This window comes from Pongo abelii, chromosome 8 (genome assembly GCF_028885655.2).
Source record: "Pongo abelii isolate AG06213 chromosome 8, NHGRI_mPonAbe1-v2.0_pri, whole genome shotgun sequence".
Lineage (NCBI taxonomy): Eukaryota > Metazoa > Chordata > Mammalia > Primates > Hominidae > Pongo > Pongo abelii.
The window spans coordinates 29118424-29262602 of NC_071993.2; the positions used below are offsets into that span (position 1 = coordinate 29118424).

Here is a 144179-nt window from a genome sequence, read left to right on the forward strand (position 1 = left end):
CGCTCTGTTGCCCAGTCTGGAGTGCAGTGGCGTGATCTCGACTCATTGCAAGCTCTGCCTCCTGGGTTCATGCCATTCTTCTGCCTCAGCCTCCCCAGTAGCTGGGACTACAGGCACCCACCACCTGCCTGGCTAATTTTTTTAATTTTTTATTTTTAGCAGAGATGGGGTTTCACCGTGTTAGCCAGGCTGCTAACTATCTCCTGATCTTGTGATCCGCCTGCCTCAGCCTCCCAAAGTGCTGGAATTACAGACGTTGAGCCATCGCGCCTGGCCACATCCTTGCAATTTCTTATGAATTTTAGGATCAACCTGCCCATTTCTACATTAATGGCAGTTGGAATTTTCATAGGAATTTCACTGATTCTGTTGGTTAATTGGGGGAGTATTGCCATTTTCAAAGTCTTCTAATACATGAACATAAAATGCCTATTTATTTAGGTCTTTTTAAATTTCTTTCAACTATGTTTTGTAGTTCTTACCGTGTAAGTCTTACATCTTGTTTATTAGTATTTTATTCTTTTTGATGCTATTGTAAATGAGTTTTCTTAATTTCACTTTGAAATGTTCATTGCAAGGATACAGAAATATAACTGAACTTTTGTATGCTGACCCTGGGCATCCTGTGATATTGAGGTATTAGCTCTAACAGTTTTTTTTTTGTGTGTGGATACCCTCGTAATGTGCTTCAGGATTCACTTTGGTTGAGGATCTTTGCATCTATATTCATTAGAACTACTGGACTGTAGTTTTATTTTCTTGTGATATCTTTGTCTGGATTTGGTACTAGGGTAACGCTGGCATCATATGAGTTAAGATATTCCCTCTTCCCCTACTTTAAGTGTTTGAGAAGGACTGGCACTCTTAAAATATTTTATGTCACCAGTAAAGCCACATGGTTTGATCTTTCCTATCTTGGAAGTTTTTTTTTTTTTTTAAACTGGTTTACTTTTTTTTTTTAAACTAGTACTATTATAGGTTTAGTTTTTTCTTGAGTTAGTTTTGGTAGCTTGTGTGCTGCTAGGAATTTGTCCATTTTATCTAGGTTATCTAATTTGTTAGCATATAATTGTTAATAGTATTTCCTTACAATCCTTTTTATTTCTGTAAGATTGGCAGTAATGTCCCCACTTTATTCCTGATTTTAGTAACCTGAATCTTTTTGTCTTGCTCAGTCTTTTCAAGGGTTTGTGAACATTATTATTTCAAACAACCAACTCTTTGTTTTGTGGATTCTATTTTCTACTGTATATTTCATTTATCTCTACTCCAGTCTTTATTATTTCCTTCCTTCTGCTAGCTTTGGGTTTGATTTCCTCTTCTTTTTCTAGTTCCTGAAGGCGGAAGGTTAGGTTGCTGATTCTAGGTATTTTTTAATGTAGGCATGTGCAGCTATAAAATTTGAGCACTGCTTTTGCTGCATTCCATACATTTTAGGGTACTGCATTTTTGTTTTTATTCATCTCAAAGTATTTTCTGATTTCTCTTGTGATTTAATCTTTCTTTGACCCATTGGTTGTTTAAGGGTGTGTTATTTTCAGTTTTATTCCATTGTAGTCAGAGACGGCACTTTGTAATTCAATCTTTTAAAACTGAGACTTGTGGACCAACATGTTTTATTCTGAAGAATGTTCCATGTGAACCTGAGATATCTTGGAATGTCTTTTTCCACTTGCTTTGGTTTGAATGTTTGCCCTCCAAAATTCAGATACTTAAACTTAATGGCCAACATGATGGTATTAAGAGGTGAGACTTTTAAGAGATGGTTGTCTTTTTTTTTTTTTTTGAGACAGTCTCGCTCTGTCGCCCAGGCTGGAGTGCACTGGCGCAATCTCGGTTTACTGCAAGCTCCGCCTCCCAGGTTCACGCCATTCTCCCACCTCAGCCTCCCAAGTAGCTGGAACTACAGGCGCCCGCCAGCACGGCCGGCTAATTTTGTTTTTGTATTTTTAGTAGAGATGGCGTTTCACCGTGTTCACCAGGCTGGTCTTGATCTCCTGACCTTGTGATCCACCCACCTCGGCCTCGCAAAGTGCTGGGATTACAGGCGTGAGCCACTGCGCCCAGCCAGGAAGAGGTGGTTAAGTCTTGAGGGCTCCTTCCCTCATGAATGAGATTAGGTGCCCTTAAGTTAGGGCCTGATGAGGAATTTCATTCCTTTTTGCCCTTTTACCTTCTGCCATGTTGAGGATGTAACATTCCTCCCCTACAGAGGATGCAGCAATAAGGTGTCATCTTGGAAGCAGAAAGCAGCTCTTACCAGACAACCAAACCCGCCAATGTCATAATTTTGAATTTCTCAGATTCCAAAACTGTGAGAAAATAAATTTCTGCTCTATATAAATTACCCAGTCTCAAGTATCCTGTTACGGCAGCACAAGAAAACTAAGGTGCCGGCCGGGCGCGGTGGCTCAGCCTGTAATCCCAGCACTTTGGGAGGCCGAGGCGGGCAGATCACCTGAGGTTGGGAGTTCAAGACCAGCCTGGCCAACATGGAGAAACCCCCATCTCTGCTAAAAAATACAAAATTAGCTGGGCGTGGTGGCGCATGCCTGTAATCCCAGCTACTCAGGAGTCTGAGGCAGGAGAATTGCTTGGACCCGGGAGGCAGAGGTTGTGGTGAGCCACGCACGCCATTGCATTCCAGCCTGGGCAAAAAGAGTGAAACTCCATCTCAAAAAAAAAAAAAAAAAAAAAAAAGAAAACTAAGGTGACACCCTTTCACTTTCAACATATTTGTGTCTAGTTCTAAAGTGAGTCTTTTGTAAACAGGATATAGTTAGAACATTTTATATGTTCTAACTATAAATGTCCATTCTGCCAATCTCTCCATCTGTTACATGGAGTTTAAGGCATTCACACTTAATGTAATTAGTAATAAGGAAGGACATTACCACTTGCTATTTGTTTTCCCTATGTCTTCCTCAATTCCTCCCTTATGCCTTTTTTGTATTAGATATTTTCTAGCATACCATTTTTATTCCCTTTTCAAAATTTTTAGTTATTTTCTTAGTAGTTGCTCTAGGGATTACAATTAACACTTTCATTTATAACAATCTATTTCAAATAAATAGCAACTTAGTTTCAATAGTACACAAAATTTTTGCTCCTATACTTCATCCTTTCCTCCTTATCATGAATCACCTTTATACAGTGTGCTTTGACACAGATATAATTATTGCTTTCATTTATATCTACCTACATATTTAAATCTTTTTCAGTGTTTTTTATTTCTTCACGTGGATCTGAATTACTGTCTAGGGTCTTTTCACTTCAGGCTGAAGGATCCCTTTAGTATATCTTGTAGAGCAGGACTAGTGAGATACTCTCTCTGTTTTTGCTTATCTGTGAATGTCTTAATTTCTCCTTCACTTCTGAAGGATAGTTTTGCTGGATACAGAATTCTTGACAGTTTTTTCCTTCAGCACTTCAAATATATCATCCCACTGCCTCCCGGCCTCTGTGGTTTCTAATGAGAAGTCAGCTATTAATCTTATTGACAATCCTTTGTACGTGAGGAATTGCTTCTCTCTTGCTGCTTGCAGGATTGTCATTGACTTTTGACGGTTTAATTATGATGCATCTTGGTGTGGGTCTTTTTGAGTTTACCCTATTTAGGGTTCTTTGAACCTCTTGAATATCTAGATTCATGTATTTCACCAAAGCTGGGACATTTTCTACCATTATTTCTTCAAATATTATGTCCCTTTCTCTCTTTCTTCTTCTGAGACTCCCCTTATGCATATACTGGTATGCTTGATAGAGTCCCAGAGGTCTTTTATGTTCTGTTCATTTTTCTTCATTCTTTTTGCTTTCTGCTCCTCAGACTGCATAATCTTAATTGACCTATCTTGAAGCCTGTTGATTCTTTCTTCTGACTTCTCCAGTCTGCTGCTGAATACCTCTAGTGAATTTTCAGTTTTAGTTATAATACTTTTCAACTCCAGAATTTCTATTTGGTTCTTTTCTACAATTTCAATCTCTTTATTGATATTCTGTATTTGATGAGACATTGCTTTCCTAATTTTTTTGTTCTCTGTCCATGGTTTCCTTCAGCTCTTCTAGCATATCTAAAAGAGTTGATGAAGAGTCTTTGTTTTGTACATCCAAAGTCTGTGCTTCTTCAGGGATAGTTTCTATTAATTTCTTTTTTTACCTGTGTATGGGCCACACTTTTCTGGTTTTTCCTTGTTTGTAATCTTTCATAAAAATGTGACATTTTGAATAGTATTATAATGTGGTAACTCTGGAAATCAGATTCTCCTCTCTCCCCATAGTTCACTGTTGGTACTTGTTATGGTTACCACTGTTTGGTAACTTTTCTGAACTTTATAAAGTCTGTATTCGTTGCTGTGTGTGACCAGTTGGGCTTCTGTTCTGTTAGCTTAATTCGCAGCTAGTGATTCAACAGAGAAACAGATTTCCTTAAATGCCTGAAACCAAAACAAAAAGAAAACACTCTCAGTCTTTACCAGTAGGCTCCATGTAAGTGTTGGGGCACACCTTCAACATTCAGCTAAGCAACAAATTCACCTTAGTTTTCACTTCCTATTTGAGCAAGCCTAATGGTTAGTCAGAGGTGAGAGTTTAAGGATTTCTCAAGTCTTTTCTGAGTATTTGCTCACCCTGCGTGTACATGTGGCCTTTTGGATTCCCAGGAATATGTGCAAGTTTGAAAAGCCTTTATTCTCCAAAATATCTTACTTTCCAGCTTTTCCTCCCCAGGCTTTTTGGTGTGTCTATTGTTTGCCTTAGCTATTATTCTTTGTCCCCGATGGCAGAGGCTAATAAACTTGCCTTTACAAATTTTTGACAAATGCCTGTAGTCACCTTTCTTCCTCAGGAGATTTCCAAGTTAGGGGAACTAAAATAAGCCTCCATAATTCTTTGAAAACAAGGTCCATGGCCAGGCACAGTGGCTCATGCCTGTAACCCCAGCACTTTGGGAGGCTGAAGTGGGCGGATCACCTGAGGTCAGGAGTTTGAGACCAGCCTAGTCAACATGGCAAAACCCCGTCTCAACTAAAAATACAAAAATCGGTCGGGCATGGTGGCAAGTACCTGTAATCCCAGCTACTCGGGAGGTTGAGGCAGGAGAATCGCTTGAACCCGGGAGGCGGAGGTTGCTATGAGCTGAGATTGCACCACTGCACTCCAACCTGGGCAACACGGGCAAAACTCCATCTCAAGAAAAAAAAAAAGAAAAAAAGAAAACAAGGCCATCCTGCTCCCTTTAGCACCAGGAACAGATATCAGAAATGCAGGTCGTTGTTTTCAAAGCTGGACAGGGAGGTGGCACCAGGATAAGTTTAAATGATAGAAAGCGTTCCTGAGATTCAGGATTCAGACTTTTTTTTTTTTTTGAGACAGAGTCTCACTCTGTCACCCAGGCGGGAGTGAGGTGGCATGATCTTGGCTCACTGCAACCTCCGCCTCCCAGGTTCAAATGATTCTCCTGCCTCAGCCTCCCTGAGGGATTACAGGTGCCCGCATCCACACCCAGCTAATTTTTTTGCTGGTCTCTAACTCCTGACCTCAAATGCTCTGCTCACCTTGGCCTCTCAAAGTGCTGAGATTACAGGCATAAGCCACCACATCCGGCCTCAGCCATGTTTTGAAAAAGATGTTTCCTTGGTTACTATAAACCTTTGACTAATTTCCAGAATTTATATAAAATTGATTCTGACAATTTGTGCCAATGTATTCACTGGTTTTGTGGAGAAATGCGCTCTTGGAGTTTCCTACTCATCATTTTCAATGACATCACCTCCAAAGGACTGATTCTTGAAGAACTTCAACATTTGGTAGTGGAGTAGACAAGGACAACTCTGTGAAAAGCAATGAGAGGAGGAGTCAGAGAAGGAAGAAGAAAATACAAAATGTGTTGCGCCTTAGAAGGCGAGAGAGAAGGGCAATGCAAAGAGAGGCACTATCAATGTCAAATATTCTGAGATCAAGTAAGAAAAACGGTGAAAAAATGTTCATTAAACATAGGTGCGAAGAAGTTGTTTGTGACCTGTGACCTTAACACTATTTCTAAATGAGACAACATTGGTATTTTGAGCAGGACAAGTCTTAAATATAAAGGATTGTCCTATGCATTGCTACATGTTTAGCATCTTTGACTTCTGGTAACTGAATATCTGTAGCACCCTTCACTGCACTGAAAATATAGCAGTGATTAAAAAAAAAAAATACTGCCACACATTTCCAAATGCCCCCTGGAGACTCAGCACTGCCTCTTGAAGAACCACTGCCTTGGGGAAATCTATTTTGCTAGTATTAAGGGGGCAGATGTCAAACAATAGTGACCTAAAATGTAAATACGAGAGTAAAGAACGAAACAAGTGAGGTACCACAAATAAGACTTAGCGCATGTTTGGCTGAAGTGAGCAGTTAAGAGTATAAGGTCAAGAAAGGGTTTTTTAGTGGTAGGATTTAGATATGTTTAAAGATCAGTGGAAATAATCCAGATGAAAGAGAGTCTGAATATACAAAGAAAGGGATAATTGATAATATAAGGTGAACTGAAGGCGGGCGGGTGGCAAGAAAGGACAGATAAAGAAAGTGGTGTTAGATAAGAAGCTTACTTTCTGCTTTGAAACAGTAACCTGAAGCACTTAGGCAATGCTGTAGGATCCTAACTAGTTTCCCTGCTTCTTTCCTTGCAATATAGATATTTTCAACACAGTAGCCATGTCATTTTCTGCTCATAACTCTTCAATGGCTTCCCAATTAACTCAGAATAAAAGCCAATCTTCTTATAACGGCCTATAAGATCCTTCATAGTCTGTTCCTCCACCTCATTTCTTAATATTTTCCCTCTCAGTCACGGCCCTTCAACCTCAGAGCTTTCCTTATTATTTCTGAACACATTAGGCAGTCTTTCCTCAGGACCATTGCTCTTGCCAGAAACATTCCTTTCCAGACACCTGTATAGCTTGCTACCTCATCACCTTCAAATCTTTGCTCAAATGCCACGTGCTCAATAACTACTCTACTTGAAAACATTACTCCTCCATCCAACACTTTATCTTACCCCACTGTTCTCTGTAGCACTTATCACTTTCTAAATTACTATGTCACTTGATTTTGGTGATGATGAGGCTTAAGTGGAATCAGTATATTCTATTATTTTATAATCTTCAGCAGCATGCAACTGCTCAGAGGTGCTCAGAAAATGAATGGTTGGATTAATTCAGGTTGAAGTTTCACTAGACACAGATAAAGGGTTTAGGGTATGCTTCTCAATATTAGCTGAACTTTAGTATCTACTACTTGGAAGAACTTTAAAAAATGGCCAATCTTGAGTCAGTAAGTAATTCTCCCAAGATCTGTTGATTGCATTATTTACATCATCCCTGCCTAGTACCGTATGTTGATATGGTGACATCCTGGAGGTGTTTACTCCCCTTTCCTAGATAGTAATTTTTGTTGCAGTTTCTTATTTTTCCTCACAATTGAATGAAAGCTTCATATTACAAATCTGAGATCCCAAAGTATCTCCTTTTAGTTATGTATTATATTTAAAATACAAACTCCACAAGAGCAAAATCCAAGTGACTTTGCTTAACACTATGTTCCTAAGACTTGATACGCAGAACTTCAATACTATTTTTTAAAAATGAATAACATGTGAAACATGTTATTCATACAGTAGTGAAACATGTATGTGCTAGGTACTGCTAAATTACTTACACAATTTCAATTACTTTTCACAAACAGTACTATACCCTATTAAGCCAAGTTTAGAGACAAAGCAGGATAATCCTCAAGACTAGTAATTTGCCCAAGGTGATGTTGCTAGTCAATAATGTAGCCTGAGCTCTAGGCAATGTCATACTGATTCTAAAACTCATGCTTTTAATCACTATACTAGGCTGAGTTTGTGAGGAAGGCAAGGACAGAGAAAAAAGAGATAGAAATGAAGTATGTGAAAATTTTAGGGAATACATCCTTATTTTATGATGTTTTAGAAATTGCAGCAAAGCTTTTTAAAGTCCCTTTTGGCCAGGCGCGGTGGTTCACGCCTGTAATCCCAGCACTTTGGGAGGCTGAGGTGGGCAGGTCACAAGGTCGAGAGATTGAGACCATCCTGGCCAACATGGTGAAACCCCGTGTACTAAAAACACAAAAATTAGCTGGGTGTGGTGGCACGTGCCCGTAGTCCCAGCTACTTGGGAGGCTGAGGCGGGAGAATTGCTTGAACCCGGGAGGAGGAGGTTGTAGGGAGCCGAGATCGCGCCACTGCACCCCAGCCTGGCGACAGAGTCAGACTCTGTCTCAAAAAAAAAAAAAAAAAAAAAAAAAAAAATCCCTTTCACAACTAGAGGCTTGAGGATTTCACTTTTTGGTTCTTCCTTCAGTTCTTCCTTCAATAGAATCACATTGAAATCTTGGTCAACCTATACATAACCTATGAGTTGACAGTTTTTCCCCTCTATTGGTTGGTATGCGTTCAATCTACAGGTTGACATATGGGTCTTTTACTCATTTGCAAACTTGGTATTTCTCATTAGATAGCAGTGTAAATAATCTGGTTTAAGATTTGCTATACATGCAAATTCATGTACATTTTTTAATATCTATTTAAATATTTTGCTTGTATTAGGAATAATCTAGTTTTATCCTCCATCTTATTTGTGAGAACAGGACTGGATTTAATTCTTTTATTCTTTCACAAAGCAAACAGAAATAGAACCTATGCTTTTTCCTCTTGAGAATTCAATTTTGCTATTTTCATTGTATATGTTTCTACAGGCAAATATCCTTTAATTCAACAAATATTTAGGTATGTCACATGAAGCATTCATTCTAGTGGGAAACAACCAATAAACAAAATATATGGCAAATGGTTTAAGAAAAATAGATCAGGGTTAAGGGAGCAACATGGTGGTAGGGTGCCATCATGAAGAGTTCTCAATTAAACAAGACAAGACTTAAGCAGAGACCTGAAGAAGTGAGGGTGTGAGCCAAGCAAGTACTAAGGGGGAAGAGGATTCCAGGCATAAGGACAGCAGTGCAAAGGTCCTGAGGCAGAGGCATGCTTGGTATACTGGAGAAAACAGGGAGGGTAGAATGGTGGGAAAAGAATGAGAAAGCAGGGCTGAGTGCAGTGGCTCACGCCTGTAATCCCAGCACTTTGGGAGGCTGAGGTGGGTGGATCACGAGGTCAAGAGATGGAGACCATCCTGGCCAACATGGTGAAACCCTGTCTCTACTAAAAATACAAAAATTAGCTGGGTGTGGTGGCATGTGCCTGTAGTCCCAGCTACTCAGGAGGCTGAGGCAGGAGCATTGCTTGAACCTGGGAGGCAGAGGTTGAGCCAAGATCACGCCACTGCACTCCAGCCTGCCGACAGAGTGAGAATCAGTTTCAGACAAAAACAAAAACAAAAACAAAAACAAAAAAAGAGCAAGTAAAGAAGTCAGTGGATAAGAAGCCAGAGGTAACAGGCAGTTTACATATGGCCTAGTGGATCATGGCTATAACTTTGGCTTTTATTCAAGATTAGAATATCATCTGACTTTTCAAGGGATTACTGCACTGTATGAGACAGCAAACAATGTGGAAGCAGGCACAGAAGGGCAAGATCAGTTAGAATGCCTTTGCCACGGTCCAGGTGTAATGATGGTGGCTTGGACCAGAGTGAACTTGCTGGAGGTGGGTTACAGAGATCAGATTGTGGATACATTTTGAAGGTAATGCTGGCAAAATTTGTTAATGGAGTCAATGTGAGATATAAAAGAATCAAAGATGACTCCAAAGTTTTTAGCCTCCACTGGAAGAATGGAGTTGTCATTTCAAGAGATTGGGAAGATCTCAGCAGGACTTGTTTGGGGTGGGGGGAGATTAAGAGTTTGGTTTTGAATACATTGTTTGTGATGCCTGTTAGAAACTCAACCAGTGCTATACAGTAGGCAGTTAAGTGTGAGTCTTGTGTTCAGAGGAAAGGTGTGGACTGGAAATTCAAATGTGGGTTTCATTCAGCCAGAGATCTGAATGAGATTGCCTAGGGAGAGAGAACAGAGGAGTGCGGGTTGTAAGATTTGAATCTTGGGCCACTCCAGCATTTAGAGGCTGGAAAAGAAGGAGAAACCAGTAAGGAGTCTAAGGAACAGCCATTTGGGAAGGAAGAGAAGCAAGAAAGAAAATGAAATCCTGGTAGGCAAGATAAGGAACTTTAGGGAGAAGAAAGTTATCAGCTGTGTCAAATGCTGCTGACAAGCAGAGATGAAGACTGAGAAATAAAAATCCGGCTTGAAAACATGGACACTACAGATTATCTTGAACAGGTTCAGGAGTGTGGGAATGAAGTCTGTGGGTTCAAGAGAGAGTAGAAGTAAAGATAAAGTATTTCTGTAAAGGAGAGCAGATCAGACTTTTGATAATGTGGTTTTATTTAGAGACAGAGTCTCACTCTGTCACCCAGACTGGAGCGCAGTGGCAAGATCTTGGCTCACCACCACCTCTGCCTCCCAGGCTCAAGCGATTCTCCTGCCTCAGCCTCCCGAATAACTGGGATTACAGGCGCACACCACCACACCTGGCTAACTTTTATATTTTCAGTAGAGATGGGGTTTCACTATGTTGGCCAGGCTAGTCTCAAACTCCAGACCTCAAAATGATCCACCTGTCTCGGCCTCCCAAGGTGCTGGGATTACAGGCATGACCCACTGCATCCGGCCTATTTATTTTTTGAGACAGGGTCTCCCTCTGTCGTCCAGGCTGGAGTGCACTGGTGTGATCATGACTCACTGCAGTCTCGAACTCCTGGACTAAAGTGATTGTTCAGCCTCAGCCTCTGGAGTAGCTAGGAATACAGGCATGCATCACCATGCCTGGCTACTTTTGAGCAAATGGTTTATACCAATTTCAGCAGACATCTAGTTATCAAACAAATTAGTAGTAATTTTGCTACCAGTTTTCAAAAAGTTTCTATGAAATATTTGTTATTTGTTGTACTCCTCTGATGTTTGTCTTCAATGGATTCACTACAAATATGTCAGAAATTACATGTTAAGACGCTACCGAATTTTTTTGTTTTCATCATTTTAGTCACTGGCAATTTTTTTTTTTAGTTACTGATAGTTTAAGTGAGCATTAAATAGGCTTTTTATTGGTCTGCACATCTCCACAAACAACAATAAGCTTTACATCTGGCAGACGGATGTGACAAATAAGATTATGTAATTAAAATTTTTTTTCCAACCAGTTGTGATTTCAGAGCCTTTCTCCCTACATCATTCCATCTCTTCATTCTATTAGGTCTAGCAATAATGTAACTTCTTGAATACCAAATAAATCAGTTACTTTTTATTTTTTGGAGAGGGTTGTTTCTTCTGACTTGTTTACTATTTGCCTCTTCTGTGTTAATCACATATTTATGTTTACCACAATTCTTTTCATTAAACTAATGTTGCCTTACAAAGAGTTTAGTGTCAAAAAAAAAAAAAAAAAAGTCAGTCAACCAATCAATCACCCGAATACCACCATTCTCAACTAACGGTTGTTTGGTATACTTCACGTTTCTCCTCTCAATGTACCTGCAGCAGTACATAAAATCAAATTTGTAGCAATTTCACTTAACACACCTGAGGCCTTTATTCACATCCAGAACTTTCACATGAATTTTCCTTCACCAATGGACTTCAGCGAGGAAGAAACAGAGGAGGGAAAAGTCAGAGATTAAGAGAGGGTGGGCAGGGCACCGCTGGATATGGAAAACTTTAGAAAGGGGTGAAAAACCGAGCGCAGTGGCTCACGCCTGTAATCCCAGCACTTCGGAAGGCCGAGGCGGGAGGATCGCTTCAGGCCAGGGATTCGAGACCAGCCTGGGTAACACAGCGAGACCCTATCTACGGAAAAATTTTTTAAAAAATTAGCCAGGTGTGGTGGTGCATGCCCGTGGTCCCAGCTACTCAGAGGGCAGAGGTGGGAGAACCAGTGAGCCCCGGAGGTCGAGGCTGCAGTGAGCCGTGATCGCGTCACTGCACTCGCACTGGACGACAGCGCGAGACGTGTCTCAAAAAAAAATAACAAGGGGTAGGGTGGGGCAGTGAGACGGTTCGGCGTTGTTCCCAAGGAACTCATCTCCCTAAATTTCCAGTCTCAAGCGCCGCTTTCATTCCCTTCCCCGAGCGGCGCTCCCCGCTCCGTGCAGGCATCTCCGCTGAGGGCCGCCCTGACGCACGGCCTTCTGCTTTGGACACCGAACCCCTCAGCCCTTCCTATTAGCCGTTTCCGGCCGGGACAGCACGCGCTCCTTCCCGCCTCGGGGCGCAAGGTGAGACTTACGTCTAAAGGGCGCCCGGCGAGCTCGCAGCAGCCCCTGCCCCGCCGAGAGCCGGTGGCGCGCGCGGCGTCCGGTAAGGGGCAGCGGCCCGGGCTCGCTTCCGGCTTCCAGCAGCGGCCCGAGGGCGCCGGAGCACGCTCCCCGCTCCCCAGAACGCAGCTTCCGCGGCTGCAGCCCAGGCAGCTCTTCGGGAAGCGTCCGCCCGTGGTCTCGCCAGGGGGTTTCCGACCTCCCCGCCCGACAGCGCAGGGGCGGAGGCCGCGGCTGGAGAGCTCGCCCGAGAGCACCCCCTCCCGCGGCGCCTCTGGGCGCACGCGCAGCCGCTGCAGCCTCCCTTATTTAGTCCGCGATGGCTTCCTTCGCGCCCCACCGTCCTCTTCCGGAAGGCGGCTCCCTCCCTGCGCAGCCCGGAGCCCCTGGGATCAGCCTCGAGCAGGCGCCCGAGCGAGACTATCCCTAAACGAGAACGGCGGTGGCCGGACTTGTGAGTGAGGAAAAGAAGGAAAAGGCAGACTGGTCGCGAGGAGGAGATCCAGGCCTCAGAGGAGAAAGGCCGGAGCCAGCCGAGGTTTGCCGAGGGCGGTGTTCCGGACCCGCGTGGGGCGGGGAGGAAGGCCGAGGGTGGGAGAGGAGGGGCCCGGCGGAAACTGCCGAGGTTTCCCGAAGGCGGCAGCGTCCGAGTTGCCCGGATGTAGTTGGTGGAGCGGCAGCGGCGGCACCAGCGGCGGCGGCGGCGGCGGCGGCGGCGGGAGGAGGAGGAGGAGGAGGAGGAGAAGGACCAGGCGGCGGCAGCAGCGCCGGCGGCGGGGGGAGGAGGGGAGGAGGCGGCAGAGCAGGAGGAGGAGAAGGCGTAGGAGGCAGTGGCTCTCCGCGGGGCTGAGCCGGACGCGTCGTCTTGCCCCCCCTCCCCCCGGTTCGCGGTGCCGCCGTGTAGTTGGCGCCGCTGCCCCGGCTGAGAGTGAGCGTGGTGTCGACGGAGGGAGATGGCCCGGGAGCGCCGGCGCCAGTAACTGGGAGGTGCTGAGAGTCGCCGAGGGCGCGCCGGGCCCAGGTGCCGGGGCTGCCCGCCGCCCGCCGCCGCCGCCGCCTGCGCGCCCGCCCGCCTCTCGCGGCCGCTCTCCCCCCTCCCCGACACACACTCACAGGCCGGGCATTGATGGTAATGTATGCGAGGAAACAGCAGAGACTCAGTGATGGGTAAATTGTCTTTTCGTTTCGGGCCGGGCGGCGGCGGGGGGCGGCGGCGGGGGGGCTGTTCCTCCTTATCTGAAGCTGGCCGGGCCGCCATTTTTGTTGTTAACCCTGATCCGGATCGGGTTGGGGAGGAGGAGCGGCCGCGCGGGCGGGCGGGCGGGAACGGAGTGTGGCGGGGAGCGGGGGCCCGGCTTCGCGGCATTTCGCCCTCCCCGGCCTTTCCGGAGGCTCCGGGTTTGCGCCGTGTGCGCGCGGGGCTCGGCGCTGGGGCGCTCGGTAGGTCTCCCGCGGGGAGGGGCGGCGGGGGACCCGTTTTCTTCCTCACCGGCCCCCCACCCCCGCCGTGTCTTATGTCGCTGCCTTCTCTTCCTGTTTTTCAGCTGTCACGACCGGAGGGGGGACTCGCAGCCTTACCAGGTACCAGCCGAGGCCGGGGTGGAGGGATTGGAAGGGGCCGGAGGGGGAAGGGAGGGACTGCTACTCGAGCGCAGGCCTCAGAAGTCGATACAGGCCCTTCGGTGCAACACATCCGAAACTAGCACCGCGGATCCCCTTAAAATTCCAGGTTTGGTTCCTTTAGCGCTCTCCAGCAAGGTTTAGTGACTTATTTTGACAGGTGACTGGAGGGAGTTCGCTGATTTAGGAAAAAAGAATCATTTGCAGCCAGAAAGACCTGACTCAATTATTTGCGAGTGAAGGAATCGATGGGATGAGATGATAGGTGACTTCCGAGGCTTATTTATTTATTTATTGTGTTGGGGGAACTGAAAGTTAATGTAAAGGTATTAAAATTAAGTGAAGAACTTGGGTAAATAGCTAAATGACTTACAACTTTCAAGTCGGTTATAAAGTGCTGCCCTTTCCCCTTGTAATATTTTTGGTATACTTAATTGCCTTACAAGTAAAAGATACGTGTGCTTTTGTTTCTGTAAGAATTGAGGTCTTTGGATACTTGGATAATCATTCTGATGTAGGTGGTTCTAGGTAGGTGGGTTCCTTTTTGTTACTGCAGTCGTTGCGTGTAAAGTTCTAAGGATTATGATGAAAGTGGCCCCAGTTTTCAGGAGGGAAACCTCATAATGATTGTTAACCATCAGATGACTGCAGAAACACTTTCTACATCTTAAAGGACCAGAGAGCAGGTTTCTAACCTGATGGTTGTGTTATACAGCTGACTTTGAAAACACTGTCCTCTGATGTGTAAAACATTGGATATGTCAAAAATTAAACCTTACTGAATTTGTCCTCCAAAGCATAGCTGATTACACATTGCAACAGATTAATACATCATGGTTGTCTTAAGATATGTGTTAGAATAAAGCTAAACCATTATTTTGAGCGCATTATGCTTAGTTAGAAATAGACTCACATTAGTTTATTTTGGTTAGTATTTTTATACCTTAAAATTGTTTCCCACACCGGGGAGAGTAAGGAAGTTAGGTCTGAAATGCTTTATTTGAATCAAAGAATTGGAGAAGCTGTTGTGTGGATTTTTTTTTTTTTTTGTAGGTTTGCAAAAATATGCATGTGCTTATTTATACATGTGTTTGTGTATATCAGCTGTAGAGCAGAAATTGATTATAGTAGTACTGAATTTCTAGTTTTCTTTTGACTATCAAAAAATTATTCTAAATATTCTCAGCCAAATTTTTTTATTTTTTGCAGAATCAGTGTGCAAGGTGGTTTATAAGATAATGGAGTGTTTTTTTTTTTTCTTTTTTGTGTTTAGTATGATTTGTTATTAGGAGTTTTATTGTAACACTTAAGCATTAGGTTTTTTGTCTGAGAAACTTTGAAGAGTAAAGCAGAATTGAAAGTGGAAATTTTAATTTTATAAGTTCATAAAATTTAATGATAATACACCAAAGTTTATGTTTAAATTAGTTTAGGGAGTTTAAGGTTTCAATTCTTTCTCTTTTTTTGGGGGGGGTGATGTTTTACAGGCACTTAAGTATTCATCGAAGAGTCACCCCAGTAGCGGTGATCACAGACATGAAAAGATGCGAGACGCCGCAGATCCTTCACCACCAAATAAAATGTTGCGGAGATCTGATAGTCCTGAAAACAAATACAGTGACAGCACAGGTCACAGTAAGGCCAAAAATGTGCATACTCACAGAGTTAGAGAGAGGGATGGTGGTGAGTATCTTTCTTGTTGAAACTTTGACATATTATAAAAGGCGGCAGTAGTATTTCTAGCTTGAAGAAGTTACTGTTCAGTTATGTCATTAAAATATTTTAATCCTATCAATTTTTTTTTTTTTTTTTTTTTTTACTCTGAACGGGTTACTGTAGAAATAAGATGCTGATGTGAGCATCTAAAAAGTGGATTCTAAGGCCAGGCGCGGTGGCTCACGCCTGTAATCTCAGCACTTGGGAGGCCGAAGCGGGCAGATCACTTGAGGTCAGGTGTTCAAGACCAGCCTGGCCAACAGGTGAAAACCTGTCTCTACTAAAAATACAAAAGTTAGTTGGGCATGGTGGTGGTGGCAGGCGCCTGTAGTCCCAGCTATTCAGGAGGCTGAGGCAGGAGAATCTCTTGAACCTGGTTGGTGGAGGTTACAGTGAGCCTGAGATGGTGCCACTGCACTCCAGCCTGGGGGATAGAGTGAGACTCCATTAAAAAAAAAAAAAAAGGTGGACTTTAGTATCTAATAATAAGGGAATGCATTTATGAATATAGTTTAAAACATGCTTTCTTAAGGATGGGAAAAATGCAGGATGTTTTTCTAAGAAAGGAACTTTGACCTTTTAAAGATTTCAGTTTGAGATCCTTATTGTTGCTTCAGTTTGTTACTTTTTAAGGTGTTCAAATCTGTTTTCTAATTACAATGATAAACTATGAATTTAAAAACCCAGTATGTTTTTTCAGGATAGTTCCCAGATTTAAAAAATTATTTGTGACTTAGAAAATACATTCTTGCTTTTTGTTGTGAACATTTTCAGTATTCTCCAGTTTTGGTGATGTGATTTTTATACCTGGTTCATTGAAATATTCTTTTTAAAAGTTAGTCTGATTTCTTTTGCACAGTCCTGTACCTTCAATTATAAGTTTGCCTCAAGCTCTTTGTGGTAGGAGTCTGAGAATAAGTAAACAAAACCAATTCTCAGTAACTATTTTCAGACTTAATTTGCCCAAATTACATTTCATGTCAAAAGCATGCATTAAGGAACAAAGCAATTTCAGTAAAGACATCTATATTCTCTCCTATATGTTGCTTTAGTAGATAACGTATCTTAAGCAGATTTACAATATTAAAAGCTTCCGAGGAAACTCAGTAAAGTACCATGTGACTTTTTGCCCCTATTGGCAACTAGTTCTTCAATACTTTGCTTACCTTAAAAAAATACCTTGCATCTTCTGGCCCCTTTTGTCCTCCTAGGATAGAAATCAGCTTTATTCAGTGTGATCATATACTGAGAAACATTGGCTTCCTCTTCTTAATTACTGGTTTGAGAAAATTAATACAGTCAGAAGATTGCACTGGGATTGAATAATTTGGATGAAAAAAAAGTAGTTCTCTATTGAATGTAGTTATAGCTTAGTGCTATTTATGCAGATAAACCACATTTTTGTAACAGTGGTAAGTGTATTTGATTATTAAAGTGTTACAAGTTATTGGGTTGCAAAATTAAGCTTTTAGAGTTACCAGTTTTGTGGGTAAGTTTTCCATAGTGTTATATAAAGCCTGAGATGGTACTCTCTATCAACCACTCTTCTATAGTGGATTTCATTTCTAATGTTAGCTCTTGGAGAGCAGGTACTGGTTGTACTATACTGTACTGTATTTATTTTGAAAAATTTGGTGATTGTAACAAAATAGGATATGGCACCTCATCTTCTTACAAGTAGGCTCTTATTTTAGTGACTATGATCCAGTTTATCCCCAAATGCAAGAAGTCAGTTTTTCAGTTATAAATGCTTTCAATCATTTCCAGCAAACCTTGCTCAGCCAATTCTTTTACAGGTGAAGTAATCCCAAGAACATTCTGTTGCTTATTCATTCAACAAACCTGGGGCATCTACTGTGTGCCAACATTTGTGTGATACTCCTGGGAGTCAAGATGTGATCCTGGCCTTGAAGCTATTCTTAAATGCTTTGACTCTTGAGAGCTAGTGGTGTTTTAGCCACTTAGTTTTTCTGTACCCATTTTTTCTTCACTTTGATTTTTCATTTTTCTACCTGTATGAACTCCAGGTACTTGTTAGCTTTTCATTTTTAAAAATTTGCATCTTTCCTGATGTTTCTTTAGCTTCATTTGCAAGAAACTTGATGTTTTTCTGATCTAATCACTTGCTAAGTTAGGCCCCACTTTCTAATTTTCTTTCTAGCTGCTTGTCGTCTTCTGGAGTCTTCCAGCTAATACTGTAATTCCATTCCTGTCTCTACCATCTCTAACATACCTGGCTGCTATATTCCTTTATATTATATGGAAATAATAATATGAGATATATCTCCATTCTGGAATTGAGAGTACATCTTTGATATTAATACTGTCCTTAAAAAACATAAAATGGTGATTTTTCCTCATTTAATAGTGAGATATTTAGTCATTATAATTTGTTTTCTGGTGTTTTTTATTGCTAATGATGTGTTTGGCACTAAGATGTTAAAAGTGTATATGTGTGATTTTTATTGCAGGCATTATAAACTCCTTTGGATTTTTATCCAAAAATGAATTCAGGCCGGTTCAGTGGCTTACGCCTGTAATCTCAGCACTTTGGGAGGCCGAGGCAGGCAGATCACCTGAGGTCAGGAGTTTGAGACCAGCCTGGCCAACGTGGTGAAACCCTGTCTCTACTACAAATACAAAAATTAGCTGGTCGCAGTGGCGAGGGCCTGTAATCCCAACTACTAGGGAGGCTGAGGCAGGAGAATCACTTGAACCCGGGAGGTGGAGGTTGCAGTGAGCTGAGATTGCGCCATTGCACTCCAGCCTGGGAGACGGATTGAGACCCTGTCTCAAAAAAAAAAGAGAATTCAGCCAGGCACAGCTGCTCATCTCTGTAATCCTGGTTGCTTGGAAGGTTGAGATGGGAGGGTCCTTTGAAGCCAGGAGTTTGAGACTAGCCTTGGCAACATAGCAAGACCCTGTGTCTACTAAAAAAAAAAATTTTTTTTAAGTAGCTGGGTGTGGTGGGATGATTGCTTGAGCCCAGGAGTTTGAGGTTAACAGTGAGCTGTGGTTGTGCCACCACACTCCAGCCTGGGTTGATAGAGTGAGACCCGTCTGTTTAAAAAAAAAAAAAAGAAAAAGAAAATTAATGTATATAAATTCAAGACCATTATCAAAAATCAAATGCAAGTGAGTTGGATTATCTAAGCTCTAAACATGTAAGAAAACAAGATTACAGCAGGTTACTTACTATATGCATTGAACTACTGACTTCAGATTTCTCAGTTTTTCATTTTAAGATTTAATGATTTTCTTTACTAATAATAACCTATATGCTATGACTTGTAACTTGCATTTTACAAAGCAAGTTAAACAAATGTGGAACTTGTGTGTTTGTTTACCTTAGGATTAGGCTTTACTGGCATCACAGCATTTTTCAGTAATTACTAGATTTCTTAGCATCTTGGATTTCATTGAAAAATGCTAGTTCAGAAGTAATGTATGAAAGGACTTTCAGATATACTATAAAAAGTGAGAAATCAGGGATTGTGAGGGTTTTTACTCCCAAAAACCTTACTAGTTAAAATAAGACGTGCTGTAACATAGCGTGTATAGTTTAGAGTTAGAGATTTTATCCATTAGGATTTATTAAAGGAAATAATGTCTATTGTAAATTTAAGAGAGGTTATATGAGAGTATAAAAACGAGTTATTTTTATATAGTCTGTGATCTGTCTGTAAACATGCAATCTTTTGTTTAACCAAAAGCAAAAACATTAAGGTACAATCGTTAGGGTTTTTTTGTTTTTTTTTTTTTTTTTTGGAGACAGAGTCAACCAGGCTGGAGTGCAGTGGTGTGATCCTGGTTCACTGCAACCTCTGCCTCCTGAGTTCAAGCGATCCTTTTGCCTTAATGTCCCAAGTAGCTGGGATTACAAACATGCGCCATCATGCCCGGCTAATTTTTGTATTTTTAGTAGAAATAGGGTTTCACCATGTTGGCCAGGCTGGTCTCAATCTCCTGACCTCAAGTGATCCACCCGCCTCGGCCTCCCAAAGTGCTGGGATTACAGGCGTGAGTCACTGCGCCTGGCCTGTAGTAGAAGTTTTTATCTTGTCATTTAGCTATATCTTTGGAAAAATTTGGAAATGTATTTTCATCTCCCTAACTTTCAAATAAAAGTTACTATTAACATTTTGAAGGAATCAGTAGGGATTATTTGGTGATAATTTGCCTTTTTTTAATATAATTTAGTAACATTTGAGTCTTTCACATTGAATAATAGACGGGCAGTTGAGCAACATGGTCTTATCGTTATTTAGATGACTTTGAAATATGCTTTAAGTAGTAATGTTACAAATTAACATCAGAAATGTTGTACAGAAAGTAAGTATACAAATTAGCAGTCACTTTTGATACTCATGTTGACATTGGAAGACAACAGATAGTATCCTTATTTCCAGTTTTACAAATGAGGGAAAATTTAATAAAATTGAACAGATAGCAACAGAGCTGAGTCTAGAAACTAGTTCTCTAACTTCGGTAACTTGTATGCTGTCAGAGATGAAACACTTGGGTATTGAAAGCTTATTTGGTGGTGGTTACTATGGCATGAATTAGTTTGAAGGCATTTTTGCTTTTATCCTCCTAATATTAATATCTTCACCCTTCTTCCCTCAGTGGTTACAACTTGCCAAATTATAGTACGTTGATAAAATGTATTTGTATAGTTCTAGGCCCAGTTATCACATCAGTGTTTTATTTTCAAAAATAAGTTTTGACATGGTAGCATGACACAGATTTCACTAGGAAAAGTCATTTTCTCTTAATCCCTCATATTTAAAGACTTGTATACGAAGTGGAAATATTGCATAGAATATAATATACTAACGTTTGGATTTTAACGTTTGACTGATGTTAAGTATTGTCTAGTAAAAATAGTGACACATGAGCGTTTTTCATTGATCTATGCTTTGTGATAATACTATGCAGAAATGTTTGCGTTGGATTTCCATTGGTCAATTTAGAAAACACAGGAAACATACTGTGTTTCAAGAGAAGTGGAATAAGATTGAAGGAGTAGCAGTCTTAATGTTTCAACTCCTTAGTGTTGTTTTTTTTTTAATTTTAGAAAACAGTGTCTGTGATATAAGCATCTGTGCATGTAAATTGTTAAATTTGAACACTAGTACCAAGTTATTTGTCTTATGGCTTCTCATCATCACATTTTAACTTTTTATATTTTTAGAGAGATGGTTATTATGTATTGTTTATGATTTAGTGGTATTTCTATTTTACAATCAATATTTTGGAATGAGTTCACTTAGATCCTTTAAGACAGTCTTAATTGAACTGTTTTCTAGTTGTGCAAGAAGTATTTAAAATTTTTGGTGTAATGTACTTGGGGTTTTGGTCTGTAATTCACAGAAAATTTGTATGTTCTAATTTGTGTCTATTAAGCATCTGTTACCTTATTCTGTTGTGCAGAATTGTTTGAGGGGTAGTGCATCATTTTGTTATGATGCTGGAAAGAGTGAAGATGGAAATAAGCTGGGCATTTGGGATGCTATACCAGGCACTAGATATAACTCACTGTCAACTTGATAATTACAAAACCAGTTTTTGTGGGGTTGTGTGTTTTTTTTTTTTTTTTTTTTTTTTTTTAAGACAGAGTCTCACTCTGTACCTAGGCTGGAGTGCAGTGGCATGATCTCGATCTCACCACTGCAACCTCCACCTCCTGGCAAAACCAGTTATTTGGGGCTTGCAAATATATGAACAGTCCTTTTCAGGATTTGTATGATGCTTTATAATATTCAAAGGGTTTCTATAGTGTTTCTCATCTGACTCCACAGTAGCTCTTTGAAATAGGCTCATCAGTATTATTCCTGTTGTACTGATGAAATTATAAAGTATTTAGCCTACTGTTGTTGAAACTGGAAAGGAAGTCTCTTCACATAAAATTTTATCTCTGCCTTCAAATTATACTCCAAGTATAACTAATTCTCACTACTTTATCATTTTAGTTCTGGCTACCACCTTTTCTTAGCTTGAATTCTGCAAGAGCCTCCTGGTGTTCCCGAGTCCATTTTGCTTTGTATGATTATTTCCCCACACAGTAGCCAGAGTGATCCAGTTAAAATGCCTCACATCTCTCTCACCTCACATCTCTCTCAAGCTTACGGCCCTCCAGTGACTCCTTGTTTCTTAGCAAGGCTTATAATAGATCCTGTGTAATCTGGTGTCTGGGTATTTTTTCAGCCTCTTCTACTATCTTCCCCTTGTTTGTGCTACTCTCTCCATACTGGCCCTGCAGGCAGAAGTTTGTTCCTGTCTCAGGAGCTCTGCACATTATGTGCCTTTATGTTTCTCCTACTGTGCTCACTCACTTCACTAATGTGTCTGCTTAAATGTCACCCTCTCACAGGGCCTACTCTGCCCTTGCTGAACACTCTGAAACAGTCATTCTCATCGTCTTTCCTTGCCCCTGCTTGTTCCTTCCTTGTATGAAGGTGACCTGTTATGATTTACTTATAGTCATTCTGCCATAACATGACATGGGTATTTCTGAAAGTCACTGTGCTGTGCAAAATTGCACCAGACCAATTTATGGGGAAAATGGGGTTAGGAGTACAGTAACCAAAAACATTGTCAGTGACACATTTTAAAAAGATAGGAACCTAATAAAAATTGTAACTTAGTTTTACACATATAAAATGGTTAAAGAATACTTTAACACCGCAATAAATGGCACTTTACCTTGACCAAAACCTGACTTCTTGTGAAAGTGGCCACTCATTGGAAGGGTTGCAGCTCATGAATTACTGTAAAGTGATGGATGGAAGATACCTGATATGAGACAAAAACTTGTAGCATCAAATGTGGATGGACTTGACACATAATTGACGATGAACAAGATAGCTATTAGATGTTTGAGCTGTGTCTATCTGTGCCTTGTAAATTCCTGTGCAGCTTGATGTAGCTAGTGTTTCTCACAGGTGAAAATACACATAAGTGGGAAATCTGCTGGTTTCTGATACATCAGTTGCCTTCAAACAAATTGGTGTATTTGGAAACAAATGTTATAGCAGAACTGACTGTGTTTTAGTTTTTGTTTGCTTGTTTTTGTGGAATATAAGCTCCACCAGAAGAGGAAGTGAGAGTTTTAATGTTTTTATCCACCTTGTATTCCTGTTACCTTGAATAGTGCCTGAAACTATAGCATTTAACTAAATGGATAGATTAAAAAAATTTGGATTGTTATAATTTAAGGGGAATGAATTTACAGTATTTTGGATTAGCGTTCCTCAAACTTGAATGTGTATACTAAGCACCTGGAGATACTGTAGTCAGTAATTCTGGGGTGGGTCCCAAAGATCTGCCTTTTAACAAGATCTTAGGTGATACCTACGCTTCACTAAAGTAACAAGGTTCTATAGCAGCACCGTCCAGTGGAAATATGTTGGCCACAAATGCAAACCATATATGTACTTTTCTAGTAGCTTTGCTTAGAAAGTAAAAATGAATCAATTTTAGTATATTTTATTTGACCTAATATATCAAAAATATTTCAACTTGTAATTGATACCTTAAAAACTATTAATGACATACTTTACATTCCTTTTTGGTACAAGATCTTTGAAACCTAGTGTCTATTTAACATTTACAGCACATTTCAGTTTGGACAAGCCACATTTCATGTGTTTAATTGCCACATGTGAGTGATAGTTATTGAATCGGACAATGCAGTTCTGAAGAATGTGATCACCCTGTTGGCCTGTCTGGCTTTTACATATATTTTTATTTCTCTAAGGAAAGTATTTTGTGTGCTTGACTTCTGAAATGCCATATTTATGCAAAGCAAGATTGGAGTTAATGGGTCCTTGAACTATATAGTCCTTGTACTAAAATTTTGTTAGTACATGCTCATTGTAGAAAAATTAGGAAATGCAGAGAAAAGGGGAAAAACAGTCGCCTTGTATCTTCTCATTTAAGAGTTAATCACTAGTTTTCATAGAAGACATTCTCATGCCATAAAATAATTAGTATTCTGTAATCTTTCCAGAATTGGTTTCCTTTGTTTTGTTTTTTGTTGTTGTTGTAGTTGTTGTTTGAGGCTGGGCCTTACTCTGTCAACCCAGGCTGGAGTGCAGTGGCGCAATCTTAGCTTACAGCAAGCTCGCCTCCGCAGGTCAAGTGATTTTCCCGCCACCCAAATAGCTGGGATTACAGGTGCGCACTGCCATGCCCAGCTAATTTTTGTATTTTTAGTAGAGACAGGGTTTTGTCATGTTGGCCAGGCTGGTCTTGAACACTTGGCCTCATGTGATCCATTCGCCTCAGCCTCCCAAAGTGCTGGGATTACAGGCATGAGTCACTGAGCCCACTTCTTTCCAGATTTTTTGTAAAATTGTTTGGCATTGTGTTCCCTTTATTCGCTTGTATTAATATTTGCATAGTGGCTTAAACAAGTACTTGGTGTTGACTATCAGTCTTAGAGGACTGACTAGAAGTAGTTTTCATCTGGGGCTCAGGGAATATTGATACCTACTTTATATTTCTAGCTAATTGGGAAAGTAATTTTTTAGTTACGTTGGTGTTTTGGTTCAGGCACTCGCTAGCTAGATGACCTAACATGCTACTTAATTTCTGAGTGTTTGTGTCCATCCCTGTAGGATTGTTGCGGGGTTAAATGAAATTGTGTATATTTGTAAAGCATTTACCTCAGTGCCCAGACTGTGACAGAGTAGATTATTAGGCTTGCTCTTATTCCTATGATTAAATTTAGTGTCAGATTAGCAACCTATAGCTACTTCTAAAGCTGCTGCTGCTTTCTTTGTTTAGAGTTAGGAAGAAACATGCTGGACAGTTTGCCAAATGAGAGCTACATGATGTGGCTTGTGGGAACATTCTAACTTGGAACCTGCCCATCTCCAGGACTTTGTGGTTCAGAGATTTCTGGGGATAGATGTAAGGGTTAAAAAACAGAAAACAGCCAGGCGCGGTGGCTCACGCCTGTAATGCCAGCACTTTGGGAGGCCAAGGTGGGCAGATCACCTGAGCTCAGGAGTTTGAGACCAGCCTGAGCAACATAGTAAAACCCTGTCTCTACTAAAAATACAAAAATTAGCTGGGGCGTGGTGGTGCATACCTGTATTCCCAGCTACTCGAGAGGCTGAGGCAGGAGAATCGCTTGAACCCAGGATTGCACCACTGCACTCCAGCCTGGGTGACAGAGTGAGACTGTCTCAAAAAAAAAGAGGTAGTGCAAGTTTAGAGTAATGGTTCCCAAATTAGGCTGCTTATTAGGCTCCCCTGAGAAGCTTTTAAAGTTACAGCTTCCTTGACTCCCTCCCCATTACCCAGAATCAAAGCAATAGTTGATGGAGCCTAGAAAACTGAATTTTTAGGCCGGGTGCAGTGGATGACGCCTGTAATCCCGGCATTTTGGGAGGCCGAGGAGGGCGGATCACCTAAGTTCGGGAGAGACCAGCCTGACCAACGTGGAGAAACCCCATCTCCACTAAAAATACAAAATTAGGCATGGTGCATGCCTGTAATCCCAGCTACTCGGGAGGCTGAGGCAGGAGAATTGCTTGAACCCATGAGGCGGAGGTTGTGGTGAGCTGAGATCACGCCATTACATTCCACCCTGGGCAACAAGAGCGAAACTCCGTCTAAAAGAAGAAACAGAAAAGAAAACTGAATTTTAAAATAAACACTGGGTTAATTTAAGTATTTATAAACTGCAGATTTAGGGAGAGTACACAGAAGGGAAGAGGAACGCTGAAGTGGACATTAAGGAATGTGAGTTTTATCATTAACAGTCTGATTATTAGAGTGATTATTTGGCGAATTGTGTAATGTGTTCTTGTTTCAAAGAATTCTCTATCACCTTCTACATTCACAGATAGTATTAGGATTTGTAAGTAATTGCTATTAAATAGCTAACTTAATATCCTGTGCAAGGGCATCTAATGCCCAGCAGTAGAGAAGTTTCTAATTGGACAGGCCAGTGAGATACATTGGGTAGTATCTGGAGCCACTGGTGTTACTTTAGATAATATGTACTTAGGTACTACATTTCCACCATAACCCCTCGTCTCTAGCATTAAGCTGTCCTGAGACACTTCAGTGGTAAATTTCATTTAGCTTTTATCTCGGTTTGAAAAATAGCCTTTCTCCAAGTTAGTAGAGTATACTTAGGCTGACCTTAGGTGTTAACAAAAGATTTCTTAAAGTTTACTCTTAGGAGTATTTGCATTTTAAAGGAAATTTAGAATGGGTGTGGTTGATATATTTAGATAGTGCTAGTCTTTCTGTGTAGGCTTTAATTACTTCTGACTTTGTATGACAGTGCCAAAAGAGCGTGGCCTCCTATTGGCATCTTCCGAAAGGTTCTGACCTGTTCTATATTCATAGAACTAATCTTTTCTGGTAGCTAAAAAAGCAATGCTAGTGAATTATGTTACATTGGAATACTTCGGTTAGGATGAAGAGAGGATCATGATAAAATATTTCTGCATTTAATAATTTGTTCTAACTTCATAGAATTGTGTGCCTGTTGATTGTGAAAAGATTCATTGTAATGGAAGAAAGCTGGAGAAGTTGGGGTACAGAGTGACAAGCTGCTAGAAGTACTGTTCTCTGCTGCCTTCAGCCTTTTCTGTGGTTATTGGGTCTGGTTTCTGTTCTGCTGCCTGCTGGCTGCTTGTCAGTCTTCTAAGCATTCATATTTAATATATGCACAGATATCTGAATCCCAGTTATGATACTTTGATTTTTTAAAGAATAATGAGAGTTAAGTCCCAAAGTAGTACTTTCTAAAACTAAAATAATTTTATATTTTTGTGTAATTATGAGAGTTGCTTTTTTATATAGCTGTTAAATAAATGCCAGTGTTAATTATTTTGGAAAAACAGAATAAGTATTTAGACCCTTAAACTCTCCCCTTTGAGTTTGACCAGTTTTATTTATTTAAACGTGTAAATTTTGTAAACTTTGCTGCTTTGTTCATATTGCATAGGTTTTGATGGAAAGTTGAAGAGTTATCTCATTATTTATTCAAGCCTAAATGTAATTTCAGTTTTTGTCTTTTTTTTTTTTTTTTTAAACTCAGATCTATTAAGAAGGGTATTTTAAAAATCTAAATGAATCAGTTTTGTAAATCACTGTTAGGCTGTTAGGCTTTCTTTCTGTTTCTAATTTTCTTGACTTTTTGGAATTAGGATTTTTATTATCTCTGGATACTTTGTCGATATTTTTTGGATATTTGAAAATAATGTATTTTCTGTTGAGTACAAAGATCTCTGTCAATAGATAAGCTTTTTAATTATTTAATGAATAATTATGTAGTATGTCTTTTGTATCTTTGATTTAGCATTTTCTGACAGATGGGATTATTTTATAGCATAGTTCATTTCATTTCTCATTTTTAAAAGCACTTTTTGCTTTGTGTGTTACATATGTTTGCTTAAAGACTTCGGACTTTTGGCCAGGTGCAGTGGCTCACCCCTGTAATCCCAGCGCTTTGGGAGGGCAAGGTGGGTGGATCACCTGAGGTCAGGCGTTAGAGACCAGCCTGGCCAACATGGTGAAACCCTGTCTCTACTAAAAATACAAAAATTAGCTGGGCGTGGTGGCGTGCGCCTGTAATCCCAGCTACTTGGGAGGCTGAGGCAGGAGAATCACTTGAGCCCGGGAGGCAGAAGATGCAGTGAGCCTGGATCATGCCACTGCACTCCAGCCTGGGCAACAAGAGTGAGACTCCATCTCAAAAGGAAAAAAAAAAAAAAAAAAAAGACTTACAACTTTTTTTGTGAATTGTAATCTAAGACTTTGCATATTGGGAAATGTCTTCATTTTGTTTTCATGTCTGGATAAATTATCTTTTGGCTATATTAAAAAATCATTTATCCTTGAATTTTTTTTTTTCCCTGAAGATATTTCTAAAAATCAAACCTGGTTCTTTTTCATAGATAGATACCCATTGGGATGTATGACTCCTAATGTACTCTCCCACCCAGCTTGAAAGTTTGGAGTTTTTCCTTCTTTATCCTTGGATCTAAAACTTCACAAATCTCACTTTGTAAGTGTAGGCCTTTTTTCATTACTTCTAATTAGTGCGTTTTATTTTTTTAATTACATTTCAATTTTCTTTCGCTTTTTCTTTTCTTTTTTTTTTTTCTTGAGAGAGAGTTTTGCTCTTGTTGCCGAAGCTGGAGTGCAGTGGCGCAATCTTGGCTTATCGCAATCTCCGCCTCCTGGGTTCAGGGGATTCTCCTGCCTCAGCCTCCTGAGTAGCTGGGATTACAGGCGCGTGCCACCATGCCTGGCTAATTTTTTGTATTTTTAGTAGAAACAGGGTTTTACCATGTTAGCCAGGCTGTTCTTGAACTCCTTACCTCAGGTGATCCACCTGCCTCTGCCTCCCAAAGTGCTGGGATTACAGGAGTGAGCCACCACGCCCGGCCAACATTTTAATTTTCTAAAGACCCTGGACAATATCCTGAATGCTTAGTGCCTTTTTGTCTAACCCTATCCGTTAAGAAAGTCATCTTCCACGCTCTTTTTTTTCTTCTCTTTTACTTGTTTCTAACTTTTCTCCTTTTAGAACTCCCGTTAGATGTTTTTTGGTTCTATTCTATTTCCCTTTTGCCTGGTAAATAGTAAGTACAGTAGTTAGATAATTTTTAAGTGTACACTTCACTCTAGGGAGAATCCCTTGGCATCTTCTTTCAACCCCCTGATATTTAAAGCTGTGTTCATTTCATCCACCTATCCCAAGTTTTATTTTGGGTGCTGTGCTTTTTTCATAGCTTTTTGTGATTTTATGACTGATTTACTAGAAATACTCTTTAGAATTTGGGGTTTTTTAAGTTTTTTTCATGTTAAATATATTTTTTTCTGGTTGAGTTTGGTGCATCATACCCATGTTACTGGGTTCCTCAGATGCTTGCTGTTCATAGTTGTCTATTCATATTTGGGAATACAAGACTAGATCAACTCTATCAAATAGAATATGTGGTTGAAAATGTTTGCTGTCTGAGCTGTCCAGTGTGGTAGCCACCAGCTACATGTATATTGAGCATTTGAAATGTGGCTAGTGCAGCTAAGAAACTCAATTTTTGTGGGTTTTTTTGGTTTTGTTTTGTTTTTGAGGCAGAGTCTTGTCCTGTCACCCAGGCTGGAGTGCACTGGTATGGTCATGGCTCACTGCAGCCTCAAAAATCTCCTGGGCTCAAGTGATCCTCTTGCCACAGCCTCCCAAGCAGTTGAGCCTATAGGCACATGCTGCCACTTTTGGCTAATTTTTGCATTTTTTTTATAGAGACAGAGTTTTACCATGTTACCCAGGCTGGTCTTGAACTCCTGGCTTTAAGTAATCCTCCTGCTTCAGCCTCCCAAAGTGCTGGGATTATGGGTGTGAGCCATAATCCAGCCAACTTTTTGATTTTTTATGGTGTTGGCTTTCCTTTCTGTGCTGCTGTTTTAATATCATGCTTGAGCCCTGTGACTCAAAAGTTACTATTTCTGAGGTGTTCTGTCTTTGCTGCTTTCTCAGTTTTCATACCCTACCTGGGTATAGCTGTGGGCATCTCATGCTTCTTTTACTCCTTTGATTTTCAGGCCTACATATCTCTTTGCTTATTGGACAGCCACCACCTAATGTTCTATAGATAATCTTCCTAAGTCTTTTTCTAATTTGACTATTCCCTTTCCTGATTAATGCCTGGAAAGTTGTCCTTGATTTTTTTCTCCTGTGTTTATGGGCAACTTCCAGAACTCATTGCCTTGTTTTAAAATATTGCAATATCTTGTTTACAGACCTGTTGTCTCATTCTTTACCCACAGCTGAGTAAAAATTAACTACAAATTTAAACATATTCCTTTCGTTAACCCTGAAAGCCTGAATTTTATAGGTCTTAATTATGTTGTATTGATGACAGTTGTCCAAATATGAGTTTTTCTCTCCGCTTCCACATATACTTTTTCTTATCTAATGTACATAAGAGGCCACTGAAATGAAAAGAACTGTTATGTCCATGCCCGAAAGTTAGCATGTCAGACTAGGTTTCTGGCTTGTATAAATATAACTTGAAGTTTAAAGAGTTTTAAGTTTTGGCCAGGCGCAGTGGCTCACACCTGTAGTCCCAGCAGTTTGGGGGCCCGAGGCGGGTGAATTCACGAGGTCAGAAGTTCAAGACCAGCCAGGCCAAACATGGTTGAAACCCTATCTCTACTAAAAATACAAAAAGTTAGCTGGGTGTGGTGGCCAGCACCTGTAATCCCAGCTACTTGGGAGGCTGATGAGGCAGGAGAATCGCTTGAACCTGGGAGGTGGAGGTTGCAGTGAGCGGAGATCACGCCACTGCACTCCAGCCTGGGTGATAGTAGTGCAAGACTCAGTCTCAAAAAAAAAAAAAAAAAAAGTTTCAGTTTTATGAGCCACCACTACCCAAAGTTCACATTACTCTTTTCTCAGCCACTCTGTGCCTTCTCTATAATCTAGTCATGTAAAAGCGCTTACCCACTCCTAGGCATCTTTTTTTTTTGTGCTGTTGTCCCATTGTATGTGTTTTCATAGCCAAAACTGTCCTCTCCACTCCTACCTCATCTTTTTTTTTCCTTTGCCAAACCGCTTACTCCTTCAAGGTCCCATTTTATTTTATGAAGCCTTCCTTGAGCCTATCTTTATTATAGCTCTTTTGTAGAGATTTGTAATTATTTACATATGTTGTTTGCCTGCTACACTGTGAGCTCCTAACAGGCAGCGATTTGTATGTGTGTGTGGAGGGGGGTCTGGTGTATATATACGTGCTCAGTAAATGTTAAATGTCTTATATGTCATTTGACATATTCAGGAACAGGTGAGTGGCAGTAACCTTCAGAGAATTGATGTCCCTCAAACTTTTAAGTGCATTTAAGAGTAAAATCGTAAGAATTTACCACTACAGAGTTCCTATAGTGTTTGAATTGAAGTTGCTCTTGTATTATTTGTGGAGGAAGCAAATAGTCTATTCAGGCTTTCAGGAAAATGTGTAAACTATAAGCATGTCAACTTTAAAAAAAATTGTGTACATAACTGATGTGCTAATTCCAAACCATTATCAATCTCTTAAGTAGCCCCGCTGGTTAGACTAGTGTCCGTTGCATTAGTATAATCCTATAGAAAGCTGTATGTGATTTGAATACTGAAGTGACATTTGAAATTTTGCAGTTCAGGCTTTTTACTAATTTTATTGTTCCTTTCCCACATCATTGTTTCTCAAACCCTCTTAAATTCATATCTCACTAGCTAAGGAGATTTTTATGGTTTTCCTTTCTGTAGTAAATTAGGTAGAATAATAGGGGGGATACTTTGGGGTGGTGTTAGTGGTGGTCTGTTTTCCAGATATCCTGTATCTGAATATTCAGTAAGCTTTTTGAAGCTACTTACACATCCCTAAAACTTCTCAGGTGTAGTGTTCTATTTCCTGCATCCTTGAGAATGGCTAATTGTTTTGAACTGGTGATACATTATGTTGTGATTTTATTCCTAAACTGACTATAATGATGTAAAGTGACTTTCATCACTTTGTATCAGGGAAAAAAAAGAATGCAGCTATTACATGGGCATACTTTAGCTCTTGAGCTTGTGCATTTTGACAGTAAAACTATGACTTTTACAAGTAAACCCATTGAAAGCATATAAGCTATTATAATCGAGCAGTGGCTCAGTTGTAAAAAGTCTTTTTGGGGTTGAATTCACATCTTGTGGAAAAGCCAGGGGCCACATAGCAGATCAGTCTTGGTTTCTCTTCAATCCCATCTTATTTTTGATCTGAAACAATATAAACCAGCTTGCCTTTTATTTTATTTACTGTTATTTTCACTGAATTGTTTTTAATAGTTAAACCCATCCCCAATAATTAAAGAATTAGCTTAAGATACTGGAGTGAATGCTATAGGATCTGAAATTGTTTTTCAGAAACAATGTTTTGAGAATTGATGTCATTTTAGACTTAAATGGTTTTATGTTTTGTGTGTGTGTGTGTGTGTGTGTGTATGTGTGTGTATGTGCCCCAATAATTAAAAAATTAGCTGAAGATACTGGAGTGAATGCTGTAGGATCTGAAATTGTTTTTCAGAAACAATGTTTTGAGAATTGATGTCATTTTAGACTTATATGGTTTTATGTTTCGTGTGTGTTTGTGTGTGTTTTTGTTTTTGTTTTTTCCCTGAGATGGAGTCTCGCTCTGTTGCCCAGGCTGGAGTGCAGTGGCACGATCTCGGCTCACTGCAACCTTTGCCTTCCGAGTTCAAGCGATGCTCCTGCCTCTCAGCCTCCGGAGGAGCTGGGATTACAGGCATGCGCCACGACGCCCGACTAATATTTGTATTTTTAGTAGAGACAAGGTTTCGCTGGTCTCAAACTCCTGACTTCAGGTGATCCACCCGCCTTGGCCTCCCACAGTGCTGGGATTTTAGGCGTGAGCCACCCACCACGCCCAGCCCTTGTATGTGTATTGTAACAATGTTTACTTTTTAAAAATCAATACATTATTTGTTACTTTTCAATTTTTTTTCCTTTTAGTATTTATTCTTAGGTATATGTGTGGTTTTCGAAAAGCCATCTTCTGACTTTAAAAAAGCATTAATTTTGTGGATGCTGCAGTGATGTATCATTATGGTTTTTCTTCTGCCTAGGCTCAGAATTGATCAGAATCAGGTGGTTAAAATCAGGGTTGTTGGTCAGAGTGGTAGTTTATATTTTGGTTTGTTAGCCCTGTTTCTTCCTTATGACATTAGATACTACCCCTCTTTCTATTGTAATTCTTTCAATATCATTAATGTTGCTATCAGTGGAGGAATGCAAGGAAGCGTATAGAGAGCTTGTGTTTTGTGTAGTTTTACTTAAAAGACCCTTAATTGGTTGGCCTTTGGGGTTTTGAGAAAGCATCATGTTAAGGAATTACACTAAATAAAATTTAAAACTGAAAATTTTGAATCATATAGTCAGAACTCTTTGAATATTGACTGGATTCTAATATGTATGAGGAAGTTCCTTTTTGGGTTTGGATATTATGTATCATTTAGGATTGTATGCTGCTAGAGAGTATTGTTAACTCGACAACAAGAATTAAAGTGAGAAAAAAAGTATTAGAACAGTCTTGGGATCTGGATGTTGTCGTTTTTATTTTGGTTTTTAGTGTTTTGACAGTGAGCAAATCTTAAAACCACTTGGCTTTTTTTTTTTTTTTTTGTCTTCTTGGGTAAAGAACAAGGTTGAATTTGATAATCTCCAAGGTCCTTTTCACAATAAATGATTTGAGACCTGTACAGGAGAGCCTTTTGATTTTTGTACTTTAATTTCTGCTTTCAAATATTTGTTCTGTGTCTTGCCAGCCCATGGTAACTTTCCCTGCCAGAGGTAGTATTTATGACTTCGTTTGTTTGTGTGGAGACGAATGGAATATTTTCTCCCAATGTTCATTTAATATTTTCATCAGTATATAGAGAAGGATAGAACAGGAAAATAGTTATCTCTGGATTTATTAGGTTTAAATTGAGAAACAAGGTTGAAAATTTTCACAACTATTATAAACATCTTTTATAGTTTTTGCTGTATGTGCTGTATGTACTATTTGTTTACAAATAATTTTTGTTTATGTAAAAAGTGATTTACTTTGTAACCTTGTTAATACAGCTTTCAATTTAGTAAATCTTAAGTTGCCTGCCAGATACAGTATTCATTTTCTGCTTAAGTCAGGAAATACTCATTTTGACTCTTGAAATAGTAGATACTAAGCATTTTAAACTTAATCCACTGGGCAAATATAGTTTTTATTTCTGGTGGGTTTAATTTTTTTAATGGAAAATGAATTTCATATTTCAGAAATTCTTGTGTATTTGTATTTTAAATGTATGGCTTTTTCTTTTTTCCTTAAGGCACTCATGGTGTTGAAGAACAAAGGCATTATATGGTTTTATAGTGCCGTTTAAGATTGAGGGAAGGGTTGTTACTGTTTTAAGTTAAAGTTTTAAGGTTGTTAAGGTATATAAGTAGAGTGTAAATATTAATAGAGTCAGCCTTCTATATCCATGGATTCCACATCTGTGATTTCCCCAACCACAGATAGATAATATTTGGGGGATAAAAGGATGGTTGTGTCTTTACTGAACATGTACAGACTTCTTTCTTATTCCCTAAGGAATAGGGTATAAGAAATGTTTACATTGTAATAGGTATCGTAAGTAATCTCTTTTGAGGCAGAGTCTTGCTCTGTTAACCATGCTGGAGTGCAGTGGTGCTATTTTGGCTCACTGCAGCCTCCACCTCCCAGGTTCAGGCGATTCTCCTGCCTCCGTCTCCCAAGTGGCCGGGACTACAGGCACATACCACCACGCCGGGCTAATTTTTGTATTTTTAGTAAGAGATGGGGTTTCACCATGTTGGCCAGGCTGGTCTCGAACTCCTGACCTCAAGTGATCTGCCCGCCTCTGCCTCCCACAGTGCTGGGATTTATAGGCATGAACTGCTGCACCCAGCCTTAGAGGTGATTTTAAGTACAGAGGATGTGCATAGGTTATATGCGAATACTACACTATTTCATATAAGGGAATTGAGCATCTGTGGAATTTGCTATCAGCTGGAGCATCTTAGAACCAGTCTCCCATGGATACTGAGACATGACTGTACCTAAATGTGATGATTTATTTTTTGTGAAAATGGATTTTTTCAAAATGCAGATATCTAGAATCAGTTAATATTTGTAAAGTTGTTTGCTTCTGTTGCTGTGAAATGGAAGGAACTACTGAGGTTTAATAAAACTTAGGAGTTGTATTAACTTAAGTTCATTTTTGTATCTTGGTTTCCCTTACTTTGCTTAGCTCATTGTTCTCCCTTATGCCCAATATCCACAAATAGCTCGTGAATTTGTTCACTTTTTCTAGGTTGGGCCATGATTGTCTCTTGCTCTAAGAGTTATACTACCCCACCATTCCCTCCCAGTTCATTCTCCACATTGCAGTCAGAATCACCTTTTAAGAAAAGCACACTTGCTTGTTCTTTTTGTAAATGTCTTTTATTGCCCTTAAAATAAAGCACAGACATTATAGTGGCCAACTCCTATGTCTTTCTGCTTTTCCACCCCTCCCCTTTGCTCTTTCATTGAAGATGTTCTTTGAGGTAAGAGTTCTGACTTATCTTGGGTACCTCACACATGCTTTTTCTTTCTAGAATACTCTCTTTCCATCAGCTCCTTTTGCCTAGTTAATTCCTTATTTTTCAGGCTTCAACTTAAAAGTTACTTCCTCTATCCTCTCAACCCCCGTCTAGGTTACTAAGCACATCCGTTATCACATGTAGTAGTTTATGATGATAGTATTTTAGTGTCTGAAACGGGATTGTGTGTTTTCCCCTCCCAAACCTGCTTTTCTCAGGTCTTCGGCATTTTGTTAAGTAGAAACTACAGTTTCCCAGTTGCCAGGCCAATAATCTTGAGCCTCCTCCTTAACTGGTCTTTCTGCTTTCCAACCTTCTGCTCTTCAGTATCTTTATGTAGCAATGAGCTCCAGTTACTCTTCTGCTCAAAACCCTCTCAGATGTCCTTGCAAGTGGCTCATGAGGCCCTACACCTTGTTATTCCTGCCTAGCCCCCTTACCTCTCCAACCTTATATCTCTGAGTTATGCTCTTCACATAGGTTTACTCAGTCACATGAACGTTGTAGTTCCTTGAGCATTCCAGGCACATTCCTGCCTTCTGTTAGAGAAAATGTTATTCAGTGATACTTGTTTAAAGCACAGTAAGGAAGTTTTTTTTTCTGGGACTATTGCAGTAGATACAAGAACCACTGCAACCAGGTCTTGGAGTTGGTGGGAGTGTTGGGCTCAACTCTGAATGCAGCATGAGCAAGTGGGAATTCATAGCCAAGGAGTAGTGTAGGAGTCAGTGGGTGGAAAATTACTAAGAGGAAACATACAGTGGTGAGGGGGATTTGGCTAAACCAACTGCTATGGTTTGAGTGTTGCCTAAATTTTTATTTGTTGGAAACTTAATTCCCAGATTCATATATTGATCGTATTTGGAGGTTGGGCCTTTGGGAAGTAATTAAGATTAGATAAGTCACCAGTGTAGGGCCCCCATGATGGCATTGGTGGCTTTGTAAGAAGAGGAAAAGAGACCTGAGCTTGTGTGCGCTTGACCTCTCGCCGTGTGGTGACTGGCACCATGCTGTACAACTTTCCAGCTTCCAGAACCACGAACTAAATGAACTTCTATTCTTTATAAATTACACAATCTGGTATTCAGTTATAGCAACAGAAAACTAAGACACCAGCCAAGCAGGATTCCTGCTGAATATTGGCCAGGGTGATTAGACATCACCTGGGAGATGGTGGAGGATGAGAACCCTGATCAGATATCGAGCATATCTCTTTGAGATACTGATTTCCCTTCCTTCGGATATGTATCCAGTTGTAGGTTTACTGGATCATATGGTAGTTCTATTGTTAATTTTTAAAGAAGCCTCTATTCTGGTTTCCATTATTTCCACCAATAGTGTACAAAGGTTCCCTCTTCTGCACCCTCACCAACACTTATCTCTTGTTTTTTCCACAATAGCCATCCTAAGAGGTGTGAGCTAATAGATCATTGCAGTTTGATTTGCATTTCTCTGATGATTAGTGATGCTAAGCACTTTTTAATATACCTGTCAACCATTTGTATGTTTTAAAAATGGTAGATTCAATTTCGTTGCCCATTAAATTTTTTTTTCTTTTTTTTTTTTTTTTTGGCCATTAAGCTGGTGAGTTCCTTATAGATTTTGGATACTTAACCCCTTATCACATATATGGTTTGCAAATATTTTCTGCTATTTCGTAGGTTGTCTTTTCGTTTTGTTGATTTTTTTCTTTTTTGACGCAAGAAGCTTTTTAGTGTGATATAGTTACACGTATTTTTGCTTTTGTTGCCTGTGCCTTTGGTGTAGTATTCAAAAAATTATTGCCAAGACCAAAGTCAAAGAGCTGTTTTGTCCCGTATGTTTTCTTGTGGGAGTTCTACAGTCTCGGACCTTATATTTTCAGTTGTTACTCATTTTGAGTTACTGATTGTATATGGTGTACAACAAGGATCCAGTTTCATTCTTCTGCATGCAGATATCCAGTTTTCCCAGCAACATTTTTTGAAGAGAATTTCCATTTCTCATTGTGTATTGTTGTCAAAGATTATTTGACAATGGAAGCATGGGTTTATTTTTGGGCATTCTGTTGCATTGGTTTGTGTTTCTGTTTTTATGCCAGAACCATACTTTTTTTTATTGTTACCATAGCTTTGTAAGATAGTTTTAAATCAAGAATTGTGATACCTCCATCTTTGTTCTTTCTCAAAATGCTTAGCTATTTGTGGTCTTCGTACGTTCCCTACAAATTTTGGGAGTTGTTTTTTGTGTTGAAAATTTCATTGGAATTTTGATATGTATAAGTCACAGTTATTTAAGTTGAACAGCCTTTTTCTAATAACAACTGGTAATATGGGTGTTTATATCCTGACTCAGGTTCCTGTGCCAGATTTTTAAAGATAAATTTGAGTGCTTTGTAATATTGACTAATAAACTGTTAGGCATAATTTAATGCATTTTCAGTGCCAATAAAAATCACCTATTGAAGCAATGTAATAATATTATAAAACTGTCAATATTATACAGTGTCATTAGCTGTATAAAGGATATGAGATTTTCTTTTGTATAAACAGTCAAAATTGGAAAATAAAGGAATAGTTGTGGGCTGCGTGTGGTGGATCACAAATCCTAGCTCATGGGGAGGCCAAGGTGGGAGGATCACCTGAAGTCAGGTGTTCAAGACCCACCTGAACATAGTGAGACCTTGTCTCTACAAAAATTTTTAAAAATTAGCTGGGCGTGGTGGTATGCCCCTGTGGTCTCAGCTATTTGAGAGGCTGAGGCAGGAGGATTGCTTGAGCCTAGGAGGTTGAGGCTGCAGTGAGCCATCATTGTTCCACTGCACTCCAGCCTAAGAGACAGAATGAGACATTGTGTCTTTAAAGAGAAAAAGGAATAGCTTTATTAAAATGGTCCTGGAATGTGGAAAAATGTCTTTGGATAGATTTTGATAGATGTTAAGAAAATACTCTTAGGGGTCAGGCTCAGTGGCTCACGCCTGTAATCCCAGTGCTTTCGGAGGCCGAGGTGGGTTGATCATCAGGTCAGGAGATTGAGACTGTCCTGGCTAACATGGTGAAACCCCATCTCTACTAAAAATACAAAAAATTAGCCGGGTGTGGTGGCAGGCGCCTGTAGTCCCAGCTACTCGGGAGGCTGAGGCAAGAGAATCGCTTGAACCCAGTAGGCGGAAGTTGCAGTGAGCCTAGATCGTTCCACTGCATTCCAGCCTGGGTAACAGAGCGAGACTCCGTCTCGGAAAAAAAAGAAAATACTCTTAGAGTCACTTGAAACACTTTGAGAAACTCTTTCTGGGTCATCTTTTGGCCTAGCTCTTTCCTTATAAAATATCTACAAGAAAACTCAATCTTTAGAGAGAAAACTTTGTGAAATTATTTTTCTCCTTTTTTTTCTGTTGCCAGTTTGTTCTCTAATGTTTAAAATTTAAAGATTTTATTGAGGAGAGTGATTTACAGTCAGACCTTAAGCAGTTAGGGAGCTCAGCCTGCGGTGTTTGAGGGGAAAGCTAATATAGGGTAAATGCAGAAGCAGAGCAAAGAAATTATTTGATTTCTTAATGTTTGAGCAGTTGCCTTATTTGGACTGTCTAAGTGGGAAGTTCAAGACATTGTAACTAATACCTATTTGGCCACCTGTGATTGGCTGAGTGTGTTTCATTTTCATTAGGAAGCCGAGTTTGTTTCATTTTAATTTTAATTCTTTTGAGTTATGTGTAGCAATCTATTTGTATAAATATAAATTGTAAAAAAAAAAAATTATGTAAGTGAACCACCTGTGTATGTTCCAGAATTTTCTATTTTTTACGTTGTTCCTCATTGCCTTCATTGTATCAGAGACTAAAATCATGGGTATTAATGAAAGCAAGTAAAATATTAGTGAGTTTGCTTTACAATGAATCAATAAAGTCTGGTGCACTCAAGAAATTCAAGGAATCCAAAGGTGGTGCTGTCCTGTGATAAAGATACATTGCAAAGAGTAGAATATAATTTTTGTGCACTGTGGGCTTTTTACTTAATACAATTGGCTAGCCTTTAGAAGTCAAGTATTGCTTTAGATGTTATTGGAATGTTGGAAAATATCAGAAAATCCTACAGTGATGAATATGTGTAGTTCATTTGGTGCAAATCAACCCAGCTCAATTTGTTAATATAACAAATAGAATGTGTAAAATAAAGCTTTGGAGGTGGGTGTAATATTTTCCATGAGACACTAACATAGTACATAAATATATCAAGCAGCCTAGTGTGTCAAGTACTGTGGGTATGGTGGACAACAGATTAGTTAAATCTCTGCTCTCAAGAAACCTGATTTGTGTGTGTGTGTGTGTGTGTGTAAGTCTGATGTTCTCTTGGGTGTGATAGTATATGAGTTGGTGATAGTGCTGTCTTGTAGAAAAATAAAGCTAGGTAAAGGAGGAAGTAGTAAGATAAAGCTTGGGAAGTAGGAGTTGCTTTTCTATGTAACAATGAGGAAGCTAAGCCTGTGGATATGGGAGTGAGGGAAGTGTATTCTAGGCAGAGAACAGTAAGTGTCCAGGCCTTATGGTGAGAGTGTTTGTTTAAACAAGATCACTACCAGTGTCTTTCTGGTGGGAAAGTAATACAAGATGAGTTCAGGGAATGGGTAACAAGAGTTGACCTAAGAAGGAAACGGAGGCAAAATTAATATAGAGATTTCCTTTGGACCAAGGTTGAGCACTGCAGCCACGAAAACACTGGGAGGTGTTCTGTTTAGCATTTGTGACAAGCAGGTTTGTAAAGACAAGGAAACAAGGAGTGGGCTGATATAAGGATGTTTGATGGCAGTTCCCGTTGATTTACAGAAATAACATTGATTATTATTATCGTTAATGATAAGGGATAAGTTAAGGTGTCCAGCATATCATTGTTAGGTTAATTTACGGCTACTTGGTGTCAGTCTAGAACCCACATAGCAAGAAACTTCAAGAGGTGATTACTTAGCTTGAGCGGGGAGTGAGACATGACTTTGTGTCACATTTCATTGCCTCTCTGGGCCTGATGAAAGGGTTCACATTCCTCAGATAGATGTTTCTTTTCTTTCTCACAAGGGCTAGATCATGTAAGGTCTTGCAGGCTTTTGGAAAGGATTTTGGTTTTTCCTCTGAATAGAATGACTTGGATTAGGGTAATGACAATAGATGTAATGTGATTCTGGATATATTTTGAAAGAATCAACTGATTGATGAACTGGAAGTTAAGAACGAAGAATAAGGCCAGGCGTGGTGGCTCATGCTTGTAATCCCAGCACTTTGGGAGGCTGACATGGGAGGATTGCTTGAGCCCAGGAGATCGACACCAGGCTAGGCAACATAGTGAGACTCTGTCTCTGCAAAAAATAAAATAAAAAATTTAAAAATTAGCCAGGTGTGGTGGTAGGCACCTGTAGTACCAGCTGCTAGGGGGTGGGAGGCACCTGAGGGGGCAATCACAGATAGCTTGAGACTAGGAGGTCTAGCGAGCCGTCCTGATGCCACTGTACTCCAGCCTGGGCAACAAAGCGAGATCCTGTCGGGAGTGGGAGTGTGTGGGGGGCATGATTTTAAGCCGAAGCAGGCATTAGCTGGAATTGCTTATTGAGATGAGGAAGACCATAGAGCAGAATGTTTGTGGTGTGAAGAGAATTGGGAATTTTGTTTTTTTTGTGTGTTTTCTTATGCCTGAGATTCTGGTTTAGACACCAAACAGATGTTGAGTAGGCAAGTAAGTAGATAGAGTCCAGAGTCGAAGGCACAGATTTGGGCTGAGGTTATCTGCATGTAAATGGAATTTAAAACCGTGAAACTAGTATATTCGACCCAGACTCTTAAAGAAATTGAGTAAAGACCAGGAACCTGCAGACTCTGCAAAGGACACATGTAAATATTTTTGGCTTTGCTGCTATAGTCTCTTGCAAACGTAGTATCATTCAAGTCTGCCTATATAGTGTAAAAGCAGCCAAAGGCAAGATGGAAGTGAAGGGATGTTGCCAGCTTTGACCAGTAGGCAGATTTTCCTAATTTGTACACTCCTGCTGTAGACAGAGGAAGTTAAGGCTTTGGGGTGATCCCTGTGTTACTATGTTGTTGAGGAGGCAAGGATATGAGGAGAGACTAGCAAATGAGACCGAGGAGTGGCATGTGAGGTAGGAAGAGAACCTAGAGAATGTCTACTGAATGCCAGATGAAGAGGATGTCTCAAGAATATGTGAGTGTATACTGTGTCTAGGTCTGCCAGTAGATCAGATACTGTAGTAATAACTGAGAATCTGCAACCTAGAGGGCATTGACATTGATGGAGAGCAGTCAGTGGACTTGGGAATATTTCAAAATATTTTAGCTTATGTTCTGTCTTTTAACATGAAATATTGATGGCCAAGTTACACAAACAGTAATACAAGGTGATGATCTGCTACAGCTCTCCAGAACTGGGTACTCGCCACTCAATTACACATAAAGGACGCCCCTGTGTACTACCCGTTCTCAGTCATTTTATTCTCTAACCCTTCTCTTCCCAGAATTGTCCTGATTTTGTTGTTCCCATTAATTTGACTATCTTGTTTCTAGTTTGGATTTATCCAAAATGCAGTTTTACAGATTTTCCTTTGACAAGAATTTAATCCAAAATGAAAAGTTCACTTTTAAATGTTTTGTTTTTTAAAGATGGCATAAACAATTTACATTAGAGCACGTGTGTATTTAATGGAATTTGACCCTGTGGGGAAAAAAGGATTATGGAACTTTTAAGTTTTTTCGCTAGGTGGGATAATGGGTAAAATAATACAGAGTTTTTGAAACCCTGGGGTCTTTAACCCCTGGGCCACAGACCAGTACCTTTCTGTGGCCTGTTAGCAATCAGGCTTCACAGCAGGAGGTGAGCAGCAGTTGAGCAAGCATTGCAGCTGGAGCTCCACCTCCTGTCAGATGAGCCACGGCATTAGATTCTCATAGGAGCATGAGAACCCTATTGTGAACTGTGCATGCGAGGAATCTAGATTATGTACTCCTTATGAGAATCTAACTAATGCCTTGTCTGAGGTGGAATTGTTTCACCCCAAAACCATCAACACCTTCCCAACCATCCTCTACCGCCATTGAATTGGAATTGTTGGGAAGAAGGGTAAGGATGAGAAGCAGATAGGGTGCAGAGACTAGGAGCTGAGTATGATCTGTGATATGCTACAGACAGCTGAGATTAGTTCTGTTTTCTAATAGATTTTCTTTTTGAGATGGAGTCGCGCTCTGTCACCCAGGTTGGAGTGCAGTGGCGCCATCTTGGTTCACTGCAACTTTGCCTCCTGAGTTCAAGTGATTCTCCTGCCTCAACTTCCTGAGTAGCTGGGATTGTAGGTGTGTGCAACCACATCTGGCTAATTTTTGTATTTTTAGTAGAGACGGGGTTTCGCCATGTTAGCCAGGCTGGTCTCGAACTCTGACCTCAAGTAATCCTCCTACCTCAGCCTCCCCAAGTGTTGGGATTACAGGCATCAGCCACCAGGCCCAGCCAGTTTTCTAATAGATTTTCTATGTGTGTTTTTCCAGTTTCTTAAGAGCAGTGACAATATTTGAAAATTTCTTACAAATATAATGATCATTTTACAAGCATGATTTTTGGTCTGATACAGTGATCTGATATTTTACAACATGATTTTTGGTCTGGTATGTGTTGTCTTTGCACATAGGAGATGCTGAATGATATGGTGATGTAGTAAGTGTTATTAATGTTTCTGAATTTGAATATATTTTCAGAACATATTTTTATGAGATAAGAAAGGTAGTAAACATAAAGCTGACAACATTTAGGCATTTCATTCTGTGCTTATTTGAAGAGGTTAAACTAATTACATTATGGCTATCCTGTAACCAAATATCAGATGTTGTATAAATTGTAGTGCATTAATGACAGTGATAGAATGAAAATAAAAAGTTAGCATTAGGGCAAAAACTCTAGCATGTGGTTGTCTTCCCAGTTTGTGGCTTTGGGCTTTTTTTTTTTTTTTAATGCTGTTTTTCAAACTGTGAAAAATGTATTTTTTGCTACCTTCTGCAAAGATTTTATTGAAAAATAAATGAAACGGTGAAATCTGTAACAATTACTAGTGTGCAGCGGGTGATCAAAAATTTAATTTTCTTTTGTGTTTTATGTTTGAGTAAAACTCTTTGGAGTTAGGTACAAAGAACTATATTACTCTTTCAGCATGACTCTTTTATTCAATTTTATTTTTTGTAGAGATGGAGTTTCACCATGTTGGCCAGGGTGGTGTCGAACTCCTGACCTCAAGTGATCTGCCCGCTTTGGCCTCCCAAAGTGCTGGGATTACAGGTGTGAGTCACCGCATCTGGCCGAGCATTTTAGCATTACTCTTTTCAAGTAATTTGATTCTTTTCCTTCTAGTTGGGAAGTTTAGTAATACTCAGTGTTCCTGTCTTAATTTTCACTTAATGGCCAACCTTAGTGATTATGTTCTAGGAGGTAGAACAAGTGAGGTTTTGGAGGAAAAACAAAAGCGCTAATAGTTCTCTGTTTTAGAAAATATTTGTTAGAATTTTTAAAATGCTATATTTTGTAACAGTAATCAGTTAAGTTTGGGAATTTTTATAATATATTTTGACATAAGGTATCTTTAGTCTTTTTGGTTCTTCAACATGTTTTAGATTTATGGCAGTTTAATGATAGCAACACAAGAGATTTAGTATACAGTGTTTTTTTTGTTTGTTTGTTTTTTGTTTTTGTTTTTTTGAGACGGAGTTTTGCTCTGTCACCCAGGCTGGAGTGCAGTGGCGTGATCTCCGCTCACTGCAGCCTCCGCCTCCTGGGTTCAAGCAATTCTCCTGCCTCAGCCTCCTGAGTAGCTGGGACTACAAGTGCATGCTGCCTACACCCAGCTTTTTTTATTTTTGTATTTTTAGTAGAGACGGGGTTTCACCATGTTGACCAGGATGGTCTTGATCTCCTGACCTCATGATCTGCTGCCTTAGTCTCCCAAAGTGCTGGGATTACAAGTGTGAGCCACTGTGCCCAGCTTAGTATACAGTATTTTTAACGAGAATTATAGTAAAATATTATTTGAATAGGGGCTTGTTTTCTGAAACACTATCCATTCTGAAAGTAGAAGAAAAAGGCTAGGTGTGGTGGCTCATGCCTGTAATCCCAGCACTTTGGGAAACTGAGGCGGGCGGATCCCTTCAGCTCAGTTTGAGACCAGCCTGGGCAACTCCATCTCTACCAAAAAATACAAAAATGAGCCAGGCATGGTGGTGTACACCTGTAGTCCCAGCAGCTCTGGAGGCTGAGGTGGGAGGAAGGCTTAAGCCTAGGAGGTGGAGGTTGCAGTGAGCCAAGATTGTGCCACAGCACGATAGAGCCAGGCCTTGTCTCAAAAAAAAAACAAAACAAAAACCCCTAGGAACAAGAACAATGGGAAGGGAAAATGTCCTGTGGTCAGATACTATTGTTGTAGCTAGAAGGCAAAAATGAGTTTTTGGATTAAGTTTTGATGCTGACTGAAGTCATAGAGATGGAAGAAGAGAAGACAGAGAAAAGGCCATGGTGGTTAGAGGCGTAGTGGGAGTGATGGAAACACATTAGTGGAGATTAAGGAATGTTAGTGGGGGTACTGAGGAGCAGTGACAAAAGAACATCCACCAACAATGTCTTTATCATTAGGGACAAGGAGAACAAAACCACACTACTCATGCTTGTTAATAGGCAGGAGAATAGACATAAAGGTTATACTTGGGTTTAAACCTCACCTGTTTATATTTAGCTAGTTTTTTAGGGGGAAAAAACCTATTTTGAGATAATTATAGATATACCTGCAATTATGAAATAATACTGCAGAGAAATTCAGTATACCCTTCATCCAGTTTGCCACAATGGCAACACCTTGCATAGCTGTAGTATACTATAACAGCCTCAAAATTGATAATGATAATCCCCATTGATTCTATTGAGATTTTACTAGATTTGCATGCAGTGTGTGTGTCTGTATTTTGTTCCATGCAGGTTTGGTGATGGTTTTTTGCATGAATATGTTAAGGCGACTACTGCCACAGTCAAGATACAGAGCAGTTCCATCACAAGAATTCTTTGTGCTACTCTTTTAAAGGCACAGCCTAACCTTCCATAACCCCTAGTAACTACTAATCTGTTCTCAGCCTCTCTAGTTTTGTCATTTCAGGAATGTGTTATGTATAAATGGTATAGCATTACCCTTTTGAAATGTGCTTTTTTCACTCAGCAAAATTCCCTTGAAAATCATCCAAGTTGTTAAATGTTCCTATTTTACTGCTGGTTTGAATGTACCACAGTTTGTTTAACCATACGCCATTGAAGGAAATGTGGATCGTTTCCAGGTTAAGGCTGTTAGCAGTACAGCTCTTACAACGTTCATGTACAGATTCTTGTGTGAACATAACTTTTTGTATGTCTGTGATAAATTCCCAAGAGTGCAATTGCAAAATTCATATGGTAGGTTAGCTGCTTAACATTTTTTACTTTTGTTTTAAAGAGATAGGGTCTCTCTTGTTCTGTCACCCAGGCTGGAGTGCAGTGGCTCAATCATAGCTCACTGCAGCCTGGAACTCCTGGGCTCAAGCAGTCCTCTTGCCTCAGCCTCTGGAGTAGCTGGGACTACAGGTGTGCAGGACCCTGCCCAGCTCTGCTTAATGTTCTAGTGACAGTTACAAGCAGAATAATCTTCACTTATTGTCATCAATTATCAAATAATAATATTATAAATTGTTAGTTTTTATCTATTGTCTTCTCATTACATTTTTCTGTAGGTTATTATGCAAATACCTGAATTTTTAAAAGGAATTTGCTAGATGCTAATTTTTAAATGTACCAAATTAGCTTTTCATTTTGCTCATAAAATAATACAAGCAACTCTTTCTGTACAGCCTGCACTTTAATTTTGGTAAGCACATACTGTATAACAAATACACTTCTTGTTTAATGTATTTAAGGTAATTTATTTTGAGCCTGTCAAACTCTTGAGCTAGTATGTTTTCACAGGTAATTTTGCTGCCACTCTGTATTTTCGAGATGTTTAAAAATATTAAAGAATGTGCAGAAAGCAGGAGCACAATCTAGAATCTGACATTTATACCAAAGTTTCATACTTATAGTACTGCCATTGTGTTTAAAAAGAAAATTAGAGTAAAATATAGTACCGAAGTCTACTTACTCTGCCTTAGACGACATGGGAGACTTGAATCTTAAAAAGCACTTCAGTTTTGTTTGATGACTAATAAAGCTTGGAAAGTCAGACAAAGCTCCAGGGAAGAATAATTTCTATCTTACTTTTTTGGTGTCTTATACCAGCTTTGGCATATAGTAAATGTTCAGTAAATTAAATGTTTGTTAAGTGAGTATTGTGTGTGCATGTGTGTGTGTGCATATGCTGGGAGTAGGGTGGGGCAAGTGTTGACTGTTTTTATTAAAAAAAAAATAGAAAAAGTGTGAAGAATATATTTTGAGTAAATACTGTATAATGTCAGTCCTTGGACACAAAACAAATGAAGTTGTCAAAATAAGCACATGGTAATCAGAGTGGCTATTGATCTCAGACAGTAAGCAGGTGAGTTTAGCTGGATTTGGTGTACACTGCCAGTCCTCAAAGTACAGCTACTCCATTCGTGAATGTATGTTGATTTTTCTTATGATTGTCTGTATTCTGTAGTTTCCTCTCCCCCAGTGTATTTGATAATGTCTTCCTATTGCTTTTACTCATGAATGACATCTTAGATTGGAAAATAATTTTCTGGGTCACATCCAGTTTTCTTCTGTTAGCATAAGACATTACTCCATTGTCTTCTGGCATTTATTGTTACTGTGGAAAAGTTCAAGGTCAGCCCATTTTTGTTTTGTAAGTGACGTGCTTCTGCTGGGATGCTTTTAGAATTTTTTTTAATGGGTAAAATTCAGCAGCTCCACCAGGATATGAGGACATGTGTCAGTTTTTTTTGGTTCTTTATTTTTGCTGGTATGTGGTGAGTCCTTTTCAATCTGCAGATTCAGATCTTCTTTTATTTCAGGGAAGTTTTGTTTTATTATCCCCTTGAATGTCCTCCCTGTTTTTTTTTCAGGACCTTCAGTTTTGCATATATTGGCTTCATCTTTCATATTGGGCATCTTATTTCTAAGTACTTTACATTTTTGTCCTATGTGCTTTATGGTATTTCTCTGTTCTGTTTCCTTATGATTGACATTGCTTTCAGCCATGTTATTCTTTTGATACTTTTAATGGGGTTTTATTTTTAAATAATTTCATCTTTTTCGTTAAGTTCCTCTAAATTCCAGCTCCTGCTTTTTTTTTTTTTTTTTTCTTTTTTGTTGGGGGGACTTCATCTAAAGTTTTTGGTTTCCTGAAATTTCTTTCGAAGTATTTTCTTTATGTTGTATACCCCCACTTCCATGTCTGTAACAGGCTTTGTGTGTGTTTGTTTTGAGTGGATCGTGTGTGGATAGTATGATTAGATACTCTCTGATTCTGCGTCTTACTCTTTTGGACACTATTTTAATTGTGCCCTTAAAATTTGGTGTTTGTAATCTGAGGCCAGGTTAAGGAAAGAAGTATGAAAGGCATATATTTGGAAGAGAGTGATAAAGTGAGGAGGTTATATATTTACTGTGAAGGTTTACAGTATTTGATGAAGTCTTTTCTCAGAGATTACACCTGGGGATCCAGGCAAAGATGTAGGGTGGCGCAGGGCTCCCTTCTGAGAATTCTCTACATCATTGGGCCAAAAAAAGGCAGTTTATTGGTACAGATGACCCTTCTCTCCCACCTCTTCTGCCTGCCATAAGTTTTCAAAATATGTAGCCTTGACAAGAATTGGAGTTTGTACCTTCCTGCATTTCAGTATGGGCTTTTCTTTTTTTTTCTTTCTTTCTTTAAATGGAGATGAGGTCCTACTTTATCGCCCAAGCTGGAGTGCAGTGGCACTATCATGGCTCACTACAGCCTTGACCTCCTCAGCTTAAGTGATCCTCCCACTCCAGCCTCCCAAGTAGCTGGGCCTAAAGGCAGGTACCACCACACCATTGTAGAGATGGGGGTCTCACTATGTTGCCCAAGCTGGTCTCGAACTCCTGGGCTCAAGTGATCCGCCCACCCTGGTCTCCCAAAGCACTGGGATTACAGGCCTGAGCCACCTCGCCCGGCTTCAGTATGGATTTAATTTGTCTCTTGAAACCATCTGTCAGAAACGGTTTGTTGAGTTATGACTTGCCTTGTTAGATTTGATTACATTTTCTTTTTGGTCCCTTTAGTTATTTTTGATAGATGTTATAGAGGGCAAATACAGAAACATATTCTCAAACTGTCATCTTTTTGAAAGTTTACTTTTAATGTAATTTTCAGTGTCAATTTGCTGTCTGATTCATTTGAGTTGTTTGCAAAAATACATTATTCCAGTAGCTGAATTAATGGCTTTTTAAGTCAATTGGAAATAGGTCTTTTAAGATAACTTTCATATGATTATTTCAATATTAGATACTGCTAAGTTCTTTTTTTGTTGTTTTTTTTGAGATGGAGTCTCACACTGTCACCTGGGCTGGTGTGCAGTGGCGCGATCTTGGCTCGCTGCAAGATCGCGCCTCCGCCTCCTGGGTTCAAGCAATTCTCCTGTCTCAGCCTCCTGAGTAGCTAGGATTACAGGCACCCGCCACCACACCGGGCTAATTTTTTTTTTTTAATACTTCAAGTTCTAAGGTAAATGTGCACAGCGTGAGGTTTGTTACATATGTATACATGTTCCATGTTGGTGTGCTGCACCCATTAACTCGTCATTTCCATTAGGTATATCTCCTAATGCTATCCCTCCCCTCTCCGCACACCCCACGACAGGCCCCAGTGTGTGATGTTCCCCTTATGTCAGGCTAATTTATTATAGAGACGGGGTTTCACTATGCTGACCAGGCTGGTCTTGAACTCCTGACCTCATGATCCGCCCACCTCGGCCTCCCAAAGTGCTGGGATACAGGCATGAGCTACTGTGCCCGGCCTAAGTTCTTTTTATATGAGTTGGGAATGCCAACACCCAGATAAATAGTAATTAGAGAACATACATGTTTCTGTGATTACATACAATATATGCATTGTACATGTGGAGTTGCTGTTAAAAATGATGGTGTAAGAGGCACATTTATTGATGAATGAAGAAGTTCCTGGATACTAAATAGAAAAATTCCCACACAAAGTAGCATGATTCTATTTTTGGTTACAATATGTACATACAGAAAAACTAAGGAGACTCACCTTTTCTAAGTGTTTTTCTATATCCTCTTAATACTAATAACTGTTCTTTATAGAAAATCAGATAAAATAGTACTGCAGTTTTTAAAAATAATGGTAAAAATAGATTTATGAGAATTTCATTCTTGTGCCTGGTGGTAAATGATCATTATGCAAAAACTTTTTCATATTAAGGAAACATTCATCTATTCCTACAATTAGTTGTTAATGCTTTGTTGGAAATCTGTTTGAATGTTATCAACTGCTCTCTTTTGATAGCATATTTTAAAGACATTAACATTTAAGAATTATATTTTTGCCGGTCTGATTATTCAACCATTTTGTATTCCTGTGCTAAGGGGTGTATATAGTTGTGAATTCTCTATTATTTGTCAGCATTTTACAGTTGATTACTTTTATGATTGAATCTGTTTCTGGAGCATATATACACTGAGAATTAATCTCTGAATGTTTGAAACAGTTCCTCAATGAACTTATATAATCTCAGTTTGGCTAGAGCTGTGGTTGGGCAAGGAGGTTGGTGGGGAATGGAAGGATTGGGACTGAAGGGAGAGTGAAGAGATAATGTCTAGAGCATGTTGTCATATGTATGGTTTGTTGGGGCTTCCCCTCCAGTTATCATTGAGATTCTGTTTTTATCTTTAGTACAGTACCTTATAGTAAGTAACATTTCCATGTGTCTCTTTTTGTGTATAAAATTGGTTTAGGCAGTGTGGCAATATGTACTTTCCCTTGAATAAACAACCATTTCATAGTTCAACAGCACCAAAAGTGTCCAATATTGGGTTATCAATGGCTCTATCCAAAAATGCACCTCTGGTTGCCTCAGCATAAAAGCAGGATGACTAAGCACCCAAAACAGATGGAGTTTTAGAATAAATACTGCTTTGTGTGCATATGTCTCAACTGAGACACATGGGCAGTATTGAAATTGTCTTATCTGTAAGGGAGAATTTAAAGCTTTCCTTGAGGTAACTCTGCTGTAATATGCTACCTTTTTTCTGTCTTTAATATCACATATTTTTGGGAAAAGTACTATTCCAATTTATTTTATTTTGTACAGATAATAGAGTGGAGGCTAGAGTAATTTTAAAGTTACTAGTTACCAACTTTTATTCTAAGTATTTTTAGTGGGTATTACGGGTATAGTATGTTGTCTTAAAACTTTTTTGCTATGCTTATAATAGTTGTATTTAATAGATGATGTTTATATTCTTGGATATGACACTAAGATTTGTTACCTCCAGGCTTTGGCAGCTCATCTGCAGAGATTCTCTGTATCCCTTATTATTAAATGATGCTGTATGGAGCCCAGAGTTTCTAAGAACAGACTGAACTAAGAGTTGATCCTTAATCACCCACTGTCCTTGTTGCAATAGGAGCAGCTCTGCTTTTAAGTATTGGACTTTCATTCATGCATTTATTTTATTTTGGAGTCTACTGTCAGATCTGGGCACTGTTGTAATTATGAAATTATTCCAGTGGCATGTCAGGAAGATCCCTGTCCTCAGAGTTTCTCTTCTAGTGGAAGAGACAGACAATATAAAATATATAAAAGGATAATTGTGTGATAAGGAAATAGTGATTCAAACAGTAGTGGCAGTGACATAGGCAGAGTAGTTACCTTGGTCAGGGAAAGGCTGACGTATGAATTAACACCTGAAGGATGAACAGCCAGCCATATAAGGAAAGAACTCTGTGGCTTTAAATAGTTGGGGAAAAAATTAGATAACTGTTTTTCTAGAAAGACTCTTCTTCTTTAGTTGTGTTATCCTTGAAGATATACTTTTTTTTTTTTTTTTCTGAGATGGAGTCTCACTTTGTCACCCAGGCTGGAGTTCAGTGGTGCGATCTCGGCTCACTGCAACCTCGGCCTCCCGGGTTCAGATGATTCTCCTGCCTTGGCCTCCTTGAGTAGCTGGGACTACGGGCACTCGCCACCACACCTGGGGTTTCACCATGTTGGCCAGGCTGGTCTTGAACTCCTGACCTCAGATGATCCACCCACCTTGGCCTCCCAGAGTGCTGGAATTACAGGCGTGAGCCACCATGCCTGGCCCTTAAATATATACTTTTAATGTGCTTTTTTGTGATGCCATGAGTACTATTCAGAAGCATCGAAAAATGCTTAAAAGTGAAAAGTAAATAATTTTGAGAATTTGTTATTCAGAAGATCAGATCTGTTCTTTCTTTAGTTTAGTATCCAAGGCCCCTTAGTAGTCTAGCATAACGGCTTTACACATCCGTCCAGTAACCATGTTCCTGTCAGACTGTTGTACTTTGCCCTCTGAATCTTTATCACCATGTACTTTCCTACTTTTATGCTGTTGTTCATAATGTGTCCCTTGACTGAAGGTTGTTGTCTACTGTACCAAGTTGAAATCTTCTGTGTGAGATGAATTTTGTAGCTTGCCTTACTATGTTAATGTAACTCAGACAGATGAAAGCGCAGCATGTACTTGAAGATTGCTTTGTGCTCATTTTCACTCCTTCTCAGATTGAGAGGTGAGTTCCATGTGGCTTCCAAAGTTGAAATCCACTTGTTGGTTAATTAGGGTCAGGAGGTAAAATTACTTGGAGACACCTATGTGTATGCAGGTACCTGCCTCTGTTTCTTTTTGCCTTCTGTTCTTGTAACTCCAATCAGTCAGCTTGGAAAAGGGATAACACTCAGTTTTTTAGCTATATTACTTGCTCACCTTTTAGAATCTTATTATAATTTGATAAATTTTTATAAAACTTACTGTTTTACACTAACCTATATTTTTTCTCTCAGAGGAATGCTTTCCTCCCTTAGAATAACTACTTAATTTAAAAATAAGAAAACAGGGAGCAATATAGGATGTAATTACACTGCATAAAAGTAGCTGTTGTCCAGGCGCAGTGGCTCAGGCCTGTAATCCCAGCACTTTGGGAGGCCGAGGCGGGTGGATCACGAGGTCAGGAGTTCAAGACCAGCCTGGCCAAGATGGCGAAACCCCATCTCTACTAAAAGTATAAAAATTAGCCGGGCGTGGTGGCAGGTGCATGTAATCCCAGCTACTCAAGAGGCTGAGGCAGGAGAATCGCTGGAACCTGGGCGGCAGATTTTGCAGTGAGCCGAGATCGTATCACTGCACTCCAGCCTGGGCAACAGAGTGAGACTCTGTCTCCAAAAAAAAAAAAAAAAAAAAAAAAAAAAGCCATTAAGGAGAGATGATGTGTGCTATGATGGGGGCTTGCTTTAAATTTGGTGGTCAAGAAAGGCTTTTCTGAGGATGTGACATTTAAGCTGAGAAATCAAACATGACCAAGAAATAGAGTGGGAGATAGAGGAGCGTAGATACAGAATGTATAAAGGATCTAAAAATCTTACTCTTGACTGGGTGTGGTGGATCACACCTGTAATCCAACACTTTGGGAGGCGGAGGCAGGCCGATCACTTGAGGTCAGAAGTTCCAGACCAGTCTGGGCAATATGGTGAAACCCCGTCTCTACTAAAAATACGAAAATTAGCCGGGCGTCGTGGTGGGCGCCTGTAATCCCAGCTACTTGGGAGGCTGAGGCAGGAGAATTGCTTGAACCCGGGAGGCAGAGGTTGAGGTGAGCCAAGGTTGCACCATTGCACTCCAGCCTTGGCGAAGAGAGCGAAACTCAGTCTCAACAACAACAACAAAAACCTTACTCTTGAAATCTAAGCTAATTCCTTAGTGAAAAGTCAGATGGCAGGGGTCAAAATAAGTTAGAAACATTCCTAAGTATCTCATTTCAGACTTTGTTGTGATTATTTCAGCCGTGTACAGTGTCAGGCAATATCTTATTTGACAAGTGACCACAGGTGGGCCCCCACCTAGGTAGAGGCAGAATCTGAACTGAAGCCCAGATTGCATGATTGCTAGTCTAACTAAAGGAGTGGCTCTTAACTTGGTTAGACGAGCCATCTCTTTTAAAAAATATTTTACATGGCTATTTTTTTTCTATTTTTAAGATATTTGTTAGTGTTATTGTAGAGACAGAATCTCTCTCTATATTTCCCTAGGCTGGTCTGGAATTCCTGGTTATTTTTAAAAATTGAGATGAAATTCACATACCAATTATCATCTCCCCCCGCAAAATTACTGTATACCCATTAGCAGTCACTTTGATTTTTTCTTCTCAATGCCCAACTCCCCAATTACTGATCTACTTTCTGTCTCTCTAGATTTTTGTTTTCTGGATATGTCATATAAATTGATTACACAATATATGGTCTTTTGTGACTGGCTTCTTTCACTTAGTGTTTGCAAGGCTCACCCATGTTGTTTTATATATCAGTACTTAGGCTTTCGCTTCCTAGGTTAAAATTTTACTCCAGTAATTCTCAGAGCCTATAAGGTACATTTAAGCCATAAGAGAATGTCAGTACAGCTTATTCCAGATTCACAGTCATGCACCACTTTCTATTCGAAGCATCCCATGGGATTAGGTGTTGAGAACTGAAGAATTAAGGACTGTGTCTAAGCTAGACAAATTAAAGTCACATGTATAGTAGATTGCTTTTTTTGGTGGGGGCAAAAGTTTTATTTATGTGTAATTCACATGCCATACCATTTAGCCATTTGAAATATATAGTTCACTGATTTTTAATGTATTCACAGTTAGTAGTCACCAGTGTTCTAAATCAACTTTAGAATATTTACATCACTTACAAACCCTTTAACTGTCATCCCTCAACACCCCCCCACCCTCAGCTCTAAGAAACTATTACTGAATTTTCTGTCTCGACAGGTTTGTCTATTCTTAATGTTTTGAATAAATGGGCTCATACCATATATGATCTTTTGACTGTTAAGAATAATGCATTATGTGTTTTTTTGTTTTTGTTTTTGTTTTGTTTTTGTTTTTTGTTTTTTGTTTTTTGTTTTAGACAGTCTCGCTCTGTCCCCCAGACTGGAGTACAGTGATGCGATCTCGGCTCACTACAACCTCCGCCTCCCAGGTTCCAGTGATTCTCCTGCCTCTGCCTCCCAAGTAGCTGGGATTACCTGGGATTACAGGCATGCGTCACCACACCTGGCTTATTTTTGTATATTTAGTAGAGGCGGGGTTTCCCCATGTTGGCCAGGCTGGACTCAAACTCCTGACCTCAGGCGGTCTGCCTGCCTTGGCTGCCCAAAGTGCTAAGCTTACAGGAGTGAGCCACTGCGCACGGCCTGTTGATGTTTTTGAGACAGTGTCTCACTCTGTTGCCCAGGCTGGACTGCAGTGGTGCAATCTCAGCTCACTGCAGCCTCCGCTTCCCGGGTTCAAGCGATTCTCCTGCGTCAGCCTCCTCAGTAGCTGGGACTACAGGCCCACAGCACCATACCTGGCTAATTTTTTGTATTTTTAGTAGAAACGGGGTTTCACCATGTTGCCCAAGCTTGTCACAAACTCCTGAGCTCAGGCAATCCGCTTGCCTCAGCCTCCCAAAGTGCTAGGATTACAGGTGTGAGCCACTGTGCCTGGCCAAGAATAATGCATTATGAACATTCGTGTACAAGTGTTTGGGCATATGTTTTCATTTCTTCTGAATATGTACCTTGGCGTGGAATTGCTGGCTCATATAACTGATTGGTTGGTTGGTGGTTTTTTTGGTCTCTTTTTTCATTGCTTTATTCTTGTTTGCCAGTATAGTGCCAGTACATTTTAGGTATACAAGTAGATGTTTGAATGAATGAATGAATGAATCAAAGAAAAATTTACATTAATGGTACCTATAGCTTATTATTTGGTAAATATTGATGTTCTGTTTAACCCAGGATTATAGCACTTGTTTATTATTAGTATTTTGTATATGTCTTCAACTAATAGAGGGTATCCTGTTTTTAAGTTTTTGTTTGTGTAAGATTTAGTTGGGTACATTTGCAGATTTGTTACTTGGGTATATTGAGTGATGCTGAGGTTTGGGGTACGAATGATCCCATCACCCACGTACTGAGCATAGTACCCAACAGTTAGTTTTTCAACCCTTATCTCCTCCTTTCCTCCCCTTCTAGTAGTCCCCAGTTTCTGTTGTTGCCATCTTTGTGTCCCCGAGTACCCAATGTTTTGTTTGTATATATGATGTGATTTTGTTCTTTTTTATGGCTACAGATAACTATGCTTAACATTTTCAAGAACTGCCAGACTGTTTGCCAAAGCAGATGCAGTATTTTACTTTCACATTAGCAGTGTCTATAAGAGGGTTCCAGTTTCTCTGCATCCTCACCAACACTTGTTTTGCCTGTCTTATTGACTGTAGCTATTCTAGTGGGTGTGAAGTCTTATTTCCCTGCAGGTTTGGTTTGCATTTCCCCAATGGCTAATGCCATTGTTCATCTTTGATACGCGCTTTGGCAATTTGTATGTCATCTTTGAGGAAATGTTTGTTCAGATTTTTTACTCATTTTTAATCAGATTATTTTTATTGAGCCGTGGAGTTCTTACTGGTAGAATTAGATAAAAGTCTTACCAGATGTATGATTAGCAACATTCTATGTGTTGTCTTTTCGCTTTTTGATAGTGTCTTTTCAAACACAACTCAGTTTCATTCTTTTGCACGTGCTGCCTCCCATTTCCTGTTGCATAATGTTTCTATAAATGAAGGACTGTGTATGTGAAGGTGATCTCATAATGTATTTTTACTGTAGCTTTTCTATGTTTAGATATGCTTAGATACACAAATACTAACATTGTATTATAGTTGCCTGCAGTCTTCAGTACAGTTACAGGCTGTATAGGTTTATAGCCTAGGAGCAATAGGTTATACCACATAGCCAAGGTGTGTAGTAGACTATACCATCTAGGTTTGCGTTAGTACACTTTTAGGATGTTTGCACGACAAAATTGCTCGACAACATTGCTCAGAGTGTATCCTTGTCTTTAAACAGCACATGACTGTATGGTATAAAATCGCCATAGTAATATATACATAATAACATATACTACCTGCACATAGAAATAATATGTGTAATTTTCACAAACTCTGTAGCACTGTGCTAAAAATATGTAGCCATATATATATATTTAAGATAAGATACGGCAGTACTGTTTTTTAAACAATGAAATTTGTTGAGTGTTTCATCTTGCGTTTATCTCTGCCACTTCAATGTTTGGACCTAACTATTAACAAAGGAATCTACTTAATGTCATTTGTTTGTGACAGATATAAGGCAGATGTATTATATGTATAGCATTATTGTCAGTGGTGAGATTTTTCCAAGTAGTGAACATTTTGATAAAAGTTCCAAAAAATGACCTTATTATAAACTAAAGTTGTATTGGTTCATATGTAAAAAAGAATTAAGTTTTATACAGTACAATTTGCATAGCAGCTATATTCCTGGAAAATTTAGCATGCTGTGCTAAGCAGATTTTGGTTCTAGACTCAAGTTAATTATAAGCAGCTTGTTTTCAGACGTTAGACAGTTCTTTGGGAGACATGTATAATGCATGGTAGGCATCCCTGGCCCCCTTTCACTAAATATCAGCGTGCCTTCCTCTAGAGCAGTGCTGTCCAGTGAGTCTCATATGCAGTTTTAAGTTTTTTAGTAGCCAACATCTGGAATTTCAATTATATTTATTATTTAACCAGATACAGCTAAAATACTTCATGTAATCAATATAAAAATATTAATGTGATATTTTGCATTTGTTTTTCCCTAAGTCTTGGAACCTAGTATCTATTTTACACATACAGAAAATCCCAATTCCTACTAGCCATGTTTCAAGTGCTCAGTGGCCAGTGACTGTCATTGAATAGCACAAATGTAGAGGGAGTAACTGTACAGCCAGCTGTCAAATTGTTGATACTTCTTGTGATCCATTTTTCCCTCCCCCAAGAGACAAAGCCTGGTTAGCTATAAGTTTTGCTTTTCACCACCAAGTTTCTTGATACACAGTTGGTAAATTGCAGAGTGACATTATTATAAACTAAAGTTGTATTGGTTCATGTGTACAAATTTTTTTTAGTCAAGGATAATGCTCAGAACTTACTTCCATTTCCATGTTCTTACCCCCAAATAGCTGCATTTTTATCCTAATGGGTTTTTTTTGCATTATTATCTCTTGAAAGTAATTGATTTCCATGCTGAGCTGCTTTTATCTGTGCTATTCAAGTTTTTATTAGTACTCTGATAATAAAGTTGCATAATTTTGAATGGCTTTGTTCCTATTTTTCCCATAAGACTTTTTAATATGCAGTTTTGCAGAATTCAGTATTTTCAAGGAGAACATTTATCATGTTATAGCAGAAATACCATATAGTACAGATACATGGCTTTCTTGGTGAAACTCTTTTAAGTGCTGTGGCCGCTGGTTAGGAGTGATGAAAGGCCAAGGACACTGGAAGGTAGTACAGCATTCAGAGTAACAGAGGAAGAAGATCCTTGGGAAGGTACTGGAAAAGACGGGAAGAGACCTGTAGAGTATAATCATCTCTGTAAGTGAAGAGGGTATGATCATCAGTTTATTTTTAGCATATTGCCATCTTTTCAGGGGAGATTCGTTGAGTGTCCTCTGCCATTTGACTTCGTGAACCTATGTTTCCCAATGTGTGGCCTGGGTGCTAACTACACTAGAACCATCCTGGGAATGTCTATTAAAAATTCAGGTATTAAGCCAGGCATGGTGGCTCACGCCTTCAGTCCCAGCACTTTGGGAGACCAAGGCAGGTGGATGGATCACTTGAGGACAGGAGTTGGAAAACAGCCTGGCCAACAAAGTGAACGTCTCTACTAAAAATAGAAAAATGAGTGGGACATGGTAGCGTACATCTGTGGTGCCAGCTACTTGGGAGGCTGAGGCACAAGGATCTCTTGAGCCCGGGAGGCAGAGGTTGCAGTGAGCCAAGATCGTGCCACTGCACTCCAGCTTGGGTAACTGAGAGATCCTGTCTCAAAACAAAACAAAACAAAAAAAATTAAAAATTACTGTGAATTAGAATCTCTGAGAAAGACAACCTTGAGATCTACAATTTTTAATATATTAAAGATTCAGATCCACTACTGAGCTTTATTCAGTCCTATTTTTGCTTTTGTCTGAAAGCAATATGGGGTGGTAGATGTCTTTGAATTATTTCATTTAGTATACAGATATACCTATTCCTTCCTTAGTGTCTTAAAGAGAATAAAGACACTAAGACTTCTAAGTCTGTGGATCTGGTAGTAAATTCTGGCGGTTGTCAAGGTCTGAATAAGGACATAAATGCCATAATATTTTGCTCCTGAGTAGACTGAAAACTGTTGTTCCACCTTTTTGAAAGCTGGTTGCCTTTCCCACTGTCATTTAATTGTATGTGTATGTCCTCCCTCTGCTTTCCCTACTCCTAATATCCTGGTTCCCTTTTGTAAATGGAAGGGCATTGTAATTGCTTAATGTCCATTTCTTGCTGAGTCAGGTATGTTTTGATGAATTTTTTTGGACCATTTTCTGATTATTCTCCTGAGCCCTCACTCTTTGAAACTATAAGTTATGTCCTTCTCACTCTTAAATTTAGCTTCTGAAGTTTCAGAAGATGCCAAATAGGGATTATTCTGTCAAAAATACTGAAGATTTTGTGAGGGAAAATGTCATTCTCTTGTACCGACCCTTGGACTGTGGTCTGAAACTAGCGTCCAGTCATGTTGTTACATCTCCATTTTATAATTTGCCCTGGCTAAGCACTGGAAGGGAGAACTTTGCTCACCATTTAAATTCTTCAAGTTGCAAGCTTAAGTATAGAACCCCTATATCTGTCCTGCTCTTCCCCCTAAACTAAGTCATTCCCAATAGCATCCTTTTCTTAGACTCCTTTAAGAGTTAACTTTATCAGTCCTAACTTTAATTTCTTGAGGTTGGTTTAAATGTACAACATTTAAAAACATGTTTATCCCTCTTACTTACTGATACAATAAACGGCGTTGCCTCCGTTGCTTTTTTGGATCAGTGTGTGACCCAGTGTGTGACCCAGTAAAGCAATGGAGACAATGCTGTTTATACAGTAAAAAGTACCCTTTATGCACTCTGTCTCTCACCAGCATGTATATTATCTTCCTTTGTGTGCTTGAATACTCACTAGATTTGGGATTGAAATTCTGAGTTCAAGTTTTATGCGTGGATTCTGCTCTTACTGGATATGTTCAGAAGTCTTACTATATTCTTTCTCTTAGCCTTAGATTCTGTATTATAATAAGAGAAATCTAAAACTTGTGGGGTCGCATATAAAAATTCATGTGATATTTTAAGATAGGAGATTTAAAAGGAATTTTGTGTTGTAGCGCTTCTTTTCGGTGTGGCTCTAGAAAATCATAACCACCATTGCCCCAGCCTTGGGGAGGATGTGCACCATCAGTTTGTTCTTCTACTTGTGTATTACTTCAGTTTGGAAAGAGTTACACGGAGAAAGTAAAAGGCTCAAATGAAATACCAAAGGAAGTATGTAAGGTAATATAAGCTGAAGCTTTTATTCTGAGACATTTAACTTTGTTTACCTTATTATTGTCATTTTATTCAGGGGCAAATCTGCACTACCTTCAGGTCCAAAGGGCATCCTTCTAGTTGGAATCTAAAGATGTATTGCCTGCCATGCTTTGTATAAAACCTCTTATGTGAATTTGAAATCTGTTTAAGAATGTTAGTTTATTCTTAGTCTTTCACAAAAATATCTTTATCTTACTCCTCACCCATTTCAAGTTTTGTTTTTGGTAAGCAGTCTAAATAAATCTCCATAGAATGTGGAATCTGGTCCCTATCCAAAAAGCTCCTGTCTTTGAAAATAATTTCCCCATCAACAACTGATTCCGTTTTCTCTTTCAGAGAAGTCTTAGGCTGGTGTGCCTTGATGCTTATGACTTGATTATTATGCTGTGCCTTCTGAAAACACATACAGTAGACCTAAAAGTTAGTTGGTAACTTCCGTCAGGCTGGTGGAAGGCATACCATTTCTTTAGAGGTATAATTAATTGGAATGCTTGTCAGTATTTGAGTTTTCATTGACTTCAGGAATAGTCACTAAAGCGGAGTGAATTCCTGGATCTTAACCTCATGAGAGGTCAATAGACCTCATTTGTAATATATCTTATGTTTGTAGAATACCTGTCACGTCTTTCAGCAAACTTTTAATGTGGTACTTTCATTTCATAGATTTAAGCATAGAACATACTGTTCAAGAATGTGTGCAAATAAATGTCAGAGTGGGGTATCTAACCCAGGCTTTTTAATGGATTACTCTGGGATTTATTTCAGTCAGTAAGATTAGCTTTCTTTCCATTACTGTCGACAAACTTAAGGAGATTTTCATGGAAATCCCAACTCTGCGAGTAGTGCATATATATTCTAGTAGTCCATATTACTAGTTCTACTTCTTATATTCAGTTGTAAATCTGATTTTTAAAAAATCTTTGGAGTTATATCTGAAAAGTAGAAATTTCAGCGTAGATCTCATGTTTTTCTTTAAAACTTGAAGTATTAATTTTCCTTTGTTACTAAGCATTTTGGGATCCTAAAACCATTTGTGAGGATCTCTCAGGACTCAACATAGTCATTATCGTGACTGTGACTTACTACAGTGGACGGGTGCAAAGAGAAAAGGCACATAGGGCAAAATCTGAAGGAGTCCAGGTGTAAGCTTCCAAGAATTCTTGCCTAAGAGAGTCATACAGGATGCACTTAATTCCTCCAGCAACAAATTGTGACACACTTGTGGAATGTTGTCTACCAGGGAAGCTCACTAGAGATTTAGTGTGCACAGCTTTTACTGGATTTGGTGAGTTATATAGGTACTCTTTGCCTTGCATGTACCAAAATTTCAGAGTCCAGTAGGAAAGCAGGTGTTCAGTACAAACCATATTATATACCCAAACAGCTTAGGTACGATGAGTGATTCTTTTTTTTTTTTTCTTTAAAGACAGGTTCTCATTATATCACCCAGGCTGGTCTTGAACTCCTGGACTCAAGGGATTCCCCTGCCTCTGCCTCCTCAGTAGTTGGGACTAGTGCAAGCCACTGTGCCTGGCCTCAGTGAGCACCTCTTTCACCTCTTTATCAGTTAGGGTTGTGAGATCCCTCTGGAAATCTAGATTCCCACATGTCTGTCAAGGGCCAGCTGTGCCAGAAAGCCTTTCTAAAGATAGCAGTCTCTGGGCTTCTGTTAACTTTTCCTGCATACTCAACCCTTTTTTTTTTTTTTTTGAGACAGAGTCTTGCTCTGTCGCCCAGGCTGGAGTGCAGTGGCACAATTCTCAGCTCACTGCAACCTCGCCTCCCAGGTTTAAGTGATGCTCCTGCCTCAGCCTCCCGAGTAGCTGGGACTACAGACACACACCACCACGTCCAGCTAACTTTTGTATTTTTAGTAGAGATGGGGTTTTACCATGTTGGTCAGGCTGGTCTCGAACTCCTGGACCTCGGGTGATCCACCGGCCTCGGCCTCCCAAAGTGTTCAGCTTATTTTTGACTGATTTCTTCTTGATTGTGTTCATTCTTAGAGCATTTATTGAGGATTTATTTCTTGCTTCCTGTTATTTAAAAAAGGGGGTTTAGGGTATTCTATCTATATAAATAGAATACTATATAGCAAGATGAAATCAAAATAAGTAGAAGAACCCATCAGGCTTTTTAGGAAATGCCTCTATCATACCACCTACGTTGTTCTTAAGTAACCATTGTACTTAGGTAATTGATCTTTTGTGACATCACTAGCTTTCTTGGGTCTTTGAATCTTGCTTGTAGTTCCCATTATAAGCAGACCCTTATCTGAGGGTAAATCTTGGCCATTGCCTTTTTTCCTGCCATACTCTTACTTCATCCATGAACTTTTAGTGCCTGCTGCTTACATGCAAAGCAGTTAGTCCCCTCGCCTACCTTTGACCTCTAATAGAAAAACCTTCCAAATCCATATCTGCTTACACCTTTTCTTCTGAATTCCTAGTTCTGTATTAATCTGCTGACCATTGTCACTTGGATATCTAAAACCTTATAGTCATCATCTGTCTCAGTTCACCTTTCCTCTTACCATTTAGTTGTTTCTATTGATTGAACTAATATTCCTAAGTCATTTCTACTTTTATCCACCCTGGTTCTAACTGATAATTCCTGGACCACTGGAGCATTTAAATTGCTCTTTGCACTTCCAGTTTTTGTTCATAATAGTGTAGCCTCCATGCCACTCCCAGATCACTTATTAAAAAAAAAAAAAACCATTTCGATTATGTTACTTTGTTGCTGAAAAATCTAGAATTAAGGAATGAAATTGAAATACTAACATTAGACTTCTCTGGTGAACCTTTTTGTGTCATTCATCAAAGTGTTTTTGCAAGTCTGGATTTTTATACCTTGCTTTTTCTTGAAGCAAGAGAAACTTTTTTCTCTGGTCACTGACATTATACAGATTTTCATAAAACTTGAGTTACTCTTAAGCAATTTTTAGATAGAGTTGGACCTGTTAGGAAGATTCTTGATGTCATCTTTATCATCTTATAAGTGAGCACCTTCCCTAAGACTCTTTAACTTCTTGAAAAAAGTTGATGCTGTATTATTTGAAAAATTGTCAAGACTGTTAAAAGGCAAATAGGGGAAACTATTAAGAAATTGAAATACAGTTGCAAAAACATACTGATAACAGTGACTTTTAGTTCTGTATCATTTGAGTTCTTGTGCCTTTTTTCTGTGCACATTGTACTTCTATTTTTGTCCAGTAAAACTTTAGGAAAACCCAGAAGTTGCTACAAATGATAAAGATAAGGTTTTGTTTCTCTCAAGAAGGTTCTGTTATATGCTGCTGTGCCAGGGCATATCAGGATAACAACTATGTATAATATTTTAAAGCCACATCTTTAGTAGGTCCACAGATACTTTATATACTATAAAAAGTATGACTGTGTATATTCCTAATGCTTATGTAAGATGTTCGTTTAGAGATATACAGTAATGTCTAGTATGATAGAAAACAGTTTAGATTAAACATGAAATACAGTTTACTTGTAATTCACTTTGTTTTTATTTTTTTAAGGGACCAGTTACTCTCCACAAGAAAATTCACACAACCACAGTGCTCTTCATAGTTCAAATTCACATTCTTCTAATCCAAGCAATAACCCAAGCAAAACTTCAGATGCAGTAAGTATTATAAACATGTCCAGTATTGTTTCTTTGGAATTTATTGCAAAAAAAAAAAAAAAAACCCATGGCAAGTCTTGTAAAATCTAATGTCTTTTTTTTTAAATGTTTCAATCACAGTCTTAATGTGTTTATTTGATATTATTATTATTATCCTATTTTAAACCAACGAGCCAGGCTTATTAATGGAACTGAGCGTTGTCAGAAGATAGTATCTTTGGTATTACTTAATTAGGATTCCTGTACAAAGCAATGTTTTTCCGTTGTGATATCTGAGATAAAAAGAACTTCAGGTTGAAACTTCTTTAAAGTGGTCTAAGTTAAGCTTACTTTCTTTCCATAGTGTATAAACTCCTTATAGGATATATTTATTATCTACTGGGTCTTACACACTCTCCCAGACACTAGGGATATACAGTTACCTGTCCACAAGGGTGTGAAACCCAATGAGGGATTTTAAATATTTTCAGAAGTTTAGTTTAATGAAATAACTTATTTATTTTGAATTTTAAGTCATAGGTTTAAATGAAATTTTTAATCCAGCAAAAAATAAGGTTTTAATTCACCAGGCATATGCTAAACTGCATATATATGGAATGTGGCCCATCTTAAAGGAATTCTGGGACCTGTGGTAGAGACAGAAAAGTAAACAGTGCCTATTAAAGTTGTTTTGGGGGGCACTCAACACAGGACTCCCAGCTTGGGTGAGGAAGATAGTAAAGTATAACTAATGCTTCCCAACAGGCTAAAACTTAGGCAGTAAAAGAGCTCTGGACTTCATAGCATACAAAGGAATAGAGCTTGCAACGATATAGAAGTGTAAAATAGTGTAGCACGGTTAGAGAACTGCCAGAATTTTGACAGTGTGGAAAAATGGCAGGAGCTAAAGTTACAGAGGTAAGTGGGAGGCATATCATAAGAAGTTCTATGTCATGCCAAGGAATATTAATTACACATATATAAGGCAGTGGAGAGGTATTGAAGGATATAATCAGTAAAATAACATCATATTTGCAATTTAAAAAATTATCTCGGGTAGCAGTGTAGAAAATACAGGAAAGAACAAACAATGAGAAGGCCGACAAAGGTATAGGTTGAGTCCAGCTGATTTTGCTTTGAGTATTTGAGTGATCATCATGTCTTAATTGACGTTAAAAGACCTTCAGATTTTATTTTTGTTTCTTGTTGAAGCAGTGTGGATAGTACATTTCCATAGAAAATTGAGACATTAGGATAATATTTGGATAAATAGATAGTATTAGTGTCCATTTAGAAAATTATACTATTGGCCAGGCACTTCACTAGTGGCCAGGACGGTGGCTCGCTCTTGTAATCCTAGCACTTGGGAGGCCAAGGCAGGTGGATCACTTGAGGCCAAGATGGTGAAACCCCATCTCTACTAAAGATACAAAAGTTATCCTGGCATGGTGGCAAGCACCTGTAATCCCAGCTACTTGGGAGGCTAAGGCAGGAGAATTACTTGAACCTGGGAGGTGGAAGTTGCAGTGAGCCAAGATCACCCCATTGCATTCCAGCCTGGGTGACAGAGCAAGACTGTCTCAAAAAAGAAAATCATGTTAGTTGTTTTAACACAGAATTTAATATATGGGTTTGGTTAAGCAGATACTGACAAAAAAACAAAGGAACCCTGAGGTAACACATACAGTAATCACCACTCAAGGCTATTGAACAACAGGATGAATTTGGGGTTTTAGAACCTAATAGCATAGAGGAGGAGCCCCACAGAGCTGGTAGTAATACCTCTGAGGGTATGGTGAAGCTAGTTCTAGTGGTGGGATGGTAGCTGAGAGCTGGTAACAACTGTGGCTGCTCCTTTCTCCTCCCTTTCATTCGTCTAATGCTTCTAAGAGGAAGGAAGCCACCTGGCTAAATAGAGAGTAATTTGCACTGTCCCAGCTCTGGCATCACAGAGTGGACTATCAAAGGGTGGGACTGGGACTGAGAAAAACAGCTCGCTAAGCCTTCACGCATGCTATCGTCAAACTATTTGTGATGGGTCATTTTCTTTTTCCTTTTTTTTTCTTCAAGTAGGGAAGGGAGGATGAGGCAAAGTGGGGAGAAGGGGGAGCAAATCATTTTCAGCGAGATGTATATTCAGGATTTTAGAATGAATCTGCCTGTTTTCCTGGAAAACAGTCTTACTTTACAAAGTAACACTAACCTAAAGTTCCACTTGTCATTGACAGTTTAGATTTTGGTATTTGTCTACTCTTAGGACAGCAGCAGCCCTTGTGGGCATTGTTTTTTTTTTTATTTTGTGAAACACAAATGCAAACAAAACAAACACCTCATTCAGGGAAGACAAACTTTGATTATTAGGATTTTACAGCAGTGGGTTTAACCCAGTGAAGTCCGAAAAAATAAATAATGGGCATAGATAAGCTTGAATGATTCAAATCATAAGGGTGTCAGGGAACTTAATTATGTGAGTGAAAGTTGAAGACCATTACTAGAATAGATAAAATGTTTTGTGTTTCTGGAATCCGCGTTCTGGTTTCTCTAGATTGCACCTGTAGGTGCGTAAGTAGTGGTCTTTTGCATTATAATGTACCTAGTGGGAATGACACAAACAGCCCTTAGAAACTGTAAATTTAATCTTACCTGAAAAGTTGGCTTTAGAGTTATCTACACAGATATTTGGGTATATGGGTGATTTTTTAAAATCAAGCTAACTATTAAAAGCCAAGTTGAAATTATCTTTTATTTTCATTATCAGATTAAGGCGTTAACATTTAATGTACTTCCCTGCTAAGTCCTGTGATAAACATTTATTGTGGGGTGTTTACTGCAGAGCCTGGCTTACGTAAAGATTAAGAAAAGCTTGGTGAATGCCTCCTTCACAAAAAAAATCATGGGAATGTTGGGCGCAGTGGCTCACAACTATAATCCCAGCACTTTGGAATGCCAAGGCAGGAGGATCATTTGAGGCTTGGAGTTTAAAACCAGCCTGGGCAACATAGTAAGCGCCTGTCTCTACAAAAAAATAAAAATAAAAAAATAAATAGCGAAGTGTGGTGGTGTGTTCCTGTGGTCCCAACCACTTGGAAGGCTGAAGCAAAGGATTGCTTGAGCCTAGAAGGTTGAGGCTGCTGCGTTGAACTATGGTTGCGCCACTGCACCTCCAGCCTGGTCGACAGCAAGACCTTGTCTCAAAAAAAAAATAATAATAAAAGGTAAAATAAAAAAATCATGGTATGACTTGTAGATAATTTTAGATTAGTTGTGCATATTTGATTTTTCAAAGGGGGCTCTGAATTAGTGAAAAAAAAATGTTGCTTATTTTTATTTAAAGACACTGTAATTGAGATTTTCCCTTCTAAATATTCTATGCCAATTTTGATTTGCTGGGATGTGCTTAAGTTCAATCCTGTATGAGTTTGCATTCATATTCCAGCTCCTCTTGTTATCAACTAAGTATCATCTGCATACTTTGGAGCTTTTGAGTCTTGAGCCAGGCGAGGTGCTTCCCACCTGTAGTCCTGGCTACTTAGGAAGACTGAGGAGGGAGGCTCGCTTGAGTCCAGGAGTTGGAAACCAGCCTGGGCAGTATAACAAGACCTCATCTCGGGGAAGAACGGAAAGGAAAGAAAAAGTTTGAGTCTCATCAATATCTACCATATTAAAAATTAAAACCGGGAAATTAACTATTCATTTCATTTAAAATATCAATTGTAAACCCATTATATGGTAACGTATGTAACATCTTTATGAAAAGTAATTTTTAAAAAAATAGACATTGAACATCTTGGTATGTTTGACTTAATAGAAAAAGACACTTAGAATTTCATAACTTCATATCTGCTTCTGCGTTCAGTCTTTTATGATACATCCAGTGTTTTGTTGAGCCTCTGGGTAAACTTCACTATATGCTTGTGGTAAAATGAGGAAGAAAAAAATAATCATGTTAGTATTATTATGAAAATAGTTTTGGTCTTGTGAAAGGCTGTTGGGGTTCTCCAAGGTTTCCTGGATAACACTTGGAGAGCTGCTTTAGAGCATATGTTGGCAACCATCCCAGGCCAAATCTAGAAAACTTAAATGTTTGCAGGCCTTTTGTTTAAGTTCTCAATATTAGTTACTCTTTTTGTAAAGTTAAGAAATTTGACACCTGCTATTGCACATCGGCATTGTAAAAATTATCCCATAATTTGAAGGGTTTCTTTTTCCTTAACCCCTTGAGGATGGCAGTGGGGTGGAAAAAATTAAGTTATTGGTTTGTGATTGTATGCTCAGCCCTGGAATTTTGTTAAGTGTAAGGCATCAGCTTGAACTAATCTATAATTTGATAGGCAAAATCAATGTAGTGTGGTAGACCGGTGCTCGGGTTTGTGAACTTTCTGTCCTAGAGGTTGTGCCAGAATGTTAATCACTTAAATAGAATGTTTAGTTCAGCTGACTTTTTTTTTTTTCTTAAAGCACAACTTCTGTGAAAGAAACAGTATGTTTATATATTCAAATGCAAACTCCTTATTTCCTCCAGGATAAGTTGGCATACCATCACTCAGAAGAGCACTGGCCTAGACCATACTGACCTCTGGTGTCCTCTGTCCACTAGTCTCAAATCTCATTCTACCTCTTCTGTTCAGTAATTCCACATAACCACGTGGCAAGCAAACCAAGTCTTCCAGTTAACATCTGTAGAAGGGATCAGCTGCATAATAATGTATGTATAGGGAGGAGTAGGTGGTAGAGAAGAACTTTTTCTGAATTTGGCCCTTTGTGATTGGGTTCCTAAAGCTTGGTTATAGGCTTCTGGAAGCTAGTGGGATTGAGAATTAACTCTCCACTGCTTTTTGAGGTGTGAGGGCACAGGGCTGCTTTGCCACCCTTATTATTTTGGGATGTAAACCTGAGCATATAAATACATGGCAGAGTCTGTGATCTTTTTCCAACTGCCTTCAGAATTATTAGGGGAATTTCCAGAATTGTTGTTAATTTAGTGGAAATAATAGGCATTGGGAAACGAGAGTTTTTTGTCCTTTGATAAACCACTAATTAGTTTTGTGACCTATGGACAACTCATAAGTTCTCTCAGCTTGTTTCCTAGTTGTTAAAATTAAAGCTGGGCCAAGGGTAAGGCAGTGAATAAGACTTCATTTCCTTAAGCTTGAAAATTGTGTCACGATACAGTGAACCCGGAAGGATAGGCTATGATAGTATAGTACATTATTTCATTTTTTTAAGTGGTTTAATCTTTTTAAATATTTTTTGATTTTTCTAAATTGACAATTCTACATATTTATGGGGTACATAGTGATGTTTCGATACATACAGTATATTTTTATAATGTTAAAATGAGTAATTTGCGTGTCTATCATCTCAAACATTTATTTGTGTTGGGAACACTCAAAATCCTCTTTTCTAGCTATTTGACAAAATATTATCAATGTTATTTCAGTAAGCTCCTTTGAAAAAATAATTAAAGAATTCAACCAGGATACTTGAGATTCTGCCAGATTTCCTGGGGGCAATCAGACACTTAACTAATCTTTGTGATATTCGTTTTGTGGAAAATAGACCTTTCAGATCTTTCTAATTTCATTATGATGTTACATTGCCTGTAAAAATACCTGGAAGAGACTGTACCTGAGAATTTTTGAAAGACCATTTTTAGTTACGGGAAAATGAGTGATACTGCCAATCCTGTATATTACATGAGAACAAGATTCTAGTTATGTGTACTTGATCTGTCTTGTCAATTTTGAAGGTGAAACAAACTTAGAGCTTTTAATTAGCTTTCTGTTTATGTTTACATATTTTGGTTCCTTTTTTCACTGAGTAACAGTTAATACAGGCAAGATTGTTCTCTTTTATACCATATGTAATTACTATTGTGCCTTAGAATTTAGAACTGATGATTTCATGCCATCATCTAGTCGAGAGTGCATTCCTCACCCCCATGTTACTGGATTTCAGCAATTAAAATTGTGGTGGGAGATTGTGTCATGCTTTCTAAAATCAAGGTGATGTTAATTTCACAGTTTTCTTTCTGTGCCTAACAATCTAATTTTTATTCTGCTTAATTTTGATATTTTATAAAGTTCTGTTGTCTTTGAAGACTTTCATAAACTAAGGTCTTATACTTACACAGATAATTGCATTTTAGTTCAGAGTACCTGTATCATAAGTGTTTTCCTGTGTGTGTGCTTTGATGTTCTTGATATTTCATGTGATTAAATAGTATTAACATTTTCTAATTGTAAAAAATATATTTTTAAGCCTTATGATTCTGCAGATGACTGGTCTGAGCATATTAGCTCTTCTGGGAAAAAGTACTACTACAATTGTCGAACGGAAGTTTCACAATGGGAAAAACCAAAAGAGTGGCTTGAAAGGTAATTAGCTTTTAATCTAATTAAACATTATTTCTCTAGCTTGGTTCTACTGGTTAACATCTTACAGCATTAAACATTCTAATTTAGCTTTTTTATAGTGCTGCCCATCTACACTTTTTAGTTGCAGTGGTTGGTTGCCCCTTCATGTTTTCCATAGTTTGTCTTTACTTTTAAAAAAAAACCTGGCCAGGTGCAGTGGCTCATGCCTGTAATCCCAGAACTTTGGGAGGCCAAGACGGGAGGATCACTTGAGCCCAGGAGTTTGAGGCCAGCCCTGGCAACATAGTGAGACCCTGCCTCTACAAAAAGTTAGCTGTGAGTGGTAGCATGCACTTATAGTCCTAGCTACTAAGGAGGCTGAGGTGGGAGGATGGCTTGAGCCTAAGAGGCCAAAGCTGCTGTGAGCCATCATGGTGCCACTGCACTCTAGCCTGAGCAACAGAGCAAGATGCTATCTCCAAAAAAAAAAAAAAAATCTAGGATAGATAGGCAGCTGTTCACAAAGGCCTTTTGAATAGTCAGTATAGTTAATAAAATACTCACCTATATTTATGCATCTTTAATTTTGATGGAAATTTTAATAGTTTAATAAGGCCGTAATGTTTCTTTCACATGTAGAATTAAAATTGCTGAGCTTTGGTTAATGGCGTTAGTGGTATAATAATTGGTACGGTTTTGCCTTTAGTGAGACACGTTAGTGTTCTGTTTGCTACGTTCCATCTCCCACACCAGTTAAATTATGACCATGTTCACTCCTTTTGTTTTCTATATACCATTTGTTAGGCATTTGGCCAGAGCTGTTTATTATGGAAACTCATGCCCTTAATGTAATTTTTATGTGTTTATCTTTTTTTTTTTTTTTAGAGAACAGAGACAAAAAGAAGCAAACAAGATGGCAGTCAACAGCTTCCCAAAAGATAGGGATTACAGAAGAGAGGTGATGCAAGCAACAGCCACTAGTGGGTTTGCCAGTGGAAGTAAGTATTAATTTTTTTCTTTGAAATATATGTTTGACTTATTCATATTTATTTTTCAAATCTGTATCCATTGCTCTCTACATATGTAAATTAAAATAAATAGAAACATATGGAGATTCTTTTATGTTGGATTTATTATCCCCTACCCTCCACCATTTCGGTCCCTGAAAAGGGAAAAGATACGCGGTCGAGTAGTACAAGTACGTGTTTCCCACTACACAGTATGGCTATAATGGAGTTGAATTGCAAACAGTAAAATTTTGTTTTGGATTGGTTTCCCCTGATCCCCCCAGTCAGGAGCTTCCTCTCCCACCCTACCTGCCTGCCCTTAAGTTGTGTCCTATTAAACTGTACACAAATCTCACCGGGTTTTAGTCTAATAATTGAATCATAGCCACACACAGTGACACCAGAATAGCTACTTTTTTTTTTTATGTTACCAGTGAGTAACTTGTTTATCCTTGTATTTTGAAACTAATTTCACCATGATCATAGATCTATGTAACATCTCTAGTTTGAATTTCCACACAATTTTAAAATGTCTACTAGAAAACTTACACCTTTTTGTTCCAAGGTGCTCTTCATCTATAAATCAAACCGTGGGAATACTTCAGTGTTCTTCTGAGGCCAAATTTTGTGCTAGTGGGACAATTTTGTATAACATACATTTGTTTTGTAATTCCTTCTCCAAATTTGAAGCTTTATTAAAGGTACTCTATTTCCACTGGCTTCCCTTACCTTGAATAAAATTTATTCCCAGTGCTGTGGCTCATGCCTGCTGCAATCCTAGCCCTTTGGGAGGCTGAGGCAGGAGGATGGCTTGAGGCCAAGAGTTTGAGACTGGCCTGTGCAACATGGCAAGACCCAGTGTCCACAGAATTAAAAATTAACCACCCAGCTGTAGTCCCAGCCACTTGGGAGGCTGAGTCAAGAAGATGACGAGCCCTGGAGTTTGGCTATGATCTTGCCACTGCACTCTAGCCTGGCAACAGAGTCAGACTCCGTCTCAAAAAAAAAAAAAAAAAAAAAAATTTAACTGCCACATAGACTTCTTGGTTTCCTTTTGCAATTTTGAGAAGAATTTCAAGATGATGTTTTCTGGGAATTCTTAGACTGCAGTGTTTCAATCCTGCTCCTACAACTGAAACCAAAAAGTTGGGGGTGTGTTTGGTCTTAGAAGAGATTATTGAGTTTTTGATGGGAGAAAATATTTAAGATGAAACAGTAACATACATCTGCAGGATTAAGTGTTAAATATTAAATTTTTAAATCAGTGAAATTGTATATAATTTTTTTAATGGTATAAAGTACTGAAGTTGGCATATTAAAGAACATTGAATTTTGAGATGGAAGGATTAGATTCTAGTCCCATTTCTTTTTACACCTTAATTAACTGACTTTTGTCAAACAATTAAAAATGAGACAGAGGTTTTCCTCTAGACATAAACAAGTTGCACCCAGCTTGTGGGTTTTTTGAACAAATTGCAGGGGAGGGGATGCATAGAAAATGAGTGACAGATGGCTGGGCGCGATGGCTCACACCTGTAATCCCAGCACTTTGGGAGGCCGAGGCAGGCGGATCACGAAGTCAAGAGATCGAGCCCATCCTGGCCAACATGGTGAAACTCTGTCTCTAGTAAAATACAAAAATTAGCTAGGTGTGGTGGCGCATGCCTGTAATCCCAGCCACTCGGGAGGCTGAGGCAGGAGAATCGCTTGAACCCAGGAGGTGGAGGTTGCTGTAAGCTGAGATTGCGCCACTGTACTCCAGCCTGAGCGACAGAGCAAGACTCTGTCTCCAAAAAAAAAAAAAGAAAAAAATAGAAAATGAGTGATAAGTGATAGATAAGTATAAAAATAACTTTTTAACTTGTTTTTCTTCATGATTTCAAAAGTAGGCCATATTTGTAAATAGGTAAAATTTTTAAATTCCATGACCTTGGAACATTTTGGAATATATACTTTTTTCTGTATGCATATAAATGTGTATACAAATTATATATGTATGTATTTGAAAAATGGGATTCTGTGTTGCTGTTTTTTACCTGTTCTTTTATTCAGTAATGTATCAGGAATATGTTTTTATGTCTGTTTATAATTCTGCATTTGTTATATTGATTGCATAGATATACCTTCATTGATAAATAATCCCCATCAATGAAAACTTGGGAGGTTTTCAGCCTTTTCCTACTATAAACAAGATTATGATTTCATATCTGCCCACTTCTCTGATTACTGCCTTCAGTTAAATTCCTAGATAGGCAAATGATGAGTCATTGTGTTTGTGCTTGTGTTGAAAGGTAGTCATGTATCACACTTTTTTTTTAGTTTAGGTAATGTTTGAGAAAGAACCTTAGCTGTGTTGTTGCTTTTTTAAAAAATTGGTCAACTTAGTAATAAAGTGAATAAGCCATTCAAGTGTTTAACTTAGTCTATCCAAAACATATTGGCAGAGTGTTGCCTTGTGTTTCAGTGTATTGGTGTTTGTGTAGAGTATGGCTTAAAGCTTGTTCTTGACTACCAATAAAAGAACTTTAGGGGATGGCAGAGGGGGAAGGATTCAGAAGATTTTTACACGTAAACAGATAAAGTAGGTTTTAATGAGGTTTTTGTTTTTGTTTTTTTGCAATATATTAAGTGTTTGTAAAGCACTAAAATATTTTAACAAAGGCCAGGCACGGTGGCTCACGCCTGTAATCCCAGCACTTTCGGAGGCTGAGGCGGGTGGATCATCTGAGGTCAAGAGTTTGAGACCAGCCCGGCCAATGTGGCGAAACCCCGTCTCTACTAAAAATACAATAAGCTGGGCGTGGTGGTGCGCACCTGTAATCCCAGCCACTTGGGAGGCTGAGGCAGGCAGAGGTTTCAGTGAGGCGAGATTCATGCCATTGCACTCCAGCCTGGGTGACAGAGTGAGACTCTCTCAAAAAAAATAAAATAAAATATTTTATCAAATGTTAATATTCTCCACAACTTGATACTGAAAATTATATGGATAAAATTTTTAATTTGCTTTTAACTGCTACTAATTTTTATTTTTGCAGACCTGTGCTTTATGTGTTGATGGCTCTATGTTTAGAGAAACCTTACTTAGGGTTTCTCAACAGAAGCACTAATGATACTTTGGGTGAAGTAATTGTTTGTTATGGAAGGCTTTCCTGTTTTGTAGGTTGTTGAGCACCATAACTGGCCTCTCCTCACTAGATGCCAGTAGCATACCTCCCCTCTCTCCAGTCAGGGCAAGCAAAGCACCACCCTCTGGGAGGGTGACAAATAGGCACTGCTTTAACTGTCTTTATCTAGAGTTGTAAGTATAGAAAGCTGTTACAGCTATAGCGTCCCCTGTTCCTGTAATGCTGCTGCCCTTTTTGTTTTTTTAATTCAAAAATGTTAGAAGTAGCATCTTTAATTTTCATTGGAGTACATACGCTTGATACATTTTGACTAGCGATATAGAACTGAAAGGAAGTTTTCTTGGTTGAGGAAATAAAAATTGTATACAGGGTTGGGCATGATATTATTCCTGTTATGTCTGTCTCTAAAGGTTTCTGTCTTAGTAGTATCCTCATTGCAGGTAGAAACTGTAGAATAAAATTTTTTAAATTTTATGTTCATGCAAGTTGATAGCTTACTTACATATTACTATCATACAACAGATGTTTGTATTCTGTTCATTTTTGTAGATTTTTATATTGTATCATTTATAACACTGAATTTTATATAGTAAGTCATTGTCAAAAGACCTTGTGCTTCGATGTGATTGACTTTTTGGGTGGTATTCCGGTACCTTTTGTTGTGGTGTACCATGTAGTGGTTGTGTACTGACAACTTTGAAACTGACTTCTAGTTTGAATGTTCCTCCTTCGTTGTTTTGTCTTGGTCTTTACAATTGGAGGAGCTGTGAATTGGAAAAAACAATACAATAATCAACAGAGAGGGCATCCTTTAGTAAAATAATTGTACATCACATGCTTGGATTTTAGGTCGTTTCTCTCCTTGGAGGTTATTTTAATTCTTTAGTTATTGTTGGGAATATTGTAATTTAGATTGGACACTTTGAACTTCAACATGATAGTTGAAATTTTCGTTCTTTTGTACTGTTTTGTGGAATCATCGTGTTAGAATTTAAATTGATAGATTTTAAACTGTTTTCAGTATTTCTGAGCTTAAAGTATTTTTGTGGCTTTAAATTGAAAGAGGATTTGTTTTTAATACACCTAGTAATAAGTAGATTGTTCTGACTATGCTGCGGGTGTTGGACTTCTATTTTCAGATAGCATTATGCATCATGATTTTATTAACTCTCTGGTATTTGTAACATTAAAAATACTACAGATTGCTTTACTGTGTTCACAGTTCATCATAACTTCAGTCATCTTAAAATGATTTCATTTAAGCCTTCGTATAAACTGCTTTAGAGGCAACTAATTATAGCTAACTTAGTATTCAGAAAGACCAGGCTAATAAAGCCTAATATTCCTTTGCAGTTGAACCACTGTGAATAATTCAGTTATTAAAATCTATAACCCATAGTGTACAAGAACGAAGCATTTACTTTTTCTGCTTTTAAAACATTTTTAAAAATTTTATGAGATGATATTATAACTCCATATGTTGATTTTTTTTTTTTAATGTTTTGTTTGAACTACAGTGTGATTCTAAGGAATCCTTAAAAAATGTGTAGCACCCTTGAAATATGAGTATAGATGAATATTTATAGTTGAGCAAAAACTCCTCCTCTTCCAGTATTGCATATTTACATGCCAGTGGTAAAACTGCAGATACTAACTGGGTTTGCAGTTTTATAAAAGAATATGTAAGTACAAGTATGTTGCTAAATTAGCTGATGTTAAAGGTAGGATTCTAATGTAATCTTTTTTCTTCCCCCTTCTGTCATTCCAACATCTGTTTTTTCGAACTGTGAACTAAAGTGGAAGACAAGCATTCCAGTGATGCCAGTAGTTTGCTCCCACAGAATATTTTGTCTCAAACAAGCAGACACAATGACAGAGACTACAGACTGCCAAGAGCAGAGACTCACAGTAGTTCTACGCCAGTACAGCACCCCATCAAACCAGTGGTTCATCCAACTGCTACCCCAAGCACTGTTCCTTCTAGTCCATTTACGCTACAGTCTGATCACCAGCCAAAGAAATCATTTGATGCTAATGGAGCATCTACTTTATCAAAACTGCCTACACCCACATCTTCTGTCCCTGCACAGAAAACAGAAAGAAAAGGTATGCCATTATTACTAGATGCTGCACGTTGAACTATAGTTTCTAAGTTTCTTCTAAGTTTCTTATATATTACATTATTTCCTTTGGCTCTGAATTATAAATTTTTAAAAAAGTCTTTTAGAATGTTTCTGTATAGAGTTAGGTGTAGAGTTAGCAATATTTAGCTTTTTTCTTTAATTTATAATTATCTAGCCTCAGAACTGTTTCTTGCCTCTGAATTAAGTCAGGTGCTTAATTTATAACAATAATGGTTTAAGTAATTTGTTAAAGTCAAGTAACTGTCTCTTCAATTTTCTGTTTTTGTGATCATTGTCTTGACAGTTTAGTTTATAAATCGTCTCAGTTTTCTATTAATACCTAATATGAATAGAGATATTTTAAAACTAATGTCTGTATAACATTTCATTATTGGTTTCAGTTTGCGATTAGAAAGTTAAATTGTGGACCATAAGATAAGGAGTGTTAATGTCTGAATTGGACCTTAAGTCTGAAGAGTCGAAGTTAAACATTGCAACCTAAATTGCGTTTATCCAACTCAGTGTCAATAATCATAGCATGTTTAAAAAGTTACAGAAAAATTTAAGAACAGCCACTTGGAAGGTGTGACACAACATAAGCAATGTGATGAAATTTGCATAGACCATTCACAATCTGAAACTTGTACTTCATAGTATATTTTAAGAATCAAAGGAAATTAAAATGCAGTAAATAAATTGTCACAGGTAGATCCATTAGCAGACCATTAGTAAGTGTTGATGTGCTTTTAAATGTCCTGTGGGTTTAGGAGAGAGAGGCTTGATACGTTAATTCACATTGATTTAATTTGTTGACAAAAGGGCTCAAATAGTTGGATTTCTTTTGTTTCTGATTTCCTCTCTCCTTGAACTACAGTGTGATTTTAAAGAATCCTAAAAAAAAACTTGTAGCCTCCTTAAAATTTAGATTAATATAGATTAATATTTATAGTTGAGCAGAAACTCAACTATACTTTTTTTTTTAAATTTTCTTATTACATGTTAGATGCATGTAATACATGCATATGTATTATGCATGTTATTTGAATTTTCCTTGTTATTCAACCATATACTTTAGTATATATATCATACAGTACATAATGTGTCAGATTAATGCTTGTTCCAAATGTCAAATTCGGTAAAGATGGTTTGTACCAAAATTCATACATAACATGTCAGATTTACCCTGTGACAGAATTAAATTTGCAAAGAGAAATATTGAGAGATGAAATCTGAATTAATGCTATAGTTAATATATTTTCCATTGGACATTTTGGTTTCTTAAGTTCCTATAATTTTGACAATTTGCTCACAGAAAATTTTACTTTAAAAATCCTTGTCAGTTAAAATTCTGATGGCCCTTTGAAAGTATTTATCCCATGTCACCTTTGTACATTTAACACTTTTTAACTCCTTTTTGAAAATCTTTCTCTGGCTTCTGTGATACTACCCTCCTTCAGTTGCCTGTTTCTGTTCCTTCTTGCTTCTTACATATCAGCATCTCAGCCTTTTTTCCTCTGTTTGGTTCTTTTTCTTTTCTTGTTCACCATATTCCTTGATAGTCATTTTGTTACTGTTATGACTACCAAATCTTTAGTTCTAGTTCAGACTTACATATCTACTTACCTTCTGTAAACTCTTAGTGTTTGTTACATATCCTCATATACAATGTGTCCCTAATTTCTCCCTTTCCCACAGTTTATTCTTAGATTCGCAGTAATTGACAGCACTGTTCTCCCTAACTTTGCCTTATTCTTAAACATTCTCACCCATCCACCCATTGACAAATCTTGGGCTCTTTCTCCTAGCCCTCATTGAAATTCAGATTGTCTCTCTCTCTTTTAATTGTAAAAATCTTTTGTGGAGATTTCACTTACTGAAATTCAGGTCATCTCTCTCTGTTTGTTAATTTGTAAAAATCACCATATTGCTCAGACTGGTCTCAAACTTTTGGCCTCAAGCAGTCTTCTGGCCTTGGCCTCCCAACGTGCTGGGATTACAGGTGCGAGCCACCGTACCTGGCCAGGTTCTCTTGAAATAATCTCCCGATTATCTTCTTACCCAGTCTATCCTCTTAACAATGGCATCATTATACCATTTAAATTGAATTGTGTCAGCTCGTTGCTTAGAAAATTCTAGTGGTTTTTTAAACATCCAGATGATAAAGTCCATGCTTAGATTATAGCAAGCACTTGACAGGATGGTTGCAGTCTGTTTTACTAGCTTGGTCTCCACCTGTTGCACTCTTAATTCTCTGTAATTCATCTGTTGCAAACTTGGACATTTCTTAGGACTTGCCGTTATCTTTCCTGTCCTGAGCTTTTGCTAAATAGAACATGTTCTTTCTTTCATTGCTGTCCTGTTGAATCCAATACTCTTTTGTTACAACACTTAAACATTGTAATTTCAGTTTTTTCACTTAGATTATATCCCCTTTAGGGCTCAACATTATGTTTTACTGTATTTTGTACTTTGTTCACTTTCTAACCCTTCCCTCCATGCAGTTTGATGCTAATTGTCTTATGTTCATTTTAGTTTATTCCTTAAAACAACACTGTGAGGGAAGGTAATATCTCTATTTTAGAAATGAAGAACCTAAACATTACCCCAGTTCAAACATATGGTGTTAGAGGCAGCTTCTCCACAACCCTGTTCTTTCCTCAAAACCAAATGTAATGAAAGACATAACATACAGCACATCTATGTCAGTTCGGACGCTCGTAATGTAAAATTTCTGACAGAGTAAATTCGAGTTTAAATTTCACAAAGTGTGTTTGCTAATCACAAGCATGTGCATAATTTATATATAGTATTCTTAAACTTGTAGGAAGAAACTCGATTACCTGCCATGGAATTATCTGTTTATACAGGGGAAATTGTGCAGCCTTTCCAAGTACTTCTCCTTGTATGTTAATTGAAGACTGTTACATCCTTAGATAAGTTTTATAGCAACTTTAATCTTTACAGATTGTTTTCCATTTAGTCTGTTTAGATTGTTCATTTAGATTGTTCTCCATATTTCTGAAATGTCCATTTGACATATTTTTTTCTCAATGGAGACATCCGTGTTATTTAAATTAAGCTTTTATTGACTCTTCTCATCAGTAGACGATTAAAATGATTAAAACAAGTAAAATTAGTGAGTTTACTTGTTCAGGTTTTTCTTAACAATTAAATAATTTATATTAAGCGCTGATGGTTCAAATCAGGTTGGCCTGTTGTTCTTAAGCACTGATAGTGTAGCTGAGCTGTGTCTAAAGATGTCAGTGGTTGATGCTGTGTATAAGAGCAGAGTCTCTGTCTTTCTTAACCACTGCTCTATTCCTAGTGCTTGACAGATAATAGGCAGTGTGTAAATATTTGTTGTAGATGCCTATACAACAGTGTGTAAATGTTGGATGGATGCCTATTCTACATGTGTGTAATGGATGTTGTATAGGCATCCATGTTGTATGTGTAAATATTTGTTGTAGATGGATGCTATAAGAACAGGTGTTGAGAGTTGGGAGCACTTGCACTGGTCATGGCTTAAAAAAGTATTTGGAGAAAAAGAAGTTTGTGTATGTGTTGTGCATCTGATTAAAGCATACCAGCAATGGATTTAGATCTGTTTGATACCAGTGTGTCATTTGAGAGAAAGAACCTAAGGTGAATTCAAGTTTTGTGCCTGCCTGAGTAGTCAGAAGGGTAGAGAAAGCTGCAGAGCTCTTTTATTTTTGCAGAGAACAGTCTTGATGTTAGGTAGAGTGAAACAAGGGAGTGAGGTGACACCATTTAGGTCTATATTTGTTTGTTAGGGTAACATTTGAACATCTATGTATGATCACTTTATTGGACAACCATATAACAAATAGAGAAACTCTGATACACCAAAAAAATATAAAATTGAATTTTATCAGTTGGCACCCCAATGGCCATTTTAAACCTGCTCTAACTCTGCCATCCCTTCTAGATTGGTAAAATGACAAAATAGGAAACATGGGTCCTTATTCTTTGCTATGACCAAGTTGTCAGGAGAGTTTAATACCCTTATTCAGTAAGTTCCTTATTTAATGATTTAGAATTATGATTTATTAGCAGAGAGAAATTTAAAAACAAAACAAAGTAGCCATAGAATTAGACCTATTTAGTAATCTCAAGCTAGCTCTCAGTATGAACATGTGTAAATAGTCACATACTCACATGCTAGTGCCATATGTAAAGGGCAGGACAGACTAGTTATTTTAATATGAGGTGTGAGTCAGTCACTTGAAGTAAAATTACCTTTTGTTTTTATGCTATCTGTAGACTGACAATTGAATGAACTCAAAAACTTCAGTATGTGTTAAAGCTAGGCTCTTATAGTTGATGTAGATGGTCATTAACTGGCAGTGGTAGTGGGCCAACTTCACTCAGTTGCTTTGCTTTAAAATAATTTTTAAGCTTACTAAATATTCATGAAAAGTTAGAAAGATTGGCCATAGTTATTCAAATATTTATTGAATAATCGAATACCTTAGTGTAGGAATTTAGTCTTAGTCATTAAATTTAACTAGGTTTAGTCAATTTAATGAAGAAATAACTGATAAAAAGAATATTAGGAAATACTGTTTGTAATTTGAGAGTAAGGAAAGTCTTCATCAAGACCCAAAATGGATTTGGCTTTTTAAAAATTAATAAATTTGACCACATATAAGACATTTAAAACTTCTTTATGAAAAGTACAATAAACAAAGGTTGAAAGACAAGTATCAGACAGGAGAAAATACTTGCAACATATGTAACAAGATACTTTAAAGATACATAAAAAGATACATACAAAGCAGAATGAAAAAGACAATCCAATAGAACAGTGGACAATCCAATGAACAGAAAATTAGAGAAGAGCCGTTGCACCACATACAAAAATTCACTGAGAATGGATCAAAGACCTAAATTTAAGAACTAAAACACTAAGACTCTTGGAAGAAAACAAAATCTAAATGGTATTGGAGTTGGCCATGATTTCTTGAAATATGATACCAGAGCACAGGCAACAAAAGAAAAAAACAGGCACATTGGACTTCATCAGTATTAAAAACTTGTACATCAAAGGGAGTGAAAATGCAACTCACAGAATGAAAGAAAATATTTGTAAATCATGTATGTTGATAAAGGATGAATGAATATATGTAGAAGTCCAGTTCAACCATGTAAAACAACACAGTTCATAAATGGGCAAAGGACTCAAATAAACATTTCTGCAAAGAAGATAATTCTGGTGGCCAGTAAGCACATGAAAAGATGCTCAACCTCCTTAGTCATTAGGGAAATGCAATTCAAAAACCATAATGAAATACCACTTAATACCCATTAGGATGACTATTATAATTAAAAAATGGAAATAGCAGGTGTTTTGCAGGATGTGGAAAAATTGAAACCCTTGTACATTGTTGGTGGGAATGTAAAATGATGCAGCTACTCTGGAATACAGTTGGGCAGTTCTTCAGAAAGTTAAACAGAATAATGTGTAGGATCTGGCAATCCCATTTCTAGATACATACCCAAAAGAAAGGCAGAGACTCAAAACATGCTTACATGCGGGTGTTCCTAGTAATTCACAACAGACAAACATTAGATAGAAACAAGTGTTCATCAGCAGATGAAAAGATACGATGTGATACACAGACTAACAATACAATATTCAGCCTTCAAAGGGAGTGAAATTCTGATACATGCTACAACATGGATGAACCTTGAGAATATTACATGAAATAAGCCAGGAGCAGGACACATATTTTATGATTCCACATATACAAGGGTACCTAGAATGGGCAAATTCATACAGACAGAAACTGGAATAGTAGTTACCAGGGACTGTTTGGTGGTGTCCGGGATGGGATTGGGTGTTAAGTTTCTGTTAGGGAAGATGAAAATGTTCTGGAGACGTATAGTGGTGATAGTTGCACAGAAATGTGGATGTACTTAAAGACACTGCATTATACTTGTAAAATGGTTAAAATAGTAAGTTTGATGCTGTGTATACTTTACCAGGATAAAAACAATGCAAGAGAAAGACTGCCAGTGCATGCTGAAAATTAAGATTACTAGGAGGATGTTTTTCACTGTTGAGACTAATGACAACAATTGAATGTTGGGAAGCACAGTATGTGGGAGTGTGTAAGTGGGTCTTGCTAGTATGGGATGTCACTTTAGCAAAATCTGTTGGAAGTTGCTTATTTTTTGTGTGTATTAACATGAAGATTTTCTCAGTTGAATAAAACAAGTTAAAGGATACTTTCTTCGTTATAAAACAGCATATTTATGTACATTTATAAATGTATTAAGTTCTAGAAGGATACATGAGTAAAAATATGAATTTAAAAATTAAAGTCACAGATTTAGGTGTTGTCACCTACCTACCCTATGTTTTTTTCCTACTACACTTACATACCTCTTCACAATCTGCTCTGTTTCCCATGTAACACCACTATTACAAAATAGATAAAGCAGGCTGCCTTTGTAGCAGTAATTTGAGTTTCATGTGTTCCCATGTCCTGCTCAGTATTACAGCAACTTTCAAAACACAACAGGAAAGTAATGATTAGAAGTGCACTTATTACCAGTATCATTTTAGATCTTCTGTATATTGAAAAGGATTTGAGATACCAGAAAAATATAGGTAAGAAATAAAGTTTGACTTTAGTTTATGCTCTTTACAGTAGTTTGCAGGGGTACCTATAAGAAGAGTTGAAGTGATAATATTTTAAACCCTAGAAAGAGTTTATAGAAACAGATTTTTATGCGTCTAGTCTTTGGTAGGCTGCCCCGCCCCAGCAGAATTTGGAAATACAAGTGAATAATTTATAATTATAAAGCATTAAGAAGTTTTGTCTGTTAAATACGTACAATTTAAAATCAAAGGGTGACATTTACAGCACATATCAAATAATTGGTCAGAGATATACAAGTCACAGAAATGTCAAATGGGAGAGTGAAGGAAAGTTTAAAATAGCTTAGGAAGAGATCACAAAATATCCTTTGAAAGATCATAGGCACACACAAGTCAACACTAGAGCTAAAACCAGATATTATTCCATTACTAAAGAGTGATTTTGAAAAACCATTTAAAGTAGGAGTATCCAATCTTTTGGCTTCCCTGGGCCACATTGGAAGAAGAATTGTCTTGGTCCACACATGAAATACACTAATGATAGCTGATGAGCTTTTTAAAAAATTGCATGTTTTAAGAAAGTTTACAAATTTGTGTCGAGCCACATTGAAAGCTGTCCTAGGCCTCATGTGGCCCGTGGCCTATGGGTTGGATGAGCTTGATCTATAGTATAGTAGTCTAGGTTTCCTTAATGCTTGGAAAAGTTTGCATTGAAGCAATGAGGGTAGGGCTGATATTCTTCAAGAGCAGAAGAATGCATTGAACTGACTTTTTAATGAGAAACACTACATTCTCTCTTATGTAAATTCATTCTTTGTGTTTAGCTGTTTTCAAAGATGTGGATTTTCTGTTTATGTTCAGTTTGTTGCAAACATGTAAAACATGTTATTAAGCATATCCTAACAAATTAGCCTAAAAGGTTTCAGACAAATGAAGTTGTTAATTAAAATTATGTATTTGTAGGCCAGGTGCGGTGGCTTACGCCTGTAATCCCAGCACTTTGGGAGACTGAGGCAGGTGGATCCACGAGGTCAGGAGATCGAGACCATCTTGGCTAACACGGTGAAACCCCGTCTCTACTAAAAATACCAAAAATTAGCTGGTCGAGGTGGCAGGTGCCTGTAGTCCCAGCTACTCGGGAGGCTGAGGCAGGAGAATGGTGTGAACCCGGGAGGCAGATTTTGCAGTGAGCTGAGATTGCACCACTGCACTCCAGCCTGGGTGACAGAGCAAGACTCCATCTCAAAAAAAAAAAAATTATATATTTCTATACTAAAAGTACACTGATTTTTTTTCGTTATTCCAAAGTTTTGTTGCCTTTGTGTTTACAAAAGGTGGTTTGAGTTATTTTTATAAGATTATTTAAAATAAGTTTAAGTTAAATTTGTCTCTACATAGTGTTATTTAGCTTTATGAATATAGCATAAAATGAGCTATTCATCGTTTTCTTTGACTGTTACATCAATGGAAGTGTAAGGCCTACCTTCCCAGCATTATCAAGTTTTTTTTTTTTTATTGTTTAGCATTATCAGTTTTGAGGCCAATAAAGATGATTGGCCTAGAAGTTAAATGCGAATGCATGTGTACATGCTCCTGTTACCTGTATTGAAGAATGCTGTCATTAACTGGCACCCAGGCAACAAGTGTATGTTGGTGCCATTTTGGTGCCGAGTCCTGTTTTCTACAAGGGCTACAGAGAAAAGTACAACAAAGCCCGGCATGGTGGCTCATGCCTGTAATCCCAGCACTTTGGGAAGCCGAGGTGAGCAGATCAGTTGAGGCCAGGAGTTCGAGACCAGCTTGGCCAATATGGCAAAATCCCATCTCTACTAAAAATACAAAAAATCCGCTGGGTGTAGTGGCACGCACCTGTAATCCCAGCTGAGGCAGGAGAATCACTTGAACCCGGGAGGCAGAGATTGCAGTGAGCCAAGATCATGCCACTGCATTCCAGCCTGGGTGATAGAGAACAGCTGTATCTCAGGAAAGAAAAGATACAACACAATTCCTCTCCCGAGGAAGCTCATGTTCCTAGTACAAAGGAGGGATAATAAATGTTATGTAATAGAAGATACTGAGTAAGGGCACTCCAAACCAAAGGGGAGGGGCACCCAACCAACACTTTAAATATAAAACTTCTACCTTTTATACTATTTCAGTGATAAAACTAAAACTACCTCTCAGAATAGCATTTTATGTTTGTAATATTAAACCTCAGCTATTAGTATTATACATGTAGGTTGAGGCATGTAACATAAGAAATATGTAAATAACTTGCAACATGCTTTGGAAGGACGTTTGTATGTGTGTCTTTGGTTGAGAGAGTGGAGCAATAAAAAAAATGTAAATATAGCATGCTGAAGACCTGCATGGATAATGGACGTTTGTATGTGTGTCTTTGGTTGAGAGAGTGGAGCAATAAAAAAAATGTAAATATAGCATGCTGAAGACCTGCATGGATAAAAGATTTCGCTTCTGTCCCTGATCGTATCCTTATTCAATTCAGTTCTCCACATTGTGCTATATTTTTTCAGTTTTGCTTTATGTTTTTCTTTTGTTTGTTTTTAAAGTTAAAAGGAACTTTGGAGGTTCTCCAGTCTATTTTTGCATAAACAGCAAGTAGTGCCAGAATCACACATAGAACTTTTACAAGTTGTTAGATATGTCCAGGCTTCCGTTCAGTAGATGTGGCTTGGAGCCCAGGTATCTGTTTTGTTTTGTTTTTTAACTTTAGAAGTGATTCTGATGAGCAGTCTTTTGAGGACTAATACCTTTATTAAAAGGTTTAATAAAATCAAACCTCCTCATAGAGAAATTCTGGCCTTCAGAGATGTCACTTGCCCAAGAGTCCCATAAATATTAAGTAGAATCAACTGGTTTCCACACTACTCACCTATAATTCCCCAAAACTGCAAAAGAAGTCTATCTTTGGGGTAAATAAAAAGAAATTAAGGATGTTTTTGTTATTTTTTGTTAATGATGATGTGTATTTGTTTTTTATTTTGGAGTATTTTCCCTTTTGCTTGGCTTGATGAGCAACACTGAAGGATTTTTAAGCCCTTCTGCTAATTTTCATGTCTTATAGATTTGGTAGCACCAAATAAAATTGTAAACACCTTGCACTTTCTTCTCCAACTTGCTTCTGTTAAAAGCAGAAGAAAATTTACAGAAATAACAAAGAATGAGGATAATTTCAGGGGGATATTAATTCTAGTTTAATTCATGCAGTAAGTAGAAATAAAGAGTTTATTTCATTATTAATACTATTAATCAGGATGCCCCCAAGTTGTGTGTGAAAGAACCTTTAAGAGGGATGTGATCTGGAGAATACTGCTAGTATACTCTATAATTGATTGCCCCATAAAATACAATAGCTGACAGCAGTTTTCTGGTTTATTTTTTTTAGACAGGGCCTCACTCCCATTGCCCAGGCTAGATTGCAGTGGCTGAATCACGGCTTACTGCAGCCACGACTTCGTGGCTCAGGTGATTCTCCCACCTCAGCTTCCTGAGTAGCTGGGACCACAGGCGCAGGCCACCACAGCTGGCTAATTTTTTGTATTTTTAGTAGAGACAGGGTTTTGCCATGTTACCCAGGCTGGTCTTAGAAATCCTGGGCTCAAGCAGTCACCCATCTCAGCCTGCAGAATGCTGGGATTATAGGCATGAGCCACCACATCCATCTGACAGCAGAATTTTCGCAAGGAAAACATTTATCATTTTATTCGAGTTTCTTTATGCTTGTCTATGAATCCAGAACAGTAAAGCTGAAAATAATAGGCAGTCTGCTGGATTCAAGCACCCTCCTTTAAAAGTATACCCTTACGCAAATAATAATATCTTAGTCCTTCTGAGTTCATCATGGTTAATCAACACATTTTTGAAATGTACTTAAATCAGCTATGAGATCCACACTTTAGAGAGCTATTATCCCTAGTTCTTTTGACCATTATAGTAGTGTAAAAAAAAGACTCATAGGGGAGTCTGTTTTCAATAAGCTTGCTAGTACTGTATATATGTTCTTGAAAATCTTAAATAGGTTGTTTCTAGTTTTGTACTAAAATAAAGCAAACAGAGTGCTGTTGTGATAGTCTTTGAATATTTCTCCTGATTTACATATATCTGAGTTTCACTGAGGGTGTGTACCTAAAGGGGAATTAATGGGTCATGTAGTGTTTGTATCTTCAACTTTTCTAAATAATGCCAAATTACTTTCCAGTGTGGTTATATCAATTTATTATCCATCAGAAATGTTAAGTAAATGTTCTCATTATTCTTTGCCAACATTTGGTATGTCTGACTTTAAAATTTTTGCATTATGGTGAGTGTAAAGGGATATGTTGCTTTATTTTACATTGTCCTGATTCTGAATGAAGTTGAGCATCTTTTCTTGAATTTCCTAGGCATTCAATTTCCTTCTTTGAAATAATGTCTTCTGTACATTTTTCTATTGGGCAGTTTGTCTTTTTTGACTTATAGAAATTCTTTAAATAGTCTGATTACCACTATTTTGAATATAATTGTTTTGCTTTTTGTAACTTTACAAATCTTCTGCTTGGTGTTACGGATACCTTTCTATGTTTTCCTCTAATAGTTTTAAAGACTTAAATACCTACACAAAAGTTCAGTCTGCCTTTAACTGGCTTTGTTTTAAATGTAAGTTTTTATATTTGGCAGGGCATGTCCTGCTGGCAGTGTTCTTTTTCTTCAGGTTATGGAATCTTCAGGATTTATGTTACTAGCTTGTCAAATAGTATTAACAGTGCTCTTGGGGCTTTGATTACAGTTACATTAAATCTATATAAATAATTGAAACAACAGCTTTCAAATAATTTTCCTTGCATATTTTATACATCCTTTATTTCTAAATACTATGAGGTGGGTTGTTTTTACTATTAAAGTGTCCTTTTTAATTTTAATAATCTTAAAATGAAACAAATAGCTCATTGCCTTATATATTGAATTACAAAAGGGAAGTATGTAGTCACAAAACTCAGTTATTAAGTATAAAAGTCTCTTCTCATCACATCTTTAGCCCATTCTGGGGGTAACCACCTTGGTACCTATCCTGATTTGTATTAAGACCAATGTCTTAATTGAGGTAGGTTGTTACTGTGGCCATAAACATTTTTCACCTTATTTCATGAGATATAAATTAAATCCTGTAGAATTATATTGTCCTTTTATCCTAATGGAAGCTTATTTGAATGTGTGGTTAATAAATAATTATCTTTGAGATAGCATTGCTGGTAGACAGATTGGTACTTTTCAAATCAGATATGGGTATGATTTACCAGGTTTTATGGCTTCAGGTTATCTAACCTTTCTTGTTCAGCTTTCTTACCTATGAAATAGGGTGAGAAATGTCTAAATCATTATTCTAGTCATGTGAATGTTTACTGAGCATCTTCTGTGTGCTCCAGTGCGTAAGGGTTAAATGAGATTACTTATGTTAGGTGCCTGGCACATGAGAGGTGTTCTCTTGATGTTTGTTCCAATTTTCTCTATTCAAGTAATTTTTCAGGCTTATTATCTTTTTATTTAGAATCTACATCAGGAGACAAATCCGTATCACATTCTTGCACAACTCCTTCCACATCTTCTGCCTCTGGACTGAACCCCACATCTGCACCTCCAACATCTGCTTCAGCGGTCCCTGTTTCTCCTGTTCCACAGTCACCAATACCTCCCTTACTTCAGGACCCAAATCTTCTTAGACAATTGCTTCCTGCTTTGCAAGCCACGCTGCAGCTTAATAATTCTAATGTGGACATATCTAAAATAAATGAAGGTAAATCTTCATAACAGTTTTTTAAAAATTTATTTGCATTGTGCAAAGTTATGTAAGTAGTAAAATCCCCAATTTAGGAATGGTCTTTGTTTTCTTTTGAAATTTATAGTTGAACCCCGGTTTTTTTTTGTTTGGTTTTCTTTTTGGAGTTTGGAAATTTATATCCACTGTAGTTTAAGACCATTGGTAGTATAATTGAGTTAGTGGTGCTTGGATCTTGTGTATGTTTTTCAATACTTGTTATGTGTCTGGTAGTTAGTGGAGATAAGCCATTCTATGTACTTAATGTGTATGGTGAAATTTTACATTAAAACAATAGAGCGTTTGTTGAAATTGGTATAAAAACTTCTGGTATGTTTCTAAAAAACCTGTATAAATAATTACTCAGAGTATTTAAAATATGCTAATTACTAAAGTAGGAATTCAGGTAGCTACTTAAAATACTTTCAAAAAATTCTGAGAAGGGAGGAGATAGGTAGTAGGTAAAATATTGCCATTTTTTCCTGGTGAATTGCATTATTTAATTCCAGCCTTGCTTTTCAGTAATGCTACTTATGTTTCAGAATATTTAGGCAGCCACTTTGAAAAAGTGTGAATAAAAGTAGATGTGGTTTTAATTTGGAAACTATTCAGATTCACACATTAATTCCTAAAAGCACTGCAAAATTTTCTGTTGAAAATGATAAATTTTTAGGCCGAGGCGGGTAGATCACCTGAGGTCAGGAGTTTGAAACCAGCCTGACCAAGATGGTGAAACGCTATCTCTAATAAAAATACAAAAGTTAACCAGGCGTGATGGCACATGCCTATAAATCCCAGCTACTCGGGAGGCTGACATACGAGAATCGCTTGAACCCAGAAGACGGAGGTTGCAGTGAGCTGAGATGGTGCCTCTGCACTCCAACCTGGCTGACAGAGCAAGACTCCATCTCAAAATAAATAAATAAAAATAAAATGATCAATTTTTGTGTACATTTTCACATAATATACTTAAAAGTAGTGTTAAGTAGTTAAGTTCTTATCCTAAAAATAAAGCTATTTCAGGCTAGTTGGTCATTAGTCTGTTCTTACTGTCCTTAATTTTTTTGTATTTTTATTTTATTGTCTAACCACGCAGTTCTCTTGTGTGGTAGGTAAATGTTTCATTTAGGCAAAGTGGGGCTTTTAGATAGTTTGAGGAGGCCAGATGCAGTGGCTGATGCCTGTAATTCCAGCACTTGCCGAGGCTGGTGGACCACTTAAGCCCAGGTGTTTGAGACCAGCCTGGGCAACATGGTAAAACCCCATCTCTACTAAAAATACAAAAACTTAGCCAGGTGTGGTGGTGAACGCCTGTATTTCCAGCTACTTGGGAGGCTGAGGTGGGAGAATAACTTAAGCCTGGAAGGTGAAGGCTATGGTGAGCTGTGATTGTACAACCCTGTCTCCAAAATAAATAGTTGAAGAAATAATAATGTCAATAATAAAATATCTTACACATCAAAAATACATGGTATTTCTAAATACTTTTTTTTTTTTTTTTTTTTTTGAGATGGAGTTTTTGCTCTTGTTTGTTGCCCAGGCTGGAGTGCAATGGCGCAGTCCCGGCTCACTGCAACCTCTGCCTCCCAGGTTCAAGCGATTTTCCTGCCTCAGCCTCCCTAGTAGCTGGGATTACAGGCACCTGCCACTATGCCCAGCTAATTTTTTGTATTTTTAGTAGAGACAGGGTTTCAGGCCGGGTGCGATGGCTCTCGCCTGTAATCCCAGCCCTTTGGGAGGCTGAGGCGGTTCGATCACCTGAGGTCAGGAGTTGGAGACAGGGTTTCACTATGTTGGGCAGGCTGCTCTCGAACTCCTAACCTTAGGAGGTCCACCCGCCTCAGCCTCCCAAAGTGCTGGGTGTGAGCTACCATGTCCGGCCAATACTGCCTTTTTTGTATCCATTTTTAGATTATTAGGGTGGATCTTGATGTAGGATTTGAATGGCCAGCTTGTCTAAATTAAAGGCAGTCACATGAAATAGCAGTCGTTTATCCAGTTAATTCCATATAACATACCGAACACTCACATACGAATAGGTTTCTGATGTAATCGGAAGTTCCTGTGAACACTTGTTAAGTTTTGTAGAGAGACTTTGTTCAGGTGATCATCTTAATTAGTGTAAAAGAAACTCTGTTGGTTTACCTTTATTGTAAACCCATTAAGTTTCTTTTTCTCTGCCTCAGATCATTTCACATTTGGGACCCATTGTATTACTCCTATCTAGTAGGCTTTTATTCTGAGAGTTCTAGGTTGAAATATTCCAGTTTCTTGTGGGTTCTCTTCTTTGTCAGGTTGTTACTAATGCCACATAAGCCTTTTGTTTTTATATGAATGTATGAAATAATATGTTTTTAGTTCTTACAGCAGCTGTGACACAAGCCTCACTGCAGTCTATAATTCATAAGTTTCTTACTGCTGGACCATCTGCTTTCAACATAACGTCTCTGATTTCTCAAGCTGCTCAGCTCTCTACACAAGGTATTCTTACTCATCTTAGATATCTCTAGAATGGTATCTTGATTTTGTTTTGGAATTAATAGCCCTTTTTTGTATTTAGCTTTTTCTTTTCTTTCCTTTTTTTTTTTTTTTTTTTTTAGTTTTTTAAGAGATTAGCTACAATAATTTTGTTTTTTTTGTAACACTGGCATATACAGTAGTAGTTTTATTTCCTTTCTTTTTAGATGAAGCAAGCTTTGACATTTGTTTTAAGGTATTGCCATCAAATCTGTAATTATTTAATACAGTATTTAATTCAGACTTTGTTATTAATGAGTTTTTTTATGCCAAAGCTGAAAGTAAACTATGATGTGCCATATATCTTTATGAAACATTGCATGTATTTGAAGAGTTGAAGTTTGCTTCAGATTGACGTTAGATGTTTTTTGACTGGATAATATGGAAATGCTCATTTTCTGCCTTGAATTAGATATCCCTCTTCATGAAGGTATCCAAATGGAGAGAGATACACATAGGAGCAAATGGGAAGTGAAGGGGTCACTTTGTCAGAAAGCTGATAAACAGCAGGAATGCCTTGTCTGGAATGGAAGTATAATGGTGCAAAGACTCTTGCAACCCTCTGGCTAGCCTCATGAGCAGGAGACTGCGTGGGATACCTGGGCCTAAATGTAGAATAAGAAAGAAGAAATAAGGATGGTGAGGAGGCCTTCCATGTGAGAATAGGTTCAGGCCTAGCTTCCTGTCCCAGCCACATAAAGGAGAGTGGGCCCCACTGGGTGTGCTTACCTCTGAACACACAGCTCACTTAGTCAGTGTGGCCCAGTGAGAAGGTCAGATTCTGATTTATTCCAATAAGTGTTCTCTGGGTAATATGGGGGTGGGGGGTTTAGAGTGATACAAATATCTTTGCCACATAATATTACAAAGGACTTTAGTTTTTTGTTTTGTTTTGTTTTTCTTTAAAATTAATTGCTTCCCTCTTTTACAGCCCAGCCATCTAATCAGTCTCCGATGTCTTTAACGTCCGATGCGTCATCCCCAAGATCATATGTTTCTCCAAGAATAAGCACACCTCAAACTAACACAGTCCCTATCAAACCTTTGATCAGTACTCCTCCTGTTTCATCACAGCCAAAGGTATGTCACCTTTGAGGGACATTTGGGAAAGAAACTACTTACTTTTGGAAAGTCAATAACATTTTAGAATCTGTTATAGAAAAAGCCCTCTGAGAATGAGGTGTAGTGGTGGAATGAATGACAGGTATGATAGTAGATGCAGCCTAGAATTTCTCAGTTCACTGAGGGATAGAGGGGGGCTTTGAATCTGTGCTACTTTAATACACCATCTGAGTCTGTTCCCTAATGGTTTTGGGATTTGTCACATAGAGAGTGAGATAAAGAGGATATACTGAGTCTTAATATTTATAGAATTTTCAAACTCCAAAAGACATGAATGAATGTGTTTTCCAGTGACTTTTCCATATTTGTATTTCAAAAATGAGGCAGTTTCTGTACTAAGAACTTAATGTATGTTTAACTTTCACATCATGAGAATCACTTGCTTTATTTAATAGATGAGAAAATCAAACTCTCAGTTAAGTTTTTGTGGTAGAGTCAGAATTTAAAACCTAGGTGTTTGTGAATACAGGGACCCATTTTACTAAGCTTATATTGCCCGTATTTGTCCCAGCAGAATCTTTACATGGTTGGCTCCATAGGTGCAGTTAGAAAATTGCTGGTCTAAATGGTAAATGTAGGGGGAATTTCTTTGGAGTAGTTTTGAAACAGTGGGCTGTTTCAAACTTTTTAATGCCAAATAATTCTTTGTAAGATCTTAAGCGGAAGCCCCAAAATAAAAATGCATTGAAATATAACTTGAAAGAGGTGGTTGGTCAGCTTTTAAGTCTTCCCATTTGTTCATCCCTTCCCTCCCTTGGCCATTGATCATTGCATGTTTTAGGGTCAATTTAGATTGATTTTTAAAATTCCAAGTTACAGTAGTTAGTTAATTATACCGTTCCTTATCATTTGCCAGTATTTAAAATGTGAGTTTTGGAGCTTAGAACTTGTCTTCAGGGTGGTATTTTAAGAGTATAGTAAATAGTGGCTAAAAGTGAAATAAGTGGTAGTATTGGTTTTATAGTCACTTGTAAACTGAGCATTTCAACTCCTTTAAGTAGGCTGGGTGCGGTGGCTCACAGCTATAATTACAGCACTTAGGAGGCCAAGGCAGGAGGATTGAATTAGGCCCTGGGCAATATAGCAAGACCCCATCTCTACAAAAATAATTTGAAAATTTGCTGGGGGAGGCTGAGGCAGGCGGATCACTTGAGGCCTGCAGTTGGAAACAAGCCTAGCCAACAGGCAAAACCCAGTCTCTACTAAAAGTACAAAAATTATCTGGGCGTGCTGGCACAGACCTATAATCCCAGCTACTCAGGCGGCTGAGGCATGAGAATCACTTGACCTGGGAAGTGGAGGTGCAGTTGAGCCAAGATCACGCCACTGCACTCCAGCCTGGGCAAGAGAGTGAAACTCTGAAAAACTTTCTTGTGCATGGCGATATGCACTACACAGGAGGCTGAGGTAGGAGAATCACCTGTGCCTGGGAATTCAAGGTTGGAGTGAGCCAAGATCACGTCACTCTGCACTCCAGACTAGGCAACCAGACTAAGACCCTGTCTCAAAAAAAAAAAAAAAAAAAAAAAAAAAAAAAAATCCTTTAAGCAGGTAGCTGTTCGTTTTTTGTGTTCCAAAAACTTCTTCAAGTTGTTTTTAAAATAATTGAACATTTGAGCTTTTATGTAGTGCTTACTAAAATGTTCTTTATAAGACTTGACTAGAATTGATAGGTAATATTCAGAAGTTAAGCAGGACATTCCAGATTTGTTAGGGAGAATTATTAATCATATCCCCTCACCCCACCAAAAGAAAAACAACAGTGAGGTGTGACTTAATCACAAAGGACTCCATCTGCCTTTGTGCCTCAATTTAGAGCTTATATTTTAAACTGCTTTTCTCTATGTGGCTTCTGAATATAATACATAATCCTGATTGGCAGTCATGGACTTCAGTCTACCTCTGTAGAGTAACATCTCTTTGAAAAACTCTCATGTTGAACTTTATATGGGCCATAACTCATTTTCTGATAGCCCAATCACATATTTCTCCATATCATTAAAATCTAAGCATCCATATGTGTATGATATGGTAGCATACATAATTTACTTTCATTGATATAAAAGTAACAGTAAATCAGAAGAGATAATAATGTATTGGAAAGAAAACTGAGCTGTAAAGGAGAACTAGTTTCTTACACTGGTTTGATGGGGAAGTAATTTTATGACCTTGGGCCATTTTCACAAAGAAATGAGATCTAAGTTACAGAACTTGACTGTCTTCTTTAAAACACCACATTTTACATGTTTTAAGACGATTACCTAGATTTTGGGGGGAGAGATGTGGATTAGATTTGGAGACCATCTCACCAGATTTTGACATTTCAGGTTAGTACTCCAGTAGTTAAGCAAGTACCAGTGTCACAGTCAGCCACACAGCAGCCTGTAACTGCTGACAAGCAGCAAGGTCATGAACCTGTCTCTCCTCGAAGTCTTCAGCGCTCAAGGTAGGTTGATATTGTATATTGAGACCACATTGTTTTATTTAATGATGGTACACTGCATTGTTTGAATATTATATCTGTAAAATAGAACTTAACCTTAAACTCCATGAATACCCTAAAGTAGGCTTATATGTTGTAAAATTTACAAAGACAAACCTGTATACAAGAGGTAGGTTATGGTCTCTAGTAGTGAAGCCCGGATTATTTTGAAGAAAGTGGCTCTTTAAAATTTTACACAGTGGAATATGACGGGGCTAAAGATTTGTGATACTTGTACCAGAAAGGCACACGATTTTACAATATTTGTTGGAATTACCTTACTTTTTAACCTCCTTATAGCAGTTTTGGTTTGAATATATTGATGAAAGCCAAAGTCTCGTATCTAAAACTTGGGCCAATGTTTCCCAACTGGTCCATGTCAGGCTTTCCCAGTAGCTTAACTGTGACCCTATACGGATGGCTTTTTAGATAGTTCTATACTACTGTATTGTGTTAGCACTTTTCTTTGTTCATTAACAACACAACTTTAAATGACATTTGTTGAATGAATGGTTTTCATTTGATTGATTTTCCTATTTTTTATTTCATGCTATGAGGTAGCAAAATAATTCAACTGTTGTTTTTATTGTTGTTTTCTAAACAAGCATTTCAGAACTTATACCTCCAAATGAGAGTTGTTCCCTTCAAAATAATCACCTTGGGAAGCTGTCTACTTACTCCAGCAATGTTGCCATTGCTCTGAACATTTTTGGGAAATTCTTCTTTTAAATTGTTTTTAGAGGCTGCAGTATTATTTTAAATATCCTCAGTGATGAAAACTCTTCATCCTTTGGGAGATTTAGTTTTTGGAAATAACTGAAATTCATTCAGAGCCAAGTCTGGTGAAGCAGGTAGGAGATCAACTTGGGTGATTAAATTTTTTGGTTCTCACCACCATATCCCCAACCCTGGCCCAAACCATTCAGTTTTAAAAGAAGATAAGAATCTCAGAGTGTAATTTTTTTGGTTTTGTTTTGCCACTGTGCTTGTTCAGTGCTATCCAATAAAATGTCTGTATTTTGCTTCACATTATTTCACCCTCTGATTCAGCAGTTCTGACGTTGAACAAAGGCAATATATATTTTTCCCTTATCTAGATGTATATGAGCAGTCTTCCGATGTGCATTATATCTACAGCTGTTAAAATGTGACTTTTTTTAGTTATATTATTAGTGTTTGTGGTACACAAAGTTAACAGGTTCTGCCCTCAGATTTGGAGAGTACAGTTTACATTTGACTCTGACAGTAGTGTTAAAAGGGCTTTTTCCCCCTAAAGTGTTTTGAGGAATAATATACTTTGGATTGTTAATTCTCTTTATTTGACATTAAAATAACAAATTTTTCTTAGGCATTTGGATATCTTTAAGTTAATAAAAGGTATTAACATGCAGTTTCTAGGATAAGGATACCCAGAAACTACTTTTAAACATACTACACATTCAATTCTGTTTTCTAGTAGCCAGAGAAGTCCATCACCTGGTCCCAATCATACTTCTAATAGTAGTAATGCATCAAATGCAACAGTTGTACCACAGAATTCTTCTGCCCGATCCACGTGTTCATTAACGCCTGCACTAGCAGCACACTTCAGTGAAAATCTCATAAAACACGTTCAAGGATGGCCTGCAGATCATGCAGAGAAGCAGGTACGTTATGTACAGCCTAGATTTTACCTTTGGATGATTAGCAAAACAGAATTTAATCAACTTTTAGAAAATCTAATGTGACCACTGAATTCAAGCAACATTTAAAATAATGAATCTCTAGCTTTGTAGTCATTTAAAAAATATTTGATATATAAGATAACTTTTCTGGTTTTACAAAATATTTTAACATAATTATAGCCACTGTTGTCAAGTACTCAGCAGTTAGCTCAGTGCTTAATGCCTTATATTTATTTTCTCTACTTCTTAAAACAGCTAAGCAGTGTAGATAAGAGTTTTCTCATTTTGCCATTGAAGTCCTTAAGACCAAATAGTGCATAAGACCTTGATCCCAGGGTCACCCAGTTAACAGTGATGTGGCTCAAAGCCGGTGTACTTTTTCCACTCAGCTTCTCTGATAGTTTTAGAATCAATTAGCACTGTTAATCTACTGGCCAAGCGCAGTGGCTCATACCTGTAATCCCAACACTTTGGGAGGCTGAGGCAGGTGGATCACTTGAGGCCAGCCAGGAGTTCGAGACCAGCCTGGCCAACATGGTGAAACCCCATCTCTAACCATAAGTATAAAAATTAGCCAGGCATGGTGGCATGCACCTGTAATTCCAGCTACTCGGGAGCCTGAGGCACCAGAATTACTTGAACCCAGGAGGCAGAAGTTGGAATGAGCCGAGATCGCACCACTGCACTCCAGCCTGGGTGACAGAGTGAGACTGTCTCAAAAAAAAAAAAAAAAAAAACTTAATTTTCTATGACTCTCTCACTAGACTAGCAACTGGAAGTTAGGAAACATTTTGCTTTGGGATGAGAGACCTTAGGACATTCCAATTACTGCCATTTGCCTCTTTCTTTTTATCAGATAACTGACCATCTGGGGTGTTCGAAAGTTTACAGAGAATATGTTGTGTGTCTTATGATAGAGGAGTATAGTGAGGCTCTTGAATCAGTATCTAATACCTGAACTTGCAGAAATGACAATCTCTTTGGCTGACCCAGCATCTTTTATTAACCACAAATTATGAGTCCTTTCTTAGTGCTGTATTAGCTTCAGGTTGGAAATCCTATTTTCTCCAACTTAGAAGAGAAATATTAAAATAAGTACCTTCCACCCTTAGAGACAGTTTCATAAAACAAATTAATTTTCCCCATTAGATTCACCAGCGCATTTTTGTGTATTGAAGAGAAAAGGATTATTCTCTAATCCTAGTATAAAATTATACTCAGAAATTTAATGTTTTGTGTATGTTAATGTTTATATTTTATGTTTTGTTCATTTCTTTAATTACAGGCATCAAGATTACGTGAAGAAGCGCATAACATGGGAACTATTCACATGTCCGAAATTTGTACTGAATTAAAAAATTTAAGATCTTTAGTCCGAGTATGTGAAATTCAAGCAACTTTGCGAGAGCAAAGGTAAGTCTTTATATCACTGAAATATATTTTTATGTTTCTCAGGATTATGATTCTTAAATCGAACTAAATAATGTAAATCACATTTATGAAATGTAAAGTTCTCTTTGATACATTGATCACATTCTATCACTGCATTTTCATAAGTTAATAATATTTCTTGTGAAGGATAAAGCCTGTCGATTTTCTCTTAACCCATGATGAATGCTTCATTAGACTTTTCTCATAACTCCATAAGCTGCAATAATATATTATTGAAAAAATGAAATATTGACCACAACTAATTATAAATGTCCTCTCTTGCTGAGGGTGTTTCCATTGAAATTTCAGATTATTTGTCCTTGCAGCATCAATAGATCCCTTGAAAAGTATAGAAAGAATTTGTCTAGCAAGTTTAGTGTATCTGCTGTCTTAGTATTTTTCACCTGAACTCTTGTCTTGCATTTCTTAATCTAGTGTTTCACTCAAGTAGAATATCTAGGTCACAATAATAATAGCATAGGTATTTTTTTAAATGCCTATTACAGAATTGAGGACAAACTTGGCAATGGCTTTCTGTCCTGTCTGTGCAAGTCACAGAGTTACAGGTGGATTGAATCTTGTCAAGAAACCATAAATACTTAGTAAATACCAAATGGAGTTTATACTACAACTTGAAAAAGTAAGTTTATTTACAGTTACTAAAATATCTAGAGGTACTCTCTGAGTAACAACTTGGGTTCTTATACTCTCAGATTGCTCTGAAAGTAGTTCTAACAAACTTCATTTTGGCTTGTTACGTCATTCGACTTTTAGGAAATTATTATTGCATCTTAGGAAAACAGTATATACAGTCAAATATCAAGCCAGCCTGATTATGCCTAATTCATGTGTACAGGCAATAAATATTATAGTTCCCAGAAAAGAAGAGTAAAAACAGGAAATATTTTTACGTTCATGGGAATCTGGGTAACTGTGGGGTTTGTGTGTTTCAATTTTTGGTTTTTGGCTTCATTTTTATGTACCTACATCTACACTGAGAATTGCTCTTCTAAATGATTAATCTCTTACACCTGGTTAATTCTACTCTTTACTATATAGTGGGCCAGAAAACATGCAGTATAGGTTTATTTCATGTATAATAGCTACTGCTTTATTGTGATGATATGGTTTATAAAGTAAGAGCCAAAGGAATTATTAAGAAATTGTTAGAAAAGGCCGGGCGCGGTGGCTAACGCCTGTAATCCCAGCACTTTGGGAGGCCAAGGTGGGCGGATCACCTGAGGTCAGGAGTTCAAGACCAGCCTGGCCAACATGGCAAAACCCTGTCTCTACTAAAAATATAAAAATTAGCAGGGCATAAGGACAGGTGCCTGTAATCCCAGCTACTCAGAAGGCTGAGGCAGGAAGAATTGCTTGAACCCGGGAGGCAGAGATTGCAGTGAGTCAAGATTGCACCCCTGCACTCTAGCCTGGGAACAGAGCAAGACTCTGTCTCAAAAAATAAAATAAAAAGTTGTTAGAAAACTAAAACATCGTTTCATCATCCTGATACTTTAATAGATATTATGTATTAAATGTTTACTTTGTCTTAACTATAAACCAATTTATAGTTAAATAATTTTTTAAATTTTTTTGCCTTAATTAGAAATCACTTGTTTTAATTAAAAAAATTATAATTATAAAAGCTTGGGTTTTATGTAATATTTGTATATGTACACAGGTTCTAATGTCTGCTTTTTTTTTTTCAGGATACTATTTTTGAGACAACAAATTAAGGAACTTGAAAAGCTAAAAAATCAGAATTCCTTCATGGTGTGAAGATGTGAATAATTGCACATGGTTTTGAGAACAGAAACTGTAAATCTGTTGCCCAATCTTAACATTTTTGAGCTGCATTTAAGTAGACTTTGGACCGTTAAGCTGGGCAAAGGAAATGACAAGGGGACGGGGTCTGTGAGAGTCAATTCAGGGGAAAGATACAAGATTGATTTGTAAAACCCTTGAAATGTAGATTTCTTGTAGATGTATCCTTCACGTTGTAAATATGTTTTGTAGAGTGAAGCCATGGGAAGCCATGTGTAACAGAGCTTAGACATCCAAAACTAATCAATGCTGAGGTGGCTAAATACCTAGCCTTTTACATGTAAACCTGTCTGCAAAATTAGCTTTTTTAAAAAAAAAAAAAAAAATTGGGGGGGTTAATTTATCATTCAGAAATCTTGCATTTTCAAAAATTCAGTGCAAGCGCCAGGCGATCTGTGTCTAAGGATACGATTTTGAACCATATGGGCAGTGTACAAAATATGAAACAACTGTTTCCACACTTGCACCTGATCAAGAGCAGTGCTTCTCCATTTGTTTTGCAGAGAAATGTTTTTCATTTCCCGTGTGTTTCCATTTCCCTCTGAAATTCTGATTTTATCCATTTTTTAAGGCTCCTCTTTATCTCCTTTCTTAAGGCACTGTTGCTATGGCACTTTTCTATAACCTTTTCATTCCTGTGTACAGTAGCTTAAAATTGCAGTGATTGAGCATAACCTACTTGTTTGTATAAATTATTGAAATCCATTTGCACCCTGTAAGAATGGACTTAAAAGTACTGCTGGACAGGCATGTGTGCTCAAAGTACATTGATTGCTCAAATATAAGGAAATGGCCCAATGAACGTGGTTGTGGGAGGGGAAAGAGGAAACAGAGCTAGTCAGATGTGAATTGTATCTGTTGTAATAAACATGTTAAAACAAACAAAAATTGTTATTTTTCTTTTCCTTCGGTCAGTGCACATTAGCATTTGAACTACCTGGGGATTCTTTATCAGAACTGTTCTTGTTGAATATTTATACTTAATTGAAATAATTCCTTAAGGGAGGTTTTGTTTAAAACGTATTAACAGGAAATTGTGTATAAGATATTTAATGAAATAAGAAATTCAACAAGAATGATTAAGTCACTTCCCAAGTGGTTGTCATTTGTTAAACTCTGGTTTACCTGTCTTGCTATTATGACATTTCATTTGGAAGGATGTTTGTGTTGTAGCTAACTGTTCAAGTCTGGTGCTGACTGCTGTTCTTAGCCATCACAAAACGCTAAATTTGTGTAATTGGAGCTTCCTGCTGTTATCTGGAAATAGCAGGAAAGCGCAGCTTTGTATATTGTTTCCTAAAGTATATTAAAATAAAAAAAGAAACTATTGCTACTATAAAATTACCTTGACTTTTTTTTTCCTTTGCTAAAATGTTAGTCACATAGCCTTAGCTTCACACTGCCAGTAATGTATCAAATCACAAGGGTTTCCACATGAAAAAAATCTTTTCTTCCCCCACAAAAAAACTTTTACCATCAAAATCTTGCCATCTGATTTAGAAAGGTGTTTTTTCTTCTTTTTTTTTTTTTTAAATTGGTTTAGGGTTTTTTGGTGACTTTTTTTTTTTTTTCTGTTGGGGCAGATAAGTGCTTCCAAAACTGGCAGCACCAAGGGCTTATTTTTTATGTTAGACATCAATGTCAATGTTACTACATTCTCAGATGCTAACATAAATTTTGAAATTGCTCTTGTGCTTTAAGCATGTATTTAAAGTATGGAAGTTAAATGTTCAGGCTTTTCAGTAAGCTCATAAAGTTAACTGTAAGCGATAGTGTTGGTGTTTTCTAAAATACAAAAATGCTCCAGTGTAATTAAAAGAATTAAAATCTTATACTGGAAGATACTTTCCTGTAATTTAAGAATACTTTTTAAATGTAAGAAAAGACGTCATTAATTTATTGTCATGTTTATACCTCTGTGAGATTGTTAACATCTGCTGAATTTAATTAGTGCATGTAAATGAAACCCCAAAGAGCTGTGTGTTAAGCTAGAAACCTTACTGTATCTTTTCTGGAAAGAAGTGAGCAATTTGTTGTAATAGGCAAATGTTTCCTGATCAGATGGCAATTTGTGATTTAGGTAAATTTGAATTTGATTTGCTTATAGTCTACTGGTCTGTGTACCTATGTTTTGTTTTTCAAAAAAGTTTACATCCCTAAATGAATTAGTCACATATATTTAAGAGAAGACGCCCAATTTGACATTTCTTAATAGTAAATTTTTTTTTTTTCTTGAGACAGAGTTTCACTCTTGTTGCCCAGGCTGGAGTGCAATGGCACAATCTCAGCTCGCCGCAACCTCCGGCTCCCGGGTTCAAGCGATTCTCCTGCCTCAGCGTTCCAAGTAGCTGGGATTACAGGCATGCACCACCACCCCTGGCTAATTTTGTATTTTTAGTAGAGATGGGGTTTCTCCATGTTGGTCAGGCTGGTCTCGAACTGCCAACCTCAGGTGATCTGCCTGCCTTGGCCTCCCAAAGTGCTGGGAATACAGGCGTGAGCCACCGCTCCTGGCTAGTAGTGAATTTTTAAACAGAAAATCTAAAATTTTGTGGAAATATTTTAAATATTGGACCTTACTACAGACACGGTATCCAGCTCCTAATCTTAACTAGGGAATATCTATTAAAATAAGCATAATGTTCTGGACTGGAATATTCCTTATCTAGTTGGCTATGGATTTGAACATGTACCTTGGTTTAGATAATTTGAAAATAGAAATACTGAATAGCCTCTAGGGGACTTGAGTGGCTTTTTTTCCCCCGCTGTTTTAAAAGATTAGTAGTCTCTATTCAAACTTTTAAAATGTCGTGGTATTGTAACAATATATTTGATGAAAGAAGGTTAGACTCCCCTGAAGAACCAGCTTTCGTACGCTTTTTATTTTTCTAACTTGTCTAACCTGATTTTAAAACGACTGTAATTCCAGACTAAAAACATGCTTCAGCCCTGTTTCAAGACATTATGCTTCTTTTAACAGTCCAGATTAGTAGTTTTATTTTTCTTCTAAATCTTTATGTTTCACACTTGTAAAATCTTGGGAAGGAGGTTCTTAAAACTTTGCCAGGAATTGTTACCCATTTCCAAAACAGTTTATTATGTTCAAAAACCACCATATCTTTGAGGGACTGTTTTAAAGGGGAGAGGGCAATGCGGGAAATAATTCACTCTGCGCACCGGAACTATTGTAGTTCAGGACTTCCAGCTACTGTATTTAGATGTTGGGTTTGAATATACAGATTTCTTTTCAATACCTGTAAATACGGCTATATTCTTGTATTTGTACGGGAGTGTACAAAATGACACTGAAAAGTAATAAATATGTTTTGACTATATTGTGCAGTTATTTCAGAACTGTTTTGAAAGTCTTAGAATGCATAATTTGCATTTGAATAAGGAAATTTAAAATACAGATTACTGCTGAAATTTTAATCAGTCGGTGTGTTTCAATAGTCTCTGAAACATTTTAGTGAAAATCATGACGTAAAGTTGGGATTCTTTGGGTCCTGCTCTAATTTGCGGTACCCTCCTTTTCCTGATCATGACCTTTGATAGTGCCCTGAAGTGCAGCCTGCCTAGAAGATCTCATCCAGGCTCTTGGCTCTAAAAACCCCTTCATGTGCTACTTTACATCCCGATTATCTCCAGCCCTGATCTCTTTGAGTTCCCAAAAACAGTCCACTTAGATGCTTTCCTTAACACAGCATGCGCTCCAAAAAGAACTCACAGTTTGTGCCTCAGATTATTCTCCTCTCCTAGTTTTTTAGTAATTGACACCATCATTGTTAAAGTTGCCCAAAACCCAAATCAAGTCATCCTTCATTTTTTTCTAACACTCCGTATTTAATCCATCAAGACCCACAAGCTCCGTATTTGAAAATGTTTCCTTAATGTTCACCTCTCTAGTCCAATCCACAGTCATCTTTGAACCAAATCCCTGCCACAACCCCTAAGCTTTCTGCTTCGACTCGGATGTCCCGAGGTTCTCTCCGCCCCGCCTCCGCGCACACACAACCTGTTCTCCAGCAGGCCGTTCTGTTCATAATCTTGCAATGATTCACACTCAGAATAAAACCCAGAGCTCATACCATGGCTTGCGTGTTCAAGCCCCTGGTTATTGCCGCGTTTTCATCGCTGCGGTCTCTCCTTGCGGGTTTGCTTTCCTCTGCCTAGAAAGCTCGTGATAGAAATTGGTACAGCTTGCTGCCCCTTTATCAGTCTCCTCAAAGAGACCTTTCATGGGCCAGGTGCAGTGGCTTACCCTTGTAATCCTAGCACTTGGGAGGTTAAGGTGGAAGGATTGCTTGAGCTCGAGTTTGAGACCAGCCTTAGTGAGACTTTCCTGATGGCTCAGACTATCTAAAAGCACCCTCCATCACTCTTTCTTCACTGAAGTTTTCTTCAAAAGAAAACCAGATGTGTTGAGTGAATTGTGAATGTTTAAAGGGCTTTGGACGAATCTGAACCTGTGAAGATGTAAAAAGGTTAATGAATTTTTTTTTTCGTTTTGATTTTGGTCCCTTCACCTTGAGAGATGGAAAAGGAACAGCAAGTAGCATTTTTTAAAAAAAATGATTACACTTTATGATTGGTCACCGAAACCTAACTGCAAACCTGTCCTAAATTGTTAGCATATGTAGTCTCTAAGCAAGGGTAACCAACTAAACCAGTAATCATAGCCTAAGAGGGACCAGTAAGCATATTCCTAAGAGGAACACATTTTAGGAGTAAATAAGCCAATGAGAAATGAGATGCTGCTTCTGATGTGACAATCTTGGGGAGATGGACTGGTAGGAGGAAGTGACCCTGCTTCTAAAGCCAGTATTGGGTGAGGCATGGGGGTTGGAGATTGTCCTGGTTTCACTAGGTAGGACTGAACCTGTGGTTTAGAAGATGCTTTGACATCCATCCAGCACCCTTCTGACTTCTAGAACACGAATCAGGCACTCATCACATTCTAAGCTGTGTCACTAATAGAACATCTGTACTACCCATACCCATCTTAAAGGAAAAAGGCTAGGATGTAAGAATTGCCTGCCTTTGCAATGGATGGGAAGATTTAAGATTGAACAGAACTTGATGCCACTGTTTTTCCCCATAAATGAGCTTCCTTTTTTAAGATGCCTTCTGTTAATTGCCCAATTTGATCAGCGTATGTAAGTGTGCTAGTATGAACTGTTTCTTACACTTTTAGGCAGTTCAAGGGCTTTATATTGGGACAACAGAATGTAAGGACAGTGATTTTTGTCATTTTTGTGTCTTATGTATCCCCATCACCTAGAAGAATCAACACATGTTGGAGAAGCAACAGATATTTGTCAATAAGCCTTTTAAATTTCACGTTTTGCCCCACATTTTGATGCCTTGACATTTTATTACCTTTATGAACTAAAACTGTTAAAGTGATAAGCTGAAAATACTACCATGGTTGGTGAGGGCTCTCACTTTTAAAATGTCAGAGTAGTTTCAGGCTACACTTGTCTGTATCTTCACAAGCACAAGAGTTCCAAAGATACTATCTAAAATACAGTGGTATGAAAAAAAATGCTCAATATCATTAATCAGGGAAATGGAAATCAAAACCATGAGATATCAACTCCACTTTTGACTATTATCAGATGAAAAATAACATGCTGGCAAGGATTGGAGAAAAGAGAACTCAATCACTATTGGTGGGAATGTGACACTAGTACAGCCATTATGGAGAGCGGTATGGAGTTTCCTTAAGAAACTACAAATAGGCCAGGCACAGTGGTGCATGCCTGTAATCCCAGCTACTCAGGAGGCTGAGGCAAGAGAATCGCTTGAACTCGGGAGGCAGAGATTGCAGTGGGCTAAGATCATGCCACTGCACTCCAGCCTGGGCGACACAGCAAGGCACTGTCTTAAAAAACAAACAACAATACAAATAGAACGACCATATGATCCAGCAATTCCATTAGTAGCATTTCCTGTATCTAAAGAAAAGCGTGTATCAGAGATATCTGCAACCCCATGTTTACTGCAGCAAGCACTATTCACAATAGCTAAGATAGAGAATCAACTTAAGTGTCTATCAGTGGATGGATATAAGTGTGGTACGTATACACAATGGAATACTATTTGGCCATTAAAAAAATGAAATCCTGTCATTCCCTGGAGGACATTATGTTTAGTGAAATAAGCCAGGAACAGAAAGATACATACTTCTCATATGCAGAACCTAAACAAGTTGATATCACAGAAGTAGAAAGTGGTTACTAGAGGCTGGGAAGGGGAGAGGGAATAGGGAGAAACTGGTTAATTGGTTAAAGGATATAAAATTACAGCTAGACGGGAGAAATAAAAGTGTTCTATAGCACAGTAGGCTGTCTAGTTAATTTTTTTTTTTTCTTTTGAGATGGAGTCTCACTCTGTTGCCCAGGCTGGAGTACAGCCTGGGCTCACTGCAACCTCTGCTTCCCAGGTTCAAGCTCTCACTGCAACCATCTCGGCTCATTGCAACCTCCACCTCCCAAGTTCAAGCAATTCTCCTGCCTCAGCCTCCTGAGTAGCCAGGATTACAGGCACCTGCCATTATGCCCAGCTAATTTTTGTATTTTTGTAGAGATGGGGTTCCACCATGTTGGTCAGGCTGGTCTTGAACTCCTGACCTCAGGTGATCCACCCGCCTCAGCCTACCAAAGTTCTGGGATTACACGTGTGAGCCACCATGCCCAGCGCGCCCAGAGGTTCCTCTTTTAAATGTGCAAAAAACTTTCCAGTTTGAACACAGTGTGAATTGCCTTCAAGAAATCTCACAGGGATTAGGTCATAACAGTGGAGCCCTGCAGGCAGGCCTGGGACAAAAAGATGCAGATCTGGGGAAGAAGAGGCTTCATTACAAAATCCTTTTCACAGCTTTTCCCTCAGTGGGGTTTCCAATTAGGTGAATGAATTGCAAAATTTTTTCAACATTTACTTTGGTTAAATGCATATCTCCCAGAAGAATTTGTCAGATGACGGGAGCGATTAACTTCAGAAATGGACGCACTCTCTGGTTCCCACGATCCTGGTGAGATCTTTTCATTCTACTTCTTCCACACATGCCCGTTCCCACTCTGCCCCAACCCCTCAAGACAAGATATCAACTAGCACTTTGGGAACCTTAATCCAGTTTCTTCATCTATTGTTATTTTCCATGTGGACTTTGCTGGAGCTAGCATTTCCTGCTTTAGTGTAAAAACAGAAAAGTGTTAGAAAAGCTGCTGGTAGAGAATGAAGGTGAGAACCTAGGAAGAGAAATGTGTCTGTGTCCAGCCCTAGAGGAAGGAACTGAGCTGTTCCCATGTAGTTGAACCAGGAAAGAAGAAAACTGTGCCTGGGGACAAAGTCAACGCAAACTGCAGAGCAAATGTCAAGCCTTTCCATTGATGCCTTGGCAGTCACTCATCATGAGGATCCCCTTGTCTGCATCCTCTCTGCTTCCAAAGAATCACTGATGATGGTCAATAGGAGGTTCTTGCTGCAAATCACTCTGGTGAATTGCATTTAATGCCATGTAAGGTTTACCATGTTTTGTTTGGTTGGGGCCACTGAGCTGCTCAGGCAGGGGAAGACTGCATATCTCCAAGAAGGTTTAATGCTACCACTGAGGTTCTTGGCTGGAATCCATCCCACATCATTCAGCTTGCTCGTTAGTACCATGCAGCGCCTAGGAGTCCCACTCATATGGAAGGGCACTCATGTGAGCTTTCCTAAGTGTGGATGTTTGACATTCCAGCTGTCTCTCCTCTCTCCTCACTTAACAGTGATGCTGTGACTTTTTATTTTGAAAAATATCAAACGTATAAAAAGTTGAAAGAACTATACAGTAAGCACTACTCATACATTCCCCATTGAGATTCAATGATTAACATGGTCCTATTTCTCTACCTCTCTTTCTCTGTCTCTGTATGCTCTTTTGTTTGAACCATTTGAAAGCCAATTGTAGACGTGGTGGGACATATCCCTACACACTTTAGTGTGACTCTCCTAAGAATAAGGCCATTATCCTACATAACTGTAATAGGTTGGGCATGGTGGCTCACACCTGTAATCACAGCATTTTGGGAGGCCAAAGCAGGCAGATCACTTGAGGTCAGGGGTTTGAGACCAGACTGAGCAACATGGTGAAACCCCATCTCTACTAAAAATACAAAAATTAGCCAGGCGTGGTGGTGCATGCCTGTAGTCCCAGCCACTTGCGAGACTGAGGTACAAGAATCACTTGAACCTGGGAGGTGGAGGTTGCAGTGAGCCGAAATCGCACCATTGCACTCCAGCCTGGGTGACAGAGCGAGACTGTCTCAAAAAAAAAATATATATATATATACACACACACACATATATACACACATATACACATATACACACATATATACATATATACACATATATATACACACATATATACACATATATACACACATATACACACATATATACACATATATACACACATATATACACACATATATACATATATACACACATATATACATATATACATACATATATACATATATACACACATATATACACATATACACACATATATACACACATACACACATATACACACATATACACACATATACACACATTACACACATATACACACATATATACACATATACATATATACACATACACACATATACATATATACACATACACACATATACATATATACACATACACACACATATATACACACATATATACACACATATATACACACATATATACACATATATACACACACATATATACACATATACACACATATACATATATACACATATATACACACATATATACACATATACACATATATACACATATATACACACATATACACATATATACACACATATATACACATATATACACATATACACATATATACACATATATACACATACATACATATATACACATATATACACATATATACACACATACACACATATACACACATATATACACATATATACACATATATACACACATATATATACACACATATATATACACACATATATATACACACATATATATACACACATATATACACACACACACATATATATATATATATATATACTGTCATCACAAAAGCAAACACAATTTGATGGAATTTGGGGACAGGAATAATTAGAGAAATATCCCTATGGAGGTCAAAGCAGAGGAGGTTTCACATTCTATTGTGCAAGCAGGCTTTTCCAATTACTCGCTACAAGCATACTTAAATGTTTTACAATGAGCATGTTCTTTTGGAGTCAGAACGAAAAAAATACAAAACCTTTTAAAGCAGCGGTCAGGAACATTGGGTCTCAGCCATGTCTGTGGTGGCCACTGGGCCTGTCATGGGCCTTCAACACCAGGTGGCAGTGTTGGGCTACATTCAGCAAGCCGGTACTAACCGGTGAGAAGCCTCCCTGGGAAACGGGATGGGGCAAGAGAAAGGTGGTTGCACTTTCAAAGTAAATGTCAGAACTTCAAGTAAACCCCTAAAGACATAGGAAGGGGGAAATGACGGAGAACTTAATGAACATACCTCTTTTGGGGGAAGATGTTCTATACATTGTCTCAGGAGGCTGATCTACTGAATTCAAACCCTCATTCTGTCCCCTCCTAGTTGACTTGCCATGTACAAGCAACTTGACCCAGAGAATGCTGGGTTTTGTTTTATCCTATGTAGGATAACTGGCAGGCATACGGGTGACAAAAGCCCTGTGCACAGGGCCTGACACCGTGCAAGTGCATACAACGTGCTGGCTACTTAACTATGATGACTCACTTCTCTCCACAACTGAGCCACTGCTGGCTTTGTCCTCTCGAAAACCTCTTCTGCCTCTGCTCTAGGCACCTTGTTTGCAGAGCTACCTGGGTATGGGTGGACAGTGGCTTCTTTTGCAGAGTCAGGGAGGTGGACAGCACCCACACGTTGAGAGCAGGACTGCGTCACAGGCTGCAAGCACAGGAGAGTTCTCCATTGGCCTCCAGAGTCCCTCCTGTAGCATAAGTGTACTTATACCTGATGGACAAAGAATCTTGATTTTGGGTTCAGAATACATTGGCACAAAGCCACCCTAGAATGGAAACATCCAGGCCCTCGGCCGGCTTTGCCAAGCTCCTTCCGGAGCATGCACAGTAGCTGCTTTGCTTCATAGGATGGCATCAGCCTTCTCCTAAGAAGCAGGTTGGAGAGGACTCGGGGTCACTGGGTGGCTCATCCCAGCCAGCAAGCTGACCCAGAGCCCTCCCTGACAGCTCTTGCCACTGCCCACCTCCACCCAAAGTTGCACCTATTTCTTCTACCTGCTGCTGGTGTGTGCCCTCCCTTATCAGAGCTCCTCTTGCCCCTTTCTCCTGGGAATGCCTACCTCTTCCTCTAGGTATCTGCACCCAGCATCGTTCAAGAGCTGGGCAAATGCCCCTTCTTAGTGCAGATCCACTCTGCTATCTCCAGCTGTTGCCTCTGCCTGGAATGATCCCCCAAGAGTCTCAGGTGATTGGTTCCTTCACACCTCCTAGATCTCAGCTGCAGTGCCCCTCCCCAGGGGACCTTCCCTTCCTAGTCTCGCTATCCTGTTACTCTGGTTATTTTCTTTTTCTTTGTTTTTTTTTTTTTTTTTGAGATGGAGTTTTGCTCTATCACCCAGGCTGGAGTGCAGTGGTGCGATCTCGGCTCACTGCAACCTCCACCTCCCGGGTTCAAGCAATTCTCCTGCCTCAGCCTCCCAAGTAGCCGGGATTATAGGCGCCTGCCACCGTGCCCAGCTAATTTCTGTATTTTTAGTAGAGAAGGGATTTCACCATGCTGTCCAGGCTGGTCTTCAACTCCCGACCTCAGGTGATCCGCCTGCCTCAGCCTCCCAAAGTGCTGGGATTACAGACGTGCGCTACCATGCCCGGCCCACTCTGCGTATTTTTTTCATGGCATGTGGCCCTCTCTAAGTTTACACTAATTTATCTGTGTCAGGAAAGGTCATTTTATTTTTAACATATTTATGGTTTCTTTCCTGCTACTCAAGTAATAAATAAACTCCCCAAGGGCAGGGACTTGGTCTTGTTCATTGACTGCTCGGTCCCCACACCTACAGTAGGGCCTGGCACATGAGAGATGCTCCATATGCCAGATGTGGTGGCTCACACCTGTCATCCCAGCACTTTGGGAGGCCAAGGTGGGAGGATTACTTGAGGCCAGGAGTTCAAGGCCCTGTCTCTACCAAAATCAAAAATTATCTGGGCACAGCGATACCCACCTGTAATCCTAGTTCCTTGGGAGGCTGAGGCAGGGGTATCGCTTGAGCCCTGGAGTCCGAGGCTGCAATGAGTCATGATTGTGCCACTGCAGTCCAGCCTTGGTGACAGAGCAAGAGCCAATCTCTTTAAAAAAAAGTGCTTGGTAAAAATTACTGAATGAATAAAGACTCCGGCCCCCAAACTGGAAGCAGTCATACACTCTGGCAAACTCTCTCTTGCTCTTTGTCTGAACCTCTCTCATCCTGTGGAAGCTGATAGCTCTGGGGCTCTTCTGTCCAGACAAGCTGGAAGTGAGATGGGAAACAGCAGTCCCAGCACACTCAGCTTTGTGTCTTTGAGAATGCTTGCCTTGTGTATCATTACTTGGCTGGTTTTGGCTGTCTTTTGGCCTCAGGTTTATCACTTGGTGTTTATAAGAGTTTTCTGAGCTGGGGAGGATCCTCAAGTCTACCATTCTGGTGACCCTATGCACATGCCACTTAAATCTGCATTTATCCGTGAGCAGTGGAAGCAGTCTAGACCGTGCCTAGGACATAGGAAAGGAATAAAGGAGCAAACTGTTTAGCAACATGGAAGCCGCAGGAAGCATCTGCCTGCCCTATTCTAACCACTCTGAAAAACCCAAAGCCTTGTGGCTGGAGGGATCTACTTCCCATTCACTCTCATCGTGTAAGCCGACTTGGCTTCTGTACCTCCATGCCATGGACTGGCTTAGAGCAGGACATAGGGCTGCTGCGGGTGGAACAGGGTTAGTGAAGGTGAGCAACAGCCCAAAGTGGACAGTGATTTTTTTGTTTGTTTTGAGACAGCGTCTTGCTCTGTTGCCCAGGCTGGAGTGCAGTGGGACAATCATAGCTCACTGTAGCCTTGAACTCCTGGGCTCAAGTGGTTTTCCCACCTCAGCCTCCTGAGTAGCTGGAACTACAGTTATGCACCACCATGCCCAGCTAATTTTTTAATTTTTTATAGAGACAGGGTCTCACTCTATTGCCCAGGCTGGTCTGGAACTCCTGGCTTCAAGCAATGCTCCCACCTTGGACTCCTAAGTACATGGGACTAGAGGTGTGAGCCACCATGCCCAGCTAACAGTGGTCAATCTATACAGGAAGATGGCAGCCAGAGGCTGACAGCAAGTGAGAGGGCAGGAGCCTGTACAGACTAGGAAAGGAGTCAGGTCATGGGTGAGGAGACCAAGGCTTAGTTCAACTACCATGGACACAATGAGCACCTACTGGAGAGGCCCAAAGGTTCCAGCTCACATGGAACTCACAGCATGGATTTGTGGAAAGGTTACTCTCAACAGAGTCTGGGTTGGAAGGCAGAGAAACTAAGAAAGGCGAGTGCCCTTGAGAGGTGACACCGTGCTGGCAGTCCTCACAGCCCTCGCTCGCTCTAGGCGCCTCCTCTGCCTGGGCTACCACTTTGGTGGCACTTGAGGAGGCCTTCAGCCCACCGCTGCACTGTGGGAGCCCCTTTCTGGGCTGACCAAGGCCGGAGCCCACTCCCTCAGCTTGCAGGGAGGTGTGGAGGGAGAGGCGCGAGTGGGAACCGGGGTTGTGTGCGGCGCTTGCGGGCCAGCTGGAGTTCCGGGTGGGCGCGAGCTTGGCGGCCCCGCACTTGGAGCAGCCGGCCGGCCCTGCCGGCCCCCGGCAATGAGGGACTTAGCACCCGGGCCAGCGGCTGTGGATGGTATACTGGGTCCCCCAGCAGTGCCAGCCCACCGGCGCTGCGCTCGATTTCTCGCCGAGCCTTAGCTGCCTTCCCGCAGGGCAGGCCTCGGGACTGCAGCCCGCCATGCCTGAGCCTTCCCCCACCTCCGTGGGTTCCTGCGCAGCCCGAGCCTCGCCGACGAGCGCCGCCCCCTGCTCCGTGGCGCCCAGTCCCATCGACCACCCAAGGGCTGAGGAGTGCGAGCGCACGGCGGGGGACTGGCAGGCAGCTCCACCTGCAGCCCCAGTGCGGGATCCACTAGGTGAAGCCAGCTGGGCTCCTGAGTCTGGTGAGGACGTGGAGAGTCTTTATATCTAGCTCAGGGATTGTAAACACACCAATCGGCACTCTGTATTTTGCTCAAGGTCTGTGACTGCACCAATCGACACTCTGTATCTAGCTGCTCTGGTGGGGCCTTGGAGAACCTTTATGTCTAGCTCAGGGATTGTAAACACACCAATCGGCACTCTATCTAGTTCAAGGTTTGTAAACACACCAATCAGCACCCTGTGTTTAGCTCAAGGTTTGTGAGTGCACCAATCGACACTCTGTAGCTAGCTGCTCTGGTGGGGCCTTGGAGAACCTTTATGTCTAGCTCAAGAATTGTAAACACACCAATCGGCACTCTGTATTTAGCGCAAGGTCTGTGAGTGCACCAATCGACACTCTGTAGCTAGCTGCCCTGGTGGGGCCTTGGAGAACCTTTATGTCTAGCTCAAGGTTTGTAAACACACCAATCAGCACCCTGTGTTTAGCTCAAGGTTTGGGAGTGCACCAATCGATAACTGTATCTAGCTGCTCTGGTGGGGCCTTGGAGAACCTGTGTGTCGAAACTCTGTATCTAGCTAATCTGATGGGGACATGGAGAACCTTTGTATCTAGCTCAGGGATTGTAAACGCACCAATCAGCACCCTGTCAAATCAGGCCACCCAGCTCTACCAATCAGCAGGATGTGGGTGGGGCCAGATAAGAGAATAAAAGCAGGCTGCCCCAGCAAGCATCGGCAACCCGCTCGGGTCCCCTTCCACACTGTGGAAGCTTTGTTCTTTCACTCTTCGCAATAAATCTTGCTACTGCTCACTCTTTGGGTCCACGCTGCTTTTATGAGCTGTAACACTCATCGTGAAGATCTACAGCCTTCACTCCTGAACCCAGCGAGACCACGAGCCCACCGGGAGGAACGAACAACTCCAGACGCACTGCCTTAAGAGCTGTAACTAACACTCACCGCGAAGGTCTGCAGCTTCACTCCTGAGCCAGCGAGACCACGAACCCACCAGAAGGAAGAAACTCTGAACACATCCGAACATCAGAAGGAACAAACTGCAGACGCGCCACCTTATAAAGCTGTAACACTCACTGCGAGGGTCCGCAGCTTCATTCTTGAAGTCAGTGAGACCAAGAACCCACCAATTCCGGACACACCCTGAGAGGATTGGGGACAAGCTGAAACTTAGCTGGCACAGGAGGACCTGGGCTTTCTCTACATGTTGAGTTTACAGTACAGGGCAAGGTGGAATTAATCTCTAAAGTGAGCACCAAGTTGTCAGCCAAGACAATCAGTGAAAAGAAATGCAGTGGTCAGGAGTTCAAGACCAGCCCGGGCAGAATAGTGAGACCCCATCTCTACAAAAACATTTAAAAATTAGCTGGGCAAGGTGGTGCACCTATAGTCCCAGCTACTCTGGAGGCTGAGGTGGGAGGATTGCTTGAGCCCAGGAATGAGGTCGAGGTTACAGTGACAGTGAGCCGTAATTGTGCCACTGCATTCCAACCTGGGTGACCAAGTAAGACCCTATCTCTCTGAAAAAAAAAAAAAGAGAAAAGAAAAAAAAAAAAAAAATTCAGGTGGACCTGAGTTCAAATGTCAACCCTGCTCATTTCTAACTGTGAGACTGCACAAATCAGCTCTCAGAGTGCATGTGAGTTCCTCTTGCCTCACCAGGGGACTGGGTGACCTTCTCTGGCTTTTTTTTTTTTTTTTTTTTTTTTGAGACAGGGTTTTGTTTCGTCACCCAGGCTGGAGTGCAGTGGCATGATCTCTGCTTATTGCAATCTTCCAGGCTAAAGTGGCCCTCCCATCTCAGCCTCCTGAGTAGCTGGGATGACAGGTGTGGGCACTACCCCACCCAGTTAATTTTTGTGTATTTTTGGTAAAGACAGGGTTTCATCGTGTTGCCCAGGCTGGTATTGAACTCCTGAGCTCAAGCGATCCATCCACCTCAATCCCTCAAAGTACTGCAATTACAGGCATGAGTCACAGTGCCCAGCTGCATAAGTTTCTCTGAATGGTGACTGTAAAAACTTAATGAGATCGTGTAGGTAATGCGCCAGCCCAGTGTTTAGCCCATAGAAAGTGCTCAAGAAATAGTATTTATTATAGCTATGATAATTGGATGAAAAGCAGGCATTAGTAAAATAGTGAAGTTTAATTTTCTAAGGAGTTAGCAAGAAATTAAAACAGAAAAACACGCGTAAAGAGACTGATGATGTTCATATGGGCCTGCTTAACTCTGAGCTTTGCTATTTTACTCAGATCATGTAGAGGAATAAAAGGAAGCAGAATTCAGCTGGGAGAAGCCAAATCTACTGAATGACACATCATTCTTCTCTTTGCCAAAGACAGATGCTAGTTAGTGGGTTGAGCACTCACCAATAAGTAGGTGCTCTCTTATCTCTGCAGAACTGCAAGCATATTAATGACTGCTTTGTAACCAATGCCTGGGAGATTTTTTTTTTTTTTTTTTTTTTTTTTTTTTAACCTTAAGAGGAGGAAACTTGAAAACTCTTCCTGAGAGAAAAGGCAATATAAGTTGATTTCACAGTTAACACCTGAGAGTGTTTAATTTGAATCGGGAATGTGTGTGTGTGTGTGTTTGGCTCTTTACTGCATCTTCATTTGTTGCTTTCTACAATTAGAAATCATGAAGAGGGGCTGGGAGCGGTGGCTTACGCCTGTAATCCCAGCATTTTGGGAGGCCTAGGTGGGCAGATCACCTGAGGTCAGGAGTTTGAGATCAGCCTGACCAACACGGAGAAACCCCATCTCTACTAAAATTACAAAATTAACTGGGCGTGGTGGTGCATGCCTGTAATCCCGGGTACTCGGGAGTCTCAGGCAGGTGAATCGCGTGAACCCAGGAGGCAAAGGTTGCGGTGAGCCGAGATGGCACCACTACACTCCAGCCTGGGCAACAAGAGTGAAACTCCGTCTCAAAAAAGAAAAAAAGAAAAAGAAAAAAAGAAAAGAAAGAGAAGTCATGAAGAGAATTAACATCATTAACTAGTCACTTGTTTTTGCATCAATGACTGTGTGTTAGGCCGTTCTTACGTTGCTGTAAAGAAATACCTGATACTGGGTAACTTATCAAGAAAAGAGGTTTCACTGGCTCACAGTTCTGCAGGCTGTATAAGAAGCGTGATGCCGACATCTTCTCGACTTCGGGGGAGGCCTCAGGAATCTTACAATCATGGCGGAAGGTGAAGTGGGGGTAGTCACACGGCAAAAGCAGGAGCAAGTGAGATTGAGGGTGGGGACAGAGGGAGGGCCCACACACCTTTAAATGACCAGATCTCGCGTGAACTCAGAGCGAGAGCTCACTTATCACCAAGGGGATAGCCCGAGCCATTCATGAGGAATCCACCCCCATGATTCAAACACCTCCCCAGGCCCCACCTCCAACGTTGGGAATTACATTTCAACATGAGATTTGGGCCAGGACAAATATCAAAACTGTCAGACTGTTTCACGCACTACATTTCTCTTTCAGCTTTCCATTCCAGGTCAGTTCGTTTATTTAGCCAGGGCTACCAGACATGACTCAGATAGGAGCAGCTACCCAGCAAGCTGGTGGTGCCCAGTCAGTGGTACCGAGCCTCGGAAACGCACAACCACCTTGTAATGGCAATTACAAACATGCTTCTTGGGCTGAAAAGGCAGATAAAAAGGTTCAATCATTTATCAAATACCTAACGTATATTAGGTGGTTGCATATAATAATCTCTATAACCAAACAAAGCTACAACCCTGTGGGGTTGTCATTCACCTGCCCAAGCAGTCATTGGGTGGTTGGGAGGTTAAGCCCGGATTTTACCTCCTGTGTGTTCCCTGATACGGAGCCACATCAGAGAGGCTGCATTCAGGGAGTTTTCCTGCCTTTTCTCCTGTTTTCTTCCATCTTTGGGACCAGTTTAATTTCAGTCGTGTAATTATCTCTGATATTCAGATGTACCTATGAATTAGGAGGAAGGAATATTTTCACAAGAGACTCTAGGACTCACAGGCAGGAGCACAAGCATGGTGGCTTCAATGCCCAAGTGACAAGGTGTCATGCCTATTGGTAAAGAGAGACGGTCTTTTTCCTCATTCATTCAACAATTTTTTTTTTTTTGAGACAAAGTCTCGTTCTGTCGCCCAGGCTGGAGTTCAGTGGCACCATCTTGGTTCAAACTGCAGTTCGAGATCAAGCGATTCTCCTGCCTCAGCCTCTTGAGTAGCTGGGATTACAGGTGCATGCCACCATGCCTGGCTAATTTTTGTATTTTTAGTAGAGATAGGCTTTTACCATGTTGTCCAGGCTGGTCTCGAACTCCTGACCTCAAATGATCTGCCCAGTTTGACCTCCCAAAGTGCTGGGATTACAGGTATGAGCCACTGCACTCAGCCCATTCATTCAACAAATATTAATGGAGCAACTACTTATGTGCCAGATACTGTCCTAGGTACTTAGGATACATCAGTGAACAACAACAGTAACAAACCCCTGCCATCATGAAACCCACAAGCTTCCATGGTGGCGAATAGATAATAAATGGTAAATATAATAGATAAGCCAATTATGCGGTCATTTAGGAGGTGGGAAGTGATATAGAGTGGTACAGGATAAGAAAATCCAGATGTGCATGTAGCCAGAAGAACCAACTGCATTTTAAATGGAGTGGTCAGAATAGACTTGGTTGAGAGGTGACATTGATGCCAAGACTTGATTTGGCCATTGCTAAGGTAGCGTCATGAAGAGGAAACTGCTTGGCACAGTGGCTCATGCCTGTAATTCCAGCACTTTGGGAGGCTGAGGTGGGAGGATTACTTGAACCCAGGAGTACAAGAACAGCCTAGGCAACATAGCAAGACCCCATCTCTACAAAAAATTTCAAGAAAAAAAATTCAGCTAGGCATGCCTGTAGTCTTAGCTACTCAGGAGGCTGAAGTGGGAGGATCGCTTGAGCCCAGGAGTTCGAGGCTGCAGTGAGCTCAGATTGCACCACTGCTCTCGGGTGTGAGTGAGAGGGAGATGCTGTCTCCAAAAATACATACATACATACATACATACATACATACATACGAAGAGGAGACTGCTGGCACAAAGGTCCCCAGGTTAGAGCAGGACTACTAGTGTGTGGAGGAATGGAGTGACCAGTGTGGAGATGAGGAGAGAAGAGGAGAAAGGTAACAGGGCACATGTGGTGCAGACGGTACAGGGCCTGGAGGCCTGGTAAGAACGTTGGCTTTCACCCTAAGCAAGATGTGCCCACTGGAGGGTTTTGGTTATGGCAGTGACGTGATCTAACTTACATTTCCAAGGGCTGTGTCTTGAGAACGGATTGAATGGGGGGTGGTGGCAAGGAGAGAGGCAGGGATATCCTTCAGGAGGCTACTGCCGTAACCCAGGTACACCTGCTGGTAGCTTGGACCAGGGCAAGGCAGCAACATGGTGACAAGAGGCAGGGTCCTGGGAAATTTTGAAGGCAGCTCAATAGAACTGCCTGATGAATGGGATGTGTAGTTTCAGAGAAAGAGAGGAGTTGAGGATGACTCCAAGGTTTTTAGAAGAATAAAGTTGGCAGTGAGTGAGATGGGAGGTTGCCCGGTTCTGCACAGGGTACCCTACAGCTTTGGTGCATTGGAGGCTGTGGATGGCACAGATCACTCTTGGCATCTTGCAGCACCAGGGACTGTGGGGGGCAGCACAGCATCCATGAAGGGCCCAGTGATCCAATGGAGGGACCCTATTTCCACCTCTAGTCTTGGTATCCCTCAAGCCATTGGGAGGAAGAGTGATGTTAGTCTTTCAGAGAAGCTCCTTTAGAAAAATGACTGAGTGTGGCCAGGTGCGGTGGCTCACGCCTGTTATCCCAGCCCTTTAGGAGGCTAAGGAGGGTGGATCACTTGATGTCAGGAGTGTGAGACCAGCCTGGCCAACATGGTGAAACCCTGTCTCTACTAAAAATATAAAATTAGCCAGGCGTGGTGGCAGGCACCTGTAATCCCAGCTACACAGGAGGCTGAGGCAGGAGACTCGCCTGAACCTGGGAGATAGAGGTTGCAGTGAGCCGAGGTCGTGCCACTGCACTCCACCCTGGGAAACAGAGCAAGACTGTGTCTCCAAAAAAAAAAAAAAAGGAAAGAAAAAAAGAAAGTGACTGAGTGAGGTTTCAGAGAGCAGGGTCCAGCCTTAGACTGGAGATGACAGTGCCCATGAAGCTGCAGGAGTGACCTCCCAAGCAGCCCTGTCTGTACCTGCAGGCCTGCGAGGATTCAGGGCGGCTCGTGTTGCAAGTGTGCATTGAGCAGGGTTTCTCTATCCAGGCATGCTACTGGACTGTTCCGGTCAGGGGGTTCCTGCAACACCTGCCAAACACACAAAACCAGGCTTGTGAAATAAGATAAAGTAAGAACCCACCTTTGTTTTTTGAGCTCTTTTTCAGCCCTCCCTGTTAGACCCTAAAGTCACCCATAAATCCAGTGAGGTTGACTGCTCTTATTTCTCAAGAATTCCTGAGTAGAGCAGAGCAGGTGGGACTGTGCTTCTGTAGGCACTCACCACAGGCCTCCATCTCAGCTTAAAAGCCATGAGCACCTTGGGGAGGGCGACCCTACCTACTGGTTTGCTTGGCAATGTTCCACTTATGTTTGTTGAACTGGCACCTCAAGTAACCCTAAATTTCCCTCTCGAAAGTGTTTCTATGCTGGGTGCGGTGGCTCACGCCTATCATCCCAGCATTTTGGGAGGCTGAGGCGGGCAGATCAGCTGAGGTCAGGAGTTCGAGAGCAGCCTGGCCAACATGGTGAAACCCTGTCTCTACTAAAAATACAAAAATTAGCCAGCATAGTGGTGCATGCCTGTAATCCCAGCTACTCAGGAGGCTGAGGCAGGAGGATTGCTTGAATCCGGGAGGCAGAGGTTGCAGTGAGCCGAGATCATGCCACTATACTCCAGCCTGGGTGACAGAGCAAGACTCTGTCTCAAGAAAAAAAAAGAAAAAAAAAAAACAGTTTCTGTTTGGATGATAAATTACATGGCCACTGTGAGGGTACTAGTACTGTGTGTTACTGGCTGGGGTCCCAGGGTCCTGGCCAGACACATGCGTCCTTACCCATCTGGCTGCTAGCCTGAGCAGATCACCTGGTCCACAACAGCGAGGATTTCATTGATTGGAAGAAGATCTGAATTAAGCTGTGACTTGTCCTTGCTTCCAGAGGAATTAGTTTATTTATGAGATTAAACTAATCTGCATGTTCTGCTCCAAGGACTTAACTTAGAGTCGAACTAGCTGATTGTTATTTAGGTTGAACCAAGCCAACCTGTTCAGAAGGGCTGGGGAGAAGACACAGGGGAACGCAGGGAACATAGCCTCTGCCAGGAGCATTGTAGACAAAACAGAACTTTCTGTCTTAGGGGGAAAATGCAAAACCAAAATTGGACTTCTGGTAACTCCTCAGTCATTTCATGTAGAAGGACCACAACTATTTTTTTATGTTTTTGTGAAATGTTTTTTTCAAAGTGGAAAGTTACTACCACTGCAACCACCCCCAATTTAAAGTAAACACATGCTCATTATAAAGAAAAGCCAGATGCAATGGTTCACACCTATAATCCCAACACTTTGGGAGGCCAAGGCAGGAGGATCATTTGAGCTCAGAAATTTGAGACCAGCCTAGAAACATAATTAGACCCCATCTCTACAAAAATAAAAAATTGGACATAGTGGTGCACAACTTTAGTCCCAGCTACTCGGGAGGCTGAGGTGGGAGGATCACTTTAGCCTGGAGTTCGAGGCTGCAGTGAGCTATGATAGTGCCACTGAACTTCAGCCTGGGCAACAGAGCAAGATCCCTGTCTCAAAAAAGAAAAAAAAAATTGCTTGAAAAATATTGAAATGTGTAAGGAGAAAAATAAAACATCCTTTATTTATTCTATTCAAGGATAACCAGTTTATGTATGTATATATATACACACAGATATATCTCCAGATTTTTAAAAATTAGTTAACTTATACAAACAAAACATATCTTTACAAAACTAGAATCATCCCATCCATATTGTTTTGTTAACTTCTCTTTACACTTAACATATAGATGGATATCATTGCATGTCAAGGAGCATAGAACCACGTGATGATTTTTACTGCCCACATATTATTCTAAGTACAGCAATATCGTCATTTATTTCCTGACAACCATCTGTTGTTAGACATCAAGGCTGGTTTTTTTTTAAAGTTTTTTAATTAAAAAAAAATTTTTTGGCCTACTTCAATAAGCTAGTCTGGAGGCTTTTCTTAATTTTTTATAGTGCTTTAGATAACATTCTTGTACATGTAACATTACTTGATTGTTTAGTGTTTAGGAGAAATTCTGAGATGCAAAATTGCTAGGCCAAAAGGAATATCTATTTTTAAGATTTTTGACAATGCCAAACTGACCTCCAACAGTATGGACCAGTTAATCTGGCCAGTAACATTGAAGAGAATGCCCTTTGTCACACCCTTTCTGGCCCAGGAACTGTCATTCTTATTATATATTGGTAATCTGACGAGTGAAAAATGATCACATAAAATGTTGACTTTAGGAAACTTTCTATAGGGAAGATCCTCTTTTTTTATTGATGCGTGTATTACAAACATTACTTCACAGTTTATGACTTGTTTGTTTTGTTTTCCAAGATATTTAATGACAAGAAGAAAATTGCTTACAATTCAATAGGGGAAAATAGGTGAAAAATTAGTGTTCAAGCTAACCCTCATTATTGTATTGTGATAAAAAAATACCTAACGTGAAATCTGCCTTCTTAACACACTTTTTTTTTTTTTTTTGAGATGGAGTTTTTGCTTTTGTTGCCCAGGCTGGAGTGCTGTGGTGGGATCTCGGCTCACTGCAACCTCTGCCTCCAGGGTTCAAGCAATTCTCCTGCCCCAGCCTCCCAAGTAGCTGGGATTACAAGCGCCCACCACCATGCCTGGCTAATTTTTGTATTTTTAATAGAGACAGGATTTCACCATGTTGGCCAGGCTGCTCTTGAACTCCTGACCTCAGGTGATCTACCTGCCTCAGCCTCCCAAAGTTCTGGGATTACAGGGGTGAGCCACCACACCCAGCCATTAACATACTTTTAAGTGTATAGTACAGTATTCTTTACTTGCATGTTTTTGTAAAACAAATATCCATAACTTTTTCATCTTGCATGACTAAGATGTTATGCCCATTAAACAGCAACTTCTCATTTCCCCCTGCCATCAGCTCCTGGTAACTATTTTACTTTCTGCTTCTATGAGTTTGACTACTTTAGCTGCCTCACATAAGCGGAATTGTGCATGCAGTGTGTGTTGATTTGGGACTGGCCTATTGCATTTAGCATAATCTCCTCAAAGTTCATCCATGCATATGGCAGAAATTTTCTTCCTCCTCCTCCTCCTCCTCCTCCTCCTCCTCCTCCTCCTCCCCCTCCCCCTCCCCCTCCTTCCCCTCCCCCTCCTCCCCCTCCCCCTCGTCCTCCTCCTCCTCCTCCTCCTCCTCCTCCTCCTCCTGCTCCTCCTTCTTCCTTTTGAGATGGAGTCTCCCTCTGTTGCCCAGGCTGGAGTGCAGTGGTGCCGTTTTGGCTCACCGCAACCTCTGTCTCCCGGGTTCAAGCAGTTCTCCTGCCTCAGCCTCCTGAATAGCTGGGATCACAGGTGCCCACCACCACACCCAGCTAATTTTTGTATTTTCAGTAGAGACAGGGTTTCACCGTGTTGGCAAGCTGGACTTGAACTCCTGGACTCAAGTGATCCACCCACCTAGGCCTCCCAAAGTGCTGGGATTGCAGGTGTGAGCCACCGCACCTGGCCTTCCTTCTTTTTTAAGGCAAAATGACATCCCATTGTACATATATTACCACAATTTCTTTATCCATTCATCCCTTGAGGGACATTTAGGTTGTTTCCAATTCTTGGCTATAGGGAATAATGCTGCAATGACCAGGGGAGTGCAAATATCTCTTTGAGACTCTGCTTTCAATTCTTTTGGAATAGCCCGAAACAAGAACAAGATTGCTGGATCTTATGGTGATTCTAGTTTTAAGTTTTTGAGAAACCTCCATACTATTTTCCATAACAGCTGCACCATCTTACATTCCAACCAATAGTCCACAAGGGTTCCCACTTCTCTACATTCTTGTCAGCATTTGTTGTTTTCTGTTGTTGTTTTTTAATATATATAATGACCCTCTTAACAGCAGTGAGGTGGTATCTCTTCACGGTTTTGGTTTGCACTTCCCTGATCATTAGTGATGTGGAGCATTGCTATAGTTTGGATATGGTTGCTTGACACCTCCAAATCTCGTGTTGAAACTGGATTTCCAGTGTCAGAGTTGGGGCCTAATGGAAGGCGTTTGGGTCATGGGGGTCGATCCCTCCCTATGAGGGGTTCGGGGGGAGGCTGGTGAGTTCTCACTCTATTTGTTCCCATGAGCTGGTTGTTAAAGAGAGCGTGGCACCTCCTTTGGCTCTCTCTGGCTTCCTTTCTCACCATGTGATCTGTGTGCATGCTGACGGGGCTTTGCCTTCCAGCATCAGAGCTCAGAGGAGAAGTGGACAAACTCCCAGCCCCACAGAATTGGGGTCCTGGGTCTCTCATTGACTAGAGTTGCAGTCATGTCATTTAACCTTCTGAGTTTCAGTTTTCTCATTTGTAAAATGCAGATGGCAATATTACCCTATAAAGCTTGCATGGTTGGTTGCGAGAATCAAATGAGAGAATGTATGCGAAAGTGTTCGAAGAGATATCTGATTGTGGTTGCTATTGTTATTGGTAACAAGTGCTTCACTCCATCCATTTAGTGCAGGGACGCTGGATGTTCACAGAGATGACCCCAGGGAGAGGCAAGGGCCACACAGATCAGCAATAAGCGAGGGGAGGGCTCTGGGAGATGCGCAGATGGCCCCCATTCTCAAGCAACTTAATGGTCTAGCTCAGTCATCAGAAGATCACACCTATTTTCATTACAGTCTTAGTGTTATAAATATTTGCTAAAAATTATTGGTTAATATATTATGTATTTTTTTTATTTATTTTTTTGAGCTGGAGTCTCTCTCTGTTGCCCAAGCTGGAATGCAGTGGTGTGATCTCAGCTCACTGCAGCCTCTGCCTCCTGGGTTCAAGCAATTCTCCTGCCTCAGCCTCCTGAGTAGCTGGGATTACAGGACTACAGGCATGCACCACCATGCCTGGCTAATTTTTGTATTTTTAGTAGAGATGGGGTATTACCATGTTGGCCAGGCTGGTCTGGAACTCCGGACCTCAGGTGATCCACCTGCCTCGGCCTCCCAAAGTGCTGGGATTACAGGCATGAGCCACTGTGCCCGGCCAACATATTATGTATTAAATAGCTCTGTTAACCAGAATCGTTTGTTTCATCTCAATTATACCAATTCTGAAAGCGCTTACTGTCTTGCTGTTTTCACTATTTGCTTATTAAAATACAACTCTTCCCCACTTCCTACTAAAAATCTTGGCTTTCCTAAGGGAAAAGGTGTTTCTCCATCACTGGCTCGCACCAGGAAGTGTAAAGTGATCCAGGAATCACAGGGGTTGGTCAAGAGGCCAAGTCACCAACAAAGTCAGCCATGCAGGTGTTTACGCAGGAGGCAGCCCCACACAGCCCCATAACTCAGAAACACTGAGGTCGGTCTGTCCCATATTTAGGAAGCCCTTGCCATCAAGGAAGGCGTGAGCCACACTCTGCTTTTAAGTAAGGAAGCCCTTATATGCTTATAAAAAAGAAAAAGATGGGAGGGAAGTTGTAGGGCAGATTAAAAAACAAGAAGATAGGGGCCAGGCACAGTAGCTCACACCTGTAATCCCAGCACTTTGGGAGGCCGAGGCAGGTGGATCACTTGGGGTCAGGAGTTTGAGACCAGCCTGGCCAACATTGTGAAACCCCGTCTCTACTAAAAATACAAAAATTAGCTGGGCACGGTGGCCCATGCCTGTAATCCCAGCTACTCAGAAGGCTGAGGGAGAATTGCCTGAACGCAGGAGGTGGAGGTTGCAGTGAGCCAAGATCGCGCCATTGCACTCCAGCCTGGGCAACAAGAGCGAATCTCTTTCTCAAAAAAAAAAAAAAGAGAGAGAAGATAGGAAGAAAATCAATGTCTGCGTTCAGCTCCTTCTCCCCTCTCCCCTCTCTGCTCCTTTTTGTCTCATTTAGCCTCCGCTCCTACCTCTTTCTTCTTCTACTAACACGCTTCTACTCACTGGAAGGTGGAAACTCAAGCAATTAACATTAACACATGAATAAATGACAGATGTTTTTATAACCCAAATTTATAGAACGTGCTGGGGAACTATCTTGAACTCAAGGCTTTGCGCTTTTTCCTTTTTCCAGGAAGTAGCCCTTCTTGGGCTTCTTACCTCCAGCTGTTCTGCCAAGAAGTAAAATCAGTATTTAGGCTGTGTGCAGTGGCTCACACCTGTAATCCTAGCACTTTGGGAGGCCGAGGTGGTTGCATCACTTGAGCCCAGGAGTTCGAGACCAGCCTGCGCTGCATGGCGAGACCCCGTCTCTTCAAAAAAATACCAATATTATCCAGGTGTGGTGATGCGTGCCTGTAGTCCCAGCTACTCATGAGGCTGAGGCGGGAAGACGAGGCTGTAGTGAGCTGTGATTGTGCCACTGCACTTCAGCCTGGGCAACAGAGCGAAATCTTGTCTCAATAATAGTAATAATTAATAAATAAAAAGGAAATAAGTATTTGGAAGTAACATAAGCTGGAAGGAGAACCCTTTATTGAGCCCAGGTTGCTCCCAGAGGGAGTTTGGGTGCAGAATTGGGGGGCCCTCCCTTTACTTCCTGGCTGTGGGGGGTGGAGGGTGAGTCCTGCTGCATTCAGCCTTCTTGCTGTGAAGTTTGGTGGGTGAAGGATCCTTAACCATGGGTTGGAGTGCCAAGCAGGTAAAGTCTCTCCCCGTCAACACCCAACTCCTCTCCTCCTGCAGAATGGCGGGGCCCAAGGGTACGTGGATGAAACTGACGGAGAGAGGCAGGCTGCCCATGTGCTCCATCCGTCCTGCCTTGTCTCCTGGAGCCCCTTCCAGGCCCTGCCTTGTGTGTCTGGAGTCTCCACATTGAACCCGAGGTGGTGGCCCTGAGGCTGCTGCTGCAGCTGGGGAAGAGCCCTGTCTTGTGAGTAGAAGAGGCACACTCTGAGAGGAACATGGTGCAGGATGTTCTTCTCACAAAAGTTAAGGTCTGGGCATTTATTCTTGGCAGAGGAGGCAGAGGCAGCTACTGAAGCTGTCTTGTCCCATCCAGTGTGCCAAGGAGTGACACAGATGGGATCAGTGCTGTTTGCCACATGTAGAGTCCCCGCCTTTCAACCCCTGCCACAAGCTCCGCTTCTTAATGCTCTGCAAAAGCAGAGTCACCAAGGGAGGTGGCATGGAGGAAGGAACAGCAGCACACAGCCTAGGCTCAGAACAGCTGGGAAACTGACTAGCGAGCTGAGGGCTGCCAGTTTGCTGTCTTGGTCAGGCCCTCAGCAGACTGAGCATTCAGGGCTGACCTTGGCAAAAGGGAGCAGTACCCAGAGATGGAAGAGACGCCATGGGACAGCCACATTGGTGACTAATCTTGGGAAAGGAACTCGAGAGATTAATGTCATTAATACGTCTAGTCCATGTCATAAATGGTCCTCAAATACATGAAGGATTGGCTGGGTGCACTGGCTCATGCCTGAAATCCCAGCACTTTGGGAGGCCAAGGCAGGAGAATCACTCAAGACCAGGAGTTCAAGATCAGCCTGGGAAACATAGAAAGACCCCATCTCTACCAAAAAATAAAAATAAAAATTAGCTGGATGTGGTGGTGCACATCTGTAGTCCCAGCTACTAGGGAGGCTGAGGTGAGAGGATCACTTGAGCCTGGGAGGTAGAGGCTGCAGTGAGCCATGGTTGTGACACTGCCCTCCAGCCTAGGGGACAGAAGAAGACTCCCATCTTGAAAAAAAAATACACAAAGGGGTATCATGGGAAGAATGGGAGTCAACTGTCTGTCTCAGCTAAGGTTGATCCAACAGGAATCTTTTTTTTTTTTTTTTGAGATGGAGTCTTGCTCCATCTCCCAGTCTCCCAGGCTGGAGTTCGGTGGTGTGATCTTGGCTCACGGCAACCTCCACCTCCCAGGTTCAAGCAATTCTCCTGCCTCAGCCTCCCAAGTAACTGGGATTACAGGAGTGCACCACCATGTCCGGCTAATTTTTGCCTATTTGTAGAGACAGTTTCTCCATGTTGCCCAGGCTGGTCTCGAACTCATGGCCTCAAGTGATCTGCCTGCCTTAGCCTCCCAAAGTGCTAGGATTACAGGTGGGAGCCACTGTGCCCAGCTGGGAAATGAAATTTTAAAACTTTGTAAAATGTATGGGTTTGACAAAGGGAAGACTTCCCAGGTACTGGGAGTCACTAAGCCCGAGGGAACGCAGAGGGAATTGGGGCCTTCTTGACACGGCCTCAAGGCTGGTCCTGGTTTGAGTGTGGGCTGTTGAAGGGAGGAGCTTCTCTCTAGCCTGGGGGAGGGGAGTGTCTGTGGTCTGAGTTAACCAAGAAATGGGTTCAGGGAACAGAAGAACGTGGAGACCAACAGGCAGCTGCGAAATGAGAGTTCTGGTGTGTGAGGTGGCAAAATGAGTTTCAACACTGACACCTGTCAATCAAGAGAGAAGTGAGAGATACTTCTCTTGCCATGCTACTGTGATTATAAACTATTCATGCCTTGGCAAATGACTTCTACTGGTGACACTTAAGCAGAACTCTTGTTGAGCATCCCCACCGCCTTTTTATAGCAAAAAAAAAAAAAAAAAAAAAAAGAGGCTTGGAGGTACCTGAGCAAATACCAGCTCAGGCCTCAGTCAAGAAGTTCTCACACTGGCAGACCTTCCATTGACGTCAGATGATGTCCACTCGGGCGAAGCTACAGAATCAGGTATTGGGAGGGTTTATTTATCTAGAAAACTGAATCAGAGTTGGACTGAAAAGCAGAAGACTGTGATGTATCTACACGGGAGCGGAGAAAAAATATCTTTCCAGTTTTCAGAACCTTATTGGGGCATCTCCTCATGTAGTTTATAGTTTATTTAGAATGGTGATGTTTAAAGTGCTTGGACTTTGCAGAAACCTACTGTATTTTATGGCCTTTGATCACTGATCTTTCATAAATTTGTACCACAGCCAGCCTGCTCCTTTCTCCTTCCACTCTGAGGCCTCCTGTAACAGAGGGTGTGGACCTGAAGAAGCTTTGGCTTCCCAGGGCTCCAGGCATTCAGTGAGAACTTCTCCCTGGTTGAGGCAGGATTAAAAGGTCAGGAATATTCAAAATATAGACTAGGGTGAGCTATGCTGGGCATCTAGATTCTAAGCATGGCTTCGGCTGTATTTCACTTTTTTTTTTTTTTTTTTAGAGTTAGTATCTTGCTCTATCACCCAGGCTGAAGCACAGCGGTGCAATAGTAGCTCACTGCAGCCTCAAACTCCTGGGCTCAAGTGAGCCTCCCCACTCAGCCTCCTGAGTAGCTAGGACTACAGGCACACCTGGCTAATTTTTTTTTTTTTTTTTTTTTTGATACGGAGTCTTGCTCTGTCACCCAGGTTGGAGTGCAGTGGCTCGATCTTGGCTCACTGCAAGCTCCACCTCCCGGTTCATGCCATTCTCCTGCCTCAGCCTCCCGAGTAGCTGGGACTACAGGCACCCGCCACCATGCCCGGCTGATTTTTTGTATTTTTAGTAGAGACAGTGTTTCACCATGTTAGCCAGGATGGTCTCGATCTCCTGACCTCGTGATCTGCCCGCCTCGGCCTCCCAAAGTGCTGGGATTACAGGAGTGAGCCACCGTGCCCGGCCACACCTGGCTAATTTTTTTTTTTTTCTTATTTTTTGTAGAGACAGTATCTCACTGTGTTGCCCAGACTAGTCTTGGAACTCCTGGCTTCAAGCAATCCTCCGACCTCACCCTCCCAAATTGCTGGGATTACAGACATGAAACACTCTGCCCGGCTTGATTATCATTTAGTTGGAAATCTTTTCTAATTTCTCTGATAATTTTTTCTTTTGACCCATAGATTTTTCAGAAGTGTGTGTTGTTTTGTTTTTGTTTTTGTTTTTGTTTTTGCGATGGAGTCAAGCTCTTGTTGCCTAGGCTGGAGTGCAACGGTGTGATCTCAGCTCACCACAACCTCCGCCTCCCTGGTTCAAGTGATTCTCCCGCCTCAGCCTCCCGAGTAGCTGGGATTACAGGCATGCGCAACCATGTCCGGCTAATTTTGTATTTAGTAGAGATAGGGTTTCTCCATGTTGGTCAGGCTGGTCTTGAACTCCCGACCTCAGGTGATCTGCCCGCCTTGGCCTCCCAAAGTGCTGGGATTACAGGCGTGAGCCACCGCACCCAGCCTGTGTTTAATTTTCAAATATTTGAGGCTTTCCTAATTATTTTACTGTTATTAATTTCTGATTTAATTCCATTATAGTCAGAGAATATACTTTGCATAATTTCTATATTTTAAAATTTATTGAGGCTTTTTTTATAACCCAGCATATATATATATAGTCTATCCTGGTAAGTATCATATATACTTGAAAATAATCTGTATTCTGTTCTTGTTAGATATAGTGTTCTAGGAAGGTACTCAATGGTGTTCAGAACTTCTAAGTATTATTTATTTCTTTATAAAGATGGGATCTTGCTAAGTTGCCCAGGCTGGTTTCAAACTGCTGGCCTCAAGCAATCCTCCTGTGTAGCTGGGATTACAGGCATGAGCCACCATGTGTGGTTTTCTGTGTATTTTCTATTCTTTACCTAGTTGTTCTGTTAATTGCTGAAAGAGAGATATTAAAACCTCTAACTATAATTGTGAAAACGCCTCTCTTTAATTATATCTATATTTGCTTCATGTGTTTCAAACACCTATTATTAGATATATACAAACATATGGTTATGTCTTCCTGATGAATGGACAATTTTAAAATTTAGTTTATTTTTTAAATTGGCAAATAATAATTGCACATACCTATGGGGTACATAGTGATATTTTGATACATACAATTTATAGTGATCAGATCAGGGCAATTAGCATATCCAACTTCACAAACATTTATCATTTCTTTGTGGTGGGAATATTCAATATTTTCCATCTAGCTATTTGAAACTATGTAATATTAATATATTATTGTTAACTCTAGTCATCCAATAGTGCTATAGAACACTAGAATTTATTCCTCCTTCCTAGTGTAATTTTGTATCCTTTAACATATCTCCCTATCCCTCTCTTTCCCCTATCTTTCCCAGCTTCTAGTGGGCTCTGTTCTACTTTTTACTTCTAAGTGATCAACTTTTATTAGCTTCTACCTATGAGTGAGAACATGCAGTGTTTAACTTTCTGTTCCTGGATTATTTCACTTAACATAATGTCTTCTAGTTCTTTCGAGGTTGCCTCAAATGACAAAATTTCATTTTTTTATGGCTGAATTGTATTCCATGGTGTATAAATACCAGGTTTCTTTATCCGTTTATCTGGTGTTGGACACTTAGGTTGATTCCATATCTTGATTATTGTGAATAGTACTGCAGTAAGCATGGGATACAGGTGTCTCTTCGATATAATGATTTCCTTGTCTTTGGATAAATTTCCAGTAGTAGGATTGCTGGATAATATGGTGGTTCCATCTGTAGCTTTTTGAAGGACTTTCATACCATTCGCCATAGTGGCTGTACTAGTTTGCTTTCCCACCAACAACGTGTAAGAATTCCCTTTTCTCTACACCCTCGCCAGCATTTGTTACTTTTTGTGATTTTGATAATAGTCCTCCTAACTGGGATGAGACGATATCTCATGGTGGTTTTGATTTGCATTTCCCTGATAGTTAGTGATGCTGAGCATTTTTTTCATATCTTTGTTGACCATTTATATGTCTTCTTTTAAGAAATGTCTGTTCAGATAATTTGCCCATTTTTTAATCAGATTTTTTTTTGAGGTGGTATCTCACTCTGTCACCAAGGCTGGAAAGCAATGGCACAATCTTGGCTCACTGCAACCTCTGTCTCCTGGGTTCAAGTGATTCTCCTGCCTCAGCCTCCCGAGTAGCTGGGATTACAGGCGTGCACCACCATACCCAGCTAATTTTGTATTTTTAGTAGAGATGGGGTTTCACCATGTTGCCCAGGCTGGTCTCAAACTCCTGATCTCAGGTGATGCACCTGCCTCAGCCTCCCAAAGTGCTGGGATTACAGGCGTGAGCCACTGCACTTGACCTCAGATTATTTTTTGCTGTTGAGATGTTAGAATTCCTTGTATATTCTGGATATTAATCACCTGTTGGATAAATCATTTGCAAATATTTTTCCCATTCTGTAGGCTGTTTTTTCACTCTGTTAATTGCTTCCCTTGCTGTGCAGAAGCTTTCTAGTTTGATATATCCCATTTGTTTATTTTTGTTTTTGTTGCCTGTGTTTTTGGAGGTCTTATTCATAAAATCTTTTCCTGAGCAGTGTCCTGGAGGATTTTCCGTATGCTTTCTTCTAGTATTTTTATTCTTTCAGATCTTATACTTAGGTCTCTGATCCATTATTTTTATTTTTATTTTTTTATGCTCCCCTCCCACCAGCTTTGATCCATTTTGAGTTGAATTTTATATAGGGTGAGAGGTGGTGGTCTGATTTTATTCTTCTGCATATAAATATTCAGTTTTCTCAGCACCATTAATTGAACAGACTGTCCTTTCCCCAATGAGTGTTCTTGGCACTTTTGCCAAAAATTAGTTGCCTGTGGATATGCAGATTAATTTCTGAGTTCTCTATTTTGTTATATTGGTCTAAGTGTCTGTTTTTATGCTCATACCATGCTGTTTGGGTTACTACAGCTTTGTAGTATATTTTGAGGTCTGGCAGTGTTCTGACTCCAGCTTCATTCTTTTTGCTAGGATTGCTTCAGGGTCTTTTGTGGTTCCACACAAATAATAGGATTTTTTCTCCCTATTTCTGTGAAGAATGTCATTGGTATTTTGATAGAGATTGCATTAAATCTGTAAATTGCTTTAGGTAGTATTGTCATTTTAACAATATTAATTATTTCCATCCATGAGCATGGGGTGTTTTTCCATTTGTTTGTATCCTCTGCAATTTCTCTCACCAGTGTTTTGTAGTTTACCTTGTAGGGGTCTTTCACCTCCTTGGTTAAATTTATTCCTAGATACTTTCCTGTAGCTATTGGAAATAGAATTGCCTTCTTGATTTTCTCCTTCAGCTAGTTCATTGTTTGTGCATAGAAATGCCACTGATTTGCCGAGCGCAGTGGCTCACGCCTGTAATCCCAGCACTTTGGGAGACCAAGGTGGGTGGATCACGAGGTCAGGAGATCGAGACCATCCTGGCTAACACGGTGAAACCCCATCTCTACTAAAAATACAAAAAAAATTAGCCAGGCATAGTGATGGGCGCCTGTAGTCCCAGCTACGTGGGAGGCTGAGGCAGGAGAATGGCGTGAACCTGGGAGGCGGAGCTTGCAGTGAGCCTAGATCACACCATTGCACTCTAGGCTGGGTGACAGAGCGAGACTCCATCTCAAAAAAAAAAAAAAAAGAAAAGAAAAAAAGAAAGAAATGCCACTGATTTTTGTATAAAATTTTTGTATCCTGCAATTTTACTGAATTTATCAATTCAAATAGTTTTTTTGGTAGAGTCTTTAGGTTTTTCTACATATAAGATCATGTCATCTGCAAAAAGGGACAATTTTACTTCTTACTTTCCTATTTGAATGCCCTTTATTCCTTTGTCTTGCTTAGTTGCTATGGCTAGAACTTCTATTAATAATACTGTATTGAATAAGAGTGATGAGAGTGGGTATACTTTTGTTCCAGTTTTTAGAGGAAAAGCTTTCAGTTTTTCCCCATTCAGTAAAATATTAGCTGTGGAATAATTTTAATTATAACTAAATGTCCCTCTTCATCTCTGGAAATATTTTTTTCTTGAAGTCTGTTTTATCTGACCTTAATACAGCCACTCAAACCCTGTTATGCTTACTGTTTGCATGGTACATCTTTTTCCATTTGCTTTTAGCCTATCTGTGTGTTTCTATATTTAAACTGCCTTTCTTCTAGAAAAAAATAGAGTAGGCTGGGTGCGGTGGCTGACTCCTGTAATCCCAGTACTTTGGGAGGCCGAGGCGGGTGGATCATGAAGTCAGGAGATCAAGACCATCCTGGCTAACACGGTGAAACCCCGTCTTTACTAAAAATACAAAAAAATTAGCTGGGTGTGGTGGCAGGTGCCTGTAGTCCCCGCTACTCAGGAGGCTGAGGCAGGAGAATGGTGTGAACCCAGGAGGTGGAGCTTGCAGTGAGCCGAGATTGCGCCACTGCACTCCAGCCTGGGCAACAGAGTGAGACTCCATCTCAAAAAAAAGAAAGAAAAAAATAGAGTAAGTTTCCATTCTGACAATCTCTGCCTTTTAATTGTAGTGTTCAGTTCATTCGTCTTTAATATAATAATTGATATATCTGGGTTTGGATCTTCCATTTGGTTAGTTTTCTCGTTTTTTTCCTCTCTTCCTCTTTTCCTGCCCCTCTCCTTTTAATGTCATTGCCATGTCTCATGTGTAACACCCAGATTTGTATCTCCAGCCTGAGTCTCTCCCCTGAACTCCAGACTCCTGCGTTCAATTGCTTACTCAGCATCTGTGTTTGGATATCTACTAGGCACCTCAAACTTAACACACCAAACTTGAACTCCTGACAGTCCTCTCCCAACTCTTCTCCCAATGGTCTCCATCTAAGTCAATGACAACTCCATCCTTCTAGTTCTTCTGGCCAAACTTGGAGTCATACTCAACTCTTCTCTTTCTTTTACTCCCCAGATTCAATACATGCATATCCTGTCAGCGTTATTTTCAAAATCTTAAGAGTCCACCACTTCTCACCACCTCCACCTCTACCACCCCAGACCAAGCTTCATCATCTTCCACCTGGGATACAGCAATCACCTCCTACTGGTCTCCCTACAGTCTATGCTCAACACAGCAGCCAGAGGGATGCTATTAAAATCTAAATTAAGTCACATCCCTGCTCTGTTAGAAATCTTGCAATGGTCCCCAATGTTACTCAGAATAAAAGCCACTTCCCAATATTTTTTTTGCCCTCTTCTACACTTTCCCTTGCTCACTTCATTGTAGCCACCTTGGCTTCCTTACTGTTTCCCTAACTCAGTGTTTTTCAATCTTTTAAAATTATCACTCCTGTTAGGGGCAAGAAATTTTAATGCCATGGATATATGATGTGTGGTTATCTACTGAATCTGTATCTGGGCTATATACATTAAAAGAGTAAGCTGGCCCGGGTGCAGTAACTCAGGCCTGTAATCCCAGCACTTTGGGAGGCCGAGGCGGGTGGATCACGAGGTCAGGAGATCGAGACCATCCTGGCTAACACGGTGAAACCCCGTCTCTACTAAAAATACAAAAAAAAAAATTAGCTGGGCGTGGCGTTGGGCACTTGTAGTCCCAGCTGCTGGGGAGGCTGAGGCAGGAGAATGGCATGAACCCGGGAGGCGGAGCTTGCAGTGAGCCGAGATCACACCACTGCACTCCAGCCTGGGTGACAGAGCCATACTCCGTCTCAAAAAAAAAAAAAAAAAAAAAAAAAAAAGAGTAAGTTTTGGTAGAATGTGGTGTCTCATGCCTGTAATCCCAGTACTTTGGGAGGCTGAGGCAGGAGGATCACTTGAGGTCAGGAGTTGCAGACCAGCCTGGCCAACATGGTGAAATCCCATCTCTACAAAAATACAAAAATTAGCCGAGTGTGATGGCATGTGCTTGTGGTCCCAGCTACTCGGGTGGCTGAGGCACGAGAATCGCTTGAACCGGGAGGCAGAGGTTGCAGTGAGCCGAGATGACGCCACTGCACTCTAGCCTGGGCAACAGAGTGAGACATTGTCTAAAAAAAAAAAAAAAGTGCCTGGCGCGGTGGCTCATCCCTGTAATCCCAGCACTTTGGGAGGCCAAGGCACAAGGATCACGAGGTCAGGAGATAGAGACCATCCTGGCTAACACACTGAAACCCCGTCTCTACTAAAAATACAAAAAATTAGCCGGGTGTAATGGCATGTGACTGTAATCCCAGCTACTCGGGAGGCTGAGGCAGGAGAATCGCTTGAACTCGGGAGGCAGAGCTTGCAGTGAGCCGAGATCGCGCCACTGCACTCCAGCCTGGGCAACAGAGTGAGACTCCATCTCCAAAAAAAAAAAAAAAGTTTTTCTTCATCTTCCAAGAATGAATTTTCACTCCCTCAGGATGCTGTCTGCCCCACTGAGAATGCATGCTTTCTCTGTTTGAGCATAATTCTACCACAGGGCGTTTACACTTACTGTACCCTCTGTGCAGAACACTTCCTCCTTATAGCTGGACAACCCACTCTCTTACTTCCTTGTGGTCTTACTAAAATGGTCACTTTATCAGAGAGACATCACCTGGTCAGTCTGTTTTAACTCACTCGGGACTCCCTATCCCCCTTCCTAGCACTATTCTCTATTGGACCTATTACCATCTGTAACCCCTATATGTTACTTGTCCATTGCGTGTCTCCCTCCGTGACAATGTAAGTTCCAGGAGATATTTGTATTCATGGATGTATCCTAGCATCTAGTCCAGGTCCTGGCACATGGTTCATGCATTATTTATTTATTATTTTTTTTTTTTTGAGACAGAGTTTCGCTCTTGTTACCCAGGCTGGAGTGCAATGGTGTGATCTCAGCTCACTGCAACATCTGCCCCCTGGCTTCAAGCAATTCTCCTGCCTCAGCCTCCCAAGTAGCTGGGATTACAGATGTGCGCCACCATGTCCAGCTAATTTTTTTGGTATTTTTAGTAGAAATGGGGTTTCTCTATGTTGGTCAGGCTGGTCTCCAACTCCCAACCTCAAGTAATCCACCCACCTCAGCCTCTGAAAATGCTGGGATTATAGGCGTGAGCCACCGCACCCAGCCAGTTCATGCACTATTAATATTTGTTGAGTGCCTGCATGCCACTCTTACCTGTGCTCTCCTGCCTTCACTCTCTCTCTTTTTAAATCTTCTGTTCTTGCTTTAAGGTCCAAGTCAAGTACCAGCTTCTCCCTGGTCCCTTTCCTGGTTTTAGGTCTTCAAGAATATTGTAAAGTTCAGGCCGGGCGCAGTGGCTCACACCTGTAATCCCAGCACTTTTGGAGGCAGACGCAGGTGGGTCACTTGAGGTCAGGAGTTCGAGACCAGCCTGGCCAACATGGGGAAACCCTGTCTCTACTAAAAATACAAAAATTAGCTGGGCCTGGTGGCGCATGCCTGTAATCCCAGCTACTCGGGAAGCTGAGGCAGGAGAATCACTTGAAACTGGGAGGCGGAGGTTGCAGTGAGCCAAGATTGCTCCACTGCACTCCAGCCTGGGCAACAAGAGCGAAACTCTATCTCAAAAAAAAAAAAAAAAAAAATTGTAAAGTTCTTATGCTCTACACTCCTGGCAGGAGTTATAAAATTAATATTAATCATTGAAGAATAAACCTTGTTTCTCCTTGGCCTAATCTGCCTCAAAACTATTCAGAAACGTCCTTATGCACTCACTATTAACACCACCTTTTAGCTTGCAGACACGCTTGATTAGTCCTGAAACTGCATATGTTGATATGCCATTGCCAAACCAAGGGGCTTCTTAATTGAATGTGTGGGCACCAGAAAGGAGAGAAAATCATTTAGCATGCAGGCTTATTAACACTGTTTAGGTATGCTTTGGGTAGATTCAACTGGCCTTGTGCTACTGGAAATAAAGAATAAATATATATTTTTGCTAGTTTTTATTGCATTAGATCATGTTGTTTTAACCCAAGAACCTCAGGAAGTGCAGAGTAAATTGAAACACTCAATCAAATAAAATAAGTATGCTTAAACTAAGTTATAGTTGGTTGTGCCACAAGCGCTAAAGTTCAAGTTGACATTTCAGCCTGAGCTCATAAAGTTATTAGTGGGGAACCCATAGCAGGGAGAGGAACAGAGAGTGTATCAGACTTCAACATGTATGTTGTGACTCTTGTTACTTTAGAAGAAAATGAACCTCACTATGTAATAACCTAACTCTGTTGTGTTTATTCATTTTCTTTCTTTTTTTTATTTTTATGTGTTTATTCATTTTCTTCTAAGTTCAAAGGTCATTTCTGGGTAAGAGAGCAAATGTCCTTATATTTTTTCCAAATAGACCATTTGCTTGGTGGGCCTCACCCCGGTGGAATGGAAGTACATTAGCAGCAACCACCATCCTTTACTTGGGGTTGCGTTACTGTCCAATGAGCGCACAGTGAGGGTGGAACTGCAAGCGTCTACACAACACACCTGCATCAACTACAGCTTTGCTTTATCTTCGTGTGATTTTTGAAAAAAAGAAAAAAAGCTAAAACCAAAAGCAGTGCATTAGGGGCAATTCCTCCCCCTGCCTCCTCTCTCCAGTGCTGATGGGCTGAGTGTGGGGAAAGGCGGCTCCCTAGTATGGGCGGGCGCCCTGTAGCCTAGTGACCTCTCATCCCAAGTGTTGGTAGCATCTGAGATTATCTGAAGGTCGTTTGTCAGCAACCTAGGGAACATGAGCAGGGAGTCCGAAACATTTCAGTTTAGAGTAAGTCATACTGAAATGCTGCCTATACAACACACCAAACACCAGGAATAGAACTGTATTTGAGGAGCTGGATATTCCAAAGACAGCTATGGTAGCCTTTAGGCATAACTGTGAACAGGGGAAGTCTGTGTTCAGCATCTTCCCATTGTTCTTCCTTTGAGCTCATTCTCCCGTTCACGGTCCCTTCTAGGATACCCGTTCCACAGAATACCAGTAATGGATCTTTACAGCTTACCAAATGGTTTTTGTTTTGTTTTTGAGACAGTCTTGCTCTGTCGCCCAGGCTGGAGTGCAGTGGCGGGATCTCTGCTCACTGTAACCTCTGCCTCCCAAGTTCAAGCAATTCTCCTGTCTAAGCCTCCCGAGTAGCTGGGACTACAGGTGCCAGCCACCATGCCCGGCTAATTTTTTGTATTTTTAGTAGAGATGGGGTTTCACCATGTTGCCCAGGCTGGTCTTGAACTCCTGACCTCAGGTGATCTGCCCACCTCGGCCTCACAAAGTGCTGAGATTACAGGTGTGAGCCACTGCGCCCAGACTCCAAATGGTTTGTTTTTTTAATCAATTAAATTAATTACTTAATTAATTTTTAGAGACAGCACCTCCCTCTGTCACCCAGGCTGGAGGGCAATGTTGCAATCATAGCTCACTGTGTCCTTGAATTTTTGTGCTCAAGTGATCCTACCACTTCAGCCTTCCAAGTAGCTGGGACCACAGGTGCACGTCATCACATTTGGCTAATTTTTTAATTTTTTTGTAGAGATGAGATTTCACCATGTTGCCCAGGCTGGTCTCGAACTCCTGGCCTCAAGCAATTCTCCTGCCTCAGCCTCCAAAAGCGCTGGGGATTATAGGTGTGATGTGAGCCACCACGCTCAGCCACAAATATGTGAATATTAACCTTGTCTTTGGAGTTTAAGGTAGTGGATATTGTAGCCCATCTGAATTTTCCTGACTTATTCCCGTAATTCTGAAATTTCTTCAGAATGTGGTGCATTTTATTGTGCTACTATGTAAGATAAATAATTAGGTATTAAAATTATTTTTTCACTGAAGGAGAGGCCTGACTTTCACCAAAGCTATGCAACCAAATTTGGGTGAGAAGGTAGTTGATTGAGTGCATAAAATCCAAGAGTGGGGCCACAGCGTGTTGGCTCACTCCTGTAATCCCAGCACTTTGGGAGGCCGAGGTGGGCGGATCACCTGAGGTCAGGAGTTCAAGACCAGCCTGACCAACATGGTGAAACCCCGTCTCTATAATAAAAACACAAAAAAATTAGCCGGTCGTGGTGGTGAGCGCCTGTAATCTCAACTACTCAGGAGGCTGAGGTAGGAGAGTCACTTGAACCTGGGAGGTGGAGGTTGCAGTGAGCTGAGATCGCACCACTGCACTCCAGCCTGGGTGACACGGTGAGACTCCATCTCAAAAAAAAAAAAAAAAAAAAAAAAAATTCCAAGCGAGGAAGATCTCAAGGGAGAATCATCCTGCTCTGGATGACTCTCAACCAGTTTGCTAAAAAATGCATTCTGTCAACTCATTGAGAACTTTGGGAAAGTTTGGTTCCTGCCCCTGGCCCTGGTGCTCCTGTCAATGCCCTCGTCATGCATCAAGGCGGCCTTTGTCCTTTCTCCCTACCTCTACTCGGCCACTACTGCCCTTCTGGGCTCATCTCTGTCTAGCTGCTGCTCAAGACCAACTATCCAACCTTCACAATGTCCAGAGGGCTTGAGGTCACAGCATTTCCCCTTTCCTCTCTCCTTAGACTCTGGTCTTAGGGAAATAGGCTTGCAAAGATGGGGTTTTGACTGTAAGACCAGAAAGCCCAATTCTCTCCATCCCTTGTGGCTTGGGAGACTCCCACTGGTCAGAACTGATGCCCTATGCCCCACTCATCTCTCAGCATCACTGATGAGGAATGCAGGACCCTGTGATGGGGGGAGAATCTCAGGATGAATGAACATGGTTTTTAATCTCTCATTCAAAAGGCCTATGTTGGCCAGGCACAGTGGCTCACACCTGTAATCCCAACACTTTGGGAAGCTAAGGCAGGTGGATCACCTGAGTCAGGAGTTCAAGACCAGCCTGGCCAACATGGTGAAACCCCGTCTCTACTAAAATTACAAAAAATTAGCTGGGCGATTAGCCAGGTGTGGTGGTGGGTGCCTGTAATCCCAGCTACTCAGGAGGCTGAGGCAGCAGAACTGCTTGAACCCAGAGGCGGAGGTTGCAGTGAGCCAAGATTGTGCCACTGCACTCCAGCCTGGGCGACAGAGCAAGACTCCGTCTCCAAAAGAAAAACAAACAAACAAAAAAAACCCGATGTCAAGAGTCAATGTTTCACCATAGGACAAGCATAGTTAAGTCATTGTAAGATAGTCCATTTGTCCTAAAGTGGAAACATTTAAGGTGATAGGTGATTGTGAGCGTGTGTGTGTGTGTGTGTGTCCATCCTAGTAAACAGGCCTGAATTACCTTTAACTACACTGGGTCATTCATCATGAAAGACAGCAACAGCATCCTCTCCACAGCTGGCATTCCCTGAAGGACTGATCGAGAATGAGCCCGACACATCACTTAAGTAACATTATTTAGGAAGTCCCTAGTAGTCAATGCAGAAGAGTTACCTGCAGAGGAGAGTGACCTTATTCTGTTTGCAGTCATCACTTTATGTTAACTGTCTGCCAAATATTTCTAAGAACTTGCTGTTCATTATGTTTGCTGCGGACAGAAAGGAATGAAGAAAGTGATCAGAGCCAGATATGGTGACTTATGCCTGTAATCCCAGCACTTTAGGAGGCTGAAGTAGGTTGATCACTTGAGCCCAGGAGCTCGATACCAGCCTGGGCAACATGGCGAGACCCCATCTTTAAAAAAAAGAAGGCTGTAATCCCAGCACTTTGGGAGGCTGAGGCAGGCGGATCACCTGAGGTCGGGAGTTTGAGGCCAGCCAGACCAACATGGATAAACCCCATCTCAACTAAAAATACAAAATTAGCTGGGTGTGGTGTCGCATGCCTATAATCCCAGCTACTAGGGAGGCTGAGGCAGGAGAATCACTTGAAGCTGGGAGGTGGAGGTTGCGGTGAGCTGAGATCATGCCATTGCACTCCAGCCTGGTAACAAGAGCGAAACTCTGTCTCAAAAAATAAAAAAAAGAAAGAAAAAAGAAAGTGATCAGAGATTTGAAAAATCAAAACTGAGAACTAAGTATCAAAATGTATCTTTGGACAATCCTATCCAGAGAGTCGTTCTCCAGCACATTGGACAGTACAGAAAAACTGACACCACTGAGGACAATGACTGAAACACAACGAAAATTAATTCACTATTTCACCAGACCATTTCCATGCCATGTTCTAATGCAAGAGCAAGGGCTTCCAGGTCAGGTTTCTACTGGGATTTGCAATGGAAGCAGGGAAAAATGGCCGTCTGAATAACACAGTTTTGCATGTGTTAAAATTATCCCTAATTAGCACCTCAAGAAGTAGTTTTCTGGTCAGAAACAGTGCCCCAGGGCTGGGCGCGGTGGCTCACGCCTGTAATCTCAGCACTTTGGGAGGCAGAGGTGTGTGGGTCACCTGAGGTTGGGAGTTTGAGACTAGCCTGGCCAACATGGTGAAACCCCATCTCTACTAAAAATACAAAAATTAGCTGGACGTGGTGGCGCATGCCTGTAGTCCCAGCTACTCAGGAGGCTGAGGCAGGAGAATCGCTTGAACCCAGGAGGTGGAGGTTGCAGTGAGCTGAGATCATGCCACTGCACTCCACCTGGGGCAACAAGAGAGAAACTCTGTCTCAAAAAAAAAAAAAAAAAGAAAAAAGAAAAAAAAGAAAAGAAAGAAAGAAAAGAAAAGAAACAGTGCCCCAGCCTGGGCACAGTGGTTCACATCTGTAATCCCAGCACTTTGGGAGGCTGAGGCGGGCAGATCACTTAAGATCAGGAGTTCGCGACCAGCCTGGCCAACATGGTGAAACCTCGTCTCTACTAAAACTACAAAAAAATTAGCCAGGGGTGGTGGCACCCACCTGTAATCCCAGCTACTTGGGAGGCTGAGGTAGGAGAATCACTTGAACCTGGAGGTGGAGGTTGCAGTGAGCTGAGATGGTGACACTGTACTCCAGCCTGGGTGAAAGAGCAAGACTCCATCTCAAAAAACAACAACAACAACAACAAAAAAACCCAGTGCTCCAGTAAACCAGAAGAGTAGTTTGAAGTGCAGCTTGGTAAAGTACAGAGATCACGGATGACTAAAAAGACCTGGGTGAGTCCTGGGTCCCCACTCCACCTCTTTGTAGCTGCATGACACTCATCAAAGTCTTGACCATGACACTCATCAAAGACTTGACTTTTTTTCTCCAAAAATGAAGATGCGGTATCCGTATCATAGAATTGTGAGGAAGAACAAATGAAGTAAAGTGTAGCTCTCTGAAAACTGTAATGCACTCTGTGAATATTAGTTATCATTGAACAGTCTCTATGAGACCGACCTTAGGAAACAGGTTATGTCAGAATCTGTTGTCAGGTATAGGGTTAGGTGTCTGCTTGTAGGAGCCTTCTTATTGCTGGCAGAGTAGGGTTCCAATCTCTTGGCATGTCTTGTAAGAACTGGAGAATACCTGGTGCCTCTAGCTCTAGGACAAAGGTTCTGAAAGGGTGGTCCCCAGTTGGCAGCATCAGCGTCACCTGGGAACTTACAAGACCTGCAGGAGATGCACCAGAGACTGGACAGGTGACTGGATGGGTGACTGTTCTATTTTTTCTTTTTCTTTTTTTTTGGAGATGGAGTCTTGCTTTGTCGCCAGGCTAGAGTGCAGTGGCACCATCTCGGCTCACTGCAACCTCTGCCTCCCAGGTTGAAGCCATTTTCCCGCCTCAGCCTTCTGAGTAGCTGGGACTACAGGCATGCGCCACCATGCCCAGCTAGTTTCTGTATTTTTAGTACAGATAGGGTTTCACCATGTTGGCCAGGCTGGTCTCGAGCTCCTGACCTCAGGTGATCCACCCACCTCAGCCTCCCAAAGTCCTGGGATTACAGGAGTGAGCCACTGTGCTCGGCCTCTTTTTTTTTTTTTTTTTTTTTTTTGAGACGGAGTCTTGCTCTGTCACCCAGGCTGGAATGCAGTGGCCCAATCTCGGCTCACTACAACCTCTGCCTCCCGGGTTCAAGTGAGTCTCATGTCTCAGCCTCCCAAGTAGCTGGGATTACAGGCATGTGTCACCACGCCTGGCTAATTTTTCTATTTTCAATAGAGACAGGGTTTCACCATGTTGGCCGGGCTGGTCTCGAACTCCTGACCTCAGGTGATCCGCCCACTTCAGCCTCCCAAAGTGCTGGGATTACAGGAGTGAGTCACCATACCTGGCCGACACTTCTATTAATATTATTTAAAGATGTAAAAAATGCGGGGAACTTGTGAAAGAAAGCCATGGAAGGTATCACTGATGGCTCACTGATACATCCTGCAGTGATTGTCAATCCATTTGAGATATTTGCAGCCACAAAGAAAGCAGTTTGCCTCTACAGACTGGGAGAAATGAAGACAAGAGCTCTATCTAGTGAAATTATTTTCAACCTTTCCCCAAATAACAATATTTCAGAGGCATTGAAAAAATGTGGTATCTCAGCAAATGACACTTAAATTCCAATTGTTTATACTAACGAGGGAGAAAAACAAATAAATCAAGGATATCTAATATCTCAAATAGAAGGTTAGCAGGTTTCTCTGAAAAATCTTCCTGAAATAATAAATATTACAAAAGTCAAAAAGAAATATACACTCCCTCCACAAGAAGAAAGTATTAGGAACATTATTGGATGGTATTTGTAGAATGTCAACAAAGGATGTTTTGTGAAAAGGATGTTTTGTGAAAAGAATTATTTGCAGAAATTTTCGGCATTAAAGAAAACACTGGGCCTGTAATCCCAGCACTTTGGGAGACCAAGGTGGGCAGATCACCTGAGCTCAGGCGTTCAAGACCAGCCTGGGCAACATGGTGAAACCCCATCTCTATAAAAATACAAAAAATTAGCTGGGCGTAGTGGTGGCACATCTGTAATCACAGCTACTTGGGAGAATTGCCTGAAGCTGGGAGGAGGAGGTTGCAGTGAGCCCAGATCGTGCCACTGCATTCCAGCCTGGGCGACAGAGTGAGACTCCATCTCAAAAACAAAACAAAACAAATGTATTTTCCTTTGCTGATTAAAATGTTATTTTATTTTTATTTTTTGTAGTGATGGCATCGCACTATGTTGCCCAGACTGGTCTCAAACTCCTAACCTCAAGTGATCCTCCCACCTCAGCCTCCTAAAGCAGTAGGATTATAGGCATGAGCCACCATGCCTTGGCCCCACCTCAGCCTCCTAAAGCACTAGGATTATAGGCATGAGCCACCATGCCTTGGCCCCACCTCTTTTATTATTTTAAAAGATAACCACTGTTACTATTATTTGTTAGTGCCTTCTAGTCTTCTACTTCTATTCAAATATATTTTATTTTTATGTAATTGGAATAAAAATTGCAAACACTTTTAAAAAAGAAGAAATGCAAATTCTCAGGCCCTACCTCAACCTTACTAAATTGTACACTGTGGGATGGGGCCCATGAATCTGTTTTTCCAAGCGCTCCAGATGATTCTAAAGCATGCTGAAGTTGGAGAATCACTGACCTAGGTCTTTGGAGCCTCTGCAAGAACCAAAAACAAGGACTCCACTTTAACAGCCTTTTCATTATCTTGCATAGTGTGAGCAAGCCACACAAAAGAGGCTTCAACTCCTAGAGCCAGGAGGGACCTGAGAAGCCATTTCTCAGGTCAGTTTGTTTTGTAGCTGAGGACTTTGCAACCCAAGGGGCTAAGTGAAGTCTGACCCAGAGCCAGGCCAACAACTGATGTGAAGGTGACTCTCAGCCCAGGGCCCTTCCTGTGTGTCCACTCCCTCTCTTGTAGCCAGAGCAAAAGCACCATGCAGTTGTGACTTGAAAGCAGTAGAGCTTGAAGGAGCAAGGTCAGGTGGAGAAGCTGGGTTTGGATAGACCCACTTAGTTCTAGCCCAGAGGACAGGGCCCCAGGGGAAGTCACAC

General features: G+C 40.1%; 2 protein-coding genes, 1 non-coding gene and 1 pseudogene across 12 annotated transcripts; 3 read left to right on the plus strand and 1 right to left on the minus strand.

Moving 5' to 3' along the window:
• Window positions 1-624: 624 nt before the first annotated feature.
• LOC112135159 (uncharacterized) lies at window positions 625-13450 on the minus strand. Its single transcript, XM_063727226.1, has 3 exons — window positions 13440-13450; window positions 12299-13399; window positions 625-4433 (listed from the first exon to the last, which is right to left on the minus strand). The coding sequence occupies exons 1-2, from the start codon at window positions 13448-13450 to the stop codon at window positions 12301-12303; spliced, it is 1110 nt and encodes a 369-aa protein (XP_063583296.1). The 3' UTR covers window positions 625-4433; window positions 12299-12300.
• Window positions 12753-100534, plus strand: WAC (WW domain containing adaptor with coiled-coil). Of its 10 annotated transcripts, XM_063727032.1 has the most exons (15): window positions 12753-12864; window positions 13871-13907; window positions 14107-14211; window positions 15434-15629; window positions 63017-63123; window positions 69364-69479; window positions 70344-70456; window positions 75388-75696; window positions 87887-88132; window positions 90512-90634; window positions 91602-91750; window positions 94120-94238; window positions 95731-95920; window positions 97224-97351; window positions 99079-100534. In XM_063727032.1, exons 4-15 carry the CDS (start codon window positions 15491-15493, stop codon window positions 99146-99148), a joined length of 1809 nt encoding a protein of 602 aa, XP_063583102.1. In that variant the 5' UTR covers window positions 12753-12864; window positions 13871-13907; window positions 14107-14211; window positions 15434-15490; the 3' UTR covers window positions 99149-100534.
• Window positions 100535-136739: 36205 nt separating this feature from the next.
• LOC112135336 (U4atac minor spliceosomal RNA) lies at window positions 136740-136865 on the plus strand. The gene has a single exon (XR_002916633.1). It is a non-coding gene; the product is annotated as a U4atac minor spliceosomal RNA (small nuclear RNA).
• Window positions 136866-142481: 5616 nt separating this feature from the next.
• LOC100449070 (EKC/KEOPS complex subunit TPRKB-like) lies at window positions 142482-142953 on the plus strand (annotated as a pseudogene).
• The last annotated feature ends 1226 nt before the right edge of the window (window positions 142954-144179 follow it).

Excerpts from the sequence above, each read along its gene's own strand:
- WAC (XM_024252959.3), top strand. The coding sequence starts at position 13,453 with ATGGTAATGTATGCGAGGAAACAGCAGAGACTCAGTGATGG. Across the intron at positions 63,124-69,363 it reads CAAGCAAAACTTCAGATGCA|CCTTATGATTCTGCAGATGA; the intron begins GTAAGTATTATA and ends TATATTTTTAAG. Across the intron at positions 95,921-97,223 it reads CAGATCATGCAGAGAAGCAG|GCATCAAGATTACGTGAAGA; the intron begins GTACGTTATGTA and ends CTTTAATTACAG.